The sequence below is a fragment of the Berghia stephanieae genome, chromosome 1 (assembly GCF_034508935.2).
Source record: "Berghia stephanieae isolate SIO BIC M18660-M18661 chromosome 1, UCSD_Bste_1.3, whole genome shotgun sequence".
Lineage (NCBI taxonomy): Eukaryota > Metazoa > Mollusca > Gastropoda > Nudibranchia > Aeolidiidae > Berghia > Berghia stephanieae.
In genome coordinates this window covers 85538469-85643307 of record NC_088360.1, presented here as the reverse complement: position 1 = coordinate 85643307, position 104839 = coordinate 85538469, and the positions used below count along the sequence as shown (strand labels likewise).

General features: G+C 34.7%; 4 protein-coding genes across 8 annotated transcripts; 2 read left to right on the top strand and 2 right to left on the bottom strand.

The window, feature by feature from the left end:
• Positions 1–2001: 2001 nt before the first annotated feature.
• LOC144959874 (uncharacterized) lies at positions 2002–11543 on the bottom strand. Its single transcript, XM_078892691.1, has 5 exons — positions 11279–11543; positions 5915–8100; positions 5085–5267; positions 3964–4143; positions 2002–2963 (listed from the first exon to the last, which is right to left on the bottom strand). The coding sequence occupies exons 1-5, from the start codon at positions 11371–11373 to the stop codon at positions 2680–2682; spliced, it is 2928 nt and encodes a 975-aa protein (XP_078748817.1). The 5' UTR covers positions 11374–11543; the 3' UTR covers positions 2002–2679.
• Positions 11544–18301: 6758 nt separating this feature from the next.
• LOC144959867 (breast cancer metastasis-suppressor 1 homolog) lies at positions 18302–44546 on the top strand. Its single transcript, XM_078892677.1, has 9 exons — positions 18302–18609; positions 21889–21979; positions 26173–26300; positions 26536–26615; positions 27375–27471; positions 29622–29711; positions 30663–30727; positions 34260–34296; positions 38652–44546. The coding sequence occupies exons 1-9, from the start codon at positions 18477–18479 to the stop codon at positions 38654–38656; spliced, it is 726 nt and encodes a 241-aa protein (XP_078748803.1). The 5' UTR covers positions 18302–18476; the 3' UTR covers positions 38657–44546.
• A 6046-nt stretch (positions 44547–50592) lies between these two features.
• On the bottom strand, positions 50593–60711 carry LOC144959855 (putative RNA/DNA demethylase ALKBH6). Of its 2 annotated transcripts, XM_078892657.1 has the most exons (5): positions 60518–60711; positions 55562–55691; positions 54160–54206; positions 53067–53171; positions 50593–51563 (listed from the first exon to the last, which is right to left on the bottom strand). In XM_078892657.1, exons 1-5 carry the CDS (start codon positions 60560–60562, stop codon positions 51105–51107), a joined length of 786 nt encoding a protein of 261 aa, XP_078748783.1. In that variant the 5' UTR covers positions 60563–60711; the 3' UTR covers positions 50593–51104. The 2 variants fall into 2 exon arrangements, with proteins under 2 accessions (XP_078748783.1, XP_078748791.1); XM_078892665.1 differs by lacking the exon at positions 53067–53171.
• Positions 60712–64200: 3489 nt separating this feature from the next.
• LOC144959835 (endoribonuclease Dicer-like) lies at positions 64201–104242 on the top strand. 4 transcript variants are annotated; one of them, XM_078892646.1, is made up of 22 exons: positions 64222–64429; positions 66143–66298; positions 73180–73278; positions 74418–74580; positions 75654–77122; positions 78602–78703; positions 79076–79218; positions 79636–79774; positions 81006–81081; positions 81336–81475; positions 81686–81865; positions 82476–82686; positions 83465–83721; positions 85345–85445; positions 87493–89716; positions 90790–91006; positions 91646–91971; positions 92882–93093; positions 93364–93622; positions 94326–94527; positions 95544–95619; positions 96038–104242. In XM_078892646.1, the coding sequence occupies exons 3-22, from the start codon at positions 73180–73182 to the stop codon at positions 96189–96191; spliced, it is 6750 nt and encodes a 2249-aa protein (XP_078748772.1). In that variant the 5' UTR covers positions 64222–64429; positions 66143–66298; the 3' UTR covers positions 96192–104242. The 4 variants fall into 4 exon arrangements, with proteins under 4 accessions (XP_078748764.1, XP_078748747.1, XP_078748772.1 ...); XM_078892629.1 differs by having other exon boundaries at positions 64262–64429; positions 92867–93093; XM_078892638.1 differs by lacking the exon at positions 66143–66298 and having other exon boundaries at positions 64201–64429.
• The last annotated feature ends 597 nt before the right edge of the window (positions 104243–104839 follow it).

Sequence of the window (104839 nt, the reverse complement as noted above, 5' to 3'; positions counted from 1 at the left end):
CCATAATGATCGCAATGACAATGATCTATGATGAAGGCATGACCCCTCTTCTCTAATGGGTTATTGTTTGAAATGCATGTGACTACTAAAGATGTGTGTGTTTGTGTGTGTGTGTGTATGTGTTTGTGTGTCGAACCTAGCAAGTAGCAAGTCCGATTTTTTGTTTTCTTTTGTCCATCTCTTGTCACCACTCCTTTCTATCGCATTGCTGTCATTTAAAATAATAAAATAATATTAAAATTTCGTTTGGTGTTTTAACTAATCAAATAATATGAGTTTCATTAGTTTCTTCTTTCCAAAAAAACCCAGTTATAACGTCTGTATTTTAAAAAAGTCCAATAGAATATTTGGGGACCTCGATAGCTCAGTTGATAGAGCACTCTCTTTAACGCAAAGGGCCAGAGATCGATCCCGGGTGCAGTCGAGTTTTTTCTGAATCCCTGTCTTCTCAGCAGTGAATGGGTAGCTGGGTTTGTTAGATCTGGCGAAAAGTCACCACGGACCCCACTTATTACTTATTAACTTATTACCGCATCCACCCCCTCTTATTATAACTTCACGTCTCTCTCTTACTCTTCAATGCTCGCTGCCCTCTAATGTGTCAACGCCACGAACAACTCGATCAACTCCTTGGGCGATGCCATTATCTCTGTTAATGGGGATAAATTTCAAATTTTATTAAATTATCGAAGTAACAATGAAGTACGGTGAGCAAATAAAGAAGGCATCACCCCTCTTCTCTAATTAGGTTACAATTTGAAATGAGTGTGACTACTCCGTGTGTTTTACTCCTGTAGACCACGGTTTTCATCGTGTAGCGGTCTTTAACGGTTCAAGAATGAACGATCCCACGGTCCCAAAGGTCAAAACGGTTCGAACTTCCAACAGTCTCTCAGGAATGTTCAATGTCGAAAAGGACCGGTCCTTGCGGTTTTCATTTCCCAGGGACCGTAGGACCGTGGTCTATAAGCTTGCCAAGGACCGCCCCGCACTACCAGTAATGTAACAGAAATATTAATCTCGCTGTTGAGGGATTAAAGCAAATCTTTAATTTTTCGAGTGAACGAAATGGACTTGTATTGTCAAGGTGTTGTCGCATTATGTCTCGTCGCTTTATTTTTTTGTTGTATTCTCTTTCGTGATTCATTTTTGATTACGTTTGGAATAATTAAAATCTACTGGTATTGTCATTTCATTGTGAATGTGATTATTTGTGGTTGAAATATTATTTTTTAAAGGTAAAAAAAAAATAATAATTAAAAAAAATTAATTAAAAAATAAATAAATAAATAAATAAATAAATAACTTTAAAAAAAAATAAAAAGATAAATTTTAAAAAAATAAATAAAAAAAAAAATAAAATAAAAATAAATTTAAAAAAAAAAAAAAAAAAAAAAACAAATATATATATATATATATATATATATATATATATATATATATATATATATATATATATATATATATATATATATATATATATATATGACCGAATCATCTTTGCCCCACCACTGTAAATAGGCTAGAACCGCCACTGATCATCTTCCTTTTTTAATTGGCTGAAATTACCTAATACTAATAGTGCCGAACGCAGTGTAAAACGGGTAAAAACAAAACAAACAGGTCTGGGTCATTTTTTTTTTTTTTTTTTTTTTTTGGAAAGGGAGGGGGGGGGGGGGGAGTGTTATTGTTGCTGTTTATTTCGTTTTTGGCTTTTTTTTTATTACTTTCAGATTCGGAATTTAAGATTTGATTTTGGCTCAAAATTAATGAAAATGTACTTTGTGAAAATCAGATAAGGATATTATGTTCAAATTTAAATGCACTATATTACTTCTTAAGTATGCACAGGGTAGTTAAAATTGATAGGATCACGTGTTTTTAAACTGTTGAAATTTTGACATTTTGCTGGCAAATTTTTGGGTTTAAAATGGCAAAAAACTGCGGGGACAGGCTATTGTCACTGCTGAGTCACTACTTATGCAGTTTTTATTTGTCTCCTTTTATTTTTATTTTATACGTTTTAAAATCGGTAGGCTGATTTCAACCAGTTCATTGTTTTCTATCTCTAGGCCCACTTTATTTTGTAAATTGTCATGTGTTTTTGATGTCTTCTTTCTTTTTTTTTTTTTTTCAAGAAGTGTGTTTTTAAATTGTACCAAAAAGCAAATCAATGTTGCACACACATAATGGACACATAATATTACGAGATTTTAACTACTCTTCCGTCCGTTTCCAAGTCACTAATATGACCTGAAACTGTCACTCATAATAAATACAAATACTCAAGCACAAATTTACGGTAATTTGTAAATATATTAGGTACACTCATGCCTACGAATAAATTGATGGTATTCGGAAAACAGTGTTGATATGACGAATCAAGAACTCTTTTAATGATAGAAAATGTATTGTCCAATAATCAGCTTTGCCTCCAATATGAATATTATATTTGAGAAGAAAACGTCCATGCAGGTCATTTCAGAATAAGCCTTTGCATTTTAGAGGTCTCGTCACTGCTTTTAAATCACTTGGAAAAGTGTGATGAAAATCCTGGATGCTTTTTTTTCATGAAACGATCATTAATTTTAATATAATGAAAGGATGTTTAATATTAAAATTAAGCATTTAGGGGATTTCTCATGCTACTTTTAGTATTTGTCTTAGCATTTGAGATTATCACACCACTTCTCTAGGTCGTATTGATACCGTAACAAATTTCATGGAATAGCTGGGTCCCTTCCAAGGCTTCCAAGTTATACCATCGAATAGCTTGTCTGGAATAATCCCGTCTTTGTAATAGAGACCCATCAAATTAGATTGATAGCATTTATAGTACCACCCGGCCCCCTTGAATCTCTTGGCACAGCTGCCTCCCATTTCTTTCTTCAGCAGATCATTGTCCAAATCATATGTGCTGAATTTCATTCCACTGTGTTTGGCCAAACCATCTCCAGCTGTTCCTGATACGTGAATGAAAAAGATAAGAAAGATATAAAATTGATTGGATTTGGATGAAAGACCATACACAATCAGGACAAGAATTATCTTAAATTATTGATGGGTGGGATCTTCTGACCTCCCATAGTGGGCAGGCGGTCACTTGCTGTGTCTTCTATCCTCCTTTATCTGTTTTTTCTTGGAATGAGATTACTCGCCTTCGTCATGGCCCTGGCCGGAAACAGTCAAATGTGTAGAAGTAGAAATAATTTTGGGAGATAATATTTTTTTCCTTGTAAATCATCTCTCTGTTATGTACTGTAATGTTTTAGTTTTGAATATCATGTTTTGTAAGCATTTGAGTGTATTCCTCTTGGTGGGATCCTGTGCTTGTGTCTGGATGGGACTTTCAGTGCTTTCAAACAAAGCAAATTGATAGTTTGCTCTTGGAATCTACTTCCGTTCCCTATTTGAACCGGTCCCCTTTGTCTTACTTTTTCTTGAGTGCTTTTAATTGTTTCCTATTTATTGACGCTCATATGACTAAATGTATTAAAAGCACCGTTAAACCCTTAAAGACAAGCCTGTCTCAAAGTGAACAAATACCTCCACTAGGATTCAACAAAGCATTGACAGTGAAGTCGTGCTGTATTCAAAAAGTTCTTAACCATAAAATATTGTGGCACCTAATCGCCTGAAACAATCGATATCTACTTTCGGCTCTCTAAATGTTAAATTTATACCAGTTAGACTGATTCTATCAGTGATAGTTTGCAACTTGCTCTTGAAAACGATTAATGTTTGTAGCTAACATAAAACCTGTATGTTGGCTTGTAGCGAGAACCAATAGCTTTGATTTAATTGGTCAAACTCATGTCAGCAAACAATCTGAATGGCATCTGTTATTGTGATGGGTTTTATTTTTTAAATCCTGTTTGAGGGTTGCACCAGCAAAGTCAATTATCAATTTTTAATATTTATATAAAACTTATTGCGACGTGATCCTAACTAGCTTATATTTACCTGAGTAGCCATGCACATGCAGTTTAAAGTGTTCCTTTTCATCGTCAACCCAGAAATTATCATAGAGAGCGTGCCTTGTATTCCCCTCCCAGTCTGTCAGATCCACTCGGAGGCTGTAGTGTTTTTGATTACTCAAGTAGTGAACAACTTTATTCCCAATATAATGTTCAGAACGGGGAACTGAAAATGATAAAAATGACATCATTAATAATAAATGTTGTCTTGATGGACGCATGTTTATATATAAAGTACTACAAATGGATGGGACGTTTAGATGGTTTCAAGCAATGAAGTACATGTGAGTGATAGAAGATAGCATTTTTTTTTTTGGTCATTCATTATGACTTTAATTGGTTGATTGACGAAGGCTGATATTGTCTCAATTTGCTTTTATATACGATGCTCTCTAGTGAAGATCTAAATTAGTCTTCTAGCTTTTAACTATCCCACCACTAAACGTGCCAGGGCACTGTGAAACCCATAAAAACAACCAAAAACAAATCACTTGTGGTATCGCGGGCCATGAATGCCCTATTCAATCATAATGTGATCTGACAAGTTCTTCAGCCTTCCGGATTTGTGTGTGTGTATATATCTAAATATCTTTTGACTTGACACTTTCAATATTTTTTTTTTTGAGGGGGGGGGGGGTATCAATGATCATATAACATTGAATGGTATATGATACGAATAGCGTTCTTGTGACGGAAATGCCCTAGTTCAATCCCTAGCCTTTTACTTTTAGTATAAGATTTTCCCCCAACAGCAATGTTTGGGTCGCCGAGTCTAGTTTAGAGACACCGGAGTTCTTTGAGATATATTAAATGTCTTGATTAAATGGTAATAAACTTTTTTTTCACGTTTTACTAAACAATATGTTAAGTACAGTTGCTATGCTATAGCATAGGCATTGAGACTATTAATTATATATAATTTTTAAAAGCCTGAAGACGGACCACTGTCCACGAAAATTTTTTTAAATTTTTTTTGTTTTGTTTGTTTTTGTTTGTTCCCCCCCCCCCCCCCCCCCCCCCCCCCCCCCCCCCCCCCCCCATTTTATTTTCAAGTACTTCAAAATGTGAAAATAACGAATCTTACAATAAGTCAGAAAGTAATCTTACATCCAAACCCTTCTTTGTAATTTTCGAAGTCTTTGTAGAAGTTCTCTCGTCCTCCTTCCCTCTTGAGTAACACTGTCCATCCTTCATCGTCGCAGTAAACGTTGACGGATGAATCTAGACCAGCAATAAACACTTTGGCCGTCCTTCTCTCAACGCCTTCCTTTTTATAAAGATCATAACAGTCTGTAAATTAAAGGAGAAAATGACAATTAGAAGTTAAAAGGCTGTGACTTTAAGTCAATATTCTTGTACTGATGATGACGATGATGAATTACTAACCAGACGTGATTGAGTACGTGGGAGATGGATACTGTTACTGTTAGATATCAAGTTGAGATGCGATTTTAAAATAATGATGACGACCACAACAGCGATGTTGTTAGCTGGATACAAGTAAAACCACGACGGTTTCTACAATCTTATGACAGACTACTTGCATTGTATGGAATTGATAGTAGATTCTATGTTATAGCTTGCTTGTTAACAATGATTCATTTTGTAACATGGTGAGAATTGAAATGCGTAATATAAATCATTTGCAACAACATGATTTACTCTCTCTCTCTCTCTCTCTCTCTCTCTCTCTCTCTCTCTCTCTCTCTTGGTTAGGGTCTTCACCTACTTTTTGGCCGATGGGGTCACTCTTGTCATATTATCTTCTGCCATTTTAAAATCAATTAACCTGTTTTGCCGCTGTTGTCCCACCCCCCCCCCCTCCCTCTCTCTCTCTCTCTCTCTCTCTCTCTCTCTCTCTCTCTCTCTCTCTCTCTCTCTCTCTCTCTCTCTCTCCTTCATTTAATAATTTATTTTGATAAAGGAAAGCAACTTACCTGCTGGATTGTCGCCTAAAGGCGGGTATATAATGCGATGTTCCATATGTTTTCTTTCATCCACTTTCCCCTTAGAGTGTCGATCCCTTTCCTCATTGTTTGCTGACATTTTTGGGTTCTTCACTTGAGTCTGACCCTTTGTATCTGCTGAAGGCACATTCGCCGAATCATTGTCTTGTGTTTTCAAGTTGTCCTCTATAGATAGTTGTTCATTTATTAAGGCATCGTCTTCCTTAACATCCCCCTTTACCATGAAAGTTCTCCCATTGTTAAAACTGTCATGTGGTTTTTCTTTAGATATCTCTCGATTTTCTTTAGCGAGATTTTGAGAATTGACACCATAGTTACCGGGTGGTCCTGGACTCTCCAAGGGCAAAAATGCACTGTCGGGCACTGTTTTTCTTGGAAGATGATTGTTTTCATCATCGATGCCGTTATCAGAGTAAAACTTCCCTTTGTTGCCTGTTGACAAAACAAAGTTAAGTAATGCCCTCAATTCATCGGTTCCCAATTTTTCCTTGGCACCGTGTTTGCCAATTTCTTGCACTTGTGAGAGGATAGTTGCTATCAGAGCTGCCTGATCCATGATCATTTTGAAGAGCTGTCTATTTTGTTCCTCTAGAATTGATGACCTGCTCTGTATCTGCTGAATGTTCATTGATTGGTTTGCCACAACTTGTGACAACTCCCAAATGCGAGACTTTTGTCGCGTGATTAGTTGGAAATTATTTTCAGTTTTTGGTTGATCTGTAGGACATGGTTTAATTTTAGTACGGTACGACTTTATACTTGAAATTTGCTCCCTTTGTTTTCTTTTCAAAGTACTATGTTCACGTTGCAGATGATTGTAACTTTGATTTAGTTGATATAATTTATTTTCTAGTTTCAGTAGTTTGTTTTCAAGATGTTGAATTGAAATCATATCGTCCTTTGCATTTGAAGATTGCGTCAGAAATGTATTCTCTAATTTAACCAAAGTAAGTTCCAGATTATCAATTTTTTGCTTTGTTTGCCTTTCATGTCCCGCGATAAAAGAATGTAATTCTATTGTGTTAAGTGGATTTGATATTTTTTCTTTTTCCATCACATTTTCACCGCGATCTTCTTTTGATTTGTTTGCCTCTTCCTGTTTTATTGCGTCTGATTTCTCATCGCTTACCCAATATGCTTCATTGTGGTTCTCTTTTAAGTCCGGCGTTGTTTCTTGTTCATTATCATTATTATTATCACTGTTGTGACTAGTCACGCCATGATCGCAACTACCTGATCCACTTCTTTTTTCACTTTCATGTTCACTTAGTTTGCTCTTAGATTCATTTTCACCCTGATTTCTGTGATTATCCAAATTCGTTTCATTCTCATCTGATACTGACACCATTTCTTCATCATCAAATTTGTTATGCATTTCATTTGTGCTAAGAGGCACCATTGAGTTATGTGATTTTCTTAACCCATGCATGTTGTAAAGATCTAGATACTTGAAAGAGCACGTCGTTTCATCCTTTTCATGTGTATCCGCTTCTATTGCTGCAATATCATTTTGGTCGTCTGGAATTATGTTGTAGTGTAACAAATCAGTATCTGCTTTGTGAGATCCTTGATTTAAATAATAAGATTCGGAATTATCTGAATTGTCAGTGCCGTAATTTTGTCGTGGATCAACATCGTCATCCTCATCTTCTAAAATTGACAAGTCGGTTGGATCTACATCGGGTCGAACAGGGTTATCCCCTTCATTCTGTTGCCCTGGAACAAAGGTCTCGTCATTAGGTACTTCCAAAGGGGCGTTACCATTTGTAACATCATCAAAGTTGGTATAACGACCTTCAGAGATTAAGGACTCGTCCTTATCCGCCTCCAATTCCTCAGAAATATTAATATGAAGTTGTGCATGTTCTTTCTCGGTCTTCTTTTCTCCTGAATTAATTTGTACATTTGTTGGTCTATAATATTTTATGTCAAATTCATTGAAATCAGGTTGCTCGTCGTCTTTTTCTTCCAAAATGTAATGGTGGAAGTTTTCCAGGAGAGAACAAGGTCTCATCACCTTTATGTCACCATACTCTTCTGTGAAGTATCGAATTTTGCGAAGTGATGATGCCTGCCATCCACTTAGATTTATGCCATTGTTTTTTATATGGTTAACAAATCCTGTGTGCCAAGCTGTGACGTCACATAAAGCTTGTCTGAAATTTGATGCAAATGAGAAATTTATAGGACAGTGTTGAATAAAAAGTATTGTCAAAACACCCAAGAGAGGATGGAATTTTCGACCGGAATTAAAAAAGAAAGAAAAAAAGACTATTGTATTGTCGATGGCCGAGTCAGTGTCTCGTAATATTGTAAGTTATATAAAGTTAAGCGACGTTTGAAGTCGCCATTGACAAAATACCACTCTGATCTCGGAAATATGTTTCTTGGTGAGAATTTCGCACAGATCACTACAGACAGTTCATGGCGAAATATTTTATAGGTAGTGACGGATATTGCATCGGCGCATGATACGAAAAAATTAAAATGGCGCTGTGGAAAAAAACAACTTCATATTCATATAGCCTGTGAGCTGAGCTTGGTCGACCGTGATACTTTGCTGGCACCTTTGTATTCATTGGCTAAATAAACATAAACACATAATAATAAAAAAAAAAATAAGGATCAAAAACAACAACCCAAAAAAATTGAACATTAAACAGAGATAAACAGAACACTTTCGTCTTTGTTTGCTTGCTTTTTTATCTCCATTGTTTCTCTAGCTGCTAGTGCTAGCACTGGGATAATGTGGATTGACAAGTATCCCCATGTTTGATGTGATCAATACTTTATACTCGCTCTTTTCTTTGTACAAAAATCAATAACTGTGGCGTAGTTCTTCAGTGTCATTGTAATTGTATTGATAAAAAATGACCATTGATCATTTAATGTTTTTTTTTAAACCACAGTTAATAGTTTTTCTATCTTTATTTGTTGTTTTTACACATTTATCTTAATGCCGTGGTCGTTTTTGCTTTTGATGGAGAAGCATTTTCATGATATCTACAATAGTTTTTATCTGGGTGGGGTTCCTACCTCCCATAGTGGGCAGGGAGGTACTTATTGTGTCTTCTATCCCCCTATATCTGTTTTCCAACTTGCATTCTGTCTTTGTCTTGGAATGAGATTGCTTGGTTTTGTCCTGGCCCTGGTCGGGGTCCTGACTTGGAGGGAAACAGTCAAATGCATAGTTATTGTTTTGGGAGATGATATTTTTTTTCCTTGTAAATCATCTCTCTGTTATGTATTATTATATTTGTTCTAATTTATAATGTAAGCATTTGAGTGTATTCCTCTTAGAGGGGGCAGTGCTTGTGTCCAGATGAGACATATTGGTGATTTCAAACTAAGAACACTGATGGTATGCTCTTGGAATCTACATCTGATCCCTATTTGTTCCCAGTTCCCCTTTGTCTTACTTTTTCTTGGATGCTTTAATTGCAATTCTAGAACTTTTTACTGTCCCATTTTCTTCCTTTTTACTGGCGCTGATATAACCTAAATGTGTTGCAAGCGCCGTAAAACCCTTAAAAAAAACAAAAACAAACAATAGTTTTTATTTTGATGATGAAGTTATAATGGTGATGCTGGTGGTGAGGATGGTGATGATGATGACGATGATGATGATGATGGTTGTAGTGGTGATGACGAGGACTGATCTTGATGCTGATGCTGAATCTGTTATTACTATTGCTGTTGCTATTGCTGCTGCTGATGATGATGATAACAACAAGAAGGGGGAGGAGAACGACGGCGATAATTCGAAAGGTGTGGAGGAAGATCCCTGCCTCTGAAATTAAATGTTATAACCTTCAATATAGCTCATAGTGGCGCCGATAACTCTGTATTTTTGTATTCTGTCTCGTGTTGTTACAAAGTCAAGCATTTATGGCGGCCAGTGGTGACCGGATTGGTGACAATGATCGCAAAACCCATGCTCCAAATGAGCAACAGGCTGAAGACAGAAACGGATGTTATGAGAGTTCCAGTACAAAATGGACGCCTATCAGGCAACTTGCATTATAATTATATAAATAGAATGTGGTTCTTTGTGGCCTGCAGGATGATTAAATAAAATCAATGAAGCGCATTGAGAATGACAAGAGTTTGGAAATGTACATGTTCATAAATTAATTTCATTTACCATTATATTCCATTTCAGTATTGAATCTATACAAATCCTTGTCATAACGCCATGTCTGGAACCAGGGCATAAAATAATAATAATTTGGACTTGCCTAACAATTCGAAAGTTAGTACGGTACTATTTTATAATATATACAATTTTGTCTTACACGCGCAAATACAATAAGAAAAATTACAAGAATATTTTTAAGGATCAGTTGTAGAACTTATTTCATGATGTTAAATTTTCTTCATTTTCATGAGAATAGTGCATTTTTTAATTAGGGCAGGTCTTGGTCTGTGAGATGACATTCATTCTCTCTTGGAGCTTTTTGTCGTTATGCTAGAACGATGCTGCATGTTTTGTTTTCCCCACTTTCTGGCTGGGATCCTTGGCGAAAGGAGTAGTCATATGTCATGTTTATTTACCTTGGGAGATGATTTTTCTTGTGTGTAAACTACTTATTGTTTTGTTATGCTTGCGTTTTTGAGTGATCTTATAATATGTGGCACCATCATCTCAAAACAGTATTATTTTGGGACGTACCGGTCCCCCAAAAACCAATTTAGAGTTTAAATTCATGATAAGGAATAGGAACTTTAACTTGTTTTGTTTTTTTCTTTTATTTATTTAATTATTTATGTATTTATTTGTTTTTGTGTTTTTTTAAAATTATTATAATGTTGTTTTGTTTTGTTTTTGCAATGTAAGAAATTGTATCTAGTCTCCACCATAACGCCTATAAATCAAGCCTAAGTAGGCCTATCAAAATTTGTGGCTAAACATTCCCTTTCTAGTACCTTGCCAACCCCTATATAATATCGCTTTTGATATGGTCGTGGATCACACATCAATATCTCTGACAGATTGCCGGGTTGTTTTTTTTTTTCTTATTTCGTTAAATAACAAGAACAAAAACAAAACAAAAAAGAAAAAAAAATATCGAAAAATAAAAACCCCAACAACAACGGAAAAAAAAAATAATAATAATAATAATAATAATAATAATAATAATAATAATAATAATAATAATAATAATAATAATAATAATAATAATAATAATAATAATAATGATAATAGTAATAATAATTAACTGAGAGAAAAAATACAAACAAAACAGTTTCAAACGACGGTAAACACAGAAAAAACAAATCTAAAAGGATATTTTTATACACTGATTTTCAATCACTAACAGAAATCCAACTTACTTGTCTCCGCATGTGCTTGGTATCAATAAAGAAAAAATAACAACACAAAGTATGTTTATTTTCCACATTGGGAATTTGCCTAATGTCAAAACCATTATCTTGCTTCCACTACAAAGTCTGATAATACGAATCAGTTTTATTTTCTTTTGTTGTTATCCTCTGACAATAATGGTAACAGTTCCTATTTCTGCGAAAGTTGACTGACCAAATACTGTGTCTTTTTTGCGTATACTGTTTCTACGCTTTTTATGAGTCTTTTATAGACGCTGATAGTGTCACACGCAAAAAGCTCCACGATTTCAAAACAAGTTACACGTACACAATATCCCGGTAAACGTATTTCCTGCTCTACGTCAATTCATTGTGACTTTCAATAATAATAAATAAACAGTTTGGTTAGTAACACTTTACACACTAATACTAATTCTGGGATTCTGTTCGATAACGACTTCATTCAATACTGAATGGAAATTGTGGTAACAGGCGGTGGTTTGATTATTGATCACTTGATGCAAATCGCTAAATTGAGAACTGACACGTCAAAACTTGAGAGATGTTGCAACAACTGAATTGAATTGAATTGAATGAAAGTTGTTTGTCAGGGCCAAAACATAAAAAGTTGTTTTATACTCTCTCTCTCTCTCTCTCTCTCTCTCTCTCTCTCTCTCTCTCTCTCTCTCTCTCTCTCTCTCTCTCTCTCTCTCTCTCTCTCTCTCTCTCTCTCTCTCTCTAAGAAATAAACAGAGGGTCGAAGAAAAAAAATTACCCTACACAATTTTATCCAGTATCCTGTGTGAGCACCAGCTGACTATGCATGGTTGTATCCGGCGTCGTATAGAGTGTGTGAGTGCAGAAATTTGTTGTTGGGTTATTGCAGCATACAGTTCTCTCAGCGCTTGTCCCAGAAGCTGGAAAGTCGAACTCCAAAGCATGTATTGACAGTCTCCCCAATTCATCCCATATGTGCTCAATGGGAGACATGTCAGATTGCATGGCTGACCAATCAATGGTTTTGATGTTGTGTTCCTCGAAGTCCATCGTCAACATTCACCACATGAGGTCTCGCGTTGTCTTGCTCCAACAAGGTAACTTCTCTGTTTGTTGTGGGAAAAGGCAAGATGTGCGATCTCAGAATTGTGTCAATGTAGATTTGTGCTGTTATTCTACCGTCGACAAAGACAAGTTCTGTTCGATGGGTAGAGCCTGCGACCGATCAATCTTCCACATCGTTGAACGTCTTTGACGCCATATTATATGTGAGTAAAGCGCTCCCTCTCTCTCCGCCAGATCCGTACTCTGCCGTCAGCAATACTCTTCAACTGTCGTAACGTCACTTCCTTCCTAATGACGCATGGTAACTTAGTAACACTGGCTATAAACTATCGGAACAATGGCGGACGCCCGTATGAAATATTTCTCCGGCGAGCATAAAGGGTATCCAGAGGAAAAAAAACAAACAAATACATTTGATCATGTTTTGACTTTTACACATTCTGATCACAAGACATATGAAAAGTTCTAGCCAGCATGCAAAATAAAAAGTAATGATTTTCTTTATTTAGAACCAAGATGGCCGCCGTTGCCGGGCGGCGTGACATCAGACTATTGAATCGTATTGATAGTGCGAAACAACCCCCGTCTGTGAACAACACTCTGTCCCATTGAGGTTCGTACCAAAGATTGCGATGTCAGTCGGCTGTTGACATCACAGACTAGTCTCCCTAGTCTGTGATTGACATGTTCTTCTGTCAGATGAGTTCCGACCATAGCCCTACTATAATGACTCTTTTAGTCCGCCATGGTTCCGACGTAAGGTCGACGGCACTTTAATCCACCGTTTTTCACCCGACGTCAAAGTGTAGTGGAGGAAACGTTGAAGTTATTCGCTGCCCCTCACACGTTTGCAAAGGGATCTTCCTCCTGACGCCGGATGATCTCGCGGTCCTTTTGTTATGAAGTCGTACTTTTTCTGCCAGGCCCAGGAATATCTGCAACGATGTCAGTTTTTCTGTGTGTTTTTTTTTTCATTTTCTAAAAGATTTTTGACAGCAGTTTTGGAACATAATTAAACTCTTCTCCAATCGTTCTTGATTATGCACCGGCTATATGCATGTCAATAGCTTGATTTCGTTGAAACTGTAAGTTTCGACATGGCCTCATGATAGCTTTGCGACGAATAACTATTTCTTTGTCCCGTTTCCTTTTTATGGACCTTAAGTGACGTAATTGAGTTGTTTTTAAACGCCATCAAATATCAAATATTTCAAAAAATAAAATGCGTTAACAGCTCATTCCAGCCAAACTGCACAAAATGGGTATACATCGGTGCTAACTAAGAGACAGTAAAAAGCATTGTCTTATATTATTGCCGTACGGTGCGTCATAATTGGTCAGAATCAGCGTGGGTGCGCAACCGGATGCGCGGGTTGACGGAGGTAGGAAACAATAACAAACCCACATGGTTGCCATTACCTCCACCATCATTCTCGCTCACGGTTTGTGGAAAGCACTTCATTACAGGCACGTAATAGTGAATCTAGTTTTTGTTTTGAACATTTCTATTATTATTCTTTGTAAATTGACCCATATTAAAAGAAACATACAAACAAAACAGGCATGACCAGTCACTAACAATGCCGTGTAGTGTGTAGACAGTAACACAGTACGGTGAACATGACTGACACTGGGATCGGAATGTCGGAACCCATGAGTCGTTCGCAACTCTGCCTCACGTATTCATTTAATCAGTCAATTTAATTTTTATTAAGCTTGCGTAAAACATACAAACAAAAAAGACATGACCAGTCACTAACAATGCAGTGTAGTGTGTAGACAGTAACACGGTACGGTGAACATGAATGACACTGGGATCGGAATGTCGGAACACAGTAGTCGTTCGCAACTCAGCCTCGCGTACTCATTTAATCAGTCAATTTAAATTTCATTTAGCTTGCCTATTCTTCAAGTTTATGATATATTCACTTTTTCTATTTAAAAAGGGTAATCCAAACAGACCATAAAAACGATTTTATAATAAGCCGACTTCAACTTCCATCACTTACGACACGAACTTATTTTGGGTGGGTTTTTTTAACAAAACCGTTTGACTCAAACTAAAGCTTCGGCATTGGATAAGGAGCGAGGTCCCTGTTGCCATCTTGCTTAGTTTATACAGAGACTGGGTTGCCAGCTTGGCTGTTCTTGATAAATAGTAGTAAATAGCACAACCTTGTGCAATGAGAGATAGAGAGAGAGAGAGAGATTTTGAACAAAAAACGAATATCTCTCTCTCTCTCTTACCCTCTCTCTCTCTCTCTTGCCCTCTCTCTCTCTCTCTCTCTCACTCTCTCTCTCTCTCTCTCTCTCTCTCTCTCTCTCTTCTCTCTCTCTCTCTCCCTCTCTCTCTCTCTCTTTTCCTATTTCATCTGTCACACTGTTTGACAATCTTCTTCACCTGGCTCACTTGTACTTGTAATATCGGGTGTAAGGTAAAATTTTGAACAATTATTATTATTTATAAAATGCAGAAACTTTGCAAATAAACCGATAGACTAGATATTAATTCGATTCGAAAAGTGAAACACAAAAGGAGAATTTGCGAATACCCGGTCCAGACATAAGCGTCATGGTCTTATTTATAAAGTGCAGAATCTTTGCAAATAAACGGATAAAATAGAGATTAATTCGATTCGAAAAGTGGAACACAAAAGCAGAATTTGCGAATGCCCGGTCCAGACATAAGTGTTATGGTCTTATTTATAAAATCTAGAAACTTTGAAAATAAACGGACAAGATAGAGATTCATTCGATTCGAAAAGTGGAACACAAAGCAGAATTTGCGAATGCCCGGTCCAGACATAAGCGTCATGGTCTTATTTATAAAGTGCAGAAACTTTGCAAATAAACGGATAAGATAGAGATTCATTCGATTCGAAAAGTGGAACACAAAAGCAGAATTTGCGAATGCCCGGTCCAGACATAAGCGTTATGGTCTTATTTATAAAATGCAGAAACTTTGCAAATAAACGGATAAGATAGAGATTCATTCGATTCGAAAAGTGGAACACAAAAGCAGAATTTGCGAATGCCCGGTCCAGACATAAGCGCTATGGTCTTATTTATAAAGTGCAGAAACTTTGCAAATAAACGGATAAGATAGAGATTCATTCGATTCGAAAAGTGGAACACAAAAGCAGAATCTGCGAATGCCCGGTCCAGACATAAGCGTTATGGTCTTATTTATAAAGTGCAGAAACTTTGCAAATAAACGGATAGACTAGATGTTATTTCGATTCGAAAAGTGGAACACAAAAGGAAAATTTGCGAATACCCAGTCCAGACATAAGCGTCATAGTCCTATTTATAAAGTACAGAATCTTTGCAAATAGACGGATAAAATAGAGATTAATTCGATTCGAAAAGTGGAACACAAAAGCAGAATTTGCGAATGCCCGGTCCAGACATAAGCGCTATGGTCTTATTTATAAAGTGCAGAAACTTTGCAAATAAACGGAAAATACAGATTAATTCGATTCGAAAAGTGGAACACAAAAGCAGAATTTGCGAATGCCCGGTCCAGACATAAGCGTTATGGTCTTATTAATAAAATGCAGAAACTTTGCAAATAAACGGATAGACTAGATATTAATTCGATTCGAAAAGTGGAACACAAAAGCAGAATTTGCGAATGCCCGGTCCAGACATAAGCGCTATGGTCTTATTTATAAAGTGCAGAAACTTTGCAAATAAACGGAAAAATAGAGATTAATTCTAATCGAACAGTGGAACACAAAGGCAGAATTTGCGAACAACCGGTCCAGACATAAGCGTTATGGTCTTATTTATAAAGTGCAGAAAATTTGCAAATAAACGGATAAGATAGAGATATATTCGATTCGAAAAGTGGAACACAAAAGCAGAATTTGTGAATACCCGGTCCAGGCATAAGCGTCATGGTCTTGTTTAAATGAAACAATGCCATTTAAAAAAATATATGGTCAATGAGTAATTAAGCTAAATATGCGGAGTTCAAATAGATAATTTGATCTGTGAATTATTTTTATAATTAGCTGTTTTTATTCTCCATCATTTAGGTTATGTGATTAAGTTTATAATTGAAATACAAACTTTATCTCACTTATCAATGTTTTGCAATAAAGGAGAGTGTGAGTGAACCTGAGCAAAGGAAATTATTTGAGAGAGTGATATTTATCATGCTTTTCAGTTTGTAGTTGAATTCTAGAATGGATTCTTTATAGTTCTCATTGATTGTATGTCAGTATGTCAGTCTTTAGGACACCGATTACCCTAATGCGGCCACAATTTACAATGTGACGGCCACAAGCCCGTTAAACATAGAGTGGGGTATTGTTGTTTGCAAGTAATGCTATGGTTTTAATAGGATATCTGTCTCCTATTAAAATACATTCCTGTGTTGGATTTTGGATTAAATTCATGTCTTCTTCGGATTTTGGGATATTTAATTTTCATGGATTGTGATTGTGATTTTCAAGACTATTAATGTAAGTAAATGCCCAAATAGATATTTTTATTCATTTATTCTTTATTTATTTTTTTTAGTTTTGTTTTGTTTTGAAGCATTTATTATAAGAAATATTGTACATATGCACTTATACACCAAAGACTATATCCTTTCAACTGCTTATTATTATTATTATTATTATTATTATTATTATTATTATTATTATTATTATTATTATTATTATTATTATTATATTATTATTATTATATGATAATAATAATAATAATAATAATAATAATAATAATATAATAATAATAATAATATAATAATAATAATAATAATAATAATAATAATAATATAATAATAATAATAATAATAATAATATAATAAGTGCATTGAGTGAAATCCCAATCATGGTTGCCCAAATAAAACTGGCGCTAGAATCCGACTACCTGTCTAAACGAATGTTGTTTGTACGATACATACTAACTACACGTTCAATATCGGGGGCAGAAAATATACGTTTGGTTTTATGAAATTAAAACAGTAGTCCCACATTGTTCTTTGATGTTATTTGTGGTTGCATTTGCTTTGAAACTTACACATTATATTGTGTTACATTGTTTACAAAATATTTCTGGTACTCGTATGCATGTGTAGTCAACGGACCACCGGTCAATCGTGTTCTTTATTATTTTATTATTAATTTTGGCTTGACATCTTACATATGTGAATTTGACAGGTTGTTATGGATGGTAATTATAACATTAAGTGATTTTTAAACATTTTTACGGCGTTTTAAATGTCTTTCTTGCATTCATTGCCGAGCACCTCCACTTTTCTGTTACTATTTTAACGATCAGCTGATTTTCTCTTGCCTCCCCTTTAATTTCGCGGACTTTTTTCAGAACGAGGCGTGGGAGTGGCTAATTAAGTTGCCGCCCAATAATGGATTAAACAAACTTATTTACAAGTCTGATAACTGGATTTGTTATGGTCTCATTTATTATAATGATGCGCTCAGACCAACGCAAAATATCATCCATGTGCAATGTGCATGTAGCTTTAAGTATAAGACAATGCTTTTTTCCCTTCTGTTTCTTGGTTGGCATTGATGAATACCTATTATATACACGGCTGGAATGAGCTGTCAATGCATCTCCCCCCCCCTCTCTCTCTCTCTCTCTCTCTCTCTCTCTCTCTCTCTCTCTCTCACACACACACACAAACACGATCTCACACGCACACACACACCCACACACACACACACACACACACACACACACACACACACACCATTCCAGCCCTGTTGATATGTAGATAAAATATTACGTCTAATCAATCTCATAATGTACGCAAACGATCTCCATATCAATTTAAACAACATGAATAATTTGGAGACGACTGATTCAGTGGTTATGGAGCCTACTGTAATGTAAAAAATAAATAAATAAATAAAATAATCTCTAATAAGTATTTTCTAAATTGCGATATTATTATTGTATGATTTTTGTGCGCTTCGTAAGATAGGCCTAAAAGAAGATTATTTCCGGTGATCAACAAAATCCAAACAACAAATCTTTGGGAGAAAAGTTCGATTTTGAAATATTGAATTGGTTAGGTTATTATTAGTAAACCATAACTTATATATATCCGTCAAAGATTCTGTATAACCAATCAATATTTTACTTCTATATTAAGTATTCATTTATTGGCATGAAAGCTTTACAACCAAGCAAGGCTGAAGAGGACATGGATCACGACGGGGCTGACAGCGACAAGAGCTCAGCTGAAGATGATTCGCATGTATTTTCAACCGAAGAAGATCAAGAGGATGAGTCTCAATCAGGTTTGGCCATTTGTTAAACGTGTACCATAGCCCTGGTAATAAAAATACCTTTGCTACAATGCTGTGATTATTCGCAGACATGTCTATTACTAAACGAAGTGGTTATTCAGAGTCGACTCTGAATAACTGTAGTAGGCAGTTATTCAGAGTCGACTCTGGATAACTGTAGATGGTTATTCAGAGTCGACCCTGGATAACCATCAATGTGTACAGATATTTAGAGCCGAGTAGCCTATCGAATTATCGAGTTGAGTTCTTGCGAGATGAGTTTGTTTCAATTTGATACCAGTTTACTACGGTTATTTTGTGACTTTGGCAATTTTAATGCCAAATTCTTAAAACTTGGCGATTTTTCAACTTCAGTCGCTTATAAATAAGAATCTTTTTATTAATCAATTGCAAATCATATTCCATCAACAAAGCAAATTTAAATTAGCTTATAAACAATCATTTCTTAAATCGATCAGCCTAAATTATTATCTCTCTATTACCAAATGATATCTATAAACATAATATGAAGATAGAAGGGTGGCTGAGAGAGAGAGAGAGAGAGAGAGAGAGAGAGAGAGAATTAATGAATTGATTTTTTTTTTAATTGTTTAATAATTAGACACAAGTTGTAATGAATTCTATAAACAAATTCAGAACAATCAAACAAAAACAAAACAAAACTTAAAAAGGAAGAAAAAAAAAGACACGCTTATATTATAAACCTTCTAAAATCGTCAAATGAATGGATTATCATGTTACAGCTAAAAAAGTACACAAATATTTAGACCCATTTGCACCATCCCCTTCCCTTTCGATCATCTTCTCATTCATGGCCACCATGTGTCTTGTGCTGCCTTTGACATTTGGCGCCAGCGTGTCTAGACTAACGTCATAAATAAAGGAGTGTCACCAAAATTCATGCAACTGAGCAGAGGTGTCAAAAAATGATAGAAGGCATATTATTGTTTTTTTCCCCCTGAACTACCACTGAGCAGAAAATGTTTGACATGACAAAAAACAACGGAACATTTATGAACAAATCCTAAAATCCCAGAAATCTGCGGAAGATTATCATCACCGGTCCCCACTATATTTTAAAAAATATTTCTTCTTTTTTTTTTTTTTTTTTTTTTTTTTTTGGTGCAAAATCTCGACAATTTGAAAGAAAATTGCAAATTTTGCGGCCGCAATGCAAATCACCGATGCAAAAAACTGCCATGACAGAAGAGACAAGAAAATACCAAAAAGTAAAACGATTTTTTCCCGTAGGGTTAAACAGAGGTGGGAGAGAAGAAAAAAACAGAAAAACCGTGTGGTTGGTAACTGGAAATTCATCACTCATAACTGTCTAGTTATTCAGAGTCGACTCCCCGACTCTGAATAACTGTAGCCAGTTATTCAGAGTCAACTGTCTACAGTTATTCAGAGTGGACTCCCCGACTCTGAATAACCGTAGACAGTTATTCAGAGTCGACTCTGAATAACCGTAGACAGTTATTCAGAGTCGACTCTGAATAACCGCAGCCATTATTAATTATCAATAACGATTCTACGCTAATTCTAATTCTAGGCCTAGGCGCACTACTGGCACTGGTACGCTTTGTTGATTTTGATAATGAAATGATAACTATGACTATAATTCCAGTTCAAGTCCAAGTCCAGTGTTATTTTTAAGGCCGGCTCTATTTCTCCGAATGCTCAGGAAAATATAAATTGAACTCTATTTCTCCGAATGGTCGAGGCTAGCCTCCAGTAGCTGATGGGTTACAGACGCGATGTCAATGCAAGTTAAAGTTAAAGGTACCGCTCAAACAGAGTGGACTGGGAATTCTCACAAATCATCAAGCTAGCGTTTTTTAGACACATTGACTCAATGACATGATGACTATGATTGACAAAGACAGATTTTATCAAAAAGTTGTGCTGTCACTGTTGCGAATACACTCCATGATGGCACATTCACTTTTGCGCTTCACGCTGCACTATCAAAGAGAGAAGAGAAGTAAACCTAAATTAAAAAATCCAAAGTCTCAAGACGGGTTGAAAGACAGGATAGCACAAACTCAGGATAAAAAGTTGGGAATAAAAGACATCACCCAGGCTCTGGCAAAAGAAAACCCCAAAAAATGCAAATACATCCATCATTCACACAGACACTCTCGCAAATAACAAAAAAAAATTGAGAACGGAGACCATTCGGAGAAATAGAGATCAAGTTTATTTCCCCGAGCATTCGGAGAAATAGTCACTTCATTTAAAAAAAAAAAATCAAATAATACAATTGAACCCATTAAAGGCGAGATTCAATCTTACTTTAACCTTTTATGTCTTATGTCATATTTTGACACCTGTGGTCAGTCTCGTGAAAGGTGAAAGTTGGTGACAGTCCCTTTTTTATGACGTCGGGCCAGACACAATGGCACCAGCTGTCATAACTGACACCGAAGACCAGTGGTTTTCTTTGATTAGTTGATGGTTGAAGGGGAAGGGAAGGGACAAATGGGTCTAGATTTTTTTTCTCGTAGGTGCCTATTGCCTTTTTAATTTCTCTCTCTCTCTCTCTCTCTCTCTCTCTCTCTCTCTCTCTCTCTCTCTCTCTCTCTCTCTCTCTCTCTCTCTCTCTCTCTCTCTCTCTCTCTCTCTCTCTCTCTCTCTCTCTCTCTCTCTCTCTCTCTCTCTCTCTCTCTCTCTCTCTCTCTCTCTCTCTCTCTCCCTCTCCCTCTCTCTCTCTCTCTCTCTCTCTCTCTCTCTCTTACGCAGCCATCCATTAAATCATCTGGTTATACAGAGATAATATATTACAATAAAGCAATGGTGATTGGCTTAGTTTACTCTTTTTTTTTTTACCTTTGGACTATGGTTTGAAATTTGAGAGATCCTTGGATTGTATTTATAAGCTACATAACCACTAGGTTACAGTAACAAAGATATTGTAGCCTTCTTTATAAAGTAAAAATCAAAACAAAACAACACTTTCTGGCCTTTTATTTGAATAATATTGTAGGTCTTTAGAATGTTTTATGGAAAGGACAATTTATTCAATGTTTCCAAAAAGTAAATTTATGTCTAATGATAAGAATGAATTTACAGTAGTAGTAGTGAAATATAATATAATACAAAACTACGTTCCTGTTATTTTTACACTTTGCTTGTGTTTGATCGACAGACCGATAAATTTTCCTCCTTTTTGACAAATTGATATTATCATCACTGTTTATTATTTTTTAGGATAGTGATTTTCATTCTTCGAGGTTTTTAGTTAACATTTATTTCATTTTCCTCTTTCAGATATAGATGAAGCTGAGTGTGAGCTTCGGCGACATGAATATCTATCTGATATGTCAGAACTTGAAAGGCAGTTTTGTGATTTAAAAGAGCAGTAAGTGTTTCGTGTAAATACAAAATAGCCTTGTCACATTTTAAGTAAAATTGACCAAGCTGGTCGTATCCTTAAGTATGTAATTTGTTGTACACTTAAGTGTGTACCACAATAAATTCTCTTTTATCTTATATCTAGACATTACAAATTGAGGGTGGAAACAACAAATGGTCGTCGTATCATTAAGTATATAATTTGTTCTACACTTAAGTGTGTACCACAATAAATTCTCTTTTATCTATTATCTAGACATTACAAATTTTGGTTGGAAAGCAACAAATGGTCAATAGAATCACAGGATGTGATTAAAATATTTGCTTGCTTTTGACACCCATGACACGCTGGATGAAATTGTGTGATTTGTTGTAAAAAATTGGTGGAACAAATTTCTTTGATTATTTTGGTATTTACTGCGACTAAGGGGTATGAGAATGACAGTTCTGTGGTTGTGTCGCTATGTGGTCTAGTGGTATGACACTCACTTTTGGATCAAAAGGTCCTGGGTTTGAGCCCTGCTCAGGGCATAGTTGAGTCCTTGGAGAAGGCTCTCTACTCTCATTATCTCACAGTACTTAGGTGTAAAATGAGTACCTGGCTGTTAACAACGTCTCTGTCTGGAAAAATTGTAACATCACCTCACAGGCGTCTGTCCCGTCCTAAATGTTAAATGTTGCTGTTGGCCAGGGATCCCTTGTAAAGCGCTTTGAGCACATTTAGTGGATATTGCGCTATATATAAGCTCAATTTAATTTAATTCCGTATCTGAATATGATTTATTTTGGTATTTACTGACTAAGGGGTATGAATGACAGTTCTGTATCTGAATCTGAATCTTCCTTTAATGTCCACCTTCAATTCTGAAGATTTTGACATGAACAATAATATTAAGTTGAAAGTTCAACAGGATCTAGAAGCTCTGTAAAAGTCTAAGCTTCCCACTATAAATTGTTCCAATCTGTGATCTGGGGTAAAATGAGAATTTTCTGAGATCTTTGGTGGATGTCAAGGGAATGAAACTGTCCATGTGTAGAAGCCCTCAATGTTTGTGTTAGTGTTTGGAGGTGAGGATTTGAAACAGCCACCAGTTTGTCTTTATCTTATACATCATGATAAGGCGTGCTGCTTTCCTCCAAGTTTGGAGAGGCTTCCATTCTAGTTGATCAATCATGCTGCTCACACTTGATGTTTTCTCATAATCTCTCATAATAAAACGAGCAGATCATCTCTGTACTGCCTCCAGTTTATCAACAACGTGTTTTGTGTGTGGGTCCCAAACAGTGCATGCATATTCAATTTGTTGTCGAACTATTGACTTGTAAGCTAATGATTTAGTCTTTTTGATTTAATCTTTAAATTTCCTTGAAGGAAACCCAGGGTCCTGTTTGCTTTTGTTGTTGATGTGCTCGTCCCATTTTAAGTCTGATTTTATAGTTATTCTTAACTATTCGGCTGATTTTATGAGGTCTAAGGTGTTGTGTTGCTTAATTGAAGATTTCTTTCTGGAGATGTGAATGATGTTGCATTTCTGTGGATGAAACTCTGTGCAGTATCTCTGTTCCCAAGTTGCCAGTTTCTGAAGGTCATGCTGCAGATGTGCTCCAGTTGCGATTTTATTATCAAGTATGCAATTGTGTCATCTGCAAAAAGGCAGACATTTGATCTAAGAGCGTCTGCCAGGTCATTAATATTGATATAAAAAAAGAAAGAGAGAGTGGGACCAAGGACTGAGCCTTGAGCATCACCAGATTCAACTGGGGCAGACTTTGATGATTCTCTGCCGATGATCACTGATTGGGTACAGATTGTCAAAGTTTGTCGCACAGTATGTTGTGGTCAACTTTGTCAAAGGCTTTGGAGAAGTCCATTATAAGTACATTAGTTTGTTGGCCCTTCTCAAAAGATTTTGAAACGTCATCAATAAAGTTGGCTGACAATGATGTGCTCAATAAACACGCTTGAGATACAGAGAGACACTGGGCAGTAATCTGAAGGAATCATTCTCTGTTCTTTTTTATAAATGGGAGCTACATAGCTGTTCTCCAATCCTCTTGGACTTCACCAGTGTCGAGTGATCTCTGAAAAATCAAACATAGGCAGCGTGCTACACAGTCTGCAAGCTCTTTAAAAACTCTTGCTTGGATGTTGTCTGATCCACTAGGCTTTGTAGGATCCAAGTTTTAAAGAAGTTTTGCAATGCCCTTTTCCGTAACATTTATGCTTTCTATCACAGGTTGTTTTTCATTGATGTAACTGCTTCTCTCTGCTATGCTGTTTTCTGCAATTTGTATGAGGATCAAAGGTTTCTTTTGAGAAAAAGACAAACTGAAATTGGAGAGTTTTCCATTGTCATTGATTGAGACTATCCCATTTCTGTCCATTTTTCTGTGTTTAATAAACCATAATTTTTTCATACCAGTAAATTGGTTTCGTCCACGTCGTCCCAGTATTTCTGACGTAATTCCTTTTGTACAAGATGTTTCAGAACTGAATTTCTCTTTGTAACTGTGATCTCTTGTCTTGTTATACGTTCTATAACACTGGTCACGCTGTTTTATCATCTTTGTTATAGACTTAGTGATCCACAGTAGGCTGTTTTTGTTTTTACACATTTTATGTGGTAAATAGAATCCATGTCATTGTGATGGTGTTTATTTTCATCATGCAATTTTTGTATAGCTCCAAGTTTTCTTTATCGCTCATATTAGGAACATATGTAAAGTGTCCTGGAATTGTTAATTTCAATTTTGACCCATATTATCTCTCACATTTCCTCCTGTTCTGGAACTAATGAGCTAATGACTCCTTGTTGATGACAATAAAAAAAAAATTGCCATAAAAGTTACAGTCTTTGCGGTATATGTTAAATTTTGATGGAAAAAATTAATTGTCCTGAATAGACAAATCCAACCATGACCCAGTGCCAGTGATAATATCTGGTTTCTCATTGTGTACAATGCTAATAAATGAAGCATGCTTGCTTTAAATTGATTGGCAGTTTATGTTCATTACTTTGAGATTTTTCTTTGTACTGTGTTTATTTTGAACACATTTTATTTTGTTGTTAACAGGACTGGGAGATTGTTTACTATGTGTGTCCATTGCTTGAATAGAAATTGTTGACATTTTCTGGTGTAAAACACCACTATTACTATGTGTTGATTAGTTGTGTGAGTTGTCTTGTCGATGTAATTATTACTGTGTCAACAATTGGGACATCAATCTTTTTTCCTCCCTTGCTTTGACTATCTTGACAAATCTGATTCATCAATAGTTGGGGACTCCTTGAGTGATCTTTACTACGTGTGTTATGCAGGGTAGGTGATAGGGTTTCATGTTTTGACTGTGGCAGGTGTATTGAGTCCGTGTGTGAGTTGTTGTCTTGTTTGTTTCAGTATCAGCTATTATGGGAATGGTCATTGTACAAAAAGAATTCCAATTATAAAACACACTGTAATTATCTAAAAATCACAAAAATCAATGAGCTTCTAAAACACAGCTGTGCCTGTTAGATGTGTTACAATATCAATAAATGTGTTGTTGATAGATGGTCAACCCAATCAATCTCTTTATATTGGTTACTATAGTGACACAAATATGTTAAATATGAAATACAGAAGGTAGAATTTTAGAAAAGAATCCGTACCACTTGTTATATTTACCACAATTACAACATTACTACAAAAGCTACTACCGCGGTTACTATATGTGTATAGTCTTGTTTCATTGTTCAAATTCTGAAGGACACCCAAAGGAATCAGATAATTGGAATGCCGCCTAATTTGATCAATTTCTGCACTGTTCCAATTAAGGGCGTTGACTGTATTTCTCATAGGTGTGAATTTCTTGCTATTGAGCAGTTTCAATCTGAAATAAAATAATGTCCCTCTCCGAACCTGTTATTTTCAAATTTTGAATTCCAGAAATTATGAGAGAAATTAAGAGTAACATCACTACACAAATTATTATCCCATCCAAAGCCATTTCAACACGACTACCGTCATCATCAGCACCACCACCACCACATTATCTCACAACCCTCAAATCATCATCATCACTATTACCCCTACCACAGTCACCACCACATATTCACCACTACTACAGTTGGTCTGCTGTAGGTGCTTTGCGACCTCAGATCAGATGAATCCAATTTTCTTCTGAAATTATGTTTTTGTTGTTTTTTTTTGTATCACAAGGTTATACACGGAAAGATTGCAACAGATTGATGCTAAAATTGATGAAATAGAGAAAAACAAAGCAACAGAATATATACAACCTCTTATGCAACTACAAGAACAGATGGAGACGAAAAAACGTGTTGCTTGTAAGTAAATTCAATTTTCTTGTATGCACATTTCAATAATTTGCTCTAGAGTATCAATATGTTCCCTTTGTTGCATGAAACGTTAAAGTTTGCTTTAAACAATTATATGTTCCTTTACTAAAATTATATTTCTAGAGTTAAGTTTCTTATTTGTTCTATTATATTCACTGTCGGTATAAAAACAGTTTTTATTTTTCTTTATCCATTTTGCAATAACTGATTTTTTTCTCTCCAGCAATTAAAAGAGAAATGACCCTAGAAAGTATAAAGCAAAAATTTGAAAGTGAGGAGCTGGCTGCTTTTCAAAACATGGAAGTAAGTTGATGTTTTATGATGTTAAAAAAAAATGAATTCTGCGGCAAAATTAATTATGTAACTCAAGATTTCTTTTAATTTCATTTTTACTCATATATTAAAACTTCTATGTATAAGGAACCACGATTATGGCCAATGTTTTTACACAGGACAAAATAATTTCACATTTAAAATCACTTCAAGCGCTGTAATATTATCATTTGCGAAAGCATTTGCAAGCAAATCTATTGGAAAACAATGGCGAAAAAATCAGTTCCCAAAAAAAAAGATTCAAAGATGCTTTGTGATGGTCTGATCACATTACATTTGGAAAAAAAAGAATAAATAAATAGCAAGTAAGCAGGTAGAATTAATGAACCTACTCTTTATTGACAGCAATGGTCATGATAGAGAGCAGACTTTTGGTTTATGTCTCGTTAATGTTCATAGTAATAATGATCCATGTAATTTATTCTCCCATTTGCCTGTATGGGCATCTTTCTAATACAATTTGCTAGCATCACCACACATGTTATTATGCAAATTAGCATTTTTATTATTACAATTCTGTCCAAAATATGGTTAGATTATGATATTTTACTGCACACATCTTTTTTGAAAACTTTCATTTAGGGAACAATTGTGTTGAATGATTTCTCTGCTCCCTCCCCTCCATCCTTTGAAAAAAAAAGTTTGGGACAAATGTTATTACATGTGAATGAAGCTACTCGTTGCTTGTAAATTTCATATAGATAAAACTTCAATCTGATTCTATTTCAGAGTGATAAGGTTCTTCTGTATGACACAATTAAAGCTGAATTGGAAGAAAAGATAAGAAGACTAGAAGAAGATCGGCATAACATTGATATCACATCAGGTTTGTCACATAATGCATTGCAAGTTTTTAAGACTTAAATCTATAATTCTGTGCAACATAAACTCCTCACCTCTGTGTTTTGTTCTTACAGTTCCTAATTTGAATCTTAATATCTCAGCCTCATTTCATTTATGGAATTCTCTGTTCCGAATTGAAAGTCAATCATATTTTACATTTGGAATATCCCTTCCCTACCTAACAGCATAACTTGTTCTTCTCGTCTTCATTCTTCAATTTCAAACATTATGTCTTAGTTCTCTCGCCCTTGCTGTCAACTTTACTTTCACATATATCAATGGGTATGCTAGAGAGTTGTATGGCTTTTACCTCTCAACTTTTTGACGTTTTCCTCATTTTGCAACATTTATTAAGAAACCACTTGACTAGGTGATGTGAAAGTTCCAATCCTTCATCTCCCATGGGCTACCACATATCTTATCCCAAATTTAGACCAATGTTGTATGAAACAATGTACCAGAAATCACAAGCAGAATTCTTATTCATGACTCGACAGTGATTATTAGTCACTCCTCATGATACATCAATATGGGAAAACTCATCCCAAGTCCCCCAACCAAGAATGATGTATAATTGTAAATTAATGAATTTTAATAAATATTTCTATATAATATATATAATGTCATATACAAAAAGGGTGAACTGCCAATTGGTTTAAGACAATCGGTATTCATTACCATCTCCAAAAAAAACAAGGAAATATTGAATGTGACCGACACAGAACAATCAGCATAATGAGCCAGGCCACAAAAACTATATTAAGAATACTTATGAGAAGAATGAGGAGCGAGATCTCTCCAGAGAAGTAATGAGGGTACGGTAAATGCAATTTTTATAATGAAAACAATAATGCAACAGTCAATCAAAAATCAAAAATCACTTTATCTATGCTTCATTAATTATTCCAAAGCTTTTGATTCAGTACAAAATGAAATACTCTTCAAAAACTTAGAAAAGATCTGTGTAGACAGTAAAGACCTTCGAATTGTGAAAAACTTATGAAAGGCATCGTCGTCGGATGGCAGAATATGAATAGCATAAGATAAGATGCAGACGATGGTACTCTGATGGCATACTCTCCAGAAGTCATGCAAAATATTTTAGATATACTGGTGAGCAAAAGTGAAGAGATGGGCCTGAAACTAAATGTTAAGAAAACCGAATGCATGGTGGTCTCAAAGAATGACAACAGCACGACCTTCCACTTGTCAAGCAAAGGAGAGTCCATCAAACAAGTAATGAGATTTAAATATTTAGGCACTATCGTTATCCGTGATACACATGACATAGAGGATATAGAACTAGCAATAGCAAAAAACGTGTTCAATAAAATGCGACGAGTTGTATCAAACAACAACTTAAAGTTGAAGACCAGAATGAAAGTAGTGGAAACATATGTTATAAGTACACTTTTATATGGTTGTGGAAAGTGGAAGCTTGACAAAGAATGTACTAGGAGGTTAGAGGCATTTGAGATGTGGATGTAAAGAAGAACATTGAGGCTGTCGTGGACAGACAAGTATACGAACGAGGAAGTGTTGGAGAAGGTGGGAAAGGGAAGAATGTTGATTGATACCATGAGAAAGAGGCAGTTATGGTTTCTGGGACATGTGTGGAGAAGGGACGGAATAGAAAAGATAGTAAAATCTGGGATGATCGAATGAAAGAGAACAAGAGGAAGACAAAGAATGACATATATAAATAACCTAAGAATGACCAAAAGTGATTTTAAAAGCAACGCAGATTTCATGCGCACTGCAGAGGATCGTGATTCGTGGAGACAGCTGACCAGCAATGTGCCCAAGAGTACAAGCCACGATTGATGATGAATACTCAATTGATTCATGATTGTGGCTTAATTACTCCAGATGGATGAGGAATATGTTTTACATTATGTGGCACCAAATAGTTGTTTTCAACAAATTATAGAATTGATTTTTTAATTATAGTTTTACCAATATTCAATTTGGTAAGTCTGGGTGCTTTGAAATTAATCTTATGAATGTCTATAAACAATAGAAAATATTATGTGTTTGTCATTTGAATATACCTCACAACACTTTTGAAATGTTTAAATTCACTGGCAATGAAATTATTATAATAATTTTTTTAATCCTTCAATTCCATCTCAGATCTTTGGCAAGAAACACAGACCATGAAGAAAAAGAAGAAGGTTGATCCGTTTAATCCTGAAAGACGGAAGAAGCCACAATCTGTGTCTGATATCCTTTTGCAAAAATTTGATTCGTTTTTAATGTATTGAATCTATTTGGAAATTATCTGATAATACAGTTGATTCCGCCAGTTTCCAGTAACTGGGAAGCAAGAAGAATGGACACAGAAGCAAATTGGTCCATAGAACATTAAAAACTATAATTTCAAATTTTTCATTGTGTCAGACCCTTTAAACTGCCTAAAGATTAGTAGACATTTCCATTGCCTTTTCAATGTAGACCACACCAATTTTGCATCTGTAAAAAAGAAATGAAATCATATTTGTTTATTATCCCCTTTACCCATATCAGTACAACTAACAAAACAAATCTTTACTATTTTCTCTTAAAATAATCTCGATTTAGATGAACATAACAATTCATGTAATCTGGAATAGTGTATTCTGCTATTGCGAAACACGTTTTTCTTTCATTGTCGTTTACTGGCATTTTCAAAATTTCAAAACCTTATTTTTTTCCCCCTTTGTTCTCCTGGTTCATTGCTTCTCACCCATTGAATAAAGTTCAAGAAAAAATATTTGATGTTCCATATTGTTTAAAAAGATTTCAAACCACACAATCCATTCTTCAATTTACATAGCCTCTAATACATTTTCAGTACTGGATTGACTTGTTTGTAGGATGAGTCATATAAGCTAACAAAACTTGACACTGTAGATACCTGTCAATAATTTAAAAATTCTGCAAACATTCTCTTGTGGAACCACTGAAGCATTTAGTATAAATGGAAGTTTGAGGTTAAATATGTTGCTCAGTTAATATTATAAACTCATCCTCTTACAGTGTGAGATGTTAGATGCTCTTATTAATATTTTCATTGCTAGTATTGTGCCAAGATTCCAATGCTCAGTTTATACAGCTTGACAATAAGAAAATGTCTTTTGATATGGTTGTATATGAGTCCAGTTAACCAGCTGAGTTGACCTTAACTAAAATCACGTCCTTATATTGTGTACATGCTAAGGGACAACGATGTAATGGATGACTGGATGGCAATTAAAAAGGTAAGGAGATGGTGTTGTGATAATTGTATTAATTTTATTAGCTTTTGATATCTGCTGTATTATTATTATTATTATTATTACTATTATTATTATTATTATTATTATTATTATTATTATTATTAATAGAGAGGTTGCACTGTCTTATTATTATTATTGATAATACAGTGCAACCTCTCTATAACAACATCGTATGGACCAGAAAAAAAATTGGTTATAGAGAGTGTTGTTATAGTAAAGCAACTGAAAATTGGGGTACAGGGGTTGGGATAAAGTGCCAAGAATGCAATGATATGATGTATGACCAGTGAAATCATCAATCTTTATTTTAGGCCAAATTGATGCGACAAGACAAGATATCAGAACTGATGACCGACATTGATTTATCAGATTTTCTCTGTTATTGATGATCATGGCCATGGGGAATCCCATACTTGACATCAGCATCCTTTTCATTATCGTCATCTTGTCAACTTTGGCGAATACATGTAACTTTGCGTCAATGATCAGCACTTTTCTATTCAACTTGGTAGGAGTAGGAGTAGACAACAGATTAGTTTTTATATTCATGTGCATAGTCAGGGATCAAAGTCAATGATAGGGGGTCATTAGGAGTGTCTGGTGCCCACTGAATTCTGTGTCAACTCCATACATGGATCACGCTCCTTGTTGACCTTTATGACAATTCTTTTTGCAACAACCACTCTGATCCAACCCGACGTTTCAACCAATCAAAGTGATAGCTACAGATTTGATACTGAATAATGCAAAATGACTGGCAATAAGGATAAAATTAATTTTGAAAGGTTGATTTTGAGCATGTCCCTTTCACACACACACATACACACAAGCAGATTCCTCCATATACACACACACACACAGAAGGAGAGGGGAGGGAGATTAGGATAATGAGTATGCATTGAAACTAAAGTGACCTGTTGGTCTTTCTGTTCAGCTGGCTCGGGCTTGGGTTGGGTCGGAATCGACTCATGTCAATGATGCTGTACCTTATCAATGATTTTATTCGACCAGAAATTTTGTTTTGGCTGTCGATCGTAGTTGCCAATTACTGCTATATTGACGATACTATTGAAGGTTTTTACTATAACATACCTTTCTATAATGACATCATTGGGACTATAACAAATGTTGTTATAAAGTATAAAGAGTCATCATAATAGAAGAGCAACCAGAAATAGCAGAGGGGGTGGCAAAGTACTTGACTAAGGGTCTCTTTTTCCAACCATCTACAGTGGCTGTTTCAGCCAAAGTAAGCTACCTGCATGCTTGAACTATGTCAGCCTGGCTGTTTCAACATCAGTGTTCGTCAGCAGTTGCTCTGTGGTTCAAACCTGTACTGTTTGATATTCTCTCTGCTCTTGATGATTGTAGTCAAGCCATTGGGAATTCCCAAAGGCTTGTTCCATGAGGCAAAGCAAGACAAAAAGCTAGCTTAGGTGGAAATGCTAACTCACCAGTCGACTGCTGTAGTGCTTGCGCACATGCCAAAGGTATTTTAGTCAGGGCTTCTCTCCCAACTAGAAGTAGGGGTGGACATCGTGATTCATTTTCATATTGATGTGCGTGATCAGAGATATTAGGCTTTTAACGAAATCGGGTCGAACGAGACGCCGAACGCCGAACCCGAACGGATATAGCCTTCTCACGTGACCATGAACGAGATCTGGATAGTGAAGACTCTCAAGCGGTATGCAGCATCGGATCTAAGGTCACGTGATAGAGGATAGCTTGGGTTGCTGTTGGCTTGTGTTAGGGGAGGGGCAAGGTCAGTGTCATTCAATAGTATATAATTGTGCATGTGGCGCTCTATACAGAGAGAAAATTATAAATTGATTACGGGGGAAGGTGGGGGGAGGGGCTTGACCCACAAACGATCGAGGTGTTGGGCTTCGGGTAGACCATGATACGAAATCAAAGAGAAAAGGCCGCTGGTACTTGGATGGTGGAAATGGTTGGGGGGTGTGGGGGGGGGGGGGGGGGTAGTGACAATCAGCATGGGATGTATATATTAACATTAATAATATAGGCAATAGATGACCAGGGATGTGTATTGTTTGTGTATTGTTTGTATATGTTTGTGTGTGTGTGTGTGTGCGCGCGCGCCGTGTGTGTGTGAAAGGGATTACACAAAAACACCTTTCTCTGTAGCTTCCAAATGATTACGTATACGATAAATTTGAAAACCACATTGTTTGAATCAGCTCACTAATTAATTCCTGAGCCTTGAGATGGTGACGCAGTCGAGACGGCAGGGCTTTTGGGTTACACAACCACTATTTACCCATCGGTCAGCGGTACTCTTTGATGTATACAACACTCACCGCCTTTACGCAAAGCCGCCTGCCCATAAATCAAGAGATGGTCTCCTAACTGTTCACAAGCGAACTGTCAAACGAGCAATCGATGATTGGATAAGAATCTCAAGATCTCATATAATAAGGTAAGTTTTGGAGAGGTGATATCCCCCCACCCGTCATCGGACAGAACTTTCATTGCGTTATATCATATGAGCTCCGCCTCCTCTTTCTATTCCGGAGTGACGAGATTAGACGAGAGGACGCAAGAAAAAAAATGGTCACGTGTTGGGCAAGTCGTTCGGTCGGCGAGCTTCGGTGTCTAACTATAACTCCATATTGATGGTGGGTGAATAGCACATTATCTTACAACTGAGCCGTGTTCCGTTGGTGTGGAGAATTCATAAGATGTTCGACTGCTGAAATTTTGCCTTGACTGTTGATTTGAAGTTGACGATTACTTCATATTGATGTCGCCATACAGGGTTTTTACTTATATGTATATTGTTATGGTGAGTTTTTTATGACTAATGATAGAGATATGGAAAACAAATCAGGACTTGGACTCCATGTTGCTGTAAAGAGGATGTTATAAGTGGGAAGCATTATGTCTTTATAGAGAGTTTAATTGATATATCGGGACTTAGGTAGCATGTTGCTATAACAATGTAATTATTCAGATGTTAAAAGTAAAAGTGGGCTGCTCTACATTATTATTATTATTATTATTATTATTATTATTATTATTATTATTATTATTATTATTATTATTATTGTTATAATAATTACTTGTTCACTGTATTGTAACCTGCTCATTAAATCTCTGGCACTCGAGGTTTTCTTATCATGATTTCAATGTAATTTCTTTCACTGATTTAGTGATTGTGAAAAAATTAATCCCAACACCTTATTTTTCAAATGTTTTTGAGATGTTAATGATTGCCACCAAATCATTTGGAAGTGATAGTGTGAGTTGACTAAGTAGAGAAGTGTTAATTTGTTGATATTAATTTCTATAAATCCATCTGCTCTTAATGAAAATAAACATTAATGACCCATCTTTTTCAGTCTAATGCTATATTTATGCCATACAGTGACTGTGATATTACAAATACAAAAAAACAAATCTGAACCAATTAATGTTTCATTAAAGTAAACACAGGAAGGGTAACGTGACTTTTTACTCTCATTTATGAGCCTCTTTTTTATATGTTCTCCAGGCTTTGAAACAACAGTCTCAGAAAAGAAAATCAGAATGTAAGTATGAAAGCAAACATGGTTGAATAATACTAACACATTTTAATTTTATTGCTATTCTGCTGTATAGAAAACTTCTAAAAAAGAATGTGTCAAAAGTCATTGCAAAAGATTAAAATTTGATAGCAATATTTATATGAATAGAGCATTATCAAGTCATATGTTGAATAATTTGAAAAAAAAAAAAAAACAAAGAATAGACATTCCAGGATACTGGCAACTTTCATCAAATTCTGGTGTGATCTTATGGTTCCAAGGAAAGCTTCCACCACTTCCACAGTATCATAAAACCATCACGCTATCTTAACTACCGCCAGCACCATTCCCTCCTGTATCATCATTCTCATCATCATAAACCACCAACATATCATTTTCATTACAATCACTACTACAACCACCACCTCATCATCATTAACACTACTACTGCTATCATCACTTTTGCCACTACTACTACCAACACCACCACATCATCATTACCACCGCTACTACAACTACCGGCACCAATACTGCTACTATTCATAATAGGTTTAACATTTATACATTTTATTTACACTATTTGCTTCTTAAGTTTTATATAGTGTGCTCTTGGAATCTAGATCTGTTTTCTATTTGAACCAATTCTCCTTTTACCTTTTCTTTGGTGCTTTAATTGTAACTCTAGAACTTTTTACTATCCTGTTTTCTTCCTTTTTACTGGCGCTGATATAACCTTAATGTTTTTCAAGAGCCGTAAAACCCTTAAAAGCAAAAGAAAAATAATGTGTTGAGTTCACAGAGCTGTCTTCACTGCCACCCAAAGTGATTCTTATTTCTCAAATTAAAATGTCCCTCATAGAGATGAAAACGTTTATAAAAGGAATTTTCTTAAACTAATTTTTAAAAAAGTGGTTCTAATGAGACATATGTAATTTGCCTTTATTTGCAAAATTTTATGAGAGGAGGCTGAATGGGAGGCTGACTGGTTAGGGTATTGCACTATAACCTATTATGTCCTGGATTCGAGCCCCACATCAGGCACTTTGGGGTTTTTTCTTTGCACGAGATTATTCATCCCCAATTTTCTCTTTCTTGACGTCTACCCCCCCCTGTCCACCAGTGATTGGGTAGCTGGATGTTAGATCTGGTGGAAAGTACTTTGCGATAGACTAGCATTCTATCATCCAAAGGATAGCAAGCAATTGCTATTGTCCGTTTCACACTATAGAAACCGAGATTAACTGCAGCTCCATATGAGCCTAATGGCTCTGAAGGACTACTTTTTGTATTTTAGGTACTTGGATTTATCCATTTACAGTATTACACTGTTATCTAATGTTGAGATTTACATAATAGACCAAAAAAAAAAATTGAATTGGGCGTAGGAGAATGACTTAAAAATTTTTGTAATTTCAAATTGATTCTTTTTTGTATATATTTTTTGGTATGTATAATTTGTGTGAGCGTGTGTATGTGTGTGTGTATGTTTAATCAGTGTGTATAAGATTGTATGATTTAATCAGTGCTGATGGTTTTCCTCGGATCTACGGAAATCTGCGATTTTGGAGTCAGAGGACGAATTTCCTCCTTTAAGCTGACATGGCGGTGTTTTGCAAAAAAAAAAAATTCCCAAATTTTGCAAACTGAAAACAGAAAAGTTTTGCAAAAATTTGCGATTAATTTTCCTAAAAACCCATAATTAGTTCATGAAAGAGAAAGGTATTTGTTTTTTTTTCAGGGTTTCATGGCGCTTGCAACATATGCAAGGTCATATCAGCGCCAGTAAAAAGGAAGAAAATGGGATCTAGTAAAAAGTTCAAAAATTACAATTAAAGTACCCAAGAAAAAGGAAGAACACGCTATCAGTGTACTTATTTTGAGATTCTGGGTGGGGATCCTGACCTCCCATAGCGGGCAGGGAGGTACATACTGTGTCTTCTATCCCCTTATATCTGTTTTCCAACATGCTTTCTGTCTTTGTCTTGGAATGAGATTACTTGTTTTTTTTTCCTGGCCCTGGTCGGAGTCCTGCCTGGGAGGGAACAGTCAAATGCATAGTTATTGTTTTGGGAGATGATATTTTTTACCTTGTAAATCATCTCTCTGTTTTGTATTATTTTAATTGTTATTTTTAATGTATAATGTATGCATTTGAGTGTATTCCTCTTTGTTGAATTTTATGCTTGTGTCTGGATGAGACTTATAGGTGATCTCAAACTAAGTACATTGATGGTTTGCTCTTGGAATCTGCATCTGATCCCTATTTCTTCCCAATTCCCCTTTGTCTTCCTTTCTCTTGGGTGCTTTAGCGGGTGGTTGGATGGGAGCATCACCCTTGAATCATATACCTATGATGTTCGCATGGGTGTACGATCCGATAGTGATGTCGTTTCTTCTTCTCTTTACTAGCCTATCCTGCTTCTTTGGTTTGTGATTGTATTTTTGACAGGGGATATTTTTTTTTCTGTAAATCTTCTGCCTGTTTGTTCTTGGTTATTTATAATTTAGCTTATGATATCTTTAGGTTATGATTTTGATTTACATTTGTACTATTTTTGTTAGATTGCTTGTTTTTTTTTGTTTCAGCGGTCTCTCATATAACCTCAATTGTGTTGGAAGAGACCTAAAGCAACAAACAAACAAACAAACAAAAATCTTGGGTGCTTTAATTGTAATTCTAGAACTTTTTACTGTCCCATTTTCTTCCTTTTTACTGGCGCTGATATAACCTAAATGTGTTGCAAGCGCCGTAAAACCCTTAAAAACAATAAAACATATTTTGAGATTATCTAAATGTTTCATCCTGACACAAGCACAGGTCCCCCAGTGATGATAATGACAATTTTGTCAAAAAGGAGGAAAATCTACCGACCCGTCAGTCAAGCCCAAATCTAATGCAAATATAACATAGCCATTCATAGTTATTTAATATATTATTAGTCCTAAAGCACTTCTGATCATTAGACACATCCTGACCTTTTGCAAATATAATTTAATGAGTTGTCATTTCCAATTAAACCTTAAACATTTTAATGCTGCCCACTATATCAAGAGATTGTGATAAACTTTTGGCTAAAAGACCAGGCAGTATTTGTTTTTACTTAACAAACCCGACTAGTATCTGTATTATTGCAACCTTGTGATGATGCAGTTATAAATAATAAACATTATTCAATTGCAAAACTTATTCCATCTGTAGAGAAAATTTAAATTAGCCTTTAAACAATCATTTCTTAAATCGATCAGCCTAACTTATCTCTCTATTACCAAATGATATCTATCACCATAATATGAAGATAGAAGGGTGGCTGAGAGAGAGAGAGAGAGAGAGAGAGAGAGAGAGAGAGAGAGAGAGAGAGAGAGAGAGAGAGAGAGAGAGAGAGAGTTGATGAATTGATTTTTAATTTTTAAAAAAATTGTTTTATAATTAATTAGACACAAGTTGTAATGAATTCTATTAACTAATTCAGAACAATCAAACAAAAGCAAACAAAAATAAAAAAGGAAGAAAATAAAAAAGACACGCTTATAAAACTTATAGATCGCCAAATGTACAATCATGCTACAGCTAAAAGGTACACAAATATTTACATCCATTTGCTCCAACCTCTTCCCTTTCGATCATCTTCTCATCCATGGCCACCATGTGTCTTATGCTACTTTTTGACATTTGGCGCCAGTGTGTCTAGACTAACGTCATAAATATAGGAGTGTCACCAAAATTCATGCAACTGAACAGAGGTGTCAAAAAATGATAGAAGGCATATTGGTTTTTTTCTCCCTGAACTACCACTAAGCAGAAAATGTTTGACATGACAAAAACAACGGAACATTTATGAAAAATCCTAAAATACCAGAATTCCGCGGAAGATTATCATCACTGGTCCCCACTATATTTTTTTTTTAAATTTTGTTTTGTTTTTTTTTTGGTGCAAAATCTCGAAAATTTGCACAAAATTGCAAATTTTGCAGTCGCAATGCAAATCAGCGATTTTTTTGCTATTTTTTTCGGCCGCAAGCAATGCAAAAAACTGTCATGACAGTTTAAGAAAATTACATTTTCCCCAATCAAGTGCACTGGCAGCGAGAGACTTGTGGTGGGACAAGTAGGTGCAGTTGCCCAATTTACACAAATTAGCTAGAGTATCAATGATAGTTCATCATCTCAGTGGGTCTAACAGTGGGGGTTAATTAAGTAAAAATTAGGCTTAAAGGCAATCATTCAATATTGTCCTCCTTTTCATTTTTTGTCACTGTCAGCTGGGTATGTGATATATTATATATTTTTAGATGAGACAGAAATGCGACAGACAAAAATGAGTGTATTTTGGCCTTTTTTTGTCTTTCTTATTTTATTAAAAATTTCTCCTCTTTTTCAGTGTGACCCAGATTTAACTCTAGTGTATAAAGCATCATTTCTGGACAAAGAACGTGTATTTTTGAAGCTGTAATTCTGGCCAAGAGGACTGACAATTCAAGTGCATGTGTATTTTTGATACTTGTTTACTTCATAGCCAACGAGCTTTTAAGTCATTTTATTAGTTTTGGTAGTGATCTGAATGGAAAAAAATACAGTTGTTGCTATTCATTTTTCTTCTGCATATGCATCCAAGGTCATGTTTTTTTTTTACAATATGACCAGAATCTCCATGGATTAATGCAGGAATAGAAATTGTGACGCTCATGTTGTTTACAATTATCCCCTTTACTGTGATGCAGAATGTTTGGATGCTACCTCATGGGATAGCGACCTGCAAAAAAGAACTTTTCACCTGTTGATTATACCATCCACCTCAAATCACTGCTTGGCTGCTAGGCAGACATGTGTAAATAATGGCAACAATGCTTTTCGGCATTGAGCAGAAATCCCCTTAGGTCAGGGAAATCTGTGGCCCCAGGAAATATGTATCGGTCCATATCTTTAAGGTCTCTCTTTTCCTCTTAAATTTGTTGCCTTTTCCATGTGGTATCCTATCATTGCCCTTGTATCGGATGACTTTATTTTGCCCTGGCCTGATCTTGATTCTTTTGTAGTGAGGGAAACAATTGAACATTTTCTTTTTTTCATGAAATGTTTATTTTTCCCCATGTGAATCGTCGTCTTGTAACTTTAGGTTATTGTTTATTAAATCGATATTGTCCTATCACCTTTTTTTACTGCCTCTGAAATTACCTTATATTGTTGCAAATGCCATACAGTTGCTCAAACAAGCAACTCAAGTTTATCCTGGTTTCTGTAGAGTGAGATGCTACCCACGGATATATTGCTGTCTATTGCAAAGTACTTTCTGCAAGATATAACCAGCCCAATTACACAATTTCTGGGTGGACAGAGGAATAATTGCAAAAACTAAAAACAAATCAACCCCCCCCCCCCCCCAAAAAAAAACAACAAAAAGAACAAACAACAACTAGGCTTCACCGATTTAAATCTGATCCCCTGGTGTGTGGGTCTTGAACTCATTGAACCAAAGGTTTGAAATGAACAAGTCAGTTGATACCTAGAATACAGAATAATCAAATACATATTGATCTCATTTATTACTCTAGCAAAAACTCAAACCCCTGAATGACATAAGCCCTCAAAAGCATTCTATTGTAGCAAATGGTAATGTAAGGAAATTTGACTACGACAATGTCTGTTGGACTGAGGATTGATTTTTTGATATTTCCTATTCAACTGTCTTTCCACAGCTTGTCCAGGATGCATACAGCATGTTCAAAATTGACTCTTACTGTTGACAAAGCGTAACTCAATCTGGATGCGAAATGATTTGAAAATAGTCTTGTCTTTAAAAAATTGAGATAAACGATGTTCTCCTCCCCCTTCCTTGCCCTTTTAAATTTTTTGTGAAAGAAATATCAAAAAGACGCTTGTCTTTCATATGATTGACAACTGGTTTGAAAGGAAATACATCCTGAGATGGGTTATTTGTCATGCTTCAACCCTTAATTACTATTGCCTCTACTCCACTCAATCTGTTCCCTGTAATTTTAATCAGTATTCTTCATCTACCACAAGTATATGTGGATTCCTGGGTGGGGTTCCTGACCTCCCATAATGGGCAGGGAGGTACTTGCTGTGTCTTCTATCCCCCTGTATTTTTCCAATTGCGTTGTCTTTGTTTTTTCCTTTGTATTTCTTGGAAATGGGTTTAAAAATTTAATTTAATTTCAAATAAACTAAAGTAATATTGACTTGTGTGGATTTAAATGCACATTTATATTGCAATCTTGTGGTGGGAGTCTCTTTGTGTCTGTAGTGGACTTATAGTTATAGAGGAGGTCATTTTTGTAATATTCGCCTCAAACATACTACCAAAACTAACTTATTGGGAAAAATTCTGGATTGAAGAATAAAAGATAATCGAAAAATTGACATTACAGCATCAATAGTTTCTAAAATGTGGACAAAATATCAACGCATTTTGATAATTTTAAAAAAAAGCTATAATTACTATAAGTCTGATGCTAGATTGTCAGTTTTTGGTTTATTTTTAATGATCCAATCCAGAGAAAATTATTTTTTTCTTATAATATTTCAAAATATCTTAGTCTTAGTAATAGTAATATTGAAAATATATGTGTGGCGAATGTAATGAAAACAACCATCTGGCAAAGCCTCAGATGGTCTCAAACTAGATACATGCTGCTCCTTGTTTACTTCTGTTTGTAACATGTCCCTTGGTCATGTTTCTTTTCATGATTACCTCTATATTCAATTTTTTTTTTTTTTTTTACTATACCACGTCTATTTTGTGGTGCTGAGCTGACCTAAAAGTGTAAAAAAAAAAAAAAGGATAGACTTGAAATAAAATAAGCAAGCTAGCAATATGTATAATAATGCCTCTCCCATAGTGGGCAGGGAGATACTTACTGTGTCTTCTATCCCCCTATACCTGTTTTCCATTTTGCTTTCTGTCTTTGTCTTGGAATGAGATTACTTGGTTTTGTCCTGGCCCTGGCTGAGAGGGAAACAGTCAAATGTATAGTTATTTTTGGGGGATGATATTTTTTTCCTTGTAAATCATCTCTCTGTTAAGCACTGTATTATATTTTGTATAGATATTATATATGATTTGTTAACATTTGAGTGTATTCCTCTTAGTAGGGACCTGTGCTTGTGTCTGGATGAGACTTTTAGGTGATCTCAAACCAAGTGCTTTGGTAGTGTGCTCTTGGAATCTACATCTGTTTCCTATTTGAACCAACTCCCTCTTGTCTTCTCTTTGCTTGGGTGCTTTAATTGTAATTCTAGAACTTTTTACTTGATGATGCCTTGATTCTATATTATTCAGTAAGCATGTCAAGTGCAATAATGCCTTGATTCTATCTTATTCAGCTTTGAATACGTTGGATTGTACATTCATAACTTTAAGAACCTTACACAATGTGTTTTTATCTCTAAAAAAGTTCATTTTGTAACCCAACGGTGCATTTTATTTATATTGACATTCTTACAATTCCTTTAAAAGTATATTGCTATTTATATTTTATTAATTTGCTCTCATTTTGTGAATAATTGATGACCTCCATTTCAATCTTTTCCATAGAATCTAACCATGATATCTCGTGCTTCATCTTTAAGGATTATTGTTTTAAAGTATTATTTCAATGCAGATGTTTTGGTCTTGTAAGTCCTGAATATTGATGAGATTTTTGAACTTATTATTCTGGGTGGGGATCCTGACCTCCCATAGTGGGCAGGGAGGTACATGCTGTGTCTTCTATACCCCCCATACCATTTTCCAATTGTTTCCTGTCATTGTCTTGGAATGAGATTACTTAGTTTTGTCCTGACCCTGGCCAGAGTCCTTGGCTAGGAGGGAAACAGTCGAATGTATAGTTATAGTTTTGGGAGATGATATTTTTTTCCTTGTAAATCATCTCTCTGTTGTGCATTGTATTATGTTTAGTATATGTATTATATATGATTTGTAAACATTTGAGTGTATTCCTCTTGGGACCTGTGCTTGTGTCTGGATGAGACTTTTAGGTGATCTCAAACTGAGTACACGGATAGTGAGCTCTTGAAATCTACATCTGATCCCTATTTGTTCCCATTCCCCTTTGTCTGCCTTATTCTTGGATGCTTTAATTGTAATTCTAGACCTTTTTACTATCCCATTTTCTTCCTTTTTACTGGCGCTGATATGACCTAAATGTGTTGCAAGCGCCGTAAAACCCTTAAAAACAAAAACAAACACAAACCAACTTATTATTGTTAAATATGCAGTAGAGCACAGAAATGACAAACAAGCCCAGGCAGAAATAAATTGTGTTAGGTATACTACTAATAGTTCATTTCAATCAACCTCTCTCGAATACATATTTTACTGTCATCATGTTCCTGCTCCTAGTGTTCTAACACATTTAAGAAGCATCTTAAAACTGAATTATTTCACAGGGCATTCTATGACTGATGTATTTTGATTTTGATATTTAAAAAAAAAATGTTTTAGCCCAATTTAGGACATGTTTTGTGTGTTTGTGTGTGCACTTTTAAGTGGATGCTTAGGCGCTATAAAAAGATATTATTATTATTATCCCCTCTAACATTGGTTTGCTTTTGCGCACATCCTCCTTGTCTTTCTCTCTCTTTTTCCACCCCCCCCCCCCTCTAAATGATAAATGAGTGCGAAGGTATGCGTAATCTATTCTCACTCCCACACGTCCTGATCTGCTTCACATGTCATTTGTATTGGTATCCACACATAGCTACAAAGAAAATTCGAAATTATTCCATTGAGATATGATTGTGAGTGTCGCTTCTGTTGACACTGAGTCATGTCACCACTTGCCACACAGTCATACTCATACAAACACATGCATGCAATGCCCCCACCCCTAGGCCCTGATTGTCAGTATATTATGATGTGAAGGCTGTCTCCCAGACAAGATTCTGTCAAATAAAGTTCACTGAGTTTGGAATGACTGTTGTCCCCACTCTGGATGCTTTTCATCATTTCCATTACTTATTTGTATCCGAGGTGTGCGATTATTAACTTTGTTGAATGCGAGATGGATTTAGTAGTTTCAAATAGGGAAAAAATCAGGGTTTTTTTTCAAGTTTTCATTAAATGCTTCATTGGATCCGAGGTGTACGTATTTTTTAAGAAGCACAACAGTCTGTTATTTCTATCAATTTGTTATTAATGTGCTCTAGTATATTTTCATTTGTTCATAGAACAAAACTAAGCAGTTTATTTATTTGAGGTCTCACTTGACTCAAGCGTTTATGAGTACCATATTTTATTTGTGTGATCCTATTTATCAATTGATAATTTAACAATGTAATGTAATATTGTTATATTTATATTCACAACAAAAAGTTTGGGTGGGATTCATGACCTCCCACAGTGGACAGGGAAGCACTTACTGTATCTTCTATCCCTCTAGCTGTTTTCCGATTTGCCTCCTGTCTTTGTCTCGTAATGAAATTGCTTGACTTTGTCCTGGCCCTGGCCGGAGTCCTTGGCTGGGAGGGAAACAACCAAATGTAATTGTTTTGGGAGATTATATTTTTTTTCCTTGTAAATCATCTCTCTTTTATGTATTAATATATTTCTTTGAATTAATAATGTAAACATTTGAGTGTATCCCTCTGAGTGGGACCCGGTGCTCATGTCTGGATGAGACTTTTAGGTGATCTCAAAATAAGTACATTGATGCTCTTGGAATCTACACCTATTCCTTAATTGTACCTTTCCCCTTTGTCTTACTCTTTCTAGGGTGCTTTAATTGTAATTCTAGAACTTTTAAACTATCCCATTTTTTTCCTTTTTACTGGCGCTGACATGACCTAAATGAATGTGTCGCATGCACCGTAAAACTCTTAGAAACAAAAAACAGACAACCAAATTTAATCTCAGTTGGGGTGAGTTACCCGAGCAAACTTGTCAAGGCAGCATAAATAATGTACCTCTGTATATACTGTATATATGTAACATTACAGTTAACTACAATGACGTTGAACTTAATTGTTGGATCTTAGCCTCAGTTTGAGTTGATTATATTTTTCTTTTGAGAATAATCACAATACTGTTTATTAATTATAAGCAAACAGCTCAATCGTGCCCAAGGCAAAAGTTTCAATGTACTTATAACAATTGAATTAAGAATGCAGACGCTTTGCATTAACAATTCTCTTGATTCCATTACAGGAATGGTATTTTGAAAATATTGGTATCGATTTCTTTTTCTTTACACCATCAAAATCAACTTGAATGTGGTTGACTGTGATTGTAAAATGTAAATAAATTATACAGTATGAATACTTTGACCTTGGTTTGTGAATTTTTTATATGATAGTATGGTCGAAATTGTAATGTGTGCTTTTCATATAAAGAAAAAAAACTAATTTTTAAGTTAGGGGAGTTTGTGTTTTTATACCCCCTTAATTTATGTTGTTTCCTTCCATTTGGCTCTCTGACTCTGACCCTGTCCTGAAAATAGACAGGTGTTTTGCCCTGGCTGTTGGGATGGGGTCTTTTGACCTCCTAGGGTAGTCGAAGAGGTATTTCTTGCTGCATCATTTATCCTCCCTATATCTAGTTTCCTTTCTATGTCTTTGTGGTGGAATGAGATTTGATTACTGTTTTGTTCTGGCCTTGGCTGGGAGGGAAACAGATGTGGAAAATATTTTTTTTTTCTTGTAACTCATGTACTGATAGCTTTTGTTTCATATAATAATGCGTAAACTCGTAAACATTTGAGTGTGTTCCTTTTAGTGAGACCCTGTGCTTGTGTCTGGATGGGACTTTTAGTTAATCTTAAATTAAGTACATTGATAGTCCCCTTTGACTTCTTTTTTCTTTTAATTGTAAAGCTATTTTTTTAACTTTCCAATTTTCTTCCTTTTTACTGGTGCTGAGATAACCTAAAAAAAAGTATTGCAAGTGTCGTAAAACCCTTAAAAACAAACTGCAAAGGCTGTTAAAAACATCCTCAGACAAGTAGGTAACAGTAAAATGGAAACATATTATTTCTTTCTTTTGGAGATGACATCTTTTTTCATCTCCATTATCTCCTCAGACAGTGGTTGGTTAGGTATAATGGTGAGGTGTTCCATCTTCCCAATCTGTTCTTTCTTTCCCTTTCGACTTTTTGTCCTGGATTGTTTTGCTCTGCCTTAGCCCTGTCTGCTAGATAAAGAGATGCCTATCTTTCAGTGATAGATCATCGTTCTGAACAATAGGAAACATCTCAGTGTTTCATTCTAGGTGAGGATCCCATGTTGTTGTGAGAGATTTTTGTGGCCTTGGGGTGGGCAAAGGGGTAGATTGTAGCTGAGATCCTCTTGCAATTATTCTCCTGGGTCTTTGTCTTGGGCATCTGAGGCCGAAGTGTGTTGCAGACAATGGACTCTAAATCTATAACTTTACTGTCTTCCTTTTAGAGAGCAGTGGGGGCTGCCTGAAGCCTGGGATCGTGAAAATACAAAAGAGAGAGTGATAATAGAGAGGCTTCGGATGGGAACAATACAGACAATGGATGTTTCGGTTCCAAACCCTTCATCAGCACAACAATAAACAGTGAAGTGGAAAACAAATAAAATGCAATATAACTTGTATCATCTGTACTCAATGGTGGTTGAAGTGAAGTATGAATGAATCGTTAGCGTGTCGTAGCTTAGTGGGTAAGGAGTCCCAGGGGTGTGATCGGAATGATAAGAGCAGGTCAGCGTGTGAAGGAGACAGGAACTTTCTTGAAAGTAATGGGACTCCCTACCCACTAACCCATGCCACGCTAATATTTCATTCATCTGTCATGGCAGTTTTTTGCATCGATTGCGGCCGCAAAAAATGGCAAAAAATCGCTGATTTGCATTGCGGCCGCAAAATTTGTAAAATATTTGCAAAATTTTGCACATTTTCGAGATTTTGCCCCCCCCCCCTCCCCCCCCCCCCCCCCCCCCCCCCCAAAATATTTTTAAAAATTATGTGGGGATCAGTGATGATAATCTTCCTCGGATTTTTTCATAAATGTTCCGTTGTTTTTGTCATGTCAAACATTTTCTGCTAAGTGGTAGTTCATGAAAAAAAAATGCCTTCTATCATTTTTTGACACCTCTGCTCAGTTGCATGAATGTTGGTGACACTCCTTTATTTATGACGTTAGTCTAGACACACTGGCGCCAAATGTCAAAAGTAGCACAAGACACATGGCGGCCATGGATGAGAAGATGATTGAAAGGGAAGGGAATGGAGCAAATGAGGCAAATGGGTGTAAATATTTATGTACCTTTTAGCTGTAGCATGATAGTACATTTGGCGATTTTATAAGTTTTATAAGCCTGTCTTTTTTTCTTTCTTCCTTTTTGATTTTTTTTTTTTAATTGTTCTGAATTTGTTAATAGTATTCGATACAACTTATGTCTAATTATAAAACAATTTTTTAAAAATAAATTCATCAATTCTCTCTCTCTCTCTCTTTCTCTCTCTCTCTCAGCCACCACCTATCTTCAAATTATGTTTATAGATATCATTTGGTAATAGAGAGATAATAAGTTGGTCTGATCGATTTAAGAAATGATTGTTTAAAGGCTAATTTAAATTTGATTTGTTGATGGAATATGTTTTGCAATTAATTAAAGATTCTTATTTATAAGCTGCATCATCACAAGGTTGCAATAATACAGACACTAACCGGGTTTGTTATGTAAAAACAAATACCTCCTGGTCTTTTGGCCAAAAGTTTATCATAATCACTTGATATAGTGGGCGACAATATAGGCCTCTAAAATGTTTAATTGGAAATGACAATTCATTAAATTATATCTGCAAAAGGTCAGGATGTGTCTAATGATCAGAAGTGCTTTAGGACTAATGATATACAGTGCACTCTCCCGATAACGACATGGCTCGGGACCAGAGGTGCATGTCGTTATCGGGAACATGTCGTTATTCGGAAAATTTCAAGATGGCGGAAAAAGGGGTGTGGTTAGACCCTTAGAATGTACATTAATGTACCAACCATAGTGGGTGATCAGTGATCGGACTTTCCAAACATGTAAAATACACGAAGTGTGTGTGTGTGTGTATGTGTGTGTGTGTGTAGTTTTGTTGTTTTTTGTTTGTTTGTTTGTTTTTGTTGTTGTTGGTGTTGTTTTTTGTGTGTCATTTTCCCTCTGTTGTTTATCCGGGCTTGGGACCGGCATGAGTGCAGCTGTATTTAATAATACAACTGAACACATGGCCACATTAAACATGTTATTTTTTTTTTTATTTATTTATTTTTTTTTTAAAACTGTCGGATTTTGATTTAGAGAAGAAATCCATAATCCCGGTCTGTCGCTTGTTGCTGTAAATCATAGGGCCGACTTTATCTTCCATCTGATGCAACAAGTCGAAAATAGATGCACCATCCTTATGTTTCAGTGCAAACCGTCTGAGAGTTTGTAGTGCCGAATTTGCATCACTACCCGTGACAAGAGGGGCAGCTTCATCTCAGAGAATGAAATGAAACTTACCGGAAACAACATTTTAGCTATTTTTATTTTTATATCTAGCAAAGTCACAGCCGATTATTGCTAACTCAATGTCGTTATCCGGAGAGTGGTCTAAAAAGTATGTCATTATTTAGAGAGTTTTATTACTAATAACATATAGTAAAAAAATCGGGACCGGGGGCCAATGTCGTTATCGGGAGAATGTCGTTATTCGGAGAGGTCGTTATCGGGAGAGTGCGCTGTATTAAATAACTATGAATAGCTATGTTATATTTGCATTAAATTTGGGTTTGACTGACGGGCCGGAAGATTTTTCTCCTTTTTGACAAATTTTCATTATCATCACTGGGGGACCTGTGCTTGTGTCAGTTAGATAATCTCAAAATAAGTACACTGATAGCGTGTTCTTCCTTTTTCTTGGGTACCTTAATTGTAATTCTATAACTTTTTACTAGATCCCATTTTCTTCCTTTTTACTGGCGCTGATATGACCTTACATTTGTTGCAAGCGCCGTGAAACCCTTAAAAGCAAACAAATACCTTTCTCTTTCATGAACGAATTATGGGTTTTTAGGAAAATTAATCGCAACTTTTTGCAAAATTTTTGCAATTTTTTTGCAAATTTTGCTGTTTATAGCTTGCAAAATTTGGGATTTATTTTTGCAAAAAACCGCCATGTCAGATTCATACTCCAACCACCATTGAGTTTTGAGTACATACAATAGCTACAAGTTATATTGCATTTTATTTTATTTGTTTTCCACATTCGTTTATTGTTGTGCTGATGAAGGGTATGTACCCGAAACGTCCAATGTCTGTATTGTTCCCATCTGAAGCCTCTCCATTATCACTCTTTCAATACTTTCATTGTGTTTTCCTTTTAGCTCAGGTGCTGAAATTATTTTAAAAAGGATCCCTGGGTGGGGTTCCCTACCTCCACAGTGGGCAGGGAGGTACTTACCGTGTCTTCTATCCCCTTATATCTGTTTTCCAACTTGTCTTGGTGTGAGATTGCTCGGTTTTGTCCCGACCCTGGCCGGAGTCCTAGCTGGGAGGGAAACAGTCAAATGCATAGTTATTGTTTTGGGAGATGATATTTTTTTCCTTGTAAATCATCTCTCTGTTATGTGTTATATTTGTTATTTTTAATGTATAATGCAAGCATTTGAGTGTATTCCTCTTTGTTGGATTTTGTGCTTGTGTCTGGATGAGACTTATAGGTGATCTCAAACTAAGTGCATTGGTGATATGCTCTTGGAATCTACATCTGATCCCTATTTGTTCCCAGTTCCCCTATGTCTTACTTTTTCTTGGGTGCTTTAATTGTAATTCTAGAACTTTTTACTATCCCATTTTCTTCCTTTTTACTGGCGCTGATATAACCTAAATGTGTTGCAAGCGCCGTAAAACCCTTAAAAACAAAAAAGGATCCGACAGTGTTGCAAGTGCCATTAAACCCTTTAAAAAGTTCAACATAATCAACCTAAAATTGTCACAATATTGTTATACTGTTAAAGTTTTAAAAACAAACCGTCGTCTCCTTGTGCTGATTGTTATAAATTGATAATTGTGAAAAAATGCATGACTATGAGAGAAAATTTATCTTCTTGTAAATTATCTGTTTTATATGTCATTGATAAGTATTTTTGCTTGTGTCAAAGTTCCACTTAAAGGGGGCTTCAGATTAAGCACATGAGTTTATACTTTATTTATTTAAAATCATCACCCAACAGCAGACTCATTTTTTCTCTTCATTTTTACTACTACTACTAAATTTCTGATGAAGTCAAGAGCTTCAGCCAGAATTCAGTTTAGCCAACTCAATGCGACTCACTGACTTGATAAAAGAGGAAATTTTAAGTCGTAATGTGATAGACAAATAGAAAGAATGGTTGTATTGGGTTTGAGCTCTTTCTTAGGGTTATAATTTCTCAACCACTTACACTAAGATGATTGCTGGTGTGACTAAGCCACAATTGATCAAATGTGGCTTCTTGTGAAAAGAGGTTAAATGACATTGAAATTCCAGAAAATTTCACCCACAAACAATTAATTGAATTTGTTAACTTGGACAACAATTTGGAGACGACAGGAGAGCTATCAAACAAAGAGCTCTTAGGAGCTCTGCAGCTGGCAAAACGTCAGTGGCTTGAAGAGGATGCCAATGAAGATGAAATTGAACCTTTGCCGAATAAAGAGAGGTTGGACCTCTCTAGAAAAATCTCCATTGCCTCATTCAAGAACAACAGGTTTGCTTCCATCAATTTTGAGCATTTTGGACAAACTCACAGCATCGATAGTTATTCCTCACATACAGAGAAGATAGATAAGGAGGAAAAGAGCGAGAGAGAGAAAGATAGAGGATAAAGAGAGAGAGCGAGGGGGGGGGAAGAGAGAAAGGACAAGATTCTTACCCTAAGAAAGGAAGAGTGAGGAAATTTGATGTGCAAATCTCATTATCTCATTTGATGTAACTTTACTATAACAAAATTGCATGTTATGTATATACCATGAAGATATTACTATTTCTGACATAAGCGTGAAAGAACAGAGAGAGATAGAGGTGGATAGAGAGAGAAAAAAAAAAGGAGAGAGAGAGAGGACCACAGGCTTTCTCTCTCATAGCTTGTTACAGGAAATAATATAATATGGAGTATGATGAAGATGGTGATGGTGCTATAGGGGAATGGTGAAAGCCAAGGATTGTAACGGAAATATTAGGAAGGTTGTTGTGATGATGATGATGATGTCGTTGTTGTTGATGCCGTATTTTTTCCCTCGATGACTAATATGTTACTCGTGTGCATCTGTGTGAGTGTGTCTATGTCAATATTGTATTGTTATAAATGTGTAACCAAATGACAAATTGCCACTTTTTGGAGGTTAAAATTTATTATTATTATCATTTGAAACTATTAAGCAACACATTTATAAACATCTGGACTCAGCATGAAAACAGTCTACTCTTGAGGCCTTCTTAGAGAAATGAGTGAAAAAAAAAACAACATAAAAATCATTTTAATGAGTCATGGGTGGTCCAAAGCCCAAGTAAACTCAGAGGGAAAATGTTGCAATAGTGGACAGGAAACTCAACTTCGGTTAATTGCAAGCGATTATCCAGAATGGACTGTACTATGAAAATAGAGGGATTAAAACAGGAAATTGAGATTTGTCCAAGATTTCAGTGATTTCGAGATTTTCATACAGCACTGTATGTGTTTATTTGCAGGTACAAAAACCATTCTGCATTTTTTTTCATTAAAAATATTTTTAAGCTACTGGCACAGGGAGGCCATGCTCATATAATTTCATCTGCCTGCCAGCCATTACATTAATGGAAATAACTAATAAACATAAATTTAAAAAAATAACATTTAAATAGTTAAGTCACTTTTTTACATTTGCCAAAGAACAATTTTGACTTTAGAGTCTTTGGTACATGTCTGATTGTTAAAGATACTCTTGTACTTCTGCTTAATGTATCTTTATTTGAAAAGGATGTCTTGGATAAATTAGCTATCTTATCTGATAGAATGTCTTCTGTTCTTTCAGAAATTCCATGAAGGTGAACTTTGTACATATCATCACACACAAGAATCAAACTCCTAGGTTCTATCAATATGGACGTGAAATATCGCTTCTCAAAAGAAGTTTCATTGAGGACAATTCCATTATCATTATCACTTTGTGCTGATGGCTGTGTTTCATTTGTTGTATCATCCTGAAGATTGGTCCCTCCATAGGTCTGATTATCTTGATGGTAATAAAAGTCCAAAAGTGTATGTGATCCCAAGCTTATTGTTGATACTACTGGATAAAACAAAGGTCCATCTTCATGTGGCTGAAATGAAAATAAAAAGATTTTTTTTCCATTTACTTTTATTTTTATATCATAAACACAATATGTATGTCATTGGCTTAAGTGGATAATACAGTGAGCAAGCATTCATTAAACTACACAGGACAGCTGGAAAAGTCAGTTAAAGTTAAATCCATGTTTTGACAAATACGTGAACATGATTCAAGACAAGGGATACAACTTGTTATTAATCCTACTAATCTCACTATGCGCATCCAGGTTTCTTAGATTGATGAAGTTATCCATGCTTTTTTGTTGGCAAAATAGTGATATTATTCATTGCAGAAACAAACACCACCATGCCATGCAGGGGGAAGAAAAGAGGGAAGGCAATTGTCTGCACAACCATGGTCTTTGTAAACTAATAACCTGAGACCATAGCTATCTTAAGCACTTGCCTGTCACCTGAATCAATCAGCCCCACAGCATTACTCACAATTTTAACACAGGCGATAGAAAAAATGTATGTTCCTTGTTTTGGTGTGTCTGCAACTGCAGGACCCAGGCAACATGCCCACAAAACGGCAATTGCCTGTCTCAAAACGTTATTTATCAAGCCACAGTTACACGACCAGACACACCAAAACAAGAAACATACATTGGCCTCACTGAGTGTTCATTCAAACCAGATACAACCTGCATAAATCTTCCTTCAGAAACATAAACAAATGACATTCTACTAAACTAAGTGAACACATTTGGAACCTCAAAGAAAAAAACATACAATACAGCATCACATGGAAAATCATCTACAGAGCACAGTCGTACTCCCCCTCTTCTAAGATTTGCAACCTCTGCTTAGAAGAAAAATTCTTCATCATCACAAAACCGAACACGGCAACACTCAACAGAAGAAACGAACTAACATCCTCATGCAGAAACAAACACCTTTTATCCTATGTAATTACGAACCTCCATAAACACGAATCTAGAAAAATACGAAAAACCCAATAATCTACTTTCACTTCCACTTCCACATTGCATGCAACTTCAAACCACCATAATAGTCTAGACACCAAAACATCACAGGAAGTATAAAACAGCACACAATCATAAAACAATAACGATTACACACACTTCCCGTAGATTGTCCTAGTGACAAGAAACAGCACTGTAGAAGTTAAACAATAATAATTATACTTGAAATGTTTATATATATATATTATATATGATAGTGATTATTCATTTTTTCCTCATCGTCTTTATTATCATCTGTAAAATCATCGTCATTATAAATTTCATATACATAGCAATATAATAATATGTTTTATGGCCCTAGATATTTTTGAATGCATATTTTGCAACAAAAAAAACAACAATAAATAAAAAGTTAAAACAACAAAAGTAAAATGTTGAAATTTTTTTAAAGCTCAGTTATTGACAATGAGTTTGTGTGGCTGAATACTTGACATTGACAACAGTGGTATCCACAATACTGGTACTAATCTAAATATTTAATGGAAAAAAATTATATTTGCACCTTACCATGATACCTTGTCCTGGTAAATATTCGTTTACTAAAACATGATTTGCAACATTTCTGCCAAATATATTCATTTTAGAAATTTTCTCTGTGTATGTCAGAAGCCACTGAAAAAACAAAATAAATAAATAAAAAACAACATAAACAAAAGTAGTTGGAACAATTATAAAAAAAATATGAATGAGGACATAAGAGTGTTGCAAACAACAAATGACGGAATTCCAAAACTGAAGTATACACATGCCTGACTACTTGAAAATTTCAAGATCAGTAATTAACACAAAATTCCTCACTAATAAAGGGTAAACTTTCAGTTATACTTTACTGAACCAAAGAAAAAATACTACATACAACCTTTTACACCTAAAATAAACTTTATTGTAGACAGCCACCATTATGAGTTAGCAATCGACAGCTATCATGGGTGTGGAACTGAGTGGTAGCCTTTATAACTTACAGGGAATTTTTTCTCTCCTTAAAACTGTGATACCTTAAGAAAAAATAATAAATTACTCTGACATTGTAACCAATTGCTCTCAAATTAAAATCTGTAATATTTCTTCCCATTTCTGGAAGTCCATAATTGTCATCAAATTTCCGTAACAATTATGATGAACTGTAAAAGTATGTATTCATTACTTCAATTCTAAAAAGTTTTTCTTATTTTTGTTTTAAAAATTGCATCTTTGCAAATCCGATGTTTATCCAAAGAAGATACAAAACTTTGTATATATGTGTGTGTGGCTTGTTGCAGACTTGAGAATGGTATATGATTGGTAATAACAATGTTAAACTCAAAATTGTTAATTTTCATGAACACTCGAAATCGTAATGATATATTTGAAATTTTATGCTTTCCAGCTTTTGAAAATGCGTTTAATTTTTTTTTCTCTTGATATTAAACTTCAATAGCTTCACTTGAATGAAATTAATAATATTATAATGGAGAGCTGTTGCTATTATCCGATTCACACAATATAACTGGGATAAACTCCATCTCCATGGGCCTAATGGCTCTGACGGACTATTTAAAATTATAATAAACATTTTATTGAGTTCAGAATTTGAATTGAAAATAAGTATTTGGATACTTACTGCAGGTAATGGTTCAGTAACCATGCCCTTAGGGTGTGGTAGGCCCCCTGTAAATATTTATTGAAATATTGATTGAATTCGAAAACATTTTAATCTATCATTATCCTAATAAACCAACTGAGCAATCTTACATTGAGACAAACCAGGGTGTAAAGTGAAAATAAACAATGTAGCACAAGGTTCGTCACGCAGATAAAGTAAATAAGAAAAACAATTGACGAAATAGAATAGAGGTCTAAAAATAACATATGACAGAACCTAATGGAAGGAATATTGAGTGAAAGTGTGTACTGATGTGCATATGTGAATTAATTTCAAATACATTTGATGTCACACTCATTACCTGGTCAATTGTATATATATAATAAAAACTGTTATACAGTGATTCAAAGATTTGATTATACCTGTTGGTGTAGACACTTTTGGATTTGTACAGAGTGACTAAAAAATAATAATAAATCCACAGACGATCCTCATACATTATCACTGCTGTTATATGTTATGACTAAAGCACCTTTTAAATTATGTTGGAAGTGAAAAGATTACACTTTGTGCTAGAGTTATGACACACCATAGTTAACAGCAGTAACTAGTTTTATAATCGGTTTGTGAGCAATTAAAGTTTGATAACAGAGAACATAAAATGACAACATAAGGTTTTCTTTTTGATTTATAAATATTTTTGGTTCAACAATATGGGGCTGATTCAATGTCAGTGTATGAGGAATATATAATAAAAATCAAAACTGGTTTTTCTACTGCTCAATAACTGATCTAAATAATATTGTGACTAATTAAAGGGAAAATCAGAAAATCATGGATAACTATTGTCAATAAACGTTTATACTTTAGTGTTCAACCTATTAAATCAATTAATTATTAACTACACATTTTATATTAATATTTTCCAAAATTACAGAAACAAGGACAAGTATCGGTTTCCAGAATCTTGAGTTTTTCTTAAGACCCAAAGCTGAGTTGTTTGAAATTCTTAAAACAAATCATTATCAAAGTGATGAAAATTAATTACATGACAAAAGTAGTCCTCTAAAACCAAAGGAATAGCACCAGAGTTTATCCTGGTCTCTCGACAAATAAACATTTGGTAATAATTGCTTGCTACCCTTAGGATAGGTCACTGCTTTATAACAAGGTTCTTCTGACAAATGCTACATGCACCATGCTATCCAGTCATTACTGCACATAAAGAGGGGTCAGCATAAAAATCAACTCCACACAAATGCAAACTATGTCCATTTGCCTGTAAATCGAGTGCTCTACTGATCAAGTTACTCACAATTCCATCAATTAGCGAAGGAGAGTGAAAATTAAATCAAGGAGAGAATCAACGAACAATATTAACTTATTGTGTACTATATGTACATGTCCCAAACATTCTTACCCCAATTTTGTAACTTCCTGTGAGCCAGTTGAGTCCATTTAGGTTTTGGAGCAGAGTACACCTTATCTAAAAGGAATGCCTCCTCTTCTTCACTGATAAAATTTGGTAGGTAATATATTGATGCAGGCACCTGGACAAGAAGAAAAATAAAAATTATATTTGGGTATTAACAGATAAGATTGTTTGAGGATTTTATAGAGCTTATGGTATTCAACAGCAGTGAGATTTAATATATCACCAGGATGACTAAAACTGTAAAATGATGGCACAGTGATCATCGTCTAATAACAGTCTCTTGGCAACAACTTTAGCTGGGTTATAAGCTGTAGTGGGATATTAAGTGAAGACACAATTGGGATGGAGAAAGGGGGGTTAACTATTAACACTAAAAAAAATTGCCCATAAATCTTTTTTCACTGTACGGTAATATCTTGGTGGACGATTTTCACCGTATGGTGATAATAGTGTGGGAGACTATTTTCACCGTACGGTTATATCTTGGTGGACGATTTTTCACCATACGGTGATAATAGTGTGGGAGACTTTTTTCACTGTCCCATAATATTATGGAGGGCGATTTTCACCGTACGGTGATAATAGTGTGGGAGACATTTTTCACCGTACGGTGAAAATAGCCTGACATAGAGTCGTGTTAATGGTGTGGGAGGCTATATTCACTGTACGCTGATAAAAGTGTGGGAGACTATTCAATATAATGGTGTAGAAGGCTATATTCACCGTACGGTGATAATAGTGTTGGACACTATATTCACTATAATTAATGGTGTGGAAGGCTATATTCACTGTACAGTGATAATAGTGTAGGCAACTATTTTCACCATAGTGTAATATCTTGGTGGACGATTTTCAATGTACGGTGATAATAGTGTGGGAGACTATATTCACGGTACCATACAGTGACAATAGTGTGGGAGACTATTTTCACCGTACGGTGATAATAGTGCGGGAGACTATTTTCACCGTACGGTGATAATGGTGTGGAAGGCTATATTCACTGCATGGTGATAATAGTGTGGGAGACTTTTCACCGGACGGTAATATCTTGGTTGACGATTTTCACTGTATGGTGAAAATAGCCTGACACACTATTTTCACCGTAAGGTGATAATGTGATAATGGTATCTTGGTAGCTAACAAACTTCGCAGAGTTTGTGTTGAATCCATGACCTCAAGAAGTCGGGGGGAGGGAGCGGCTCAAGATAGACAAAGAGATTGATTGAAATCACTTTTTCTTGAGTTGTGGATAGCTCGTACCCTTACAGAAGAGCCACGCTCTCCCAGGCCAGGTGGAGTTGTTGTACCAGTAAGGTCGTGGGTTCGAGACCCCATCACCGCCACAAAATTGGAAAGCTTCATCGGTAACTGTAACCAATTCTGAATCTGCCATCCCGCCTGTATTATTATAGCGTTGGGAGGCCTTCCGAAAGCTCATTGTGCTAAGGCAGGGAACCCAATTCGCTCCTAAGAAAAAATACAGCCTAGTACGACTACCTTTAACTACCCCTAATAGGAAAAACAAACGACCTCTAGCTATCCCTAATAGAAAGAAAAAGAAACCAAAAACAATCCTAGGACTGCTTTGCACTGCCTTTCAATACCTCACAAATCAAATTGGTGGCCGAGAATCAAAACAATGGTCAAATTAGGAAATTTTAAACTTTCACAAATCTATCAAACGTCTGACAAAAGGTCCAAAGTGAAAATACAAATTGAAAGAAATGCTATAACGAGGAGCTTTCGGGAGGCCTGCCTAGCTTTTGTTCTTGGCAAACGTTTTCTTTTTTTTAACTTGTCTGCATGAAGGAAGAAAATGATTTCGGTGGATGCTGAGGCTACTACGTCACAGTCCGTTTCCTGGCTTCTGATGAGCTAAATACATACTGTGAAAATAGTCTGTCAGGCTATTATCACCGCACATGGTTTCGTGAAACTATCAAAATGCTCTGTGGATAATAACCATACTCACTTATTCAATCGATTATCTTGCATGAAAACATATAAGAATAGATCTCTGGACTCTTACTCTAGAGTCATTCTAGACGTCTAGATAGATCTATTCTAAAAGATAGAGAGGTGGGCCTTTGGCCTACCAACTTCCGCTGAACGTCCAACTCGCCTAGAGCATGCATTCACGTAAAATATAAATATTTTTTTTAAAACCTACCTCTGTTTCAAAAACTAGCATCTTTCAACTTTCTAAGAAACATTTTGATTTTTCAGAACTTTAGTTCGTTAAAAAATACCAGCCAATCTGACCCGTTTAGTCAAAATTTTGTTGTTTACACGGTTCAAAGGAAATGCCTTAAATAAGCTTTCATGGACTTCCTGTGTTGTTTTTACAGTGTCACGTGACTGTTTTGAGAAATTTGTCGTCTGCTACAAATAATTAGACCGGTGGGGGGTAGATATTTTCGTTGGAGAAGTAAAAAAGTGAGTATTATTTCTTGTACTTGTAGAGAGGACTAGGGTCCAACAGCAGTCAAGTTGATTGAATGAAAGAAAAAAGGCCTTTTTTATCCGCCACCACCACCACCGTGAGAGTGGAGGGTGGGGGTGGGGTGGGGTGGGGGTTGCATGAAGATGAAAGGGAGACGTGTCGCTTGGTGACCTTGGTGACGTAGAGCATGTCAACGATGCTGGCAGGTGTTCTTAACCCCTTAACAGCGAAGCTAATTTTTTGCTTTCAGATAATAGTTTGCTTTTACTTTTATCTTTATTATTGTTAACAGAGAATACAGAGTTTCCACCAAGAGAGCAGTCAGACTATCGCAACTCGGACTTCAATTGTCTATAATCGTTTTGCCGTTACTTGTCTTTTGATGAAAGAAGATTTGGTGTTAGGTCAAAGATCGAATTTCGCCGCTAAAGGTTGCATTGCTACTGGGTTTGCTCTCTTCCCCCCCCCCCTTTTTTTTCTTCTTTTTTTTTTTTCAACTTAGTATTGTTGATTGCTATTTCCTTTTTTATGATTAGCAAGTGCCGTAGGAGTCTCACAGGATGCAGGAGTACTGCAATTAACCCTTTGCCAGTGACACTGATTTTGTTGTTTTCAAATAAGTCTTCATTTATATTATTTTTTAACGCAGAAAAAAAAAAACCCAACGTTTCCACCATAAGAGCAGTAAGAATATTGATAAAAAGCGCTTTGAGCACGTTGGGTGGATATTGCCCTATATAAAAGCTCAAATTTAAAAATTGTAATTTGTTTTTTGTCTTTTGATGAAAACGGTAAGATTTTATTTTTGGTCCAAGTAAGATTGATATTCGCCTTTAAAAGGTTAAGTTGTTTTGTTTTTTCAGTTTTTTTTTTGTTTTGTTTTTCAAATGCGGATACACTTCTTCTTCCTTTTTTTTCCTCAACTGGCAAGCTATCGCTGTACTTACCCGCATGGCTTGCACACACAAAAGGATACATCTAGGTCACAAAACCTTACATCTAGGTCACAAAATCAGACAACTAGGTCACACATCAAGACATCTCTGTTTCGTTTGTTCCAAGATAGCAAAACAAACCAGACGTCTTGGAGTCCAAAAGAGCTTTCCATAAAATATTTGGTATTTGCAAGACCCCCAGAAACCAATTCCCGATACAGCTCTTGTGCACGGTTACTTATGACCTTGATTTCTTTCGTACCCACCCCCCAAAATCCCATTTATTGTGTGTTATAGGCAGAACATAATAAATAGCTGGGCTGCCACATGCGTGACTAAATTGGCCAAAGAGAGAATCTATACTTTGGCATTAGACACCCATTACCTGATGTCTTGGTTTTTAATCCTAGCCTAGTGAGAGAGAAAAAAACAAAACAAACATACATGTATCTGCAAACAGCAGAACGTTTTCATTTTACATTGAGATGGGAAGGGGAAGGGATAACACTATGCTATGACAAGAGAGAGAGAGAGAGAGAGAGAGAGAGAGAGAGAGAGAGAGAGAGAGAGAGAGAGAGAGAGGAGCGAGAGAGAGAGAGATGGGCGGGGGGATGGGGGGATAGTAAGGGGGAATGGGAAAAGATGAAAGAAACAATGGGTTGCCTGATGACGTAGATCAAAGGATTGTTACAGCGGTGTTCATGGTGCGTACTTCGTGAAATTTTAACCTTTTACAGTGACACTGATTTTTTTCTCCAGATTGCTTATGCAGAATAAATCGTTTCCACCAAGAGAGCAGTAGTAAGAGTATATTTCGACTCGGGCTTCAATTAAACTATAAATCGCAAAGCTTGTCTTTTAATGATAACATTAAGACTAAGATCTGGAGTTTGGGGAATGTAAGATGGAATCTCGCCATTAATGGTTAAAATTGTTTTGATTTTTAAAATAATAACTCACACACACACATACGAGCGCGCGCTGTCACTACAGCGATGACCATCACTGACAGAATGTTGCAACGGTAAACCAGTTTACGTGTACGTAGATCCTGAGGCTAGATGCCCCGTTACCGTGTACGTAGGCACTCCAAAAAAAAAAAGAAAGAGACACACACACACATACTCACACACACACACAGTCTCGCATCCTCTACGAACTAATTTTGCGCACCAATTTTTACTGCACTTATGCACCAAATTGCATACCTATCTAGGGACACTTTTTTCCGTATCTTTTTCTCAATAAACTTTTAAAAAAACCTTTGTTTTTTTTGCACGGCACCAGACGTAACAGACGTAAACCCACACGATTTCGCGAGGAATGAATCATGAAAAAAATTAGGATATAATTTTCAAACACAACTTTTGAAATTCATCAAGGATTGTCCAGTACCGAATTTTTTTTGCTAGAAAACAAATGCATCTTCAAATGTAAACTGCTTTTGACGGTAAGCGGTAAAGTTTTTTATTTATTTTTCTGTCCAAAGGAATGATTGGTCCTGCTGGTAAGGAAGCTAAACCAGTCTAAGTATTGGTAACCCCGGCGCACCTCTCTACTTACATTCGACACTAAATATTCTTTTAGCTGTTTAAAACCATCCTCCATCGTTACAATGCAGACCCCTGTGTGAATGTACCTATAAAAAAGTAGATAGAGACCTAAAAAATAATCCTGATATCAACCGAACAAAAGATTTATAAAATCTAAACAAATCTGGATACGGAGTCTTAATCCTACTTTCGGTTATAAAGGAAAACATTTCGTATTTCATATCTTAATAATTCATAATTTTTACCCTCTTGATAGAGAACTCCCAGTCAACAGTAATGCCAGGTTGGCGGATTTTCTGCCAAATTGGCTGATTTTTATCATCGCGTGGTGGGGGGAAAATGGCCGGCCGGATGGCGGATTTTTTATGATTTATTTGTCACGGAGAACAGACCTCTCAACGTTACTTGGTTTGTGACTAATAGAGCGAAATGAAATGTCGGAACGTGTGGGACAGTTCATTCCAATAGTGTACACTATCAAATCAGCTGAGCTCTCTCTCTCTCTCTCTCTCTCTCTCTCTCTCTCTCTCTCTCTCTCTCTCTCTCTCTCTCTCTCTCTCTCTCTCTCTTTCTTTCTCTGCCCCCTCTCTTTCAAGTATAATTATGATCTTCTACAATATTGTTTCAAGCTTTAGAGATCTTCATAAGGCTTTATGTATGTATCAAGGCAATGCTATATTTGATTTCTGTTATAGAAAGAAGTGATTCACGGCTGAGACGCGGTCACGTGACTTCCGTCATGTGCCGGCTGACGGTAGTGTGTTGTCAGTATATTGTATGACTGACTGTGTAGTAGAGACTCTAAGCTAAATTCAACGAAGATCACTTTTATTTTGAATTATGAGTAAACATTTTTATCATGACTATCTATTCTGGGAGGATAAAATTTAAATACGCTCTTTCGATTTCTGACCACGGAATGACTACTACCGAGAGAGAGAGAGAGAGAGAGAGAGAGAGAGAGAGAGAGAGAGAGAGTACTACTACTCTACTCCTCATCCTCCTCCTCCTCCTACTACTACTATTACTACTACGAGTACTATTAGTACTACTTCTACTACTACTACTACTACTACTACTACTATACTACTACTACTACTCACTACTCTCTACTCCTCCTCTACTCCTACTACTACTACTACAACTACTACTACTACTACTACTACTACGACTGACGACGACTGCTTACTACTGCTGCTATTACTACTACTACTACTACTACACTACTACTACTACTACTACTATACTACTACTACTACTACTACTGCTACTACTCTACTATTACTACTATACTACTACTTACTATTACTACTACTACTACTACTACTACTACTACTACTACTACTACTACTACTACTACTACTACTACTACCACAACAAGAACAACTATTACTACTATTACTACTACTACTACTACTACTACTACTACTACTACTACTACTACTACTAACATTACTACTACTACTTCTACTACTACTACTACTACTACTACTACTACTACTACTACTACTACTACTACTACTACTACTGCTACTACTACTATTACTACTACCACCACAACAACAACTACTACTACTACTATTACAACTACTGCTACTACTACTAATAAGATGACGACGACACCAGGAATGGTAGTTTTAGTCTTTTAATATAGTGATATTTTGTCAAATTTGATTTTAAAAGAACCAAAAGCCTGCGGATAAATTGGAAATAAAAGAATGATACTTCATAATAGGTCTACAGTATCTATGTAAAACCATTATTGTGATATTAAAAAAAAAGATATTTTACTGCAAACTATGAATCAAAAGCAAAGGAGGTAAGAGGCGGTTGGAAGAGTTGAAACATCTGACTGCTGCGAAACTTCATTAAGAAATGTACTAAGGTTTATATCACAAAGCGCGAAGTTTATGAAAAGGGTTTGTAATATTACTTCTTTATCATTACAAAAAAATACAAGTGGACAGAATGTAGACTTTGATTTTGTTTAGAGATCTGTTGAATCGATCTAATCTAGGACTGCGAGTAGGAGGCTGCTAGACTTGTGAGTGTGTGAAACTTTCTGTGACGAATCATCCAAACTATGATTAACAGGAGATTAAATGAAACGAAAATCTCTCAAATTAATTATTGATATCATTCACACAACAAAATAAATAAAAAATGAAGGGAAAATAAGTTCACGCGTTTGTGTTTACTAATCAGATGTGTCATCAAACACGAGCTCGCTCTCACTGTTTATATTCGGCAGCCATTTTAAGCCCGTAACTGCCGGAAGACACGTGACATCACACTCCGTTGTCAAGCGGCGTGAACTAACCCCATTAACTTACGGGTGAAATGATATAGTTGATTCTTTAGATTTTTTGTTCGTGCAATGAACAACACAGCAACTCTGGACCATCTTTGAAAACAATATTTTTCTTCAATGATGAATAATAGATATTTATTAATTTTTAAAAATCCAAATGGAAATATGCATAAACAAACATTACAATTCTATAGTAAAGAGGATAACGTTTATTATAAATATAACGGGTGTGCTTTCATAGTACCTTTGTTTAAATGCAACCATTTGCGTCTTGTGAAGGGTATATCAAACATAAAATAAATTTAAAGGAGCAGAAAAATGTACAGTTTTGAAAACAAATACCAAGTTATGGTAGGACTTAAAGAGGAACGAACATAGACAAGTAATAAAATTAAGCAGTAGACTTTTGGCCTTAGAAAGCCAAACTAGCATCTTTCGCCTGCTTCTTCTTTCCGTGATCATAACAAGAAATTAAATGACAAAGACAACACTTCGCGGCGGCCATGGGGGCTTGAACCCGCGACCTTACTGGTACAACAACTCCACCCGGCCGAGGAGATTGTGACTCTACCGTATGAGCTATCCACGACCACAAAAAAAGGTCGCTTCAAATTTTAGTCTATCGAGAGCCTGACTCTCTCCCCGACTTCTTGAGGTCACGGGTTCAACACACACAAACGCCGCGAAGTTAGTTGGCGAGCATTTAAGCTAAATAGCCAATATTCTCAACACAAACGTGTAACATAGAAACGATTGAGACATTGAGTATGCTCCGGTATTTGGGGTGAATTTTTAATTCAGAAAAGTGAGTGGAGCAAGCACTTATGTTGGTAATAACAAGAAATGAAGTGAGTAGGAAAGTGCCAGAAGACAACCTTAATCCCTCACAATACCATTCCCACACTTTCCTCCCCGCTAGTGGTTTCATATGATCACATGGCGGGACGCCGAGTTCTGCCTCTATTTCTAATTATATAGTAGAACTCTGTATAACCCTATAAAAAAGTAAAAGTATAGCAATAAAATCTAATTATTTCTTCTCTCCTCCCCCCCCCCCCCCCCCCCCCCCCCACCTAAAGTGACTTTTAGGATCACCTTTTGTGAGTGTACTGTTGACCAAGATCTATATAGGTGAAAACAATATCCGACAGTCTAATTCCCGCTAAAACAAAATCGAAACTCCGAATCTTCATGCCTTTAAAAAGGAAACAGTTGTAAATAGGTGAGTAGCGTTAAGTAAAAAAATTATTCTGGGACAATACACTATTCTTGATAATAAATGTTTTTAATCAAATGGCGGATTTTGGACAAATGTCGCAGGTGAAGTAGGATAAAGTTGGTGGATTTTGGCGGATTTCTGACAAAATTGGCGGGATCTTAGCAAAGGCACCTGGCAACACTGCAGTCGATGTTTCGCACACTAAGTTGACTCAATTACGATCTATATTTCCATTGATTCATTCTTTGTTTATGAGTGCTTTTCGTTGTAATCCGTATCTTAATGGTCAAAGATAAAAGATGTATTATTGATATTCTCTTTCCGATAATGCAAACCAACACCCAACTCACAAAGAATTTTAAGGCACTCTAACAAGCTCGCCAGGGCGGATGGTAAATACTAGAAGTTTGTCTTACTCGTTTATTTAGAGACTGGAGTAGAGATATCTAGACTAAATCTAAATCTAGCGAGATTGAGTAATGTGAAATGTCATATATTTGCCTAGAGCTTGACTCTTGAAATTATAAACCACCATTAAGCGTTCCTTACAGACGACTGTGGCGTGTCCCCTTATATTCAATTTTATTTTCGCTGTGATTATCCCCAGACAGGTGTCTGGGGATAATAAAAATTTGTTATCCCCAGACAACTGTCTGGGGATAACGAATTTTCATTATCCCCAGACGCATATTTGAAACTCCGCTCTTTTAAACAATTATCCACATTCCAGAATATGGAATGTTTCCATATGCACATAGAAATAAGGAAAGTTAATAAAATATCTATAAAAACATAAAATTAACCAACATTAAAATCAGTTGTTACTACATATACACAATATGCGTCGACTTCGAAGTGGGTGTCATGGCCGAATGGTTTAGTCGTCTGCCCTGGAAGTTTGACCATAATCGACGTTGTGGGTTCGAACCCTGGTAACGTCACTTTTTTTTTTTTTTTTTTTTTAATTCCGTCTTCTTTTTACAGAACGTTGAAAGGGATAAATGTCCCATCCATCCTCCCCCCACCTCTTTTTTTATTATTAAACTCTCTCTCTCTCTCTCTCTCTCTCTCTCTCTCTCTCTCTCTCTCTCTCTCTCTCTTGTTTTTTTCTAGTTTCTAGCAAATATATTCGTCCCCACTCCGATCTCAATTATAGTGTCTAAAAAGAATAAATAATTAAAAAGCAAACAAACAGAAATATTCAGAGAGCGACCAAATGGTCAGATAGAGGAGAGAAAAAAAACAATAATTGTTTTAAAAATAAAATCAATAATTGTTTTTAAAATAAAAACAATTTAAGAAATTCATGCTCAGAAACGGAACATTTACATAAAGGTTTAGCAAACAAAAAGCTCTAAGGTTTAGGTCAAAATATAAAAAAAAAAAGAAAAAGAGAGATTTCCCTCGGAGCAGGGAATAGTGTTAACAATAATAATAATAATAATAATAATAATAATAACAATTATAATAATAATAATAATAATAATAATAATAGTAATAGTATGATAATAAGAGTATTAATAATAAAAATAATACTATTATTGATAATAATATAATAATGATTATGATGGTAATAGTAATAATAATAACAAATATTACAATTATTATTATTATTATTATTATTATTATTATTATTATTTATTATCATTGACCAAAACAAAAAAAAAAAACAATAATAGATATAGAGCAAATTAAATAATGAAATAATATTATCGGAGAAATAAAAAATTCAACTGATTAAACAAAAACTCTTGCTCGGAACTCGGAACAAAAGTGAAAACAATGAAAATCAATTGGGAAGAAAGAAAGAAAAGTAAAAAAAAAAATGAGTGGGGGGGGGGGGGGGGGGGGGGGGGCGGTCGCGACTGGGTCGAATCTGTGCAGCTAAAAGGAGTAAAATGAAAGGTGGCCTTACCCACTGAGCTGCCTATCCACACCGCTATCGGAATATTTTAAATTCATATATGAGCTAAACATATTTCCACATTTTTGCTTCCTTGTTTTGGTACGGTAGTTATTTTCATCTCTGATTTGAATAAAAATATGTTGTTGGATCTAGTTTTGTGGACGTGTGATACTAAATTGTATTGTCTTGTGCAAAGCAGACAGGAAAATAACAGGTGTGGGTTTTGGGCTTTGGGGCGAACAACACCATGGCCTAGGAATTCGTCCGCGACATAAAAATTATTCCCGGTCGTCCCCAAAATTGTGGCCAGAATGAGAAAATTATAGAAACAAGAGATGATCAATAAAGTTAACAGGTAGGTTGGTAATGAAAATTTAAATGGTTGGTGGACTATGAACAGATTTGATGATTAACAACTTTCTTCCTGGTTGAAAATAAAAAGTTGAATTGCCAGTTTGACGTTTTCAGATCAAAGTAACAAAAGAAATTTCATTGATCCATTTGCTTTAAAATATTTTTTTTTTAAAAGAGCTGGATTTGACATTTGATCACTATTTACTTTCATCTTGTGTTAAATATCACTTGATATATTAACTGTTTTGGGACACAACCACTAGTATTTTTTCCAGAATATTTAGGTTTTTTTCACGCCTAGTTTGGCATTTTGCATAAAATCTTTCTGCCCACTTGCTACATGCGTCTGGGGATAGTATCCTCAGACAGGTGTCTGGGGATAACAAAAATTGGTTATCCCCAGACACCTGTCTGGGGATAACGAATTTTTATTATCCCCAGACAGGCGTCTGGGAATAAAGACAGCCTTTTATTTTAGTGGGCACCTCTACTCTGACTCTATTCCCAGTGTAGTTAGTCAAGTACTGCAGCAGCTTCTACATTATCTAATACTCTAATACTAATGGTGCTCAAACTCACTACTATTATTATTATGTTATGACGATTGACCCAATCAGCAAATTCCTTACCGCAAACCGTCGCAAACCTGCCCAGAACACACCGTTCAAGTTCAACTAGTTGCTCTGCTGTTTTGGGTTCTTCTAGTTCTAGTTCTATCCCACATCAGGTAGGCGTAGGGTGGACAGGTGGAAAGTCCCCACTGATGAAGCGATTTTGCAGTTAGGCAGGCTCTCGACCGAAGCCGATTCGTACCACCCAGTGTCTCTTCTTACTGGTGGAGAAGCCTGGCAACTTCTCACCTAGTTTCGTGGAGTGCCATTATTGGGCCCCTTTCTCTAGGCATTGTTGCCAGCATTCCTGACACTATGTGTAGTACTGCGAATAGTGATTTCCTCTATTCGCAGTAGTACTGCGAATAGTAGACAGCGTTTGTATTCATTATTTGAAGTAATACTGCAAATAGTAGATATCATTCACTTCAGTTGCAGTAGTAGCCTACGAGCCTAGAGCTTTATTGTATAGAGGATTGGGCACAAAATATAAATAAACTATACATTATATTTTTTTTTTTTAAATAGTTTTTTTTTTGGTTTGTAATCACTATTTGCAGTAGTAGAAGCGCTCTCCCATCTCTGAAAATTAGTCTTTGTCCCCTCACTGAACACAACACTGTATTTTCTGTTCAAAATGGCATGTAGTCGAATGGCTTGAAGTTGAATGAGTGTTACTTTCGGCCAAAGCATTCGATCAATTCATAACAATGGACAACCATATACCCATCAGTGGTGAATTGGCATCTCAGGAACCACTGGACTCTGTTCAGCCACTCAAAAGACAATGCCTAGGTAATGAAGATGAGGATGTGTCATTGGAATGTGACACACGACCCCTGACAAACACTAAAAACTTGACAAACTACGTCACTCCATCCAAGAGGAACGCTTGACAGATGATCTACATTGGCAAGATTGGAGACAAAAGTTTATAAACAGCTTACGATTACTGTTCTAACAAGCAATAATGTCACATTTTGTTGTCGATTACACATGAAAAAGAAAAGATTAAAAAAAAAAAGAAATAAAAGAAGTCAATTTTTAAAAAAAGCAACCCAAATAAATAAATAAAAAATAAACATTCTAATACTAATAAGGTCATGCCGACAACACGAAAGTCCCAAGCCCGTAGAAAACTCAGAAGTGAAGGTCCTACAAAAATGGCAGATGAAGGCTAGTGCTTAGATGCTATTTTTAGCTTCTCCACTTAATCGCACACTCCGCTTAATTGACACACTAACCTGAACTCCCAAGGATGTGCAATTAAGCGGAGTCGACTGTAATAATAATAATAATAATAATAATGATAGTAATAATAATAATAATAATAATAATAATAATAATAATAATAATAAAAATGTTAATAATAATAATAATAAATTTTTAATAATCATTTTTATTATTATTATTATTATTACAGTAGAATTACTTTAAACCGAAATTTTGGGGACCTCCTAAACCATTTCGGTTTAAAGACATTTTGGTTTAAAGCAAGTTCCTGTTTTGCAATGTTTTTCAAGGGTAGTAACTATTTAAGGAATTTGCTCATTTAATCGTATCATGGGTTTCCCGTTAAATGGAGTTGTTGAATAAATGCAGTCTTCGTTACCATTACAAATTTTTTTTTTCTTTATTTTTAAAACACAAAAAAAAAAAAAGAAAAAAAAGAGGGTTTTTGGGGTTTTCGTTTTCAATTCAAAACTGTTGAAAGAGTTGAGTTTGGGATGCCGTGTATTCTACATATCTCCGTCTTGATCAACTTTTTTTTCATCGACTTACATATTATTTTTATTTTAAACTGAAACGTATAAGCACAGTGCTTTCTTTTAGACATCTTTTAGTAAATTGCAAAGCTAAAATAAGATCGAAAGTTATTGTGCGATAATTGATAATGATGATGCGCAGCTACTCAGAGGTGAAGTGAAATGGAAATGAAAAGGCGTGTCAATGCTAAGCTGTCTACTACACATCTCTCTTTTGTTGAAAAGCCATTAGGTTCAAAGGCCTAATTACATAGAACCCCCCCCCCCCTCACACACACACACATTTAAACAAAGTGGAAATGAAATGGCATGTCAATGGTAAGCTGTCTACCACCCTCCTCCTTATTGTCGTGTTGAAAAGTTCCAAAGCATCAACACACGAGCGAGAACATCTCGCTTTCGTGATTCTACACCCCAACTCCCCTCTTTCCTCATTTTTCGCCTGCCAGTCACCCGCTGTCTTCCTTTTCCAGTCTGTGCGATTGTGGTGTTGACCAAGCCCAAGTGCAGTGATTGAAGTGTTTGCCTACCCCCCACCCCACCCATCACCCTCATCTTAAATTCACGCTCTTTGTTTAATATCGCCGGGCGTTATTACGTGTGGCCACCTTCCCGACTTTTTGAAGAAAAATAGAGAGAGAGAAAAAAGGAAGGTGCTCTCAAGTTGTTTCGGTTTAAAGAAAGTCCTGCTTAGAAGTATTTCGGTTCATCGTAAGAATTAGTACAAAGATTATGAAGAAACTAGTACAATTTATTAAATTCTTTGCGGTTTAATGTATTTTTCGGTTTAGCTTCTTTCGGTTTAAAGTAATTTTACTGTATTATTATTATTATTATTATTATTATTATTATTATTATTATTATTATTATTATTATTATTATTATTATTATTATTATAGTAATATATGTTTTAAAAAAATCCAGAACAGAACAAATAAATCTGGAGAAGAATATATAGACATCTAACGAATTAAAATTATCCGAAAAATAAAAAATTCAACTACAGTAAAATTACTTTAAACCGAAAGAAGCTAAACCGAAAAATACCTTAAACCGCAAAGAATTTAATAAATTGTACGAGTTTCTTCATTATCTTTGTATTAATTCTTACGATGAACCGAAATACTTCTAAGCAGGACTTTCTTTAAACCGAAACAACCTGAGAGCACCTTCCCTTTTTCTCTCTCTATTTGTCTTCAAAAATTCGGGAAGGTGGCCACACGTAATAATGCCCGGCGATATTAAACAGAGCGTAAGTATAAGATGAGGGTGATGGGTGGGGTGGGGGGTAGGCAAACACTTCAATCACTGCACTTGGGCTTGGCCAACACCCAGGGCATTCACACCACAATCGCACAGACAAAGGAAGACAGCGGTTGACTGGCAGGCGAAAAATGAGGAAAGAGGGGGAGTTGGGGTGTAGAATCACGCAAGCGAGATGTTCTCGCTCGTGTGTTGATGCTTTGGAACTGACTGGATTTTCAACACGACGATAAGGAGGGGGGGGGGGGGGGTGGTAGACAACTTACCATTGACATGCCATTTTATTTCCACTTTGTTTAAATGGGTGTGAGGGGGGGGGGGGTTCTATGTAATTAGGCCTTTGAACCTAATGGCTTTTCAACAAAAGAGAGATGTGTACTAGACAGCTTAGCATTGACACGCCTTTTCATTTCCATTTCACTTCACCTCTGAGTAGCTGCACATCATTCATTATCAATTATCGCACAAGAACTTTCGATCTTATTTAAGCTTTGCATTTTACTAAAAGATGTCTAAAAGAAAGCACTGTGCTTACACGTTTGAGTTTAAAATCAAAATACTATGTGAAGTCTATGAAAAAAAAAAAGTTGATCAAGACGGAGATATGTAAAATACACGACATCCCGAACTCAACTCTTTCAACAATTTTGAATTGAAAACGAAAACCCCCAAAAATATTTTTAAAACACACACACACACACAAAAAAAAAAAAAAAAAAAAAATTAATGGTTACGAAGACAGCATTTATTCAACAACTCCATTTAACGGGAAACCCATGATACGATTAAATGAACAAATTCCTTAAATAGTTACTACCCTTGAAAAACATTGCAAAACGGGAACTTGCTTTAAACCAAAATGTCTTTAAACCGAAATGGTTTAGAAGGTCCCCAAAATTTCGGTTTAAAGTAATTCTATTAAAAAGCTGCTCAGAACAAAAGTGAAAATAAAGAACATCATTTGGGAAGTAAAAAAAAGAAGAGGGAATGATCGGATTTGAACCTGTGCAACTAAGGGGAGCAAAATGAAAGGTGGTCTAAACCACTGAGCTGTCTATCCACACCGATTTCGGTGTATCTTATAATTCATTTATGAGCTAGATAATTTTCCACCATCTTTGCTTCCTTGTTTTGATAGTTATTTTCATCTCTGTTTGAATAATATGTTATTGGATCTAGTTTTGTGGAAATGTGATAATAAATTGGATTGTTTTGTGTGAAGAAGACAGGGCCTCGGGATTCGTCCGTGAAATAAACAAATTCCCGGCCATCATCATTATCCCCAAACTTGTGGCCAGAATGAACAAATTATAGAAACAGAAGAAGATCAATAAATTTAACAGGTAGATAGGTAGTGAAAATTTTAATGGTTGGTGGACAATGAACAGATTTGATGATTAACAAATTTCTTGCTGGTTGAAAAAAAAAGGTGAATTGCCAGTTTGACGTTTTCAGTTCAAAGTGCCAAAAACTTACATTTCATTTGCTTTTTAAAAAAAAGCTGGATTTGACATTTGAGCTCTATTTACTTTCATCTTGTGTTAAATATCACTTGATATATTAACTGATTTGGGACACAGATAACCACTGGCATCTGGGTGGGGTTCCTGACCTCCCATAGTGGGCAGGGGGATACATACTTTGTCTTCTATCCCCTTGTATCTGTTTTCCAACATGTTTTCTGTCTTTGTCTTGGAATGAGATTACTCCTAGCTGGGAGGGAAACAATCAAATGCATAGTTACTGTTTTGGGAGATGATATTTTATTGTTATTTTTCCTTGTAAATCATCTCTCTGTTATGTATTTGTTATTTTGAATGTATAACGTAAGCATTTGAGTGTATTCCTCTTTGTTGGAATTTGTGCTTGTGTCCGGATGAGACTTATAGGTGATCTCAAACTAAGTACATTGGTGGTATGCTCTTGGAATCTACATCTGATCCCTGTTTGGTCCCAGATCCCCTATGTCTTACTTTTTGTTGGGTGCTTTAATTGTAATTCTAGAACTTTTTACTGTCCCATTTTCTTCCTTTTTACTGGCGCTGATGTAACCTAAATGTGTTGCAAGCGCCACAAACAATTAAAAACACAAACCACTGGCATTTTCAGAATATTTGGTATTTTCCATGCCCAGTTTGGCATTTTGCATAAAATCTTTCTGCCAACTTGAATTATGTGTCTGCCATTTACGAAAAGGTCAGGTTTTTGGTTATTGCCAGGCAGGGTCTGCCAATAATCAATTTTCTTATTCTCAGACATGTCTAAAGACAGCCTAAACTTATATTCACGATGTTGATGGGTGGTGTAGGGTGTTGATCACAGTCAGTAACCATATTGGTGTAAGTGATCGAAAAACTGAGGTCAAGCCACCTTGTCTTTTTAAGTAAGGCACTTACATACATTACATTACTTGACTCAGGTCGTAAATGAGTACTTGGCTATTGGTGTGGAATATTTTGCGAGGGCTAAGAGTATTTTCTTTACTTTACAATACTTATCACAGGTAAGATAGAACTGTATTATATCGTCCTCCAACATACCCGGCACAGAGCTACATAGAGAGCTTTGTACATGAAAATACTTTCTTTATCCATTGATTGTCTTTCAACTTTTTTTCCTTCCTTGATGCTTTAATTTAGAGTCTGTCTAGTCACATGACTCACTTCCTGATCTAGAGGACGCTTAGTTCTGCTCATTTGTTTATCCGCCACTGTAACTTCAAATGCAATAAAACACACAAACTAACTCTTAAAAACTTTTCCATATACTCATTTAACTTCCGTTCAACACCACTTTCAGGCATCTCACTTTTGCATATTACTACATTACTGGTTCTTATTTATTTTACCTGCATAAATGGGTAGTCGGATCTGGTGAGGTTAAGTAATTGGTAATTGATGATATGGAAAGGAACTGGTCATCCCACCTTATTACCTTATTATGATGTTAACTCAAGACATTTCCCTGGTTACAGTACAGGGCAATTTTGTGAAATCAGACATGAAACTCACATGTGATGGCCTAATGTGAAAGGAATGTTCAATTCAACCCTATTTCCTCATCGACAGGTATATTTGTGTTTTCAGTGGTTTCCATTCTCATTTAACTATTTTGGATTTTTTAAAATGGGATCTTACCCATTTGTTGACAGAAATTGCAATTAATGTCAGGTTAATTCTAATTGGTATCTGGTTTAAAAAATTATTTTTAAGTATTTATCAGAATCAGATTTTAAATTTCAGATGGCTGTGAGCAACAATATGGGTGGACCAAGGAAAGGCTCAAGATATCATCGTATGGATGATATTCCCAAAGACTCTTTTACTCCACGGGCATATCAGGTTAGTCATTCTTACTTATTCTATATCCTTTCCTCTATGTTTAAAAAAAAAGGAAATTAAAATTAGCCCCTTGTTCATCTTGTCCCATATATAGGTGATATTTTTGTTGGTAAGTCAAATCTATGAAAAAGTATGAGCAATGATGATACAATTCAGATCAAAATTTTTGATTTTACAAGAAAATGACTCCTTGGTGTCTCTTAGCCTCTCTGATATGGGTAATATTTAGGCAAGCAAAGGTCAGCTTTTAAGTAATACAAAGTTTGCAAGATCAAGTCAGAGATTCTCATGAAGTGATTGTGATGGAAGGAAACGTAAAGCCAACAAGACAATGAACTCAGCAGAAAAAATGAACTGAAACTGCTATCAGAAATAATGGATTAGATGGAAAAATACTTTTTCACTAAGCTTTACTTTGAATGAATTATGCCTTTGTTTGTAAGTTTCATCTGCAGTTTAGACGTTGCACTATAACATTCTTATTGGTAGGGAAATAAGAAAAAAGAGTGGGGAAAAGATTCCTCATTACATACTTACAGTGGAATGAAAGGCAAACAATTGAGCATAAGCTCAGAATTGTAATTCATGCTTCTATCATCTTAAAACTCAATATTGAAATCACCCACCTTTGTTAAAGAGTGGTGACAGCAATCCACAGCACGTAGGTTACAGATCAACAAAAGACAAGTATAAGAGGTTAAGGATGGGTTAAGTGGATTTCTGGTCTATGGACAGGAAGTGCATATAAATATAACACTTTGTCCCACATTATTGTCTCTGCTCTTTCGTATAACCCCTTCTGTCCTGAAAAGAGCATGCAGGATAAAAGAAAGCTTCAAGATAAGCAGTTGATATTATGAGAAAGTCATTGGATTTTTTTTCATAAGTTGCTCATCTTTTTAAAGCTTTTCGCCAGTCATGAATAATGCTTAGCCTGTTTACTGTAGGGATTACACTAGACTTTGATTACTCTAATTTCTTCTATCTTTTCATATTCAAAATTTTAGTAGTAATATAGAAAACTGATCTGTTTTGTCTTTACTTTTTAAACATTGTATAATTACTTATTTTTTATTTCAAGTTTATTTATTTTTTAATATAAAGTTTATTTTATAGTGTTCTCTACGCTTCCTTTTCAGATTGAACTTCTTGAAAGTGCCATGAAACAGAACACAATTTTGTGCCTTAGCTGTGCACAGAGTAAAGTCTTTCTTTCATTAACTGTGGCAAAACAAATCTCAACTGCAACAAGATTTCCGCTAGAGAATGGAGGAAAAAGAACCTTTTATCTTACAGATACAGGTTACATTCATATTTCATTATTTATCATTTAGAGTGGTCTTTTATTCCCTGTGATAGGCTGTATTTTGTATGAACATTTGTAACATTTGTGGTAAGCTGGAATCTTGCTGGAACATTTTATCTAGGCCGTTTTAAAGTTTGGATTTGATTCTTCCATGAAAATATTCATTCTTTTTTGAGTGAATGTTCTTGTTTCAGTGGCTTGATCTTGTGTTAATTCATAATCACAGTGATCCGTGCTCTGAGGTTAAGACATTGGTTTTAATGTAGCATTTGGTGCATGGGTTCAAATATCAGCCTTTACAAATCTTGTTGGGTCTGTGATTATTTTGAGTATTTATCCTAGTGTTCTCCAGTACTATATCTATTCACTCCTTACTGTAGTTAATGTTTCACATGCAGATATTTTTATATACACATTATTATACCACATTACTTGTGAGAAAAATTGTCTTAGACCCAGGTTTTCTCTATTCCTTGTTTTGCTTCCCTCCTTGACGTTGTTTTTCAGAAAGACGGGAGGATTATAATTCTTGAAATCAGGATAAACTCCTATGGGCTTTATGCTCTAAAAAAATCCAAACCTTTTACAAAATTGTTTGTCTCTCATTATTTATTTATTTATTCTTACCTCGTTTTATTTTACACATTCTCCAACAGCATTGTTTCATCCAGAATTCCTGGAATCATCAGGGAGATCGTTTAGAGGACCTGAGAATAAATAAATAAAATATTCCCCTTATCTCGATTTTCAATTCTGTTAAAATTTGAATTATGAAAAGCATTGATGACAAAACTTTTTTAGATAATACCATTCATACATAAGGATACTAATGTTTAATTTCACACAAAATTTCAGAAATTCATGAACTGTGATAATCTTTTCTATAATTCTCTTACTCCCTCTGGTTTTTCTAATTGGAAGAAAGATTAAATAAGAAGAGAGAAAGAAAGAGAGGGGGGGGGGGGGGGGGTAAGAATTTGTCTTCGTGTAATAAAAAAATTTCAATATAAGGTGTAATATGTACAATTAATGGTCATAGCACATAAATAATATTTTTATCTTTTTTCAGATGAGGATATGGAAGCAATATATCAAACATTGCCCCATCATACTGATTTGACAATTGGAAAATTTAATTCAACCCAAGAGAGGAATCAATTTGTTGTCCATGAAAATCAATGCCAGATCCCATCATGGAAAGAATTTATGGAATGCTGTAATATAATAATGTGTAAAGGGTCTTGTTTCTTATCATTTTTATCAGAGGGTATCATTCGACTTGAATCTGTAAATCTTCTTATATTTGATGATTGCCACCTGTGTGTAGACAATACTGACCATCCATATGCAAACATTGTGTCACACATAGTTCAGAATTGTGAGGAACAGTGTAATATGCCTCATATATTAGGAGTGACTGCTGCAATAGCAGGCACAGATTGTTCTGATCCGACACAACTACAAAACACTATTCAGTCAATGGAAAAATCTCTTTCTTCAAGTGCCGAGACATCAATGCTTATCCTGTCAGAGCGATTTGGAAGCCGCCCAAAGCAATCTATCATTATGTGCCATGCGTTAACAGAGAAACAGTCATTGCTGTATGATGTTCTAGAGGAGATTCTATTGGATAGTCTAGATTTCTTGCAAGCCTGTAATATAGAGATTGACGACAATGTTGACAATCGTAATCCTTTAGAAACACCTTTGACAGTGATCACAGAATGCCTTAACATCCTTTCTGTCCTTGGATCATGGTGTGTTTCATCTGTTGCAGATGTCTTTATTATGCAAATTGACAAAATTATAAAATGTGAGAAGAATGATGTCCACAAAAAATTTTTACGTAGTGTCAATACATCTCTTAGAATGCTGGTCAAAACATTTGAAAACAATTTCACGCCAGACTATGATGTTGATCAGCTTTTAGAATACACCACTTCAAAAGTAAAAGAGTTGGTGAATGTTTTAAGAAACTACAAACCTGAAATTGATTTCATGATTATTAATAATAATGATTCTTTTGACAATGATGGGGATTTTTCTGACATGTCTGATGATGAGGAAGAATTCATGATGTCTGGGTCTGATCCAGAAGATGAAAATGGAGGTTCCGGTAAATTTTGTAGCAGACCTGTGCATATTGCAATCAAGAGAACTCCCGACGGTGGTGTAGAGAGAATAACCAACTATTCTGAGGAAGATGATAAGAATTTGTGTGGAATTGTATTCGTGGAGAACCATTATATTGCATTTGGTCTGAACAAAATTATTGAAGAAATATGCTCATGGGACGAAAATTTATGTTTTGTAAAAAATTGCCACATCATAGGCCATAATCTGAAAGGGAGCAATGTAAAGAGCAAGAAAAATAAGTCTTACAAGAAACAAGAGGAAACCCTGAAGAAGTTCCGAATGCAAGAGAAGAACTTGGTAATTACTACACATGAACTAGAAGAAGGGATTGATTTGCCAAAATGTAATCTTGTTGTACGGTTCGACCCACCTAAAGACTACAGGTCTTACACATTGTCAAAGGTTTGTTTACAGTGTTATTAATTCTAATATTGATATCAAGACAAGATGACTTTAAATTATTTTTTATTTTATTATAGCACATGCTGATTAAATTTATAACACCTGGATTATCTTCATGGTCCTATAGATAATCATTATATGATGTATGGTGACTGAGGCCATAAGATAATACACATTTTTATTTTTTACTTTTCCCTGATTTTATCATGATGATACTTGAAAGTGTTTAAGGTTTTGGCAATGTAACTTTTTACCTTAAAACTATATTTCCAAACATCTGATCTTGTTCTTTGGTGAAATTAATTGATACTGTATCAACTTCAACTAGTTCCGTTCCTTGAGTATTGCTTCTCGAATAGATCAATGTATGGTTAATCCCATTGATGCCTACTGTTTTCTGCAAGTTGTTGAATACTGCATATTTCATATTAGCCTTGTTTAGCCTATAAAGTTGTTTTTAAAACAATATTATTATTTATTAAACTGACCGCTTACTTTGAATATGATTTAGACTTTATTTGGGGGCAAGAATTACCCCCCGCTTTATGGCTAGAAGATTAGACTGAGACAATAACTATCACTGTTAAAGTACTAAAATTGTTAAATTTTCTTGAAGCAATTCATTTTGTTTTTAACATTTTACCATGCTAAAGGGGTTGTTATGGGTTTTTTTATAAAGAGGGGTTCAAGACAACCGCTTTGTCATAAGTCAGAAGACAAATGCAGCCTGAACATAATATAGAATGAAGGGCCCACTGATAGAAGTCTCCGGGCTCACATCATAAGATTATGATAAGCCAAGATGGAGAGAAGAAAAGAAAAAGATATAGAATGACAAAGTGCGTCGGCTAGACAGGACAACTTCCATATGAGTGCACATAGGAGAAGTTGATAGGATGAACATGGTATTAAGTTAAGCAAAAGGAATAACCAAACGTTTAAAACAATTAAACTTATATTACGAACTATACTTACACTACCCAGACAACATACTTACAAACACTTAAACATATATAGACAACATTGAACACCGGTCACTCCATTTTCACACACACATCCTCTCCTCAGACGACACAAACAGGGACTGAACTAACAAATCACTCAACTAAGGTCTGTGGGTTTAGGCAAGTGACTATAGTTGAGGACAACTCTAGATTACCTTATGGGATGAGATAATATGATAATTATCTCTCTTAGACCATAACAGGGGTCCAGATAGCTCAATTGGTAAAGCGCTTGAACTTACAACCAGAATAACTGGTTTTGTCCCAGAATAAGTAGGGTTGTTTTTGTTTTTGTTTTATTTTTCTTAAATAAAAAATATTTTGTTATGCAGTCATCTAAACAAAACAATATTATGCTCAATTTTTAAAAAAACTTCATTGGTTTGTTGAATTGACTTTTTAAATAAGATTTCCCTAAAATACAATCCGCTTCCTTCAATACAATCCACTTCCTTCTTTTTCCTCTGAACATCAGGGCAGAGCACGAGCAAGGGAGTCTTCATTTGTAATTCTCCTGGATGAAGGCAACAGCTCATTTTTCCTGTCAAATCTCCAAATTTTTAAAGGAATAGAGCAAGTAAGGTTTGCTTTGATTTGAATATGATAAATCCCATTGTTTCTTGTTGTATTTTCCAAACTGTAGGAAGCATCTTAAAAGTTTTTCACAAAAATGGCATGATTGCTGTGAGACCAGATATGATTGTGATCTTTGACATATATGTGATTTTCTTAGTTCTTTAACTTTAAACTTAATAATAATAATAATAATAATGATGATAATGTGATTATGATGATGTTTGAAATGATAATAATGATGATTAATTATTATTATGATAATAATAATAATAACAATCTAGTTTATTTCTAGAGTGACTCTTCCCGAAATAATCAGCTATTGGCACAATTTCTTTTATCTAAAAAAACAGTTTTATTTTTCATTTTTATGCAGGTTTTACTTGGAAATCGCAAAATTGAAACAATTGATACTCCAGAATTGAACATTGAAGAAAAAAATCTGATGTGTTCTCTTCCGCCTTATTCATCTTGTTATGCAGAAATTGGAATGGAAGGTGCTATTACTTTGATTAACAGGTACTATGATTCCAGCAAAACATTATATTTAAATGATTTTCATAACTAAAATTGAAGTGTTACTGGAGCCAAAGTGGTCAAATTTGGATATTTTTCTCCCCAGATTGGGATTTTCTAGCCATTTTTGAGGAAAGTTGACTGAAATATTGCTAAGTTACTTACATTTTGAAAAAAAAAACAACCCCAAAATACAAAGGATGAAAATCATGCCATTTGGGCTGATAAAGATTTTTTTTTTTTTAATTTGGATTTTTTTGGGGAAAATTTATACAGATTTTGCTGTTGCCTCAGGCAGTCTGGTTTCAATTTCTCAATATCGAATTTTGAACGAAAATGAACCAACGTTTTCCAAGTATCTTCTTTGGAATAGATGTTCTGTTTTTTTGTGATTGATTGCTTGTTTTCTTTACTGTTCAGATATTGTGCCAAACTACCAAGTGATGCTTTCACACATTTGACGCCCCAGTGTCGTATTGAAACAGTTCAAGGAGAACCACCTACATATATTGCCCATTTGAGGCTTCCTATCAATTCACCAATTAAGCAAGAATTAAAGGTAATTGTTGTATCTCTTTTTTTTCTTCTTTTTATTGTAATGCATGGATCTCAATTTTCTTTGGATCCGCAGAATTTTGTGATTTCCTAGATTTTCAGGGGTTCATAGTTGATCCATGATTAGGGTTCTCACTGGTACACGGCTGATCCATAATCATATATGGGGCCAGATATCCGGTTAATTCTGGTTTCGTGTCAATGTGAAGTTGAAGATTTCCTCTTTCTATGATGATGATAATTATAATGATACTGCTTCAGGGAAATTCAGGCACCACAATTATTACTAGCGGGTGGTTGGATGGGAGCATCACTCTTGAATCATATACCGATGATGTTCGCATGGGTGTACGATCCGATAGTGATGTCGTTTCTTCTTCTCTTTACTAGCCTATCCTGCTTCTTTGGTTTGTGATTGTATTTTTGACAGGGGATATTTTGTTTTCTGTAAATCTTCTGCCTGTTTGTTCTTGGTTATTTATAATTTAGCTTATGATATCTTTAGGTTATGATTTTGATTTACATTTGTACTATTTTTGTTAGATTTCTTGTTTTTTTGTTTCAGCGGTCTCTCATATAACCTCAATTGTGTTGGAAGAGACCTAAAGCAACAAACAACAAACAAAAAACAATTATTACTACAATTATTTCAGTGGGTTGTATACTCCTGGTTTTCACAATATATAAGTTTTGTGGTTATATACTTCTGGTTTTCACAATATATGTTTTGGTTTTTAAGATTTGCATATAATTTTGCATCTAATCATATTTTACACTATGGATGCTCTGAGATTCTAGATATGTTTTTATGACGTGTATTTTATTGATTAAATTCGACAAATAATTGATTAATTTATTTTTTATACTGACTTATTCAACCAGATAATGAAATACCTTTATTGAAAAAAATAAAGGGGGGTGATTTTGTTTAGAATGATCTTAATTGTTAAGTTGCTGAATCCAGAAAACACCAAAGGAATTTTTTTAAAAACAACTCATGTGACAATAGGCTTGGCTTGGGAATGGCTTTAGTATTATGAAATATTGCGAAATGGGGGATAAACAGACGACATCAAAATTTGATAATTATGCCCTAAATCTAAATTTCAATTGGTTGGTATGATTGTGGTAAATTTTCAGACTTGCCTCATTTATAGTCTGACAGCTACAGTATTCTAAACTTTTAAAAAAAAATTTATTATCTTTTCAATTTTTGTGTTAAATATCAATTCAAGGGGCCTGAAATGATGTCAGTGAAGCTAGCAGAGAAAGCTGTTGCTCTTAAAATGTGTGAACTTCTCCATAAAAAAGGTAACTCAGTGTCAAAAGTTTTGTTATAGAATAACATGTAAATATGAATATTTCTGTAGGCAGCTATCCCTTTAGTCCATTATTGAAACGTCATATTGTCTATATTTTTTTTTAAAGCATAGATTTACGTTTCTTTCATTCTGTATCAGAACATGTGATTTTTTTTACATAAATAAATGGAATCTCTGGTCAGAAGTCAGAAGCAAAATAATTATGAAAGAAAATTCCACTAGCATGTTTATTTTCCATAACAGGAGAACTCGATGATAACTTGGTTCCGGTTGGAAAAGAAATGTTTTTATATGAAGAAGAGGAAGAGTGGGCAGATGAGGAAGATGCTGCTGGGCAAGCCAGACCAGGAACAACGAAGAGAAAACAATACTATGTTAAAAAGGTGAGTTTGTGGCTATTTTCCTTTGTCTTTATGACAAGGTTTCTTTTCTTAATTTTGTTTTTTTTTCAGTATCTTGAAGCCAAATAGAATATGGAGGTAATATATTGTTTGGCTTATAAAATCTAGATTTATTGTATTTGGTTTGTATTTTAATTTGCCATTTCATTCTTTTAAAACATTGCTCATTTGTTTTGTTTTTTAAAAATTTAGGTTTCAGATGCACTTGCTCATAATCAAGTGAGTGAGAAACAACCTTGCTATTTGTATTTGTTAAACATGCGACTGACAGGAAGAATCACAGATGAACAAAATACAAGGGGTCGTTCTATATATGCACCTGAAGACACTCGCCAAACTCTGGGCCTTATACTCTCCAAGAGAATTCCTCAGGTGGGACATTGATTGATTGTTTTTTCTTCATCAAAACTGGAGCTAAGTTTTTTCTTATTTTCTTGATCACATGGCAGGTTTCTCTTTAAAAGAATACTGTTTGCTTTTAAGAATTCGTTATTTGCTTCTAAGCTGAATTGTGGCTGTAATTGGTAAGTTTTGAATAAAAACAATGTTTGTTAGCCCGCAAAGTCAATAGTTGGGGAAAAGGAATACCTTTCCGGTATATTATACCACATTGAGTCGATTTTCAATTTCATAAAATTTTCATAAAAACAAATGCTTTTTCTGTTAAATCTTATATTTTGTGCAGTTGAAATTTGAGAATTCCTTGATCGATTTTCTCATCTTTGTAAGCAAATGACAAGATCTTGAAATATTCAACAGTTTTTGTTAATTGGATTTGTCTATATTTCATCATTAATAATAATAATGCTGAAAACTTATATAGCGCTATAACTCCGAGACACCAGACAAATTCTCTTTTGACTTTTTTTTTTAGTATTGTGCATATTTATTCAACCACTTTTTCTAGTGATCAAATTAATTTGAGTTTGACTAGGTTTTCTGCTACTTATTAATGTCTTGAATGTTATGTATTGTCAATCAGATGCCTTCATTTCCCATCTACACACGCTCTGGAGAAGTTACTGCCTCTATTGATGTACTAAAAACAGATGCCATATTTACAGATGAACAGCTAACCAAGTTGAAAAGTTTCCATCATTTTCTTTTCTCTGGGGTACTCAATCTGGAGAAAGAACCAATGGAATTTGCTATGGAGAAAGCAGAGTCTGGGTGCATGGTGATACCTCTAAATGGTAAGGTGTATGAAATATTATTTGCATGTATTCTTTCTATTTAAAAAATTTGTGGAATCCTCAAAATCCATTATTGTAATGCTTGGTGTGTTGCAAGTGTTCATTTAGAGTTCGATACCATTCTCAATTGACTTATTCCTCTTCACTCCTCGAGAAGACTGGAGCGTCCTTAATTGCCTGCTATCCTGATCTGTTCTGTGCTGCCTCCAAGTGAGGTTTACTGGTCTAAGGTCCTCAACCAATGGGATTATCTGATTAAGGATTGGCAGATAATGTGGTTGTTCTTTCATCTCGAGTTATGACCAATCCATTTCCACTTCCTCATTTGGATAGAACTTTTTTTTTGACCAGCTCTTCACAAAACTGTATTTTATATTTTGTCTAAAACTTGGACTTTTATATGGCACAATATCCACTAAATGTGCTCAAAGTGTTTTCAAGGGGTCCCTGACCAAAAGCAACATGTAACATGTAGAACGAGAATGATGCCTGTTAGGCGATATTTTACAATTTTTTTTTTTGGACAGAGACAATGCTGTTCATGGCCATGTACTCATTTTAAACCTGAGTACTGTGAGAGAATGTGAGTAAAGAGATTTTTCCAAGGACTCAACTATACGCAGATCGAGGCTCAAATCCAGGACCTTCCGATCCAAAAGTGAGTGTCATGCCACAAGACCACATAGCCACATGATTGTCATTTCATTTTATAGAATTCAAAATAATAAAGTGTTTGGAATTTAACGGTTTTGCTTTATCCTCCCTTTCATTTTCTAAGGTGATGTCAATCTAGATATTGACTGGCTGTTCATCGACAAAGTCATTGATTTCATGAAGTTGGAAAAGCGTAGGAATCTTGGAAACGCACCAGATCGGGAGCCATTCACTTTTGCTTTTGAGAAATTTGAGGATGCAGTCGTCATGCCATCATACAGAAATATTGATCAACCCCAACACTTTTATGTGGCTGAAATAAGGAATGATTTGAATCCTTGCAGTCCCTTTCCTTCTCCAGACTTGTACAAAACATTCCAGGTGCTCGGAATTCTTATTGAATATTTTCATTGTGTTCAAAGATCCAATCCTAGTTTATTTTTAAAGTTTGTTTATTTATCAAATTGTACAGGTTTTTAACTTTTATTAATTAAATTGAATTTAACTTTATAAAGTATGTAATAAAGTGAGGGAGTCCGCTTTCAAGTCAAAAATTCTGTGTTTCAATTTAGGGAAATTAAAAAAAAATTTATGTCTAGTAAAAACATCAGAGTGAACAAAGCTGATCATTATCATTTTCTCTGTTTTAGTATGGATTCTGATAACAAATTGGGATTTAAAAGTGTTACTTATGGTCTTTTTCGTTATTGTCCTCATGTTCATCAATACACATTTTGTGTGTCTGATTAGTTAGGGGGGGGGGGGGGGGTGTCAATGACAGAGATATTATATGTTGCCTCCAACACGAGGGGTCAGGGGCCGAGATGCTGCCTCCATTTGGGAGTATTATTGTGATTCCTATTTCATTTTGACAGTGTGTATGTGTGTGTGTGTGTGCTGGCACACTCGTGTGTTTGATAAAGTGTGTGTGTGGGGGGCTGTCAAGGCTAAATCCATCCATTCAATGCTTTGCTCCGAGACTGCCACGGCCTGCGTCTTCTTATTACTATTTGACAGTTTCTAATCAATCTGCAAAACTAATCCAGAACTGCTTAAGTCTTGCAAAAAGACAACAGCTAAGACTTTAGCTAAATCATAGAGAATAGATAATTAGATGCGGAGGAGTGGAGGACATGTGTATATATATATATATATATATATATATATATATATATATATATATATATATATATATATATATATATATATATATATATATATTATATACATATATATATATACATATATATATATACATATATATATATATATATATATATATATATATATAATATATATATATATATATATATATATATATTATATATATATATATATATATATATATATATATATATATATATATATATAGTGAGAACATTTTATAGTTTTCTTTTGATTTTGTGCATAGTGTATATTATATTTTGAGGACATGTTCATAATTTTCTTGTGTATTTTGAAATTTGAGTAGCTGGCTTACTCTTAGGCCTGTTCTTTGGAACCTGGAGGATAATTTGATAACATATTACTTTGGAATTTATTGTTTCTGTTAAAAGTCATCAATTTGCATGGAATGTACATTGTGGAAATTACCACATAGACTTTCTATAACTGTCAAATGTGAGGAAATAGGTAAGAAAATGATAGTTTTAATTGTTCTAATGTGCTAATGTGGTTTTAAATTATACTCATTCATTAACAATTGTCTCGATGAAGTTGTCTGTAGGTCAAAATAGACTTTTATGCGACACTGAAGTGCCACTGAAATCAATGTCAATTGTCCCTTTAAGATATTTTGTCAAGTTGGCAGCTCTGGTGTGTGTGTGTTAGTATAATTGCTCATGCTTGCATTTGTGAGTGTGTGTTTGTGTTTGGTGCTAGTGCGTGTGTGCAAATATGCTTGTGTGTGTCTGTGTTATTTTTACAGGTTACATTGAAGGAGGAGGATTTAGTATTAATAATATTTAAGAATTTTAAAATTTTAATTTCCATTTTTTTCCTCAGGATTATTATACCATGAAGTATGGTCTTTCCATCACGAATACAACACAGCCTTTATTGGATGTTGATCACACTTCTATACGTTTGAATCTCTTGACTCCAAGGTTTGAAGCTTGTAATTTATTTGTGGTTATTTTATGTCAACGTAAAGTGTGATTTATAATTTATGAATTGGCTGATTTCTTTAACCAATATCTTCACTTATAAAAAAAAAAGAATATTTATGTTAAAAAGAGAGAAAAATAACACCCCACAATTACTATGTTGGAAAAATTAATCTCACCATCATGTTGGAGAATTTATTTTTTATTGAATTGTGTCATGTCTCTTAAATTGCAACTATGTGTTTTATTTTAGGCAGGTCATTTTGAAAACTGAGTTAAGTTCCAAAGTTTATTTAATCTTAGGCTTTTGCCAATAATTCATACAATTTGATGACAACATACATGAAAGTGAGAAAAAAAATGGTAAATGGAACCAAAAAATAAAATGATACCATTAATAATCACAAAAATACAATGGTAATGCCACTAATACTTACAATGATAATACTAATATAATATGATAATATAATGATAATAATAATATTAATGATAATAAAAATAACAGAAGCACAACAGCAATAATATCTTGTATTGTTTTTGTAAATGAGGACCACACTTATACCCCATTCGTTGACAATAAAGAAGATTGGAATTATATCATGGTAATTCTGTTTCAGATAATAAAGTTATTGACATTTATTAACACTAGGTAGGTGTAACAAAATGCTTTGGTCTGGGTGATCTTTATCCTCGTTTACTCAGGGAAATTCCAACATAAAATCGCCTTTCTATCTTATTTAACACATTTCTATTGCTAATAGTTCTAGAAGATTGGAATTTTGCGAATGTTGCCATCATTCATCAAGGGCAATAGAAACGAACCTAGAAGTTACAGACATATTAGTTTAACTTATTGTTAGGTAGAATTACAGAATAAATTCTCAAAGACAAAATAATGAATCTTTTAGAATATCACAAACATTTAAATAATTTTCCTTACTGATATAGAGCGAAACACCCTTGTGTACTTCAATTATTCCATGTGAAAGATTGTTTTCTTGTAGATCATTTCAGGGCATTGAAAAGACAGAAAATGTATGAGGTAGTCTAAAAGTATACTTTTGTCAAATGCACCTGCAAATAAATAAGACAAAGGCAAATGGTTCAACTAGGGAACGGATTTAATTCCAATAGCACCCCTCAGTGTACTTAGTTTGAGATCGTTTAGAAATCAAAGACACAAAGGATCCTAACAAGTGAAATACAATCAATTTTTTACAAATCATGATATTCAAAACAGCAACAACCAAAAGAAAAAGTATTACAATTCATTACTGAGAGATAATTTTATAAGGGAAGACAGAAAACATCAATAATAAAAATATACTGTTAAAACTAATACTATACATCTGACTGTTTCCCCGTAGCCAAGGACAAAGCAATTAATCTCATTCTGAGACAGAGCTAAAAGGTCACGTCATATTTTGTCATATTTGTGTGCGTAGCATAGGTTTGAAAATTTTCTTTAGATTTATACCTTAAAATTTTGAAATATAATCTACATTTTTTGTTTACAACTTTTTTAACATCATGAGACATCCATAGAGGTTTATTTATTTTTTTAGATACCCTAAGAGGGATAAAACATGACTCTATCTCTTTTAGTGTATATTTTAAATAGACCCAGGCCATTTGAACATCCATCTCAAAGTAATTGGACCAATCCAATTCAGCCAAGCACCTTCTAGCCTCTTCATAGTTTCCTTTATAATAGTCATAAACTTTCTTTGCATTCAGTTTTAAAAGTTTTCTGGAATGTTTAGAGAGATATGTATAACTTCATGATCACTATTTCCAAGAGGAGGCAAATGCTTAATAGAAACCCACCCAATTACATCATTACAACTATAAAGATCCAGAATACAGAATATAGAATTTGAGAAATCGGATGGCAGGCACATAATATTGATTTACATAATAGTATAACTTTCATTTTCCCATCTTAATAATTGATCAGAAAAACTGGGTCATGTTCAGTTTTAAGTACATTGTTAGGGTAGAACTTTGAGATGTTAGTTTTCAAATGTAGGTTTGTTTTCATTCGTAGGTACATGAACCAGAAAGGAGTAGCATTGCCAACCAGCAGTGCAGAAACCAAGAAAGCTAGAAGAGAGAATTTGCAACAGAAACAAATTTTGATTCCTGAATTGTGTGATGTTCATGTAATTCCTGCATCCCTTTGGAGAAAAGCTGTTTGCTTACCTGCCATTTTGTATCGGCTGAATTGTCTTCTCCTATCTGAGGAGTTACGGAAAAGGATTTCACAAGAGACTGGAATAGGGATTGAAAATCTTCCAGAGGAATTCCAGTTTCCAAAGTTAGATTTTGGGTTTGAGACAAGTCCAGAAAAGATAAAGGATTGTGATTCAAAGAATGGCAGTCTTGAAGAAGCAACAAAAAGACAAGCAGAAGAGAAGATTATAAAAAATGAAGATGACATAAAAAGAATAGCCCAACGCCTTGATGACGATGTGAAAGCCACAACAAACAATGAATCAATTAGAAAAGCTCACAGAGACAAAGTATCTGAATGTTTTAATCATAATCATGATGAATCTTTACCCACAGCAATGTCCAATGGTCTTATAAAGAATAAAAATGGATCTCTGTCTTTGAAATCTACTCCAAATGGTGTTCATGAATCAAAAGAAAATAATTTGCAACACACTTCTGTAAATGGATTTCTCAAATCGGTTTCATCTTATGATTATTGCGATTGTAAGAGTCAGTTCAATGAAGCTAGTACTATTTCAACCTGCTTAGAATCAAATGAAATATGCAATATTGACAATCATATACCACAAGAAGAATCAAAAGGTGCTACCATGAATGGTCAAGGTGTTTTTACCACCTCCACCACCACCACAAGTCATTCCTCTACACCATTGCCATCATCACCATCAAATATATCCTCAAATCTACAATCTTGTGCATCATGTAAGATCTCATCTTATCAATGTAAGGCAGCTGAGGTAACTGTTCCAGATTGTACCAACTCAACACCAACATTAAACCAGATTTATACGCCTCAGTTTACACCATCTTCAACTGCAGCTGCTGAAATTACCTCCACTATTGATAAACCTCTCAATGATAATATCAATACATCTGATAACGCCATTCCTTCAACAAAGAAGAATGAATCTAATGTACAAAATCATGTGATATATTCCTCTAACGGTTGTGAGATTGAAAACGATCAATCAGCACCTATATCTGCCTTAAACAATTCAGTTAATTATAAAAGCGTTCGAAACGATGCAATGTCTGATAATAAATCTGAGTATTACAATGAGAAAAGGAGCTCAAATGCACTTCAAAATAAATATAATATTAGCAAATCCTTAGACCGGTCTTATGCTGAATGTATGAGAAGTTTACTGCATGAGAAAAATGACGTATGCAAAGATAATATAAGCTGTAATGAGCCAAAATGTAACAATACAAACTATGCAAATGAAACTGCATTTAAGGTTTGTGACACTTCACTTTCTGCACCATGCCATCCTTCATCTAGTCCAGCAATTGTGATGAATTCTCTATGTGATGATTTGAATGATATTCATGTTGATCTCATCTTGCCTGCAACCAAGCCTTCTTCTGCATTCCAATCTGATGGATTTGGATGGGATCAAACAACTCAATATAGTACTGAGAAGACGTCTTATAAGGAAGGGAAGAAAAATGAAAAATTTGACAATCCAGATTGTTATGATGAAAATGTAATTAAATTCTCTTTTGACACCGCTGATCCACCTCCAGGTAGTAAGAGGGATTTAATTATTGAACAATGGAATTCAAAACAAGAGAATAAAACATCAAGAGAAGAATATTCAAAATTTTCTCCAGCGCCAGATAAGAAAGAAAACTCACAGAAAGATATTAATTATTCCGAATTCAAAGAAAATTCAAAGAATACTAATTCAGAAAATTCCTTTACAATTGATGTTTGGAAATCTGACCGTGAGGAGGATGATAGTAAAATAAATAACCAAAGGCTGAATAACAAACTTAATCAAAAGCAAGTGGAAGTTTATCACTCGTCTTCAGTCATCAGCTTAGATGAGGATCGAAATCTGAAGACATTCGCTGGTCCAAGTCCATGTTTGATTCTTCAGGCTTTAACCATGTCCAATGCCAATGATTTCTTCAGCCTGGAGAGATTGGAGACCATCGGTGACTCCTTCCTCAAATATGCAATCACTGTATACCTTTATTGTTCATACCCTGGGATACATGAGGGAAAGTTGAGCTATTTGAGGAGTAAACAGGTAAAGTGCATAATGACTAAGTATAAAGTTATGACTTGATTAATGGATAGAAAATTAGTCTTATTACAAGAGTAGGTTTATTTGTGTGGGTTTTTTTTACCCGATCATCTGTATATCCTCTGTCATGATAAATAGTCTATATTTTATCAATGAATTTTCTCCTTTTAAAAATGTTTTGATACATTCAATGTATATTTATTGTATGTTAACTGATCATTATCTTATGTATGATTTTAATCTGAGCTATTGTATTAAAATAATAAAAAGTTAAAATCGTCCTATGGAGCATCTGAAGGCTTTTTTTCCATTTGCTCTGCATGTTTATGAAACACACAATACATAAAGAGATGAAGTGAGTAGAAAAGTGCCAGAAGACAATAGAGAATAAAAAATTTTCGCGGCGGTGGTGGGGTTTGAACCTGCGACCTTATTGGTACGACAACTCCGCCTGGCCGGTGAGAGCATGACTCTACCGTATGAGCTATCCACGAACACAAAAATATTTATTTCAAACTCGGGTCATTCCTAGAGCTCTCTCTCTCACCGACTTCTGGAGACCGCGGGTTCACCACACAACCATCGCGAAGTTACCTGGCCAGCAGTTAAGCTTAATAGCCAATATTCTCAACACAAACATATAACATAGAAACGATTAAGACATTGAGTACGTTCCGGTATATGGGGTGAATTTTTAATTCAGAAAAGTGGGTGGAGCAGGCACTTATGTTGTAACAACAAGAGATGAAGTGAGTAGAAAAGTGCCAGAAGACAATAGAGAATAAAAAATTATCGCGCGGTGGTGGGGTTTGAACCTGCGACCTTATTGGTACGACAACTCCGCCTGGCCGGTGAGAGCGTGACTCTACCAAATTGAGGGGAATTATACAAATTAGGTTGCAGATTTTTTCACAACGTTTCAAAGAATGAGGGAATTATTTTATAATTAAAAACTAGCATTTCAATTGATTTTACAATATTTTTTTACGGAAGATCAATTTTCTAAATTATTTGCAAATTCTGTATCAGCCTTTCATATTGCCATATCATTTGTCATTTCGCCTGTCTTTTGACAGGTGAGCAATTACAATTTGTACAGACTTGGAAGGAGGAAAGGTTTGGCTGAGTACATGGTGTCTACAAAGTTTGAGCCATATGAAAATTGGCTGCCTCCTGGTTATATTATCAATGATGAAAGGAGGAGAGGTCCTGTGCCAAAAGTAGTCCTTGTTCCTCCATTGAAAAGCAGCAACTCTCCACCAAATTATTCCATTGATGATTCATCTGAAACAGGCAAGCATTTTACATATTTAATAATAATGTTTGCTTTTGTACATATTTGATGATAATATTTGCATTATGCATGCATGTATCTCTGGGTGGGGCATTCAAATGGAACTGAAACACACCAGAACAAGAAATAGGGACGAAAATATCAACAACTAACTCATTGTGCAACTGAAGAGATGCGAGATCAGCATCGAAAAGATCGTCTTGGTGAAAAAATGTGAATGCCCTTATTTATCTATATATGTATATATTTATATATGATTGTTAGTGGGTACTTGTAGGAACACAAGTGCTTGATAATTTAGGTTAGAGCATATAAAAATGAATAAATTCACTCACGTATTTTTAAACCAAAACGAACGTTTCAATGTCCATCATTTCCTCAGTCGGCATTTGTCTGTAGAATGGTCTTCTATATATATATATATATATATATATATATATATATATATATATATATATATATATATATATATATATTTTATACTATTTATTATACTCACCTCATTTGGTTTATTCCTCCTACAATATTGTTTCTTACATATATATATATATATATATATATATATATATATATATATATATATATATATATATATATATAAGATTTGTTGATTAAATGTATGACCACTCCGTTTCCAGTGAGAAAAGATGAAGCTGTCCAATTCACCAAGGAGTTAGAGTGGCTTCAGCATTCCCAAGAGGTGGATCAGAAAAAGGATTTGGAAGACCCTGGTACCACTGCCATACCCTTTTGTCTCCCTTGTCATCATGGTCTGCCAGACAAAAGCATTGCTGATTGTGTAGAGTCTCTGATTGGCTGTTACCTAACCACATGTGGTCGTACGGCTGCCCTCATGTTTATGTCTTGGCTAGGACTAAAAGTTCTACCCAAGAGAATCCTGCAAGGTGTAGGAGAACGAAATGCACGCAAGGATAAGGCGATTTCAAAATCAGATTGGTTGCAAGTATGTCCATATAAATTTTTTTTGGTTAATATATTGTAGATTTTGTGATTCTGTGGTATTGGGGTTGAAAATTAATTTGTTGTTTGATTATTTGAAGCAAGAATGATACGGAAAACAAATGTGTATATATCGTATTGTATAGTTTTAGAGTTAATAGGCTTTAAAAACCTTTAAATGAACTTTGTATGTATTTGATACATCAATAACAGTTTCCAAACCAACATTCATTGTAAACTTGCCCATTTTCAGTATTTATTGCTGTTTCAAATTATTAAATGTTATACACAGATAAGTATATGTCACAATGAAGAATTGTAGTACAATTTTCCTGTTCAAAATTTGTTTGATGTGTCAACTTTTCTGTATTTAACAGTCTCAATTAATAATATGTAAAATGCAAATATTATAATGTCCAATGTCATGGTACATTATTCATCATAATCAAGTATTATGTTAGTAAGCTATCTATTAATGGCATTCTGAAAACAATTAATGGAATTAGAATTCTTTGTCTCAAACTTTAGATTATTCCAAATTGCTACGGTTCTTTGAATAAAGGTATTTTTTCTAATAGATAAATTACTTTAAATAAATATCTCAAACTTATCTCCCCTAGCATTTGTAACATGTGAATAATTGAAAAAATAATTATAATCCATATTGTAAAAACCATGCTCAGGTCTAGATATGCCTGAACAAGATCATGAATCAGCTTTTATGATTCTTATAGATTTTCCTTTGACTAATTTGATGAAGTAGCACTTTCATTATTAGTGATCTAATCACTTTTACTATTAATGCGGCAGGTTTTGCCTCTTTTGATTTTTACCAGAATAAAAAAAGAAGCTCTTAGGTTGAATTGTTTTATTCTTGTTTTTGAAATGAAACTATTCAGTTATCGTCAATTCAGCTATCGGAGCAAGAGTTTGGAGAACTCCAGTGCCCACCATCTCCAATGTTTTCATCTACACACAAGGACAAAGCACAGCTGAATAAGTTGTTGGAAGGATTTGAAAATCTGGAGGAGAAGATCTGCTATAAGTTCAAAGATCGATCATATCTTCTTCAAGCCTTTACTCATGCCTCTTATCATTACAACACTATCACAGACTGTTATCAAAGGTGAATAATGATGTTATGACAGTGATGATTGGCTTTTTAAAAAATGTTGTTACTCATAAAATTATTTTTAAAAAATATTACTGAGATTTATGGGGTTGGAAATCCATTTCCTTTGATGAGTTATGGTTATTATTACTTGATTATTTCTTAATTGGTTTTCCACCATTATATTCTAAGATCAAAACAGGGTGTTGATTCTTTACAATTTGATAGTAACATTATAACAACTTTTCTCATGTTTTCTTTACCTTTTCTAAAATAATCAAACAGGGTTGAATTTCTCGGGGATGCTATACTTGATTACGTCATCACACGCCATTTGTATGAAGATTCCCAGAAATACTCTCCTGGAATCCTGACAGATCTGAGGTCAGCTCTTGTGAATAACAATATATTTGCTGCTCTGGCTGTCAAATGGGGATTTCATTGCTATTTCAAGGCCATCTCACCTTCCCTATTTGCTGTCATCGACAAATTTGTCACCACACAGAAGGAGAAGAACTGTGATGACATTGATGTTGATGAAGAGGTACAATTTATCCAAAGTCATCTGTTTTTTGTATTCAAGTTTTTGAGGAATTACACACATTTTGTATTGAATTTTCTGTGATAAACTGAATTAAGGGATACGACATTCACAAATTGTGAATATATAATTACAATGTAGCCTTAATAGATTTGTTGACTTGATTATATTAGTTGCTGGTTTCAGTTCAGAAATGTTTTAAATGCATTAAAAAAATCTGTTCAAATTATTTCAGGGTAAATTTGCCAAAATTTTGATTTTTTTTCTTGATTTAGATTTTATAGTATTGTTTTAGTGGGGAAAATATGAATTTTTGATCCTCGCTCTAGGATCTTTTTCTAATTGAACTACAGTTGAGGATGGATACATCGACACCGCGATAAAATGTCAATATAAGCGTGATGCCAATATATCAGTCATTCCAATAAAAAGGTCTTGTCTCATTTACCGACACTCTAGACTGGATTAGCTGGGCATTTGCAAAGACAGTTGGAGCCTATTTGTGAAAAGCCAAGTAATATTGATACATTTCAAAGTATTTTTAAGGTACTTGGATAAAATGGTTTGATATTTCTATTTGAATTAAATCAGCTTTTTCCCCTCTTTAAACTCATATGTTTCTCACAGAAAATATAAATTTTATATTAACTGCATGTTGCCAGTTTGGTGTTAAATTTATGATATAATATTTTATTTTTGAAAATAGTACAAAGAATTGAGTTTGGAAGAGGTAAACCCTGAAGACAACAATGAGGAGGAGGAAGATGAAGAAGAGCAAGTGGAGATGGAAATTCCAAAGGCCCTTGGAGATATTTTTGAGTCAGTCGCTGGAGCCATTTATCTTGACAGTGGCATGTCCTTGGACACTGTTTGGAGGGTCTACTACCGTATGATGAAACCCTACATTGGTATGTTCTGGAAATGTGGTTAACATGTTTATAGAGTTTGTTTTAAAAAAATATTGAATACATTTTACGGAGTTGCTGAAGGTTGGTTACTGCTTCTGGGTATTGCATTTTCCTTGTACCTCTGTGGCCTTTTCTCCTATCCTGATATGAGATGACTTTGATTTAACCAAAACTTTGCAGGACACCTATTTCTGTGTTTGAGGCAGTTGGATATTAACGTGCATGTTTTAAAAAAAAAATTGTGACATGGTATTGTAATAATTGCCACTTACAATATTTATACCTATATGTTAGAAACCATCAGAGTGTCTCTCATTTGGTGATGTTCATGTACCTGCATCTTCTGGACATTTTGATTGGTCTTCAACTGGGCATAGGGTTAGATCTCTGTTTAGAATTTACTTTTCTTAAACTTTCCGCTTTTTCTTACTTTTTCTTCTGTTACCTAAGAGTGCAATAAACACTGAACTCTTACTCTGTTTGATTTTTCTTCGCAATGCCGTTGCATCTTCCTTTTCTTAGGCTCTTAAATAACATTAAGTTATGAAAGTGCCATTACATTTTTTGAAATAAACTAAGTTAAATAAAATTGAATTTGAGGAATATATCCCTTAAGGTCTCTTTGAAGTCACAATGATCATGATTTAATTCATGACTTTATGAGGTTAAATAAATCATGTTTTATGACAGCAATAATTGGATTCCCTTTTCAATAGTAAATTGGTTCATGAATTTCAATATCAGATGCATTGGGTAATATTTGATATCAAGTATAAATTGTTTTAATTAAGGACATTAATAGAGAACAAAACACTTCTGAACTCTTTAGTGTTAATAATTTAGTGAGAAAAGATTCCTTTCTATTATCAATCATTTTTAATTCTCTAAACATTTTATATTTTCCAGTTTATATTTTCATTAAACAGATTGTTTTTACCCAGCTATCTCAATACTTATTTTTAGAATGTTTCCAGCTATTTATTTTTAGAATGTTTAAACTATGTCTTTATTCACAGATAAATACTTGAAAAGCATTCCAAAATCACCTGTTAGGGAGTTATTGGAGAGAGAACCCGAAACTGCCAAATTTGAGTAAGTGTCAATTGAACGTTTTTATAAAATTATGAAGACATGATTTTCATTAATAATCAGTTTGGAACATTTGAATGAAATCTAAAAAAAAAAAAATTATAGTCCCCCATCACCCAAATAGATATATGATGGAGTTATTTCAGAAACAATGAGCAAGGTAAAATGGATCTTTGGTAGATAATCACTGAGGTAGTCTATAAAAGTTGTTTTAAAAAGTGAACATTTAAAAATTGAAGATCTTTGATGCTTACAAAAAATGCTGTTGCACTCAGTGTGTTAGCTCTTTAAGGACATGCTGGTGTTTTAGAAAATTCCTTATATAAAGCTCAAAAATTATCTCATAACTGATTGAAAATCATGGCTAATGACTCAGAAAAATGCATATCCTCAATTTTTGTTGTTGTGAACTTTTCCCCAGGAGACCAGAAAGAACAATGAATGGAAAAGTGCGTGTCACTGTCAATGTTGTTGGCAAAGGTGTGTTCAGTGGTGTTGGAAGAAATTACAGGATAGCCAAAAGTGCAGCTGCTAAAAAGGCTCTTTGTTCACTTCGTTCAACAGCTACACCTTAATACATCAATATGAAAAGTCATTTATAAATTATTTGGATTGTTACATGTTTATGGATATTGAAAATATGGTTCTTCAATTTTTTTAAAATGTTCTTTACTATTATTGATTATTGTTTTACTTTACTTTAATTTTTTTCTTTTTGGCCTGATCACAAGCTTTGAAATTATTTTATTATTTGTACATCATTCTGTGTAACAAGCAAAAGGATCTTTATATGTCCCATAAAAAAATATTCTTGCAACGTCTTTTCATTGCTTTTTCTTTTGATATTTGTTCTTAATTTACATACTAACTATGTGAAAATGGTTTTAGTTGTCTTATTTCAATAATCTTTTATACTTTTCTTTAAGAAGCGTGATGAATAAATGTGAACATGTCAGCAGATTGTAACCCATATCCATTCATCACCTGATCTTTGCACATATACATTGATATCTAGCTATGACAAACCATCTTTGTTCTCCATTGCCAATTTGTGCTCTTTGTATTGTATATTTTAAATAATTATTTTCCAACCAGTATTCCACCATAACTCAATGCAGTCTCCCAACTGATCAACAAGGTCAGGAGCTCTTGAACTTGTTCACTATTTTTACAATGAAAATAATCTATGCATATTGAGCATTTACTATCGTGATATTGATGAATATTAAGAATTACAAAATAATGTAGCAAATCATAGTCCACCATATTGACTATGCAAGTTAAAAAAAAAAAGGGCTAAAATATTTATATTATATTTAATTGTGTCAAAAATGTTGCATTTACTTAATTTATGACTTTTTATAGAATCGCTATGACCCATAAATCGAAGCATTTCCAATACTAAGAGATGAATTGATACTGGAAGTCCTTTCATAGGCTTTATAGTAGGTAATGGGCTATTTATTGATGTATGTAGTTGATTTAGTGTATGATTTTTTGTTTAGCAATAATGGTTATTTACATCTAATGTAGAGTCTAAGCAGTAGGCCAACTGGTAGAGTAATGGACAAACAAATGTACCTAGATCGATCTTATGCGCATCTAATTTGTTTGTCATCCCTATATGCTCTATTTAGAAGGAAGCAAGCAATTGTCATTGTCCGCTAATCGAACTAGGATAAGTTGTGGTTCCATGAAGTACGCAACTCTTAAGGACCACTACTTTTCTCTTAAATTGCTGAGGGTTATGATTCTTCTATGTAGAGCTAATTATGAATTTTTGATGTATTATAAACACATTGCATATTTTTTATGTAACTGATTGCAGTATAGGGCATGGTGTTATAGTTAAAATTTGGATTGAAATATTAAGTAGTAAATAGGTGGAAAAGTAATAAAATGATTATGTTCGACTTAACAGAGGCATACACCTCTGGCAAAATGATTCATACTGAACTGTTTCATATAATGCAGAGTTAGTTCGTTGAGTAATTATTATTCACTTTATCTCTGTACTGAGATATAATAGTTTTGCCTGGATTTTATATTTGTTGCATTTTTTTTATGAGAGGTGAATTATTTCCTTGTGCTTCATCACTATTTTATATCTCTTGTGACAATACGTTGATTTACACTCTTTATGAATCAGATATTTTACGTGTCAGTTGATATTAAATTTGTATTAGATATCATTAGGAATAGTAGAAATATATTTTCAATTTGACAAAGATCCAGCTGAGGCACTGATTTTTATCTCAAGTAGTACAGTAAACATTTCTTCAATCATCTACTTCTGGTTTCCTTTTTATCTAAGGCTATCATCATCATACTTTTTTGGCACCCAAATGACCACACATGTTGTGCCGGTGCCATCAAATTTCTCAAAAACAATAGCGACAGAAGACAGGCTTATGACATATAGTTGAAAAATTTCTTATCAAAGACACCAGTCAATGGCAGCTTTGTTATACATAATTGATTTTTACGTTAGTATCACTTTTTCTCAACAACACATATTTTGACAGCTGTAAAGGAGGCAATACATCAATTTACCTTTTTTTAAAAACATATTTTATGTTCTTTGTAACATTGACATTCCAAAAGACTTAGATAACGCTGTATAGAAATTCATACCTTTAAAATTGGATGTGATGTTATGCTAAAGAGAAGTTGATAAATTGGCCATAGCAGTTCATGATATGATAATATATAATTATAAAAGCATAAAGCGTCATCTATTGATATAAAAATAGCCCTAGTCCCATGGAACTGTAGTTTATACCAGTATCTATCTATAGCGTGAAACGAACAATAGCAATTGCTTATTACCCTTTGAATAGAACGCTAGTCTATCTCAAATTACTTTCCGTCAAGTCTAAAGATCCCCATAGATGTTATGACTTGTACCGGCAACAGGGCTCGTCTAGGTCGGTGTGACCTAATCCTTGCGTCGGTCGCACAGGATTTTTGTCCACACAAGTGAGGTATTACACACCGTCCGGGTCCAAGTCATTGCCTCTCTATTCTTAAAACAAATAAACCACAAACCACAAATTTTTATTTTGGTGACCTTATTGGAGCTACATATAGCCTAAATAATAAAACTACCACGCTTTGAGTTTTGCTGTTGCTTAAAACAAATAAACCATAAACCACATAAATTTTTATTTAGGTGACCTTATTTGGGCTACATATAGTCTAAATAATATAACGACCACGCTTTGAGTTTTGCTGTTGCTTAACTGTCTGATTTTCCATTGTTTTGTTTTTTCTTGGTTTGTTTAAAGAAAGGAAAGAAAGAAATTGAAAAGAAAATGAAAGACAGAAAATAAAAGTTATTGATGTTACTAGACTGCATTTGGACTGGATTCAAATTTTCATTAGGTAATAATGATGATGATAATAATAATAATAAAGATAAAGATAATGATAGTGTATATATCATTTTTACAGCGCATAAACATGACAATATTGTGCTCTATTTGATTTACATTGGCAATTAATATTATGACAACAAATTAACAATTTGTAACAATAATTTAATAAAAGAAGCATTCTATCAACTGGGACAACTGGGACATATACAATTAAAACCATTTTAATAGAATACAATGCTTTATGCAAGATATTTCTCATAAAATAAATAATGACTCAATCTAGTTTTTAAAAGGTTGATGTTTGGTGCTTCTCTTACACTTTTTGGGAGAGAATTCTAAACATCAGGCCCTGAATCATTAAAAGATCTTTCTTCATACGTTTTCAATTGCGTTTTATTAGAGTTCAGTAAATTCTGATAGATGAAATTCTTTTAAGTTGATAATTCAAGGATTTACAAAAGTTAGAAACCTGGTAAGACAGAGACAGATCACTCTCAAGGAGTGCACCTAATTTTTTTTCAACATTGATAGATTTTACATCGTGTTCATTGATATTCAAAACAACAGTGGGTTGTGCAATTTTACGCCCATTCCCTTTGGAATTTCCACAGAGCATAACCTCAGTTTTCTCATCATTTAATTTTAGTTTGAAATCATCCAATCTTTAACTGCCAAAATACATTTTTCAGTCACAAGGTAAGGGAGATTTGATAAAATATCTTGAATTTTTCATTTTGGTTTCATTGCATAAAAGTGAAATTGTATGTCATAGTCTGTGTAGCTTTTTAATAAGGATTGAGTGTAGTAGATAAAAACAGGACCAAGTACAGAGCCTTGGGGTACGCCATATAAAAGAAGGATTTCTCCAGAAAATTAATAATTTATTTTGACAACTTGCTTTCTGTTACTTAGATACAAAGTGAACCTGGCCAGGGCACTTCCTTGGATACTGACAGTGATATTTAGTATTTAAGTTGTTTAAATCAATATGACATGGCTGGCTCCAGGAAATTGAGCGTGTCTTCATAGAAGGGAGCGTGTGTGAGCTGTTGAGCCAAAAGATGCTCGGATTTTTGACATTTTGTCACTGAAAAAAATTGGGAAAAATGTTCACAATTGACACCCGGTTCCGATTCCAGGATGCTGGTGGATCCTTGGCAGCCCATAATTTCCTATGTTTTTATGTAAAGATCTTTACACTTGCTTACATTCATAAATTTTGATGCATAAAAGTGTTGCTTGGCAGCCTCAACGACCTTATTATAATCATTTTTGTACACATCTAGCCCGAAAGAAAACCATTTCTATTCAGCTCGACATTGTATTTATTTGATTCCTTGACAGTATCATTCAACCATCCTGCATTATTTTGGTTTGTGATAACACTGGTTCTTTTGGGGGCATGATGATATGCAGACACTATAAAAGTTTTGTTGTTGACGAATGCTAATTTGCTAAGACCAGCGCAAAGATCTTTGAAGTCATCCAGAACAATGTCACATATTTTTCTTGTGTTGATATTTTTCATTGGCATATCCCTTTTAATATTCAGTTTTGAATAATGATGTGCAAATTTCGTAGACAAAGCTTTCAATATCCACCACTGTCATAGATATTATTCAAACTTGAGTTTTGTGGGTAAAAATGTATAAAATGTTTTACCTTAGCAGTGAAGGGACCTGGCAAATTATGCAATTTTGCCAACTGTAACCACTGTACTGTCTCATGACTATTACAAAAATGGACAGACAGCAACCAACTTAATCAATAACCAACTGCCTGAAGATACCAAACAAAGATAATTAAATGATGAGAATAAAAAAAAACACTTTGGACAACCATGTGTTTTCAAATGTTTTCGAACAATCAATGGTTTTTATCATCCCTTGGCCCCTATACAATTTTGTAACCCTTTATGTAACAACATATTTTTGTAATTATTTATTGAAGCAATCATCAGGCCAATGTTTATTTTTATAAATACAGCTTTGAGGTTGCATGCTGTCCAATTTATCATTAATTTTTGTCTAAATTTGAATTTCTTCTTAATTTTTTTTGGTCGTATATAAATGTTTTCTTTCTTATTGTTTTTATTTCTTTCTTACTTTATTGGTAATGTTGATTTATATGTGTATGTACTTACTCAACACATTTTCATCACAAGAGAAATAGTTGTTTCTGTAGCACAAGCTGATTCTCTTCTTAGTGTTGTTTATATCTCATTTTGTCAGAAAAACTAATGGTTTCTTAGGAAATATTTTATTTTCATTTTGAATTATTTTTCGTTGTATTTTCCATCAATAGATGTGGGTAGATTGTTGTCATTTATTATCTCACTAAAAATAATTACTGAAACTTACTGTTAAATGTATTGTATTACCGAATATTGATAGGTTCAGGCTCAATTAAGTCTGACAATCTGGGTTGGGTCTGGTCTTTGACCATGGTGGGCAGGAGGTCACGCTGTGTCTTCTATCCCCTGTATCTGTTTTCTTAGTTGCTTTCTGTCTTTGTCTTTGAAGGAAAGGGAGTACTTGGTATTGTCCTGCCCTTGGCCAGAGTCCTTGGCTAAGAGGGAAACAGTCAAATGCATAGTGTTGGTCTTGAGAGATATTTTTTTTCCTTGTAAACCATCTCTAGGTTATATATTGTTATATGTGTGTGTTCCTCTGATTCGGATCCTGTGCTTGTATCTTGATGAGACTTTTAGGTGATCTCAAACTAAGTACATTGATGGTATGCCTTTGGAATCTACATCTGTTCCATTCCTCTTTGTCTTACTTTTCTTGTGTGCTTTAATTGTAATGTAGAATCATTTTACTATCCCATTTTCTTCCTTTTTCCTGGCACTAAAATGACCTTAATGTGTCGCAAGCGCAGTAAAACCCTTAAAAACAAAATAAAAACAAGTCTGACAATCTCCCATAGTGGGCAGGGAGGCACCTACTGTGTCCTCTATCCTCCTATATCTGTTTTCCAACATGCTTTCTGTCTTTGTCATGAATGAAAATACTTGGTTTTGTCCTGGTCCTGGCTGGGAGGGAAATGTATAGATTGTTTTGGGAGATGATATATTTTGTCTTGTAAATAATCTCTCTGTTATGCACTGTATTATTATTGTTTGACTTATATTCAAGAGATGAAGTGAGTAGAAAAGTGCCAGAAGACAATAGAGAATAAAAAATTTTTCGCGGCAGTGCTGGGGGTTTGAACCCGCGACCTTATTGGTACGACAACTCCGCCTGGCCGGTGAGAGCGTGACTCTACCGTATGAGCTATCCACGATCCCAAAAAAAATCGTATCGAACTCAGATCATTACAAGAGCTCTCTCTCACCGACTACTGGAGATTGCATGTCCAACACACACAACCTCTGCAAAGTCAGTTGGCCAGCAATTAAGTTTAATAGCCAATATTCTCAACACAAACATATAACATAGAAACAATTAAGACATTGAGTATGCTCCAGTATATGGGGTGAATTTTTAATTCAGAGAACTTTTCTGAATTAAAAATTTACTTATATTATGATTTATAAGCATTTGATTGTGTTCCTCTTGGTGGGGACCTGTGCTTTTGTCAGGATGAGACATTTAAGTGATCTCAAACCAAGTACACTGATAGTGTGCTCTTGGAATCTACATCTGTTCCCTATGTTTGAACCAGTTCTCCTTTTTTAGAACTTTTTTACTATCCCATTTTCTTCCTATTTACTGACGCTGATATGACCTAAATGTGTTGCAAGCACCGTAAAACCCTTAAAAACAAAGTCTGACAATCTAATTGTTATTGCTGTTTTTTCATTTATATACTCCTATTTCTCTCCTTGTTTTGCCCATATAAAAGTCTCTCTTTGTCAACATCACCTTCCCATCTATTATTGCATCAAGTTAATAGTTATCAATTAAGAAGGCTTGTTGAATAAAATTTATAGAATTACAAGTAAATGCATAAAAATAAATGTTAAAGTTAAAGTTACTTAGGCAAGCCAATATGACCACTGTTTTCTCGAAGCAAGCACAAATTATTTTTAATTGTACTAATTTTCATCTGAAAAAATATTTTGAAGAAAAGAAAAAAGTGGTAAACACCTGTTATGGAGAGACAAATATTTTAACATCATTGAAAGGCTGTGATCTTCCGTTATCATTACTGAGATTACTAATCAACTTTTGTGGGAAAGAATATATTTTCATTTGCCATTTTTGCAATTGTAAAAAATGGATAAGGGCAGATTGGTATTTACTTTAATGTATCACACAAACATTTTACAGACACACACACACACACACACACACACACACACACACTATTATAAGGTTCTCAAATATATATTAGAATTCGTAATTAGTAGTGCTGATAAAGACTAACTGTGTTAATTGGAAATTTTAATAAATACTGTCAATTATTAGTAAGTGTCTGTCTACAGGCTCTGGTCATATAACATATTATTATTACATTGCAACTATCAAACAAAAGTATTACTATTTTTATTATTTATTGAATTTATGATTTTATGTTCTGGGCTTTGGTAGGATAAAGATATATTGTCATAAATGTTATTTTTTAAAGAAAGAACTCCGGAATAATTAAAGTCACTATTATAACTGTGCTTATTGTCTTTAAATGTCAGAAAATGTTTATACACCTGAAATCTGAATACATAAAGAGAAACATTTATCTCCACTGCCTTTGTTTATGTAAAAGGGTATGATTTAGTTATGTTTATATACTTTTTATTTTCTGACTTTTGTTCAGAGGAATAAGTATTCGTATTGCATTTATGTTTTTTATTTCACATTTTAATAATGGTACTGACCTTAATTTATATCAATGTGTCTTCTGTTTTGGCTATTATTATTTTGTCATCAGATGAGTCGATGTCGGTAAAGCACAGATGTAGTCGTATTCACTCGCTTAATTAATGTTTTATTTCCTCCATGGGATTGACAATAGTTAGACAAGACATCATGTCCAAAACTTAAAATGTGTTCATAACTGTTAACAATCTGAAATTGATACATTTTTCAAAATTCTAAAAAATTAGAGCACATCACTTCTAGGTGCTTGGAACTTGTAATTCCAAGAAACCGCCGTTATGTTTTTATTATAATTGGTCAATTTCTACCCAGTAACAAAAGGACTTAATTATCATGTCAAATAACTATGCAGCCTGTGTACTCAATGACCAGGAGTCATGTGATTATTGCCTTAAAAACAAAGGAGGTTGAATAAAAATTAATTCTATGTCATTTTTGTTTATTATTATTGATATCTGTGTATTGTTTTTTGTAAAATTTTTCTTCAATCATTTGATATTCATACCTGCCTATTATTACGGACCGTCCGTAATTGTTACGGAAGTGTAAGGACAATTACGGACTTACAGAAATAGAAGAAATATTACTGATACAAATGGTCGCAACGTTAAATTTAAAAAAAAAAAAAAAATTTAAATTATTTACCGCATGCTACAATAAAAAATCTCAATAATGTGTAGAATTTGTAGCAGATGTAGTTTTTACTTATTCACTGGACTTGATTTCTTCTGAATATTTTGCCATGGAAAATGGACTTTGATTGAGGCTTGACCCGCATAAGTAGTAGGCCTATATAACATGGTAAGTTTATTTTACATATATAAAAGGGTGTATCTATCATTATTTTTGTTTGCTTTAGTATTACTGAAATTTGACCATTAATTACTGATGAATTTTGTATTTCTGACTGAATTTGAAATTTTCAAGTAGGCAGGTATGGATATTTGAAAGGGGTAGGCTTTCAATAAGATATGAATATAAAATAGACTTCAGGGATGTCAGACATATTATCCATATCCTTACTTC

Excerpts from the sequence above, each read along its gene's own strand:
- LOC144959874 (XM_078892691.1), bottom strand. The coding sequence starts at position 11,373 with ATGGTTTTGACATTAGGCAAATTCCCAATGTGGAAAATAAACATACTT. Across the intron at positions 8,101-11,278 it reads CCAAGCACATGCGGAGACAA|ACAAGCTTTATGTGACGTCA; the intron begins GTAAGTTGGATT and ends ATCAAATTTCAG. Across the intron at positions 4,144-5,084 it reads TTACAAAGAAGGGTTTGGAT|TTCCCCGTTCTGAACATTAT; the intron begins GTAAGATTACTT and ends TATCATTTTCAG.
- LOC144959867 (XM_078892677.1), top strand. The coding sequence starts at position 18,477 with ATGAAAGCTTTACAACCAAGCAAGGCTGAAGAGGACATGGATCACGAC. Across the intron at positions 26,616-27,374 it reads CTGCTTTTCAAAACATGGAA|AGTGATAAGGTTCTTCTGTA; the intron begins GTAAGTTGATGT and ends ATTCTATTTCAG. Across the intron at positions 29,712-30,662 it reads GAAGCCACAATCTGTGTCTG|GTCCTTATATTGTGTACATG; the intron begins ATATCCTTTTGC and ends AACTAAAATCAC.
- LOC144959855 (XM_078892657.1), bottom strand. The coding sequence starts at position 60,562 with ATGGAGGATGGTTTTAAACAGCTAAAAGAATATTTAGTGTCGAAT. Across the intron at positions 53,172-54,159 it reads TTACTGAACCATTACCTGCA|TGGCTTCTGACATACACAGA; the intron begins GTAAGTATCCAA and ends TTGTTTTTTCAG. Across the intron at positions 51,564-53,066 it reads TACCAGGACAAGGTATCATG|CCACATGAAGATGGACCTTT; the intron begins GTAAGGTGCAAA and ends TTTTCATTTCAG.
- LOC144959835 (XM_078892621.1), top strand. Across the intron at positions 77,123-78,601 it reads GGTCTTACACATTGTCAAAG|GGCAGAGCACGAGCAAGGGA; the intron begins GTTTGTTTACAG and ends TCTGAACATCAG. Across the intron at positions 95,620-96,037 it reads CCCGAAACTGCCAAATTTGA|GAGACCAGAAAGAACAATGA; the intron begins GTAAGTGTCAAT and ends ACTTTTCCCCAG.